Raw genomic sequence first — 144,179 nt, 5'->3', positions numbered from 1 at the left:
CTCTCTAAAGGAAATCTATAAAATAGAGCATATCACATTACAAACTGGTGTCAACCTCTCTTTTAGATAAAGCACCATAATCTAGGAGCTAATTTTACCCCAGCTAGGGACCCGATCCAACATGTTTAAACCAATTCCTCCCGCCTTTCCACCTTTCTCTGCCTTTTCTTCTCCCTACCCAAGACGCGTGATGGAAACACCCAGGTTTTCAGCGCAGGAATAAGCGGAGGGCTTTCCTTTCACCCATGTCCGCGTAACCTTTCCTCCCAGCCTTGCTCCGACCGTCCCAGGCCACCAGCCCCTGCATCCCATCTGAAAGAATGTCGCCTGTGAGGCAGAAATTCCCACCATGGGAATCGCGCCGCTGTGTCGCACAACAAAGGCCACCGCATTGTGTCCCTGTTAAGCGGGTGTTAAAATGCGCATATGTTGCCAGGGCTATTGCAGGCGAGGCCCATTTAGGAAGCGGAGGTTTTTCCCGACCGCTGGCTGCTCTGAATCCCCCATATTAGCACATTAGCGCACATGCGGCCGCCTTATCAGATTAGCTACACTTGTCACAGATTAGTTCACCCTGTGAAGGAGCCGCAAAGGTACCTTTGACCATTCATTCAAAAGAGCCAGAAAAGTTTTTTTTTCTTGTCTTCAACCATCAGAGTGCAAAGCGAATTAAAAGGAAAGTCTCTCTCCCATTCTCTCTCACCCCCTCATTTTGGTAAAAGGATAACTAAAGGATAGGTACTACTGAGGACTGGCACAGAGAGACATATTAATGGACACCTAATATTCATCTAGAAAATATTTATTTAAGCCATTAAAAACATTGATGTGTTTTCCTTCCTCAGCAGTGTCAATAGTCCTTTGAGAAATGACCTTTCTGAAGCTCAGAGTAGATTTTTTAATGTTTTGCTTTTCTGTCTCCCCCTTCCCCTCCTTTTTCATTACGGTTAATTTGCAGCATGGTTCAGTGGTCTCTATTCTGCAGATTAGTGGTGGGGAAGAGAAAAAGCCTTGCTAATGGCTCGTTACATTATTTTTTTAACCCATCTTGCTCTTAAAAGGTTTTGATAGCTGGTAAAACAAACAGTGACTCAAAATACCTTTGGTATGACTTGCAGTCTACACAGGCAGTAAAGACTGAGCCTAGAGAGGACAATAATGCCTTGGAAGGGCAGTGACAACAGGGACACTCATCTCTGAATGAACTTGTAGTGAAGGGGGCCTAAAAAACTACAAAAACATACAGCTGAAATTGCTGGTTAGCAATTTCACACCTTTGGCGCAAAAAAAAAAAAAAAAAAAAAAATGTGGAAGGAAACTGTGGTGAGGAAGGAATGCAGCAATTCCTCACACCTCGGTGCTTTCTAGGCGAGGTGTTCCACATCGTTGTGCCAGGTGTAGCATTACTGAGCTCAGCTGGAGCTTGTCCACCGCTGCACATTAGCTGTGCTGCCTGCATGTGGCAGAGGGGACAAGTCCAAGACAAACGTGCTTTTCCAGCACTGATGTCCCCTGTTTGGGCCTTTTTGGTGTTTTTTTAAACTTTGATTGCAGGTAACCAAACTGCATTATCATTGGTAGAACCTAACTGCTAATACTTTTTCCAACCTCTTCCACAAATACTGGAGCACAATCAATGATATTGTTTACTAGTCTGTTTCTCCACACAGGCTGAATCCTGGCTGGTTGCATGTGCTGTTTGTAAACAGCAGAAAGTACAATAGATTGTTTGTAAGTGCACTAGCATGTTAGCAGGGACTGGAGTTTCAGTGCTTCTGAGCAAACAGCCTGACAGAGTGCCCTGAAGTGTCTGTAATCATACTGTCCTAAGAGCACAACTTTAGGGTCAGAGCTCTTCTTTTTGATTCTGGGATCATTTTTTGACAGCTAAATCCTAGTGGTGACTCAATTTGTAGATCCTGTTGAAATGCAACGATATTTCTCCTATGGTAATTTTTTAATTTATTGTTTTCAAGTCATAGTGCCACACCAATAAGAGAGGGTTGTGAAGGATATGGGAAAACCATTGATTTTGACAGGGAAAAACTGTGCCAAGGAGGTCTAAGCTATAAACAACTCCAATTTATGATCTAGAGAGTGAGGTAACAGCAGTAACAGCAAAGCAGGGAGAAATATGTGGGCGAAATCGAACAGCTGGACTCTGATTTTGCCTCCTCTTAGTTGTTGAAAATGGTCTCCATGTCAGAAAGTTACCAGAAGAGTTCATTAGGGCATCTGTTTCTTCTCTTGTCAGGAAGGATGATAGAACATTACATTATTAATTTCCTGTGTTGTTTTCTGATAAAAAGCATCAGTATTTTTATTTTTATATTTCTACATGCACCTAGTTCAGTATAGTAATTTCACAGTCCTATTGTGTTATATATAAAAATATATATGGTGCTGATTTCTTTTTTTTTTGTGTATATTTTTTGTTTTGAAATAGTGTGATATGAAAAGGAATATTGAAAATAGAATTCTAGTTAAAAATTATTTCCCTGACAGTCTAGGAATTACGTCTTTATTTCTGTGAAAAGCATTTTTTCAGTCTTCCACTGACACCTTTCAAATGCACCTACAGAGAGTCTATCTAGTTTATGGACTGCCTTGAGTCATTAATCTGAATTTAGCAAAGCTATTTTGTGGATGACCTTTCTGGTTTTATCCCAGAGACAGAAAAACTGCAGAACTAAAGGCCTAAATTAATCTCTTCCTAAAAAAAGCATGTAAGACTCTGGGCCAGAGTATGAATCTTCTGTTTCCATCAGTTATTGTTACTGTGCCCCCCCCCCCCCCAAGTACCACCTATTTTTCCAGTGTGAGTAAAGGTTCCCAGTTTAAGAGATCCTGTTGAATGTGAAAGTGCCGACTTTCACACCTCCCTTAACTGAGTGTTGTCTGCAGCAATATGTTTTGGTGCTGATTACATAAATTTGAGCATTTTCCAGAACCTTGATTTAAATCCAAGCAGTAATCTTCCATGCCCCCAACCCAAAATTTATCCTCATTCTACTAAATATTTGATTTTCAATCTAAATGATAAGACTGTCTTGCCTTGAGCAACAGATCAAGACCTGTGGAATTTTACGTTTTGATTCACGTAGCTGGGTCCATGGCTCTTACTACTTTTCTAATAACTTTGTGTTTCTCCTCTCTCACAACGTCAGGCAGTGTGGCAGCCTGGTCTGCGAGTTACCAATGCAGTCATGACATAAAGCATGTGGGATCAGAAAGCAGTAGGGAGGCAATGCCATTGGGGAAGGACCTACTGCTGGCTGTCCACCATATGTGGCAGAAAGAGATGAAAGCTTGGACAGCATGTTTTCTGGCAGGAGCTGAGCATCACTGCTCCGTTCCACAGCCCTGTCACCTACCCACTTGCTTCTGTCACCTCAAGTGGTCTGGCTCATGTGCAGAGAAAAAACCTAACATGGCACACAGCTCTGAGACTTCAGTTCCTTGACAGAGCTCTTAGAAGAAACTTGGCTTTGGTCATTTTATGACCTAGTCAAATGCAAAACACAATTTTATTTGAACTATCCATGAACTTTTAAAAACTAATGTCTATCAAAATATCAGCAACACATTATTAAATTTTATAAGTAGCCCTCACTTGTTTCAACAAGCATCTCCTCATTTTAGCACACTGGATTAAACTCAGGCTTCATCAGACATGAACAGTAAATCAATTATTTTAAAGACAGGGGAGCTGCTTTGCTTACAAGTCTTTCCCATGCTGATGAACTCCTGCAAGCTCCATGGCTGCTGACCTGGTCTGGGAATCTTGTTCTAATTGATAATGTTGCTCATTGTGAGAACAGCAGCTACGCAAATCCCGATGCTTGGTGTGCGGATTTGCATTCCAATACTCTCTGCGCTCTGTAAGGGTGCGCAGGGCTGGTGTGCTGGCACTCAAAGCACAATGGGAATTATGAATATGTGTCTCTGGGCCAACAATTATTTCCATGTGCTTGTTAAATGAGTGCAGGGAGAGGAGACTTTCCTCTTGTTTAGTCTCTATCGCTGTCTTTGGTGCTGTATTGCATTTTAATATAAACCTCCCCCCACAACTGCCTCACCCTAGCCCTGTTAGATACTTGGTCTGGCTTTCATTAGAAAACACCAGTGCATGAATAGCTGTAAGTTCAGGGCTGGAGGGCACCTTTGCTAAAGCTTGAATCTTTGGTAAATAACTTTCTGCACTTTTGGAAGTGTTAAAAGTTAACTAAGCACCTAATGAAAGAGTAGCTGAATAACAGAGTTAGTCAAACTACTCCCACTAGTCTTTTTTGCTAGTAGGGGTAAATAAATAGTAAATGTTTTTTCAGCCATTATAAATTGTTGGCAGCTCAGACTTCCTATAGTGTGTAGTTCACAGGGCTAAAGAATGTCATGCTAGTATATTGCCCTGCCTAACTATCAAAAGCAACAGGTTTGGTAGGACGAATTAAGCTTTGCCTTCAGTCTGAACAGGCTGGGCTACAAAAAGGACAGTATCAGAGCAACAGCTGGCTTAGTCACATAATTCACTGCTATACAGCTGGCATTTCTTATTTTCATTTCACTTTCCTTTGTTTTAGAGACAAAAAGGGAAGCCCTTGGGGGAAAAGACTTCCAAGTTTAGTGCTTGACCAAAGCTGCCTGACTCTGGCCTCAGCAGCCTTTATTGACTGAACTTTAACATTTCTTTCTCTGAATGTAACATTGACACTGGCACCTCTGTCCAGCCACAGAACCAGTACCAAACAGGTCCTAGTGCATGGCAACAAGCTTTCTCATCTCACTGCTCTTCCAGCTGCTGAGGAGTCATCTGCCATGGACAACCCCTAGGGTTAATAGATAAATCACTCTGTACAGTGATAAACGTACAGTCTGCCCTTAGACTGCCCAATTAGGTGTTACTCTGTGCTGTGTGGCTTCTATTTCAGGAAATGGTTTGAGGTCGTTAAACTGTTCTTCACATGGAAACAAAAGCACTTGCCAGTGCCAGCTCTACTGTAATTTGAAACCTGTGGTCTGTACCAGGGACTACACTATGGATGGCCATGGGAATGGGTTGGGCAATGGCTGCTCCTCTGCCAGGTGCCAAGTGTCTTTGCTTCCTCCATTCCTGTTCCACTGGGCTGTGTGGCTGAGGGCAGCCCAGCTCCTAAGCCAGCTGTACCAGCCATCTCATTTCAGTGCCCTGTTCTTATGGAGAAGGACCAGTGATACCCTGATCAGGTATAATAATATATGAAGCAAGAAGAAGCTGTAGTGAATAAAAAACTCCTTGCATTTACAGAGCAACTTAAAAATTATTGCTGCAAGGAACACTTTTCAGTTTAATATTACTGGCCCCAAATTAGACTGTATTGCTCTTGCTAAAAGTATCATTTCTCTTTGATTCTCTTTGACACTTAATTTGATGGAGAATACATAAAAAGATCAGAAAAAAAAGAAGAAAGAAATGAAGAATACACTAGATATTTTATCCAAGGTACCGTGGTACTGTATATTGTGATGTATGACTAAATATTTTTAAGTCCTCATAACATTGTGCAGTTCTGCAGTCCTGAACACTGCCTTCTTTCTTTCTTTCGTTCTTTATACTGTGCTATAAGAACAGCTGTATGGGTTCCTGAAGCAGCAAGTCAAATATTTTGCCTATAAGGTCACTTTTGTTATCACATATGGTGTCGTAAGGAAATCTCCAACTTAGTTTCAAAACAGCTTTGGCAGGACCTACGATTCAAGCCAAGAAAGCCTCCTCCTCCTTTTCCCAGCTTCTGTCAACACCAAGTCAAGGGTCGGCAACCTAAATCCAGCTCATATGTAGTTGGCTAGCTCATTTTTTTATTTCTCCAGGCACAAAAACAGACTTCACCACTAAGATAATGGCCCTCCCTTCCTGCAGTGAATGAGGTCTAGAAAACCCCATTCTCAGGTGCATTGTATAACCTAGACTTTTGCTTTCTGTACTTGGGTCAGACATGCACCATACATTTCAGTTAAAACAAACAATGTTCCCAACATATCTGGCTTTTTCTTTTGTCACAGTTTCTTAACAGGATTTCACTTGTCAGCCAGAAAGGTCAGGGAAAAGATAAATCTTTATTGGGATAAACTGCAGTGTATTAAATACTTACAGTGTATCTCACCTTTTGTAATAACCAGTCTATGTTTTTCTTGGGCTATATCTTATGTATTTTGCCATAAATATGTTCTTAGAGGCTTTTTGTGTGTCTATGCTAAAAATAGAAACAGGGATACGCATATTGCATTCTCTGTTCTGTTTCCTGCCTTTGAAGAATCTCTGTGGACTGGAGGATAGACTTAGGAAGAGTTAGGATAGGTACCCTTTTGGATCTGACTAACTGCAAGTAAGTCTTCATGCAAGATGAGGCTCTTTTCCCCCACTCATCAGACAGCTGAATTTGGATATGAGTACTGGATCCACGAGCCTTGAAGTCTTCAAGCATCTGATCAGGCTCAAACAGCTTCCTCTGGACTTTCAAAGACTGCTTGTAGACCTACCTTTTTTATTCATGACATTTTTATCTCCCTAGACTTAAGTCATGCTTCTGTTTCAGAAGTTCTTGGAGAGACAAGCTGTCCATTGATATGTGGGTTTTCTCTTTTCTTGTATAAACCAGCTGATTAATTTTACCCTGACACCTTCAATAATGCAGCAGTTTTGTCAGATACATGAGACTGAAACCGTTCATACACTGTCTACTTTTCATTCACAACTGCTCAGCTGGGGCATCATAGAGACAAAGCCTAGCTCTTAGAGAAAGTGAGAATCAAAGTGATCAAGAGGTGCTCTGAATTTTTTATTTTGACAAATTACTGATATTGCAGGACGAAGAACACCACCATGTTGTGTAAAAAACCAACTATAAAAACTGAAGTGCAGCAGCCAAACACTGAAAAAACCCAGCTGAAACTGTGTGCAAAAGAAAGGAGGTTTAGGAAGAGAAAGGATAGAAGGTGTTGAGGAAGATAATAGGTAGTGGCAGAGTTCATTTATAAAACGCCATCTTTTTAAAAGGAAAAAACCAAAATCGGGGGAAAAAAAGGGATTGTAGTGGAGGGGGTTGCTATAGTGAGAGTAATCTTATGACTTAATGTGTGTGTTCTCAAAAGACTGGATGTTCCAGTTCAGTGAAGCAAGATGGCCCCCTGCAGTATTGTTAGCCCCCTCACAAAGAAATTTTGCTTCATCTAGGAGCATCACTGTACAAAACACTAACAGAACTGCTGTGGTTTACCATTAGTCTCACTCAAAACACAAGGTAAACATTCTTTGCATTAAAACATCAGTCAAAAGTAGAAGTCCTCAATTACCAGCTTTGCTCTCTCTGCTTTTGAATGCCTCCTGTGCGGTTCTGGTGTGAGATTGAAAAAAAAAAAATTGGTTTAGAGTAGTATCTCTGAACCCCCAGGAAACAAAACCATTCTCAAACTCATGTGGTAAAGATTGTGATAGGGCTAAAAAGACTGAAAAGAAAGTCTTGCTGGAGTTGTAAAACCAGGCAGGAAGTAAAGCTTCATGAATGAGAAGGGAAACTTCAGAAAAATAGCACTGTTATACATGCATTTGGAGTAGGAATACTGATGTGTATTTTGTGCATGAGAAGCTTTTTATTCCTCCCATCCTATTACATTTCTCTGACAGTGAGAATGAGACAACATGCTTTTTTGAAAATAAGTTTCTGTAATATATTGGTGTATTGGTAACACTTGGGCTCTCAGGTTTTCACAATCTCTTTACTGACACAACAAAACACCATAAATTCTGTGATAGCACAAAAATTCCATACTTTAGCACTTGCACATGTTGTGGAGTTATATTACTTAGTATTAATTGTGGCTGATAAAATACAGCAAAATGCAGAACTTGGTTTATTTAGCAGTTATGCAGGGATATGCAGTTAGCTTCCCTCTGAAGTACATGAGATTTCTTGGACTGCCGTCTGCAACTCAAAGCATCCATCCAGGTCACACATTGCAAAAGGTAGGAAAAGAAGAGGACAACCACATAAAAAGAGACTCAAAATATTTTCTTAGCAGTTAAATACAGCAGTTCATAAAGTTCATGAAGTCAAGTAAGTTCCTCTCCTAGTCATGTTTTCTCTCCCCCCTCCTCTGCTTTGTATACCTCCACAATTTCTATCACTATTATTTGCAAGGCAGTAACACTATACCCATTGCTTGACAGAGAATGTGCCAGAAGTAAAAGTGTTAGAAGAGAAGACTCTGTTATAATAATTCTAATTCACACTTTAGCTGGTTCCAAACAAACTCAGAAAATAAAAACTGGGCTTGGGAAGTCTGAATGATGGTAAAATTTAGTAAAAATCAATTTCTTTGCCTTTCAATGCTGAACTTAACACATCACTCACAAAAACCCACCCAAGCTCCAAAGAATCAGTGTTGTGAGGTCTGTGTGGCCTTCTACAGACTGCTTCGGTGTGAGAGCTTGGATTGTTTTTGACCCTGTGACACTGAATGGCCAAGAGCTTCCATGCAAGGACAATGGTGCTGTTAGTGCCCATTACTAAAAGCCTTCTTGTTTCTTTCAACTGCTCACAGGCCTCCTAAACAATGAAAGAAATCCATACATCATTAATAAGGAGATTTAATTTAAATTCTGCTCTGAGAGAATTCTCAGATATTCCCCTCTTTTTTTTTTTTTTTTTTTTTAAGTGAAAATTGCTGGAGTCTGATGTAAGGCAGAACCTTAATGTAGAGAAGTGCTGGGCCTCATTTAGAAATGCCTGGAAACTAGTAGGAATTGTAGTCATAGAGAAACTGGAAAGCAATACTGGCACACCAGTGAGCAGTTCCCATGGAATGAAATCTTGCTGAGCATGGGGATATATCAGCTAGTAAAAAAAGTCTTCCTGCTAAGTAACCTCTTTTGAGCTGAGGTATTTTATTACTTTTACATTTCTAATGATGGTAACTTTATTTTTATTGTGACTGCATGCATTCAGTATTTCTCACTCAATTTCTCACTCAAAATGGCCTAATTTTAATTAGAAAGGGAACTGCTAAATTACAACATAAGTTGATGTGAAGCAAAATGGAACAAGATAGCCCACATTCACTTTTGCAGTGAAAGGTTGTTAATATACACATCAATAATTTTTCTTTTAATCATGAACACTCAACACAATTAAAAATCAGTCAGTACAAAATGATCAGGGCTGTTTGTCCTCAATAATATGAGTTGACTTTGCCTCAGCTCTATCTCTACTGTCAGTGAAACCTATCACATGAGGAATGAAACCTGATTAGGGATTTCAGAAGGTTTTATTCTGCTGTCACTTTGGATTTGGAACCATTCTTCATTTTGGTATTTTTAGGAATGTAAATAACAACACGGGATTTCAGAGAAACTTCTAAGTTGGACTGTATTGCTTGAGAGATTGGTTTATATTGCTAAATCAATCCATCTGCCAAAGCAAGGCCAGAAATTACTAAAGACGCCTTTGTTGTATATACATAATATCTTTAAATGTTTAAAACAGATTTTAGTGTGTATGTAATCGGAATGAGCAGTATACTAATGATTGGATGGAAAACAACAGTTGTATCATGCTCATTCTTCACGGGTTTCAATAATCATGGTCAGTGTCTCATTGGGCGTGTTTTGGTTACCTATCAGATTATTTCTCTACCTGTTCACTATGTATATATCTATGCACACACACAAAAATATACATAAATATATTTAGAGAGAGAAAACTTGGAAGAGAAATTCTTCTGCTTATGCCATTAAATTTATGTTTGTTAATGTTAATGAAAGTTTTGGAATTAACTATTTTTTAGTTAAGCTATGCTACCTCAGAGCAGAATTTTTATTTTGGCAGATAGAAATTTTGTTATGTAAACCATTTAGATTCTCAGTCTAAATGCAGTCCTTGTACAGCTCATGCAATGCCCTTTTTAAGTTGGACAAATCAAGCTAACTCATAAAAAGGTTATAGATATAAATATAGATATACTTATAAAGAAATGAATTGATGAAGAAAATAAGAAAAAAATAAATATATTACAAATAGCTCCTCAGGTCTGCTCTCTGTGTATTATTCTATTATTCTATTATTCTAAAGAAGATAGCTGCAAAAAAAATTGCAGAGACTTCTTCATGGCATATTCCATGATTCTTTTATTCCAGGCCCCCTGATCTCTGTAAAATTGATCAGGGTCTTATCAAAGATGTTATATTCACTTTAAAGATTCTTTTGCAGGTGCTCCTAGCATGACACAACCTTGGACATTTGTGGAAACTTCTGTTTCGAGGGGATTCTGGAAGTCGTCTCTATGTTAAGTTTTCAAACTGTACCTAGTAAGTATGTGACTGCTTTACAGAGCAGTGAAATGTGATTTCTTTCCCATAAATGTTTAGGCAGCAATACCGAACATCAGTTTAAAACAGGAAATTAAAGGTTATTTTTTTGGGGTTTAATTTGGTTTGAAAATTTAGGTTAGGAAAAAGTATATATGCTTTTGAGGATGAAATAATTCCTTGGAATTTGGGTACATTGACATAAGCATTTCTGTGTGGATCAATACTGTGCTTTTAAGGACTCCTTTGCTTGTTGCCAGCCACCAGGCGCTGGTTCACATCAGAGGCACCACAGACTGGATTCTTTTACGATGTCATTAAGCCAGGAGATGCAAATATAATACACTCCAAACCGCCAACTGGCAAATCAATTCACACTCGAATATTCCTTTGAATGTGTAAATAAGTTCATGTTGAGCATGTACAAGTCCTTTCTATGTTTGTTTTTACAAATATTTGAACAACTGTGCCTCATTAGCTAGAACAGTACCAGAGCCTCCATCACAAGCTCACTTGGATGAATATGCATGAAATCACCATTAGTTTTGCATTTAAAGTAATTATTCTGCACACATATTTTACCAGAAAATGGACAGCAAATAAACCACTCATCTCATTTCCTTGAGCTCAAGTGAGAAAGGTATTTCAGGCCTGATTTTCTGCTGCTTTGTGTCTTCTATGTTTCTGCAAAATGAGTGTGAAACATTATCCATTCTGTTTTGAAAACATTTCACAACAATGAACAATGCTGTTTCAGTAAGTAGTTATGTTATTCATCTGTCTGTATCTAATTCTTGCTTATGCTTAGAATGTAAACTTTTGAGAACAGGGACATACCATACTGGTACCATACCGTGCAGAGTGGGATCTTGTTCAGCGTCTGGAACTCCCGTGCCCTCTTGCAATATTACAGTGGAGTTTTGCAAGGCTCAAGAAGTGAGAGATTCAGTTATCTCACCTTTTGACTGCTGCACATTATAGAGAATCAAACTATATATTCATATAAGGGTCAAGAGAATTCTGGCAGTTGATCAAATGTCAATCAAAGATCTTAACTCCATTAGCAGAAAGAAAGGCAAAATATACTGACTAAGGAATTGGGAATTATTACCTATGCTCTTGTAAATACATATAAGGCGACATTATGATCATGTCATACCATGACCAAAAATGGAGATTTTAGTATGGGAAACATTATTTTCTGCTCTGTCCCTTCCTCCTCTCCTTCTCCAGCCCTACTCCTTTGTTCTTTGCCATTCAGTGTTTTGGTTCAAGTTAATTAAAGATTCCTGTTGCAGCCTCCTGGAGCGAAATTCTGGCAGTATGCCCAGCGCTGCCATAGTCGTGTGTAAGCAGCCCCTCCAGTGAGCTCCATAATGTCTCTAAGAAACTATACAAAGAGGAAGAAAGAAACTGAATCCAGATGGAATGGGAAATCAGATATTTCTTCCATTTGTGTTGAAATCTGTGAAGACTGCCCGATAGGTTGAAAGAGAAGACAATTCACATACTCTGCAGTCTCAGGGAAAAGCGTGTTTTCTCCCCACCCCTCCACCCTCCATTGAAGAGGAATCTGTGAGAAAGCTTACAGTGAGATTGCAAACTCAGTAATGCAAAACATGTTTTCCCAACTCAGCTTTACCCTGCTAGCTATAGAAAGGTGTAGGATAGACCTGTCAGGGGAACACAAAAAACAAAACAAAGGAATCAAAAGACTGTCTCAGGCAGACAAAGACTCTTCCTAATGATAGGGTTATGAGAGAATTTGATATCCAAACCAATATTTTGACACACAGTTCATAGTGAAAAGAGTACTTGAGGCATTTGAAATGCCCAACAGGAGAATAAACACGTCTAACACACTGAGCAATAACCACATCCTGAACTGCTTGTTGTTAAAAGGCACATTAAAAAGATTACAAAAATGTATAGTACATAGTCATTTCTTGTTTCTCACATGCATAACAAAAATCAGAAATATCCCTGGAGGAGCCCAGACATGGCATATTTTGCATTTGTGAGTCTTTGTCAACTTCAGTGCTTGGTTCTTAAAATGTACACTTGGTTGGTAGTTACTGAATTACTGGATTAACAACAGTATCCTTAAAAATCAAAAGTGCGGATATTTGCAAGTATGCTTTATACATAAATTACATTTTGCTTCATGGCAGATTCATGTTCACTGGGGGCATTCTGGACTTTGGTGGGAGAAATCAGTAAAACTTGGATCTATCTGCAGTATTGCTTGGTTTCTCTATGCATTTTATTTTACAATCAACAATGTTAATTTGTTGCTCTCTTATGGCCTGTTTAGGTTTTCAGGGTTTCTGTCGCTCATGGGAGGGAGGTACATGAAGATTAAACCTTGCCCAGGGCCATTATGGGAAAGAAGTGTTAACAGTTGACTTCTATGTCAAAGGACTAATTTTTTAATTTTAAAATATCTGGGCAGAGTGCTTGGCAGAGAGAACAACCTGTTGCAACTTAAGAGATACCCATTTGAGGTGCAGACTTTGGGCAGAGGTTATGATTCAAGGTTTTAGCTGACAGTTCAGCGCAATACTTCAGGTGAAACGAACCTGATAATTGCCGTGCAGATTTCCCCAAATAGGAGGTTGACCGAAATAGCTCTGGTACCCTGTGACTAATTGGATGTTTTGTTACCACATTTTTTTTTTTTTTTTCCCTTAAGAAACAAAAATGATCCAAAACATCGTCCAGGTGAAAAGGGGTAATAGATGTATGCTGATATGTGTGTTTCTTGCCCTTTCAAACCTTTGAAGCCAGGCTGAGGTCAAATTACTCAAGCAGAACAGCTCTGTTGACAAACATGTGTTCTTCAAACAACAATCCCAGTATGAGAGGTGCTGCTAATTTAAAATAACAGAGGGGAAGGGAGAAAAAAAAAAAGTAAAAAGAAAAAAAAAATAGAGGGAAAACCAGCACCAATCTACATGAAATCCAACCCAAGTGCCACCTTCCCTGCTAGCCTCCCTTTGTGAGCCTGCCTTCCCCACCGCGTGAATCAGCCATGGTTGGGGTTAAACGGGTAGCTTTTGTCTCCTCACAATGGCTGAGAGTGACAGGTTGAGCTAAATGATTTACTGGTGGAGATGATTTGAAGGACAGAGCCAGGCAGCCTTGGGAACTCACGCACAAGAAAAGGACAGTAGCGAATCAGCCTCTCCTCCCCCTCCCTCTTTCATGGTTTTGACTGAAAGATCACAGAGTGAGACTCTGACAGACACAAGGACCATTGAGAAGCTATTTTTATTACTTATCCGTGGCAGCCTTGCTTTGCTGAGAACAGACCTGAGGTTAATTAACTTTTTTTTTAATTTTTTTTTTAAAGTTGTTGTTTTTCATATTCGGGATGTGGGCCCGTAAGTTGGCAGGGTCACATGCCACGGGTAAAGGGAAAGTCTCTGTGCGAGACTTGAGCACAAGAAAGCTCAACAAACTCATCCCTAGCCAAAACAAAGCTTTCCACAGAGGCAGGCCATGCAGCGGGGCCGCGCCGGAGGCAGCTGCTCGGAGCGGAGCCGTACCAGCTGTTGTCAATTGGAATGTGCTAGAAGCACAGCTCCTCCCGCCCCGCCACGCTGCTCTGGCGGCGGCGGTACGCAGCGCTAATATGGATCCCAGATTGTTTCCTGAACCCCGTTTGATCTGGCTGCGCTGTGCTGGTGCTCCAGGAACGCGGCTGAGGCAGGGAAGGGGCTCAACACAGGGCAGCTGGGAAGCCCCCTTGGCCACCATGCTCCCCAGCAGCTCTCTAGGATGGCCGAGGATCCTGCGTGTGGCTGGCCGGCCCAGCAAGGCCGAGCGGCGGGACCAGGGGGCTCACCCTGCTCCTTGCGCCAGCGCTGGAGCTCCGCACGGCTCCAGCAGAACAGCGCCTGGCCTGTACACGGCAGCTGAGGAGGCAACACTCCAGCCTCCCAGTGCCGTGTGTGATGCTTCCTTCAGCAGTTTGGCTCCGACAATTTGAGAGGAGAAGTGTAAATTTTTTCTTAATTAGAAGAGGGACTTTTCAGATAGTCGCTGTGAATTAGTCTGAAAAGACCCAGAAGGTAGAAAAGAACCTGTGAAGGTAGGGTTTATGGATAAATCGTAACTTGTAAGAGATGTATTACTTGAAAGAGGCAATTCTCTCTTTCTGTTGCATATTCCATGTGATGTATGATTTGTGAGCTGTTCCTCAAGTGCAGTGGAATAATGCATCCTGTTGCGGGTTATAACCTGCAATTGTCATGTTTATACTCAGTTCTGAGAGACAGATTGAAACAGCAAAAATTCTACAAGTACTACTGCAAAAAATAAATAAAGAAGACTAGTGCCTTCCCCTTAATGACACCCCAGACCCTGTGAATCACATCTTGTGAATGTGCATTACAGCTTTATTGCAATGTATTCACCTACATTAAAAAAGAAAAAAGACACTCAGCAAAATGTCTCGGGTACCTTAACTAGTTAAGGAAGAGGTTTGAATGGTAAGATCCACTATGTGCAATAAGACATAGCTTTTTTGCTGACTAGCTTCAAATTGTATTCTCATTTTGATAATAGTTCTAATGAAAACTTGTAGTTTTTCAAAAGAAGTGATATGAATATGTGAGCATCATGGTAAAGCAGCATTTCATATCAGCAAGCTTGTAAGGTATGACTTAGTAGAAAAATGAAAGGATCTATAATGTGTGAAATTTAGAGAACAGAAGTGTTTGATATTATTTTGTCTCTTGTAATGTATTCTTGCAGTACTGTGGAGTGCTGTCACATGGTGTATTTCTTACGACCTCTTGAATGCTCAGTTGCAAATAAACACTTCTGTTTTAAGATACAAAGAGCAAAACAAACCAAATCTAAAACTATAAGAAGGATCTGTCTCCTTTTTTTCTTATTATTCTGTGAAAGAGAGCGGTGTTTGCTAAAGATAAAACAACTCTAAAAAAAGCTTACAGGACAGGCTTCTAAAAATGGATTTACCACTGTAGGGATTATGAAAAATGCAAATAGAAGGAAGAAACTTTCTCTTCCATTTACTTCCAGCCATAATCACTATCACTGTCCTAGTGTGCATGAGGGATGTTGGGATTGCTTCCTTCCTGAAATCCCAGAGGAGTAAGTGTACTTTAGTACATGCAGAGTACCACAAGGAATAGGTTTAATTAGTGTTTTTCTTGACTGGCTCTGTACTGACAGATCTTTCCATTATAATTTGCATCTGTTTCTGTCATTGTTGATTTTCTGATTCTTTTCCAAGCCCTTCTCTCTCAATTTCTGCCTCCACACCTAAAGCCCCAGTTCTGCTGCTATGAACATCAACTTCTCCAGAGCTGTGTACACAGTACTCTTGTAGGACATACAAAGGACATACCATATTTTGTATGTTGAGCCCTGCTTTAAAAAGTGCCTCCCACAAGTGGTGAAGTTTATAGAGTGCTTTAAGAAATAAAGGAAAAAACATCTTATAATTGCATAGGATGAAAGGATTGATTTGAAGCTCAAGAGTGACCCTTCTAAAATCAGGGTTGCACAATAACAGTGATGTTTGCTCAAAGTTACAAGTGTCATTTACATTTGGTTCTCACCTTACCCTTTACTATGCATGAAATTAGCATAAAATTCTTACTTTTTAAGCCTTTACTAGAGCTGATATGTCCTCTCCCTTCTTGTTCTATGATTTTTTCCTTATCCTCACTTTTATTTGTTTCCTGCCATTCTGTCTTTCACCTGCCTTTTCTCTGACTCCTTTACGTTTCCTTGTCTCATAATCCTTGTGAGTCACTCCAGCTGTAATAGTGTTTAGAACTTAAAGGGTTTAAGATATTTGGCCTTCAAAGTAAAGAGGGGAAAACTATGTAAGGGTGGGAAAGGATGTAAGGGCTCAATTTCATTCCATATTATCATGCTATGCTGATAGCATCACAGTTTTGCTGCCTCTCTCCTATTTTTCTGTGTCTGAGCATTCATGCTTTGGCTAACCTAGCCTGAGTGACTAGATATCATCTACTGGCTACAGAAAGTATGGAATAGGACAGTGTTGAGTCACCCAGAGGGGGAGCAAAATGAGGTACCCATAGTCAGGGAGCAGCGGACAGTGTGAGCTGCATGGTCTCTGTACTGCAGCTACCCTCAAAACAGCTGGGTGACAGAGTCCCCTCCAGCCACTTGTCACTCTTCAGTGGCATTGGGTGGCCTCTGATGCTGACATGGTATATGTGGGTTGTTCTGTTCATTCCAGCAGGGCACAACCCTGGAGCACAGCTTGGAGCCAGCACTTAGTTCTTGGGGAATACCAGCCACTTAGTTTCTTCCCATGCTCAACAATTAATTCCTTCTAGCAGACCTTTCAAAAGCCTTTACATTACAATTCTTTCATTGCTTTGTAAGAGCTTACATCACATCACAAGACCAAAAAGCACAGTGTGGCTTAGTGTAACTTGACCCTGATCTGGAATTTCTTTGTGATGTGTCATATCAGAAATGTAAAGAAAACAACATTGTCCCTTTCCTATTAGTTTGGGCAGCAGTGGCCACTACAGGTTGCCTTTGCCTTCTGCCTGGAAGATGTATGTTGTTTATCAGACTAACAAGGGTTCTGTGCTGGAAGTAGGAGAAACTGTGTTCATGAAGCTTTAGATACATTTTGGAGAGCTTAATGTCAGCTTAACAGCAAGTGGGCTCTGAGTTAGTGCTGCTGGGGTGGTTGTAGAGAAGCTGGCCAGCAAATTGCAGAGAAGCTGCCACTTGCAATTCCTGTGACACGAGAGCAAAAAGTGATGAAGGATAATAAGATAAAGTACTGTTTTGTAATGTCTATAGATTTTTTTTTTCCTTTTTAATTTCAAGTCCTTTTGAATAAGCATTTTCCAAAATGGAGTTGAGACAGCTAGAAAAGGCTGAGATTACCAAGAATGGGATGAGTAAGAAATTCTAATCCTAGGCCTTGTAATAAATTTCCTCCTTGTACTAAGTGAGAGTGGCAGACAAGACCTGTTACAGCCTAGACCCAGGCCTGATCACATTAAAAAGAATATTATCTGAATTAGTTTTATCTGTATTGATCGTGTCTATGCAGGAAATTATAATCCTGACTATAATTGCAGAATATGCTGACCTGTTGCTGCTTACTGTGAGTAGTCTGTCTTTTATGTCCTCAGACCTACAGCTCGTTTGCGAGCTCAAGAGCCTTGCTGCTCCCCCTGCAAGGATGAAGTGCTTCTTGTTTTTAGAAGAAGACTTGTAACTTTGTCACCTTGGGCATGGTGAGCATCATGCAGCCCTGATTTAAAAGGTTTATGTGATAGAAGGAATTGAGGATAGTTTGCAGATAGAGGGGGGCCTCAAGTGCTCAACTTCCAGTCCTGCTATGAACCTGTTGAGTGACTTTGAGCACCTCCCCATTGCTGCAATTCCGTTCTCCCTTTGATTTTTTGATTTAAACCTTTCTGTAGCACCTTGTGTCCTGATCTCATTTTGCTTGTTAGATACTGGTACAGTTTGAAAGTTGTACAGAAGTGGAGATTCTGAATTTCCATACTACTCTGCAGGGATGAAATATTCTCTAATATTGTAATGATGTTCTCATAGGGTTAGCAGTTCTCCAGACAAAATACTTTTGCAGAAGAGATTATGCTCTCTATCATAGAAGACAGTCTTGTCTTCTCATTCATGCTTTCTCAGTAAGTTCAGCTGAATCAAAGTACCCAAGTCAGATCCCTGTTTACAATGGAATTATTAATTGAAATGTCTTGCTTCCACCGATGATTTGTTTTTCTCTGTGGTGAAAAAGGTGAGACCTTTGTGAGTGTGACATATTGCAAAAGACATTTGAATGAACGGACTGTTGTAATTTTGAGTCTAAATGTCTAAATAAAACCTGGTACTTCATTTTGTGGATCTTTTTTATAAAAGGGAAAAAAAAAACCCCAAAACACCACAGAGCTCCCCATCCCCAAAATCTGTTTTACGTATATAAAATGATAGAAAATAAAAAAATTCCAAAGGCATCTGCAAGATTTCTTGTGAGTACAGTGTATTTATAAAAGAGGTACTTCTAATTTAATTTATAGGATTTCAATTTTACTTGATTAATTTAAGAAAGTTTTCCTCAAAATTTTGCTTAAATTAATTGTGTCATTTGGTGTAAGAGCTATCTCAAACATTTGAAATGTTTTTCTCTGTAGAAAAGGTTATGTAGGTCTGGCTTTTGACCTTGGAGAAAACAGGCACCTTGTGGCTAAACTTATTTAATAAGATGTTCACTGAACTTATTAGAGATCTACTTTTAACAAGAGATGAGTGGTACTCCAGAAATGCTCTTTCTGTCAATGCATTGTGAAGGTAGAATATGTGGTTAATCCAGATTTAGACAGTACCATTGCAGATAGCTGTGTTTGATCAGCTGTATTGACCAAAATACTTGTACAGGAGTTTCAGAAAATCAATGCAAGAGATGTGTACAAAGTTAAATGGAGGTTTGGTTCAAAAGCCTATTAGTGTCTAGTCACCCTCTATTATCTCTGAAAATGTCTATCCTCCTGTCAAAGTAGAAATGTAGATTTGTTAATGTTATTTTCTACCTGATTTCTTCTTGTGGGCCTTTGTCTCCCATATGCACAGAGCCCTGTTCCTACTTAACTCCTTTGTGAATGTTTGTGTGTGGGCATGTACATATGTACATGTGTGCGGGGGCAGTACTGCCTCAAAACCTCCTCAGGACTGGGGGCAGAATTGATTTCTTATTCTCCATGGATGGAGCAGCAAGAAGGGTTAGAGGTCAGGCCAGAACAGGAGGGATCTGGTGACAAGTAGGAAGGGAAAGGGGCTTGTTACCACTGAAGATGAATAGATCACACGGACACAGGTTGAGGTGTGGTAAAGAAAGAGCAGAGTTTATTTTTCCTCCCAGGTTTTATAGGCTTCTTACCATGGCCAGGGATTGGATAGTCAGGACAACACTTTCTCACTGCACTGGCCATGAGAGATGCCCATCACAAGACGTGTAACAGAAAGAATGTACACATATCTATGTTTACAGTTACTGTCCTGGGAAAGTCCTTAGAAAACTATGTTAGCAAGCTCAGAAGCTGAGTTTGCAGGGCGACAGGGGCTCCCTTTCTGTTCTCAAGTGTAAGTAAAGGTGCAGCCTCATGGCCTGGTAGGTGCCAGCAGCAGCCCTTCAACCTCTCTCTCTGGTTTTGGAGGCACCATGCTGGATGTTCATGTCCATGGGCTCTGTGAGTGTGGCCATACAGGTATTTATGGCCTCTCTCTTACCCTTGGGATTAGTAAGGATATTATACCTTTTTTTTTTCTTTTTATATTGAATGATTTTGACATTCTGTTTTTTTCTGAATGTTTTCAGAAGATGTAATATTAAAAATCAGGCTGTCCACTGAGATGCCTGTGATAAGGACCATAAGCACACATCTGAATATACAGCCAGTGCACAATTCTGCACTGGCTGTATATTATTCAGGATTACCTAGTCATTAGAGGCTCCTAAGTTGCCCTTTTGACTGCAGATTTCCCAGGATCTCCCAGACTGCCTGCAATAGAATCTACTGAAAAGTAGCAACCACTTACATTATTCTGGCTTTCAGTTTTCAAGCTGTAATGAAATCTTTTCTGAGTGACTGTGCTTTAAAGCCCTATGATCTATTTTAGCCATATTACTAGCGGCAATTTTATAAAAACTGCTCTGCCAACTATGAAAGTCCATCTTGAGTTACATCAAGAGTACCAATGAATATACATCTTTCAGTTATTATCATTACTAGACAAATATATAGACAAATAGACATATATAGACAAAAAGTAAATTGCACTATCTTTAATGGGCTTAGAATAGCTTTCAATTATTAAATGTAGGGCAGAAGGCTATTTACAATTTTTCAACAGTACCTTTTTAGGAAACCTGCCCCCGCAGTTAGAAGTAAAATGCTTTTTCTATATTTTTTAAATGTTAAAGAATGTGGGTGACAAGACCAGGCTGAAGAACTCCAGGCTTTGGCCTTCCCTGCACAGCTTGAACTCTCCCTGTATTTATCTGAAGCAGATGTTCTGGGCAGGATGCGTGTTGCAGCCAGAGGTGAGGAGGGAGGTGTACAGGACTGGAATACATTTCACTACAGCTCCCACATCCTGTTTACACATAGCTGCTGGCTTGAGAACAACATAGGGAATAAAAAAAGGAAGGTAGAGGGGGATGTGATAGGAAGGAATAGTTGATGGGAGTCGTGATACCAACACCGCTGCTGGGTGTGCGTATCGAGAGTGCCGGAGATTTGTGGTTCTCTTTGCATCAGCCTTTGCCAGCAACATTTTCTCCATGACTTTGGCAGGCATTGATAGAAATGCTGTCTTCAGTCATAGGAGAGTGAAAAGGAAGAGGGAGAGCAATTAGTTGGGAAAAAAAAAAATGAATAGGGCAGCTCACCTGCAGAGAGGCTATACTTTCTCTCATATTCAGTAATGCTGCCCAGACTCTAGAAGAAACACAGCTGGAATTCACTGAACCAACTTTTCTGTCTCATTAAAATCTTGGACGGATTTTTAATAGTAGAAAGTCACTTACTGAATCACTGGTGGGCAATGAGAAATACTAGGAAAGCTGAGGCCCATTTGAGCAGTCAGCCTGCTGAAGGATGGATTTTTTCAGGTTGGATACTTATTGGTAATTTGATTTCTACACACACAGAGCAGAGAAGGGCCCACTTTTCTGTGCGCTGGAAATTCATTTCATGTTTCCCTTTCAACTCATTGCACCTATTCCAAATCATCCACACAAATTCCTGTCTAATGCTAGGGAGATAAGGAAGAGGTGTACATATGTACTCTGAGTTTCTTTCTTTCTTTTTTTTTTTTTTGGCTTGGTTGTGTTTTAGTTTTTTAGTTTTTTGGGATTTTTTTTGTTTGTTTTTGTTTGTTTTTAAAGTTTTACTTAAAACTAAGGGATCACTAAGGGATCAGCTTTTCATAGCTAAAGATTCCTAAAGCTGCTAATGACAAAATTCACAGGAGGCAAAAATGGAAGAAGCAGTTTTTCTAGGTTGTTTTCCAGGAGGTTCATAATATGGTCTGGGAATGCTATGTATCTGTTAGGTGTCCCTTTAATGTCACATTCTGCAGACTGGCTACTGACTTTACATCTACATGGTGATGCACACATACAGATGGGGTATTTTGAAGGACATGGACTTTCTATACTTAAATGGTATGAATTTAAACATTAAACATCACAGATCAACTGATGTCTCATTAGTCAATCAACAACATATGATACAAAGCAATATAAAATAAGCTCAACATTTATAAAAATATGAAATTCTATATTTTAATAGCTTATAATCTATATATCTCCTACCCACTAGAATGTTTAATACTAAAATCACAATATTAAAGTTTCTGTTCTCTCAGTCTAGAACATATTAACTTTTTTACTGCCTTTTTTTTTTTTTTTTTTTTTTGTGATAGAAACCATCTTAGTACTCAGGACTCCTCATTTTTATACATCATATTCCAGCAGGAGACAGAACCTTCTAAAGCATGTGCTGAGATAAGCTACATTTCCCCAGATGCCTTGCTTTTCTTTACCCTATTATATTTGGATTATTTTCTTATCCAGTAAACTACAATGGTATTAGGTTTTGATTTTCTTATTTCAAATCATCTAAAAGACGAGAAATTTTGGATAAAATTGGAAGATAGAAAAAAAATTTAAGTTCTGATTATTCTCAAGCCCTTTCTCTAAGCTTCAATCTATTTAGCACTTGAAACTCAATCTTCAGATAAGGAAAACCAGTGAATCTTTTGTTGCGTCTCATTTGTTTTTGTATAAAACTGCCTATCGAGTTCCTTTTTCCATGAAATAGCTACAACAAAAAAAGATTAATTAAGATCTTACTGTACTATTACTTGTAATCCCAGATCAAATTTACACAGCTTTGTAATTGCAATGTTTTTAAAAAGCTTTTCAAGCTGTATATGAAGAAGGTATTACATCCGTGCTAAAGCATTCATCTTAGGGTCAGGCAGAGGCTGCATGAAAAGTGTTTAATTTTGTCTTGCATAAAGGGTTAGAACAGGATGAAGCACGGTAATTGGAAATACAGACAGACATTTTGAGGAAGAAGGCTATTTTATCTATCTCAATATTTTCCATTTCCCTATCTCTTTTAGTATTTCATTAGAGAATGTGGTCTTTTCCACTAGTTTTGTGGTGGTGTCTTCTACCTTCCAACATAAAACTTAAAGTAAATGAAAGTTAAAAAGCCATCAAGGTGAAAATTTTACTGGAGTTATGGGTAGACAAACAGCAATATGCCATTTTTTGGCTTAAGCCTTTGGCTTCCAGTCTGAGCATGTGTTTGCAGCCTTGTGGGTTCCTATTGCCACTTGGAAATATTCTCAGATGTTTCCTACAACAAAGACCTTATGAACAACAACATAATATCAAAGATGTGTAGTAAGTGGAGAATGAATATTTTATTAATGGTATAGTGCTAAGAGATCATGTAATAGCACAGGTCTGAGTTTTAAACCAGACTCCATTTACTGGCATTTCCCAGCAAGGTAAAGGTCATTTAAGACAACATAGTCAAAGGCATGAGAGAGAGCACTCTACTAGTAGGCAAAGAAACTCAGCTACTCAGCACAAATATCGGATATGGACATTTTCTAATTGTTTCCAGCAACTGAATATCCAAAGCAATACTCTTTATTTGGAATAAAATAATGAATCATAGGAAGATCAGAATATAGCATGTGTGGTCTGCAAACAGAAATTATTTCTGTATAATTTGCTTATGGTAAATAGAGAAGATAATGATGGCAAGATACCAATATTTCTTGCTTTTTTCCTGCTTCTGCATTGCATGTCCAGAGGTCCTAGTTTACAAAGTAGAAGTGGAAAGAATTTCAGAATTGGCTTCTAACAAGTGCTGTTGCCATTTTTATCCTTATCTATTTATACTTTAATCATGCACAGTAGTCAGGAGTGGTACCTGACTGTGCTGACAGTTTTATGATATATGAGATGACACACTTTTTGTTCCAAGAACCCTATTGTCCTGTGGTTAGAATAGGCACAAAAAAGTTTCAATAATCACTCTGTCTTTTTAATTTTGTGAAATATTTTTGATTCTCAGTGAACTCTGTTATGTTTTGAATTATAGTAAAGAACCTTAATATTTATATATATATATTTTTTTTTAAATTTTTTTTTTTAGATTTGTGTATTAATTATCTTGCTTCACCTGAGCATTGTCTAAACAGTTTTCTGACCTGTTGGACTGAGTCCAGAAGAGGGCCAAGATTACCAGAGGGCTGGAGTGCCTCTCCTCTGAAGACAAGCTGAGAGAGTTGGTGTTGCTCAGCCTGGAGAAGTGAAGGCTCTGGGGAGTCCTTGGAGCACCTTCCAGTCTCTAAAGGGGTCCAGCTGAGTAAAGGGTGAGGGACTTTTCACAAGGGCATCAAGTGATGGGACAAGTGGTAGTGGATTCAAGCTGAAAGAGTAGATTGTCACTAGGCTGTGAGGGTGGTGAGGCCTGGTACAGGTTACCCAGAGAAGCTGTGGATGCCCCTTTTCTGGAAGTGTTTGAGGCCACATTGGATGAGGCCTTGTGCACACTGCTCTTGTGGAAGTTTTCCTTGCCCATGGAAGGGGGGGTTTGAATGAGGTGATCTGCAATGTCCCTTCCAACCCAAACCATTCTGTGATTCTGACTCCTTGCTATTGGCACGTACTTTGTGGGTAGGCTGAGGAATTATTTTGCTCTTTCTTCAGTCACTGAGATGATGAGGCTGAACAGAGAAAGTCATCACTTTGGTGGAGGTTTAGTTACAAATTATGTAGGAAACTTTAAAAGCATTTGGCATTCATACCAGTCTGCTATAATACTGAATAATAATACTATTCATTCTCATGAAGTGGATAAATGCTTCAATAACACTTCATGTTCAGTTTACAGTCATTATTCTGGAATGGGAATAACTCAGAAATACAATTATGAATCTACTGTGTCTGGTGACAGTTTTAATTCCATTAATAGTGAACTTGGCCATTGTGAGAATTTCTTATTCTTCTTTTTCTGCAGTCATATCTATAGACAGTGAACTTGACTCAATTTAAGTTATGAGCAATCCATTATTCATATTGCTAACACTCTCTGCTCCAGAACTTTACTTACAGACTTAATTTCATGGTTAGTGATTTCGTTGTGTGAACAGTAAGGACAGATGGAAAAAAGACAGAACGCTTTCAGTTTGTTTGGATTTGAAGAGCATTGTAAAATATAAAGCAATGAAACTAAGCAAACCCAGAGCTGCAAGTAGAAGATTACAAGCTCTATCACTGCCTGCAAAGTTTTCATGTTTGATCACCTTGTGATTTTAGTGCAGAAAAGACAGGTTATACTATCAAACTAAAGAGATGCCACTAAATTATTATTAATTTTAATGAGTGCTCAGTATTTTTGCTTCATGAAACCCATAAACTTCATAAAATAGAGGATATGATCTCCAAATATCATATAATACCCCATCTTCTGTCATACAATCCCAAACCTCTGTCCCAAGTGCAACATAACTAAATTTAGCTGACCACTAACTTTTATTAATGACACTTTTGATATAACTGCCAGGAGCTGTCTTCTTGCCTGATACAATAAGCACAGCCTTTGAAATATTTTAAGGTAAAACTGTTATTACAGCAAACTGTACTTACTGTGCCAGGTCTTGCACACGAACCTAATGGTTACCATTAGCCAACCAAAACCAGCTATAGGTGCCTGACAAAGAAGTAAATGCATAAATTTTAAATTCACAGTTAAGTGTAAGATGTTAAATGTAATTCGATACAGTTTAGATACAGTTATGGCATGATAATGACATTTTATAAATCAATTTTGGTAGATTATTTTTAGAAAGCTACAATAATTACAGTGCATCAATACATTTTTAAAAATGCTGGTCTTAGTTTAAAACATGGAAAAAATGTCATAACTAATGACACTGGATTGTGTAGCTATTTAATTAAGTAAGAAAAACTGTCAATGGCCTTTGTGGAATTTGTGTGGTAGGGAGGAGGAAATAACAAAGCAGCATCTTCAGTAGAAAACTGATATATCATGAAGAGGTCTGGTTTACATTTATGATTTAGAAGAGATTTCTCTGCATCACATCAAACTATCTAACAGGAATTTATTTTAGGCCGTGCAGAGATTAGGATTATTTAAAAACCATCTGCTAATTGGAGGAGTATAGAAAGGTGTCAACCTCCTCTTGCATGATTTGCATTGCAGTTTTCCAGCTACTTTCCTCAGCACATTTCAGAATATCTGCATATTTAGAGGGTTCTCAGCTGCATAAGCCTTTGACACGTTTTCAGAATGCCTTAATTCACCATTCTAAGGTCTAACATCCGTATCTGCCTATGTGTATGTGTATCTAATCTATTTTTCTTAGGTTTCCTTATCCACTATACTCAGTTTTACAGATAAGATGACCCAATAGGATGATATCAAGGTGATGTGTACAAGGCAGACCTTAGGAGTGAGGAAAAAAGGGAAAAAGAAGGCCCATCTCCAGGCTGTGTACACAAATATCCACCACCAAAGAGAAAGGCAGGAGGAACTAGAGCTCTGCTTGTGGTCACCAAACTGCATCACCCTGGGGTTATTGTGGGGGGACAGCTCACAGAGCTGAAAGGTTGTTGTGGAGGGATGCACAATGTCCAGAACAAAGAATTGTGTTACAGACTGTCTCCTTTGGATGAGGGGGTAGAAGAAGCCTTTTTTAAATAACTCAGGAAGTCTCTTTACCCAGACAGTTCTTTTGGAGAACTTTCTTTTCTCTGATATCTTCTGGAAGGGCAACAACACACATGGTCAGGTATAGGTACGATACCAATGAGGCATAGCTGCATCTGCTATTCACTCAACAAGACAGTACTAGTTGGTTTGTAATACTCAGATACCCTTGGTTGTAGGCAACATAAAATAGGAGTTTCAGTTTCTCCTTCCTCTCCTGAGGAAAGAGAGCAGATTTAAGGTTATTCTGGAAAATGGTAGATGGGATGCCATGAGAAGGAGCTTCAAAGAGGAAAGAAGCTCAGAATAAGTTTGCAGACAGTATCCTCCAAATACAGGAATGGCCCATCGCCATACACAGAAAAACAAGGGCATGTAGCAGGACATCAACTTGTCCAAGCAAAAAACTCATAAAGGAGTAACAGTGCAAAAAGCAGACAAAACTTAAATGGAAACAAGAGTAGTCTTTACCATTACATTAATAATAAAAGGCTGAACAAGGAAAATATTTATAAGATGGGTAAAAAAAGGTTTAATTAATCAGATTGTGAAGGAAGTGGACCAAACTGCCTGTAAGCTGATGCTGACTACATCAGGTCTGCCCTGCCCTGCCCTGCCCTGACCTGACCTGTTTGGCATCTTTAGCAAGGCTTTGCCAGAGGGGATGGGAGTGCCTGGTCACTGAGTTTGCAAATGATGCCAGACTGAGCGGACCAGTCAATGAAACCTCGGGCAGAGCTGCCATCCAGAGACTGAGACAAATGGAGGAATGAGCCATCAGGAGCCTTCTGAAATTCAGCAAGGACAAATGCCAAGTCCTGCATCTGGAAAAAAATGAAATTGCTGGAGCACTACAGACTGACTTGCTGAGGAGCATCTCTGCAGGAGAGGACTTGAGGGGCTGGCTGGACATGAGCTGGTAGTGTGCTCTGGCAGCAAAGTAGACAACATGCTGGGCTGCATCACCAGGAATAGAGACAGTAGATCAAGAACATACTTCATCTAAATAATAAGTATTGCAGTATGGAAAAGATGAAATCTCTGTCCTTGGAAGTTTTGAATTCCTGTCTGAGTAAAGCACCAAATAACCTCAATTGATCTTAAAGCTGAGCTGAGTAGAAGCTTGGACTAGAGACCTCCTGAGGTCCCTTGCAGATTAATTATCCTCTAGTTCTATGATTAAGAGGGACAGAAAAATAAGAGTTGGAAAGAAAAAGGAGTGGGTGTAGATCAGAATAAATATGGCCTCATTTCATGATTCTGTCTCTTATCCTCTGCATCCTAAAAGAAAAAGTGCAGAAGGTTTTTTCCCAGCTAGATGAGTACACAAGACAATCTCCTTGAAAAACAGTTGCCAGCCTGAAACACCTCAGTAATGGCAAGGTCCCTGGAGCACATGGAAGTTCTGCCACAATCCCCACACTACCAGAAGGGAAAGGGGTAGACTGATGCCCAAGGAAAGTGGGTCATTTGGAAAGTACTTTTTCCTCAGAAATTTGCATACTAACACCTTGATGACACTAAATCTGTCTTTCCTATAAAGGAAATTTGAAAAATTCTAAAATTCAATTTATTTTTAACACATTGTTTTATTTTGATCTTAATTTCAGTTTTCTCTTAATTTGTCTCCCAATTTTGCTGAATAACTAACTTGAACCCAGAGGCATCTGGCATAATACTACCAAATATAGCCTACTGATGGGGTAGGAGAAAGAGATGCAGCCTGTTATTATATCTCAGACATTCAGGAGACAATTTTTCATCTTTATTTAGCCCTTGAAAGTAAACAGTGAGAGGAATGAATAAGTAGCATCTCAAAATTTTACAGAGGTAAATTTTTCCTAAGATTAGCAGCTCTGTTGTTACCTCAGCCGTATTCATCAGAGGATGAACTACTCCTTGTTTAAAAATGTATTTTCTAGATTCTAGATTCATGGGCATAAAACAAAACAGAAAAAGAATGGAATAGAAAGAATAGAAAAGAAAAAGAAGGTACTGTTTGGCCAGCCATTTGATGTTCTGAGCAATATAGTTGCTTGTAAGTCAGCTGGGTATTTATAGCAATTTCTCCAGTGAGAAGGGCTATTGATAAATACTACTATTAAAACCTTAAAATAATTGTAATAGCTTTCATTTTTAATATTGTCTTTGATCCTAAAGGGGCAGCTGGTTTGCTACCTGTTTTCCAATTAAGAAGGGCATTCATGTTTTATGGCCTTCATCCTATTCATCAAGGTTACTGGAGAAGGAATTAACCTGTATCTCTGGAAAACCTTAAACTGTTTTCCATTTCTATATTCCCTCTTCATTGCAGGGTCTCTGCAGGCTCTCCACACAGACTGCTGTAGGCTGACTCTGTTTATCTGCTGTCATTGATATGATATGACATGGTATTATGTCTCCTAATGTTTGCATTATATTAGATCCTTTTATATTAAGATCTCCAGACAAGTAATCATATTCCATTGTACTTTATGCTGTGTAGAGATTTATCAGAAAAGGCAGTCCACAGCCCAGAGAGTCTGCAGTCTAAACCAGAGAGGGCAAAAGGAAATAGACATTTGATCCAGTGAGGGCCTCAAACATGGGAGTAGACTGTAAACAATTTACCAAATTTATTTGGGAAGGCTGTGGAAGAATAAGGAACAAACAATTTCTGGGTTTAATTCTGCTTTCACACAGAATTAATGTGGAAAACTTCAGTTCTGTACTTGAGCCATAAACAACAGAAAGTAAAGCATTGGGCTAGACTCCTCAAATGTCAGGATCATCTGAAGTTTATAAATGTTTAGCTTTAGGGAGGATTATTCTAGACTATAGCAATCAATTCAGTAAAATAATTTTGGTAATCCAAAGATTTCTGCTTTGAGCTGAATCTTCTCTCTAGATAGTACTTGATTTCCAGGCTGAAGTCTATCTAGAAAATATAAGATTTTTCAGAGAATAGCTCTTCAAATTAAATGGTATTTTTTTACCTTTTTTAGATTGTTCAGTAAGATTTTTGAGGAGTATGAACAAGGACTTGCACAGCCTTCTGCAGACTATATTGCATGTCAAGTTTTATTGCATCCCTCACACAGAGGAGAAGCTCCTTCCAGAAATGCCTCAGCGTCTCCTCCCGCAGTACCAGGGTGGTGTGGTAGGCTACAGAGGGGTGGGAACAGGGACACCCCTTTAGACTTCACTGCACTCCAGGAAAAGCCCCAAAGTTTTTTCTTGAAATCAGCCTTATGACCTTCAAAGCCTAAAAAAAGGCAAAAATATTCCTACCATAGGCTGGGATCAGATCCCTATATAGATTGTATGTCCAGCAGCTGGACTGTCAGATATAGCCCACAGTGCATCCAGCTTCTCCTTAGAAATCATTTAGACAAACTTGGACTTTCTGCAGCATTCTGGTGTTGGACTGGAAGAGGAATATGAAAAGGAGGAGACTTAAACTGAAATGAGCAGTTTTTTAAATCAATTTTAAATTTTAATGACTTTCTGATACTGAATTTCAACACAGCTATCACTATTAATTCAAAACTCTTCCCTGCAGTGCATGTCAAGGTGAGACACCTCACAGCTGTGTCCAAAAAGAAAAAAAAGTTTATGGTGGCCAGTTTTTGTTCTGTTATCTTGGCCTTTCAGATACCAAGTTATACCTTCTCAAATGTTCATGAGAAATATGTGCATGTCCATATGTATGTAGTGGACTTTCTTTTAATACTTGCCCCATCCAAATGAAAACAACCTTAAGCCTTAAGAATTCTTTAATTCTTTGAAAGTGGAGAGATTTATAAATCCACAGTTGGAACAAGGACTGCAAACCTTAAAAGACAGATTATGTTTCCAAAACATGAGGACAAGTATGACCTTCATGTAAAACTTTGTGTTTTAGCCTATGGGTGAAAGTGGTACATGAGGGGATTGGTTATGTTTAGGTGTGTAAATAAATAGTGAGCCTTTGGACACCCTACTTATATTTCCAGCAGAGCCTGCCAGCAGTCTTTTATTTCTGTTATGGTTTCAGGATGTTAAGACCACAGCAACATAGCTAAATTAGATGCTGAAAATGCACAAGTGTCTGTAGCACCTCTCACCTTCACATCTAAGAGGTCTGATTTGAAAATGTGCTTGACTTAAATATAATGATAATTCCATGACACTCTAGTTTGTTCTTCCAGACTGCTCTAGATAAAGGTAGCAGAACTGGGTCCTTGCCATTTTATCTATCTGATCATAAGACAACTTTAATCCTGGGCTGATGATAACAAAAGATTGGAAATAATTTTAGGAAAATTGACTGTATTTGTACAAATATTTTCCTTTGTTTTACTTGGCTACAGAAGGAGTAGAATTGTGTTGGTTGTACAATGATACACTCAGTAGATTTTTGTAGAGATAAAATACTTCTGAAATAATTGAAGGTGAGATGTAAAGAAAAGAAATAATCCAAAAGCCATGTTCTTCAAATATTTTATTTGTCCAAAGCCCTTCACTTTCTGAAGTATTGGTCCATTACTTCAAAAATAGAATAACAGAAAAAGTCTCAGGTTATTAAGTCTTCTGAAGTAACTATCACTATTTTAGGCTATCATTATTTTAGTATCTTCTATGATTAATATTCTTTTATATGTGGAATAAATAAGCCATGTCTGATATATATATATATATATATATATATATATATATATATAATCTTAGTGCTTTGCCTGGAAGCTGCCTGAATGATTTAAAGAGCTGTTCTTTTGGCAGGAACTTCAATCCTGTACTATATCCTGCACAATATTCTTTCATAGTTCAAGTTTAGGCAGAGTGCCATAAAAATTCCACCTTTTTTTTCTATGCAGTTATATGTGATAACATAAAAGCACTCATATGCTTTGGTATCCATCCTTTTGCACAATACTGCACTAATTCATCTAGCAATTAGGAGTTTTGTGCTTTCTTCAAACAAGGAATACTTGAACGCGTATCTGTCACATTAGTGAAGTGCTCAGGCCACGAGGTATTCTGGTTAACTTGTGCTCCACCCTTTCTCTTGAAGTGTATCCAGAAACTCTGCCTTCAAGGGCCAGAAGGAGTAGAGCCAAGAGGAAACCTGACTCTAGGTTCAGGTTCAGACATTTGGTTAGAAAAGGAAGAAAACCAGGGATGCCAGCCACTCCTCCCTAATATGTATGCATAGTATATAACCGTTAAAAGAGCCTTGGGAGCAGAGTGAAGAAACATGATGTCTATTATTATTAAACAGCCTCCTGAGAAGATGGCTAAATATGTATTACCTTTTTCTGCTTGTAGTAGCCCTGAGAAATACAGATTCAATGAATCTCCATCTGTGTTTTCTCAAGTCTATGGGTAAAACCATTGCAGCATTCATTGCTGTCCTCTTTCTTTTTTAATTAGCTCTTCATTCCGGTTTAAGGGCTTCAGAACATGTTTCCATGCACTTCGTTGCAAGGCAGATCATCACTTTGCAGCTATTGCAGATTTCTACAGCAGTTGTCTTGGGCTTTTTGTTAAGGAAATGCAAGAACACATGTTTTATTCTGCCAACAGCAAATATGATGGAATACCAAAGGTTAAAATGAGACAAGAAGCAATTGAATAAGAATTTTCTAGTTATCAGAATGCTCTCAGGTATTCACTGGGATAGAAGTGTTGCATACTGTTCAAACAAGAAATTAAATATAATCTTTATGCTGAAAGAAAGACATCCTAAATAAACAAGAAAGATTAAAAATCAATTATGAAATCAAGGTACAGAAGATGACCTGCCTCAGATAAAAAAGCTCTGAGACAACAGAAATAGAGTCAGCAAGATACTCACATACTTCTGGCACCCAGATCAGTGCTCAGCATGAGATGTATATCATATTTCTGCACCTGGATATATCTTCTATATGAGATACTAAAATTCCTGAAAGCTTTGCTTAGACAAAGTCTATCCTTTCATGCATTACACAGGCTATAATGTTGTGCCTTGAGAGCAGTGCTTCATAGCCCTCCTGGTCCCATTAATGTGTCTTTTCCAATGAGAAACACAAGCATTATTTAACCTAAAAAGAAGTTTGAGAGTTTAAGCGTAAAAATAAATGAAAATTTCAGTTCATGAGAGAATTTTGAGTGGCTGGGGGTGAAAAAAATAACTGGTGGTTTCAATCTCTGACATCTTAGATCTTTAGGATGGACCTTCACAGGGATTATACATATATTTTTAGAATATAGACTATATATGTACATACATATATAGATGTGTGTATATATTATATGGATGTATTTACACATTGACACATTCTGTTCTTCATAACTGAACAATGTTCCCAATGAATAGCTTAGAATTTGGCTCTCAGAATAACTTTCTGTATGGAAGAAGTTAAATCCTGTCTGAAATACAGAATATCTTGGACGTCCTTCAGCTTTACTGTATAAGCAATTAATAATTCAGGATTCACTAAATAGAAACAAAGAAGAGGAAGCTCACCAAATATGGCTTTTCTTGAGAAACATAGAGGAAAAATCTCCCTAATGTATTCCTAACATTGAAAGATGATGGAAATTATTGACCTTTCAGTGGTCAGGATTGTGGTTAGACTATATTGTACATGATATGATCTCTTAGTGGGACATCTTTTTAAGGGTCAGCTGCTCAAAGGAAAGGTTAATGTTTGCTGCCAAGTTCAAAAGAGCTCTGCAAAACTTCAGCCAACTGGAAACCATTGTCAGTTGGAAGTTTAATTAGATTAATTTGGCTTAATTGTGCATGTTCTTAATGACAGTTAAGCAGTGGCTAACTAATACACTGTAAATACATATTCTCAAAATTATTCTCAGCCAAAAGTATTCTATACTATATGTATATTTGAGTATTCTTAGTTTCCATAGAAAATATTAATATTACTACAGTTTCTGTAGAATATATTAATATTACTACATTACACCAAAATTTGTATCCTCTAGCATGTAAGATATGATGTGTCAACAGTTTATTTCAGGTTTTGAATCAAAATGAATAGTTGCTAATAGCAGTTGTTACATCACAGCTCATTTGACATGCTCTGATTCAGAACAATTATGGATGAGGTTTAAAACAATTTTGTCACCTGTGTAGTAAGAGGAGGGGAGGACATATTCCTGAAAACTTGAAAACTAGAGCTTTTCTGCTGACACATGGTTTGGAAGTGAATTCTGGAATGATAAGATTTTTTGTAGTAGTCTCAAACTGCGCTGAGAAAAAAAATCATACATAAAGAAAGATTCAAAGGCATTTAAGGCATATAATTAACTTTTCTAAGCTGTTCATTACAGCTATGTGAGAATACAGTTCTCAATTCCATAGTACATGTAGGAGCTCTTCCTAGAAGATTGCTACATATAGATGCATGACTTTGAAGCAACTGAGTGCAAACAAATGTGCTGCTACCTTTGACATGGTCTTTATCTTGCTCTGCACCTATGAATGGTGTCAGTTTTCTCTCTAGATGAGGCTTAGGTAGAAATTACTGGAAAAAATTCTGCATTTTGCCAAAAGGTAGTTTAGGACCAGAATCTTCACTAACACATAAATAAGCTAACTAGCTTTATCAAACTTGCGAGGCGATCTGTACCATAACATAAAATACAGTGCTGTACTCCTGTCAGAAGCTTTTGCACTTGTTGTCTTCACTTTTCCCATGATTCTTAAATCTAAGTTTTATTGGTAGAAACCTGGCATTAACAACTTTAAATTTACCCAGGGAAATATTCACAAAAGAAGCTCTGCTACCTGTGTGGAAACAAGCAAGGCTTGATAGAGTTTTCTGTCGAGCATTTCCAAGGATTTTTGCACAAGTGGAGACTAGTGAGGGAGATGAGGCTTTAACTTGTGCTTCTGAGATGTATTTAAGGCCATCAAGGAGTTGAGGGACACTGTAGGACAGAACAAGACTTTGCGGTTTTCACACTGTTTATGGGTATTTGTTCAATCCAAGCACCGTAAAATCTCATATCCTCAAATATTTTTATTTCTATAATATATTCAATTGACTAAATTAAAGTGAGAAGGCTTTCTCAATTTTCTTTTACATCCATTTAAAATTAAATTGAAATTTACTTGTTCTCTGGAAAAATGCATGATAATATAAATAAAATGCAGCAGAATAGAGTGCAAGAAGTGAAAGTTTCAAGCTCTCATGAATAGATGAAAATCCTAGTTTTCTAATTCTTATTTGGTTGATTCATTCCTGTTCCTTGAAAAAATTTCTTACAACATGACTATAAAACACATCAATGTATCCAGGTCACAGGAAATAACAGAAAGAAAAAGACTGAATGTGATTTCCTGACTGAAAGAGCGATTTCTCTACCACCCCTCCCTAGATATCTTGCCTTCAGCCCATCCTAATTCAATTAGGAATAGTACTAGAAATGTCTCAAGTTACTGCAATTGCTGCAGCAAAAGGAGAGGAAGATGATAAAAAAATACATTTGCCTGACCTGTGTGGGACTGCTCCAAAATAACTCAATTACATATTATAAAAATAGCTGTTACCTATACTACTCCGTAGTGGTGATAGCTACGTGGGAATAGATGCCATCATTTATAAAGTACTTTTGACCTATTCACCTGGACCCAGATAGTAATCCATCTGGCCTGGGACAATTTCTAACACTCCCAATCTGTCAACAGTTCCAAACAGCTGCCATTTCCAAAATAAAGCCAGCCTTTCAGACAAATGTCATCTCCTTTCCCTCAAGATACAGTATTATTCTTCTCTTTGCTCCTCCTCTCATAAATTTCACTGATGTGACAGGGGATCAGTAACTAGTCCTTGAAAAGGTGACTGAAGAAGTGGCAGATCCAGTAGCTGATAAACCATCTTAGCCTGAAATGATAAAAGATTATTCACACTCATGCTCTGGGATTTGTGATTCTAAAGAAATATGGACTTCATTTATGGCTGAAAAAAATAGAGTGAAGCATTATACTAAAAAGGGCAAAAAGGGTACATAAAATCTACTTTTGACTTTTTTTACTGGATGTTTCTGTTTTAATGTTTATAAAAATTCTGTGGGATGACATTCTATCTTTATTATAACACTGCAGTCCGTGGAAATTAAATTAAATTAGTATGTGCAGAGAAGTGATGACAGGGGCTTGTTTGAATGAGGAAGGGACAAGACACTCCATTGGTCCCGTTTGCACTAAATTCCCACTCACAGAATTTCCATAACTTTTAACAGAGCCAGCAGTCTTTGGGAGTCACCTGTTTGTAAACCAAGATCATCCATAGGTGTGGTGTAAAAGGAGGATGTGTGAAGGTGAACTTCCTTCACAGAGCAGATTTATATGTATGAAGCACTGCTTCCATCTGGCTGAGTTCCTCCAGTACATTTGCCTTGAAGTGGGAGAGAGCTCTTGCAGCTTTTAAAATGTTATAATTAGCTTTGGTACAGCTCTCTGCTGTCACTGCCAAACTGTTTTTCCATGTGGAACTAGGGAGTTCAAATCTATCTGTGTCACAGTCCCCTGTGCAGCTCAGATGTGCATCACAATGTCCACCACAATACTGGACACCTTGTGTTTCTGTATCTGCCTATAACATTCAGTTACAGAGGATAAATATATCTATATTCAGTAGAGGAGCTTAAACTCCTATGAAGACTCAATAGCAAAAATAAAAATCTGATTTTTTTTTCACTAAGCTGATTGTCTGGAATTTTCAACTTGAGGTAAACTTGTTAATCAGCTGCAGAGAAACAAAGTAGCACTATTAAGAAAAGTGTTTAAGATATGATAAAAAGTATTAGAATTATTTTCTCTGCATTCCTGAGAAACATTGTGCTAGCAACTAAGTGATGATTGGAAGTGTGGTTTTACTTGTATTTATTTTTCTGTTGCTTGAATCATAATGAGTTCCCAATGAATGCCAGTGATATTTTTATGTAACACAAGAAACAGCTAGTTATGAAGGCAAATGCAGCAATAACAAATTAACTACCATGAACTTAATCAGGTGTATTTACATGGTGGGTTTTGCATCTGTGCCTCACAAGGCATCCTACATGGAACTCTTGGTAGAGCCAATTCTACCAACTTCTCCAATTAATTCAGAAGAATCTGCAAGTACTCAGCACTACTGGGCCTGTTTAATAAGAGAATAAGCCTACTGCCTTTGGAAGTGAAAAAAAGAATTCTTTAAAAAGGGACTTGTATAGAACTGGCCATTTATGATGCAAACCAGTGACACTGATGATACAGACCCTGTATCACTCAATGGAAAGTACCAGTGTTTTGAACAATCCTACAGAATTTAACAGATGTGTTTGGTGGACAGCATGCAGGAACCTTTGAAAATAAACTATGCATTTTATACAACTTTACATTTTATATCAAGTCCCAAATATTTTATACTGCTTTGACAGGAACTGTATTAGGTTTTAGTATAAATACAACAGTTTAATTAATTTTATCAGATGTTTTCATGCCCAGGAGATACTATCTAGTTTCTTTTTTTAGTAAACATTCCACTGAAGCAAACAGACTTCAAGACTTTGTGGGAAACAATCTTCACTCTTAAAGAGAAATTGGTGATATCATTTATTCCCCATCATGTCCTTTTCTAAGTTGTGAAGTTTTTAAATAGACATGTTTAGAAAACCCACTCCATACAGCAGTTTTTTTGTAAGTATGCACTTTATCTCATTGTATTCATATAAACAGCTGTGGATAAGAAAGAATGGGGGTGTTTTGTAATTTCTCTGAGCACTAGTGAATGGAGTTTTTCCATTACAAATCCTATTTTACTGTATTAAAAAGATGAATTCATTATCAGTCAGGTACTTTAGTCCTGAGATGTCCCAGTTTCAGAACGTTTTATTTATCCTTAAAGCTTTGGAAACTGTATAATCTGTCACTGAGTGGGAAATACATTAATTTGTACGGAAGAGGGAAACCAGGAATAGTGAAAATTTGTTACTGATTCTTTATACAACTGATATGACAAAATAAAAACTTCTGATAGAATCCTTTGTTGTTAAATTTGATACTGTACCAGCTGCAGGAGAAATAGGTAAATTCTTTTTGGCTAAAGTATCCCAGGGCTTCAAAAATATAAAAACTAAAATTATTGCTCATTTGATTAGATGAAGTGGGTAGGGGTTGTTCTTTTCAAACAACTGCACTGAAATTTCAGGAGCAGTGATGGTTGCTCAAAAGTTGAAAAGATATTTATGTCCAAGTGTTCAATGAAACATACCAATATGGGACTGAATTTTGAGAATTCAATGGCACTAAAGAACCTTTGCAATACTTTATTCTACTTTTAATTACAGAGCTGAGACTGTGGGGGTCTATGAACTGGCCACTAGAATTTCTAATGTGTAATGATCCTGCATTCTCCCCCGTCCCCAAAAAAGGAAGGGTGTTAAACGAGTAAAGTATGGCAGCAGTAGCCCAAATGGTCTGCAAGAAGGATTAGGGTCAAAATCAAAATGACTTTACCTTGGAAGCTTCTTAGGTGACAAGAATAAAGAGCTGAAAACAACCAGTAATCCAACTGACACAATTTTTACACCTCTCTAAAAATAAAAGCAATAGTCACTGCGGGTTCATGGTGAAAACTTCATAATACCACAAAACCAAAACCGCCTACCTGGTCACCCATTTTAACCTCTGGATAGAACTGATGTATGATTGATAAACACTAACTATGGAAATATTTCACAGGGGGCAGAAAAGTAAGGTTTTCCATGGGGCTTATTGTTTTCACAAAGTATATTGGCTCCATAAATAGTTCTGGTTAAAGTAAATGCAGAGGATGCTCTGCAGCTATTTATCCCTGTGCTGTAACCTGGGAGGCTTCTGGCTGGGCTCGCAGTGCTCCCATGTATGCCACACACAAAAAATCTCAAGGTGCTCAGTACCTCAGATACACAGTACCCATATAAGAAAAAGCTTCCAAGGGGAAAGGCAACTCACTGAGCTCCCCACTCACACTTCAGCCTCTGGAATTGAGATTGTAGCTTGGAACACAATTTGGACAAAGGCAGTTGGGATTTTGGTGATGCTGCTCCTAAGCAGGTTAAGCGATGCCAGCACCTCGGAAATGAGCAAACCCAAACCCGCAGTCAGACAGAGACATTATCTGGAAGATTTTGACAGGGGCCCCCTTTTACTTGAAACATGGACAGGATTATGAAGAGGATGTGTTAATATTTGCTAACCACAACAGAACTGACCTGTTTGACATCACAAAAACTGATGATAGTGTAAAAATTCTTTGGGGTCTTTATGGAAAATAGGCCTTTCCTTTAATTCTGTTCTATGACTTGTTACTGCTTCATACTTTTTTTATTATTATTATTTTGTATTTGGTTTTGTTTTTGTTTTTGGGTTTTTTTTACATCCTCAGGGGACACCCACTCACAATTCCATGCAGTTTATAAACCAGAGTTTATTTTCTGTTAGCACAGCAGTACCTCAATGCTGTCTGAGAACTCAAGGCTTTATGCATTAGTGGTGCAAACAGAAAGCCTATTTAGAATTTACCACGGCTCACATTGTCTCAATCTTTTTTTCCCTAGCGTTAGATCTACTGAAACATCTGTAAGTCTGCCCTGCTAAATAAAAGCGCCTGACTTTTAGAATGAAAGCAGCTCTTGTAGATTCTGTGTTTGCAACATGTCATATGGTACAGCTTGGTCAGGACATTTTTGAAGTTAAAAAGTGTTTAGAGAAGTTCCAAAACAAAAATCAATCCAAGAAAAAAATTCCAAATAGAAGATTTCTGGTTTGCAAAATGTTGAAATGTTGTCAGCCCTGCTTGTTTTTGAGTAAGGCTGATCGATAAAAAATGGCTTTGTGTGTACAGCTCTAACAAAGGGAATTGATTTAATTTTGTTTTTCAGATGAAATAATTACTTTTGTACAGATGTGGAGGTATGGTGTTGCCTTATTTAAAGAACAAACAGTCCAATTTGGGAAGGATAAATGTGTGGTAACTTGTAGGTGCACAAGGGCTCACACTCCAATCCCCTTGTCCATGGAAAAAAATTCCCTGAGCGCTGGATTACACACTGAGATACCTCTAGTTTCAAGCAGGCTACTTGAACATGTAACTACAGCCTTGTTTCAGGTGTGCTACATGTCACCACAGGCTTTAGAAAACCAAAAATCTTCATAGAGAGTACTTTGATCTTTCTACTCCTCAAGTACAACACCAAGCTAAACTAAAAACAAACATCCTAGTTTAGCATGTTTAATCTGCTCGGGAATGTGGTATTCCCTGAGACCAGATGTACAGTTTTTGTCTTCTGTCCTTCTCTCATAATTTTACTGTTTCTTTTTTTTTTTTAAGCTGAATGCTATATGACTTAGTTTTTTAAGCTACAGGCTCCCAAACTTACAGACTTCTGATTAATCTCTTGTATAAGTATAGGACAAACTATTTGTGTCCAAATTCCCCAGTCAGACCACAACTCAGACTTCTCGTCTTTCCTCTAGTGGAGATCTTGGGAGTTTCCATTTGTCTGAGAGAGGTTGTTTATCATGCCTGTGACTCTGGTTCTCCTTTACCTGAGTCTCATGACTGTTTTTAGGCTGTAATGATCAAGATCTCATTTTTCCTTAAAATGGGAAAGCAGATTCCATGATTGTAAAAAAAAATTTGAAAGTGTGGAATGCTTCCCTAAAATGCAGAATCCAGAAGTCAAATAAAATATTTTCCTCCTCTTTTTGTTTCAGGTTCTTACCTTTTTAAGGCAGTTTCTTCCTTTGGCATTGTCTTCTTCTGCAGAGAAGGAGGAGGCACAGGAATTAACTCACACACGGGAATTAACTCGCACTTTTAGTAGTCTATTTTTTGCTCTTTGAGGCTGATATTGAGCTTTTGCTCACTTTCTGACTGTAAGGATTATGCTGATCTCATTATAACTGAATTGGCAACTCGTCTCCAAACAGCACCAGCTACCAACTCCTTCACAAAAGCAATTTAAGATCTGTATGACAGGATCTATCTGAACCAAAGACAGATCCTAGGGAACTTTTTCCTTGTAGTGCTTATGGCAGTCCTAAAAAAAGGTTGGGATAAGACCCTAAGAGGAGACACAGCCTGACAGTCTGGGTAACATTCAGGGAATCAGAGGAATTTACAGTGCATGTTTCAAACCAACTACTTGCCTCTCAGTATTCTGAGAGGGATACAGGAGGTTTCCCTTTTCCCTCTTATAAGTGTCCTGCAGCCTGGAGGTAAGGGTTCAATGCTGGACAACCAAGACTTTTTTTGTTTAATTGTTAGTTCCTTGCTGGTATAATTTTAGATATGAGTAATTGTTTTTTCCCCCCTCTTTTATTATTTTTTTCTTTCTTGCATCAGTGGAAACAAAATATCAGAAGTATGGGAATATTAGAGCAAGTGGAAATTGTGAAAACAACTGTTTTCCTGGAATATAATGGTATGCCATGGGGGTCAGAAACAGATGAAGCTAAACAATGACAGAAGAGAGTGCCTTTTAACATTTTTTTTTGTTCCACTTTGAGCCATAAAATATTCAAAGCTACTAATTTTAACATAAAAATAATTATTTTTCTTCTAGAAAAAGAGACAACTAGATTAAGATTTAAGATACTGGTGAATATCTGTTTTCTTTTTATACTTTCAATTTCTTTTTTTAATTTTTGTTCTGTCAGTATATTCAGTGCCCATTTTAGTATGGCTCATGTTGCTCAAGAGTGGTTGCAACAGACTTTGTGTTTTGTACACCCAAGAAACGACTGCTTCTAGCTATCAGGAACAACGTGAAGAACTCAGACGGGAACTTGCTGCTCTGTATTTAACCATATTATTTTGAAAAACAAGTTTCAAGAAAGAATTATTTACACAGTTTACTAAGAACAAGAAATTCTACAATTAAAAACCCCTCAAATAAAAGAAGTCCTTCTCAGAGAGCCCACTGGAAATTTTCATTTAAGTTCATCCAAGAAAAATCGCTTTAAAGTTATTGAAAATGCCAGATTCTTGAATTCCAAGTTCAAGATATTTCTTTAGCAAAAGGCTTTTGTTTTTTTTAAAACAATGTTCAATTTTTTAAGTCACAGATTTGCTTACTGAAGAGAAGAATTCTTTATAAGTATCACAAAGAAGATACATTTTTTGAATGGAGGAAAAAGGTATGAATATGTCTGAAATGCAGATCCACTAGTTTAGTTTTTTAATGAAGTGTTAGCTTTAAGAATTACTTCTGATCAATTGCAAGGACTAATAAAATAAGTAGGCCTTCTCACATGTTTCAAGTTAAATATATGATCAAGTGTTCTGCTGGATCTGACAGCAGAACACTTGATCAGGGGATCTCTTCAGTAAATACGGAAAAGTTTTTTTTAACTTTTATTTTTTTTCCCTGAGAATAATTGTAAAGCATCGTGAACCGAAGCATTTCACAAATCCATTTATGTGTTATTTTACTGTTAATGGAAAATTCCTGAATATTGACCAGATAAAAGGTTGTGTGGGTTTTTTGGTTGTTTTTTGAGTTGTTTTTGTTTTTTTTCTTTTTGTAGTGAGAAGGATAGAGGAAACAGATTTTCATTTAGAAATCATTATTTGTAATTCTCATAGATAAAAATACAGTACTTGAAGATTTAGCACTTTGGACAACAGGAACTTTTTGTTCAGACATGAAATGAAATTTTCCAGTCTATTTGATTTCTATAATTGTTTAGGCAACTCCAAATGGCTTTCATGCTTCAAATTTACAGGAAATTTCTTGTTTTCCTTTGTCCAGCATTCCTCTGTATCTGGAAAGTCTGCTTTGGAATATTAGAAACTTGATGATATTTAACAGTGTTAATAATTTAACATTCTTGGATCTTTTTCAGGTAGTTCAAACCTTGAGAACACACAGTTTTTCATTCTTACAAATAAGCTTCAGTTGACTCACTTTCTCCAACTACAGTATATAGTTGAAATAAACATTACATGAAAGCGTTGCATTTTACTGCATTTTACATACCCCTCTACAAATACAGTAAAGGAGACAATTGGTGCTGCTCCAAACTGCAGAGTGCTAACCAAATTTAACAATAACAACTTTTTTCCCTCAAAGCATGAGCCCATGAGCAACAATAATGAATTTACATTATGTGTTTTACAGATAATGTTTTTCCCTTTCAGGCTGTTTGCACCTGGCAAGTTACCCCAGTCGCCAGCCCATGAAAGTCACAGTCATGATATGACAGAGCAGGTGTTTTATTTTGGCTGAGAAGAGCAAATTTCCAGCTGGACAACAGCCTGTAGCCTTTTACATGGAAGATGTCACATAACAATGTAGAAAAAAAAAGAAAAAGAAGTTACCAAAACTTTGTCTTGGTACCCACAAATAACAGCAGCTTCTTTTGTTGGCTGTAGTAGTCTATGGACTGAGACAGGAATCATGTAACTCCCCTCATTTTTTTGAGATCTGAATAAGAAATCACCCAGGATGAAAATGATTCATGCCAAACTACTGTCACATGTGCTGTCACACAGCAGCATCTTTGCTGATCAGCCTGTGTGTAACAATAAAGGCACCATCAGACCATCTACAATGAAATCCAGTGACCTTTATGTTCTCCATTATACAAATCAGCCACTCTAGGAATGCCTTTCCTTTCAACTTCTGCATTAGATTTGTGTCTTTTATTTTATATAGAGCTTGGTACAACATGCTGAAATCTACAATACTGCTTTATCTCTTTTCAGTCTCCTGTGGTTTGTGAGACCTCTTAAGCCCTTTCCATCTTTTCCACACACTTTGCACCTTTTACTTTGTGTAAGCTTCTAATCTCATATTTTTTTTACATTTAAAAAGCTGACAATTCTTTCTCAGTCATTCTCCTTTCCATAAACCCACAGCTACTGTTCCTTACTGTTCTCAGGAGAGCATCCTTCTCCCAAAAAAAATTTTTTTTTTTTTATTCCAAAAAGTAGAACTAAAACCAACAGAGATTCTTTGAGAGCTTCTCTTTCCTCTCTACTTGTTGGTGAGGCTCAGGCATGCTTCTCCACTGCACTAAGGTGTACTGACTGTGTACTTCTCCTTCCAGCCTTTCCCTCTCCCTGGTGCATTGGGTGCCTGCTCTAACGCCAGGAGATCAGTGGTAGTAAGGTTGGACAGTGGTTAGCAAAGTGATGTAATTGTTGTGGTGTTATAGGCCATATGGAGCATACAGCTAAGGTCCATTTGTCTTCACTATGCTTCTTCAGTGCCCAATTAAATAAAATAAAAAATGCCCTGTCTCCTGCTGCCACGCAGATGCCATGCTTTTCCATCCATGCTTCCTCAAAATACACTTTTTTTTGGTGACACTCCCATCAAACCACAGGAGAACCGCTGGAAAGGGCCTGAAAGAAGGAACCTTCCCCAGCCCCCCATGAGGCCCTGACAAAATCCAGAAACTGGAGAGAGAAATTAGAGGAATGAAAACACTGATTGCCAACTCCAAACCCTCAGTTCACCTCTTTGCCATTTGTCACTTGTAGAAGTGGTTTTTCCATCTGTAGCCTAGATGCAATATAACTCAATAGCAGGTTCTTTTGTGCAGGAACCTCATTTACTGCTGGGATTTGAAAACCAGTAATTCTGTAAAACCACTTTATTGCTGAGGGGGACCTAAAACAAAGCCTGTGATTTTTATAGAAGTCTGAATATGTATCTTCTGGAAATCAGACTCTAAGAATCCATAGTTTTTAGTTTCCCTGTCACTCGGTCCAGCCTCTGGACAGGTTGTGGACTGTTTTTCAGGAGAAATTTTCAAAATACTGTTGCAGCAAAGACTTGCTAGGAATGTTCTGGATATAAACAATTCCACTGGTAGTTTTCACAGCAACGTTTCTGTCTTTTCCTGTAAAAGTATTGTAAGAACTCCCTCACAAATCCTTTCCTCAATTTCTTTACTATTTTTCACATTTTACAAAATGTCTCCAAACCATAAAAATTTTGTCAGTAACAATTCAAAAACTAGACAACATCATTACAGGAGGCTAAAAGGAATTCTGGAAATTATGATGTCGCTTACAAATCTGATGCTAATCATGTGCAGAAACAAATTAAGATCTGAGAAGAAAACAAAGTGATGGTTGAGAGTCTAATAACAGATACAAACAAAAATGGTTTAACAGTAACAGCAAACAAAAAAAACCCCAAAAAAACAAACCAACCCCTCCAGTCCCCATCCAAAAAGAAGAAGCAGAGCTAAAACAATCTCTATTCAAAATTCTGTTCCACAACAAGTCTCAGTGGAGCCTTTGGGACTCTGGTCCCCATATTTCAATCAGCTATGTGTTTCATGAAAAATTTAGATCTGATTCATGGAGTTCTTGAGTGTTTTTAGCACACTGGCTTTTGTTCTTGAATTTGTGCTTTTGCCCAGCACCTCAGTAGCTGGATCATCCTTTTGGGACTTGAAAAACCTGGGGTTTTTTTCTTCCCTTTGTCCAACAGAATTCTGTTTTAAAGATCCTTCTCCAAGAGTTTCTGGAGGGTGCCTTGGGGAAATCTGGGATCAGAGAAGCCTCTGAATATTTCTGTAGAAACTGTTCCATTTTGAATGAAATAATTAAATACTTGCTAAGCTGTTGGCCTTGAGGTTAGAAAACTTGCTTGGAAGGGAAGAAATGAGTATTTCAGACTGCTCTGATTCATAGTTTACTACTTTATATTAAATCAAGCAGGGAAACGACCTCTAGCATTTTCCTTCCAAGTAAGCCTAAAGTCCTATTCATGCATTTCTTTACTTGTATTTTTATGTACCACCCAAACTTAGGTGAGGAGTATGAATGCAATATAACTCTAGGGAAAGCTGCAATTTTGTGTTCAGCATTTTCTGTTGCCTGACCTTAGTGCCTCTCTAGGTATTATGTCAGACTTTGCAAAGCTTATTCTTATGTGCCCAACTCCTCCCCACACAGCCTTGGCACCTAATTAGGGTCTAGTGAATTGGGATATTTGGAAATCCCTCTTGCACATTTAATTTCTAATTATTTTCTTATTCTTTATCAAATTCCTATTAAATTACAAATAAATCATTCTGCTAGTTGTAGCAAGATGTGGAAAGCATTTTGCTGTAACACTGTATATCTGCAGATTGGAGCTGGTGTGATACCTTCTGCAGGACCCTAAGTTCCATATAATTCTTTCCCCTGTCAATGTTTGTCAGTCACACTGTTTGAGGTGATTCAGATTCAGGATGTAGAAAATCCATTTACCTTTTTTTCCTGGCGTTTCCTGATTACTGAAATAATCTCCATACTACCACCTTCTGCAAGAGTTTTTCCAGAGACAAAGAATTTGGGTGAACTTCTTCTAGTTCTACTATTGAGGTTTTCTTCTTTTTTTCCCCCAAAGGTAGGGTACCATTTATACTCTCAATGGGTTCACAGTAAAAAGCCACTGAAGATTGTTTTCATGGTTGTTTTTTTTTAATCCCCAAAGGCCTATAAAATGATAGGTTAATCTTTGATATTAAAAAAATAAAATATTATATTGCAGTGGATGGCACTGCTAATATTAACACTGTTGCTTTAGGTGCAGGTGTCATAATATTCAAAAACATTCAGCAGTAGATATCTTAAATATCCAAAAGATATATTGGCTGAAAGAAGCCTCTACAAGTCTCTTCCTTTAAAAATTATTATTGTGGGCAGGCAAAAGGACCATAGGTATTTGCAAAATGTTAAATTTGTACCCATCTGACTCTGAAATGTTTCTGTAGAGTTATTTTAAACTTACTGCAAAAAACCAAAGAGGATACCAGTATGAATTAACACGTTACTTCATTTAGCCCCTCATGGGAATCTTCTACTGAAGAACATTAGTTTTCTAGGCTGAAAAAAATAATCTTTTTCATGCAATACCACTTAGAGAACTGCTTCCAGGTTGAGATGTTGCATTTAATTACAATGCAATAGGAAATTACCTGTCATACAATAATTTTAATTGTCTTTCCCTGAATCTGCTCTTCCTTGCAGCTGTGTAGAGCCAGAGTTTGGGCAATTTGACCCTTGCCCTTGGAAAGTTTCTGCTTACTAAAAGTTTTGGTTCCCCCTCAAAGAAGAGTGATACATTTCTTGGGTGAAAACAACAGTTATTATATCATCGGTGTGGTTCCCATGGGGGGTACATCTAGAATGCTACTAAGTTGAAAAATAAAGAACTTTGACTGAGAATGAAAGTGGTGACTCACAACATACTCCTGTCCTGTTGCCTGTGTTACCCTGCATTACCCTGCTTACAAAATATTTTTCAAAATTTCCAAAACTAAACTAAATGTTTAAGTGGTGCTCATACTGTGAAAACCAGTGAGCCAAATTACTTTCCGTATTGAGAGCAGGTAAACAAAGAAAAATCTGAAGGAGCAGGTCTAAGGACTAATATTCAAACCCTGTTCTTTCTTGTTTCTCCAGTGATTCTTCCAGTCACTACTAACATGTGCTTTGCAGAGCTGTGGTCTTAGAACTGTGCATTGCTAGCACTTAAAGGCTGATTTCCAAAGAAAGGGCTGGTCTTCATTTCACCTGGGAAAGAATGCAAAACAGCTAGGATTTTAGAAACTCTTCTGGCTCAATAATAACTTTGTGATTCTGCTAAGAGCTTCTAATTACATGAGAAATTTGCAATGAAGAAGAAGGAGGTGGTTGATGAGGTTGATGGATGCTAGACCCAGAAGAGGGTTATTCTGTATGTACTTCCTAACAAGCTAAAGCCAGCTACATCTTAACCTATGTTCAATGGCATTATAAAATTATCCTTTCTGTATGGGAAAAGTTAACTATAGACAAAAAACAAGAAAAACACAGCTTCTTATTAGGTTAAAGTGTCTTTAAATTTCTAGCTGCTGCGGAAGAAGTGGCATGGCAGGTTTGGAAGTGCAAGTTCAGTGCATTGAACTAAACAGTAACAGAACAAACCACTGTCCAAAACCAGAAAAAAAGCTGAAGCATGTGACAAGAATATTCAAGCACATCAGTTTTTTTCACATCATATGTAAGTGAACACTGAATCTTGGCACAAATCCAGCCAGCTGAGGGGGAAGGCTTTCACAACTCTATTGTAACCACCAATCTGTTTCTATTTTTTTTTTTTATTATTTTTATTTTTTTTTATAAGCTTGGGACAGTTCTATCTGCAAGCTGACCCATTCCTTAAGCATATATACATGTCACTTGAGGATTTATGAGTCAGGGACATTGAGAGACTGTCCAGATCCCTCTTTTACAGTCCAAGAGACACAGGAGGCTGAAATACAACTGGGATTTGAAACTGTGTGTGCAAAAAGTTTCTATTTCTTCAGCTAGTTGAAGTGCTTTGTTTCTATAATTTCATATGCGTTAAAAATAAAAGTGTAGCAAGCAATATTTTAAACTAACTTTCTGTTACACTCTTGCCATCATCTCCAAAACAGTCGTATGTCTTAATGACATTCCATTTATTTAACTGCTCTTCTCATTAAAAACACTGTCCTGGTGGTACTGATTGCTCAAAGTTTGACTCTAGATTATACAGATATGCATGAAGAGATAAAAACCTGGAGCAGAGCAGCAACCCCAAAGAAGGGAACTGCCCTGTTATAATTTTAACAGGTTGAGGAAAAACATGCATTGCTTGATGCACTTATTATCCAGGAAATTACTTTTCACTTTTAGTGACCACTGAAAATACCAAAATAATCCAAAAATCTGGGTCTTTCAGCTAACAGTGTGTCCAGTGCTATTAAAATGGTGGTGCATGATTCTGAAAATTGAAGCATCTTTAAAATTCAATTCAATTAAAGACAAAAACTGATAAAGTATTTTTCATTTAATTTTGCTTGATTTATCAGGAAATTAGATTTATTCAATACATAGAATGGGCTTGTCATAACACAGTACAGATCTATACACTTTGAGATCCTAAGTGCCTGGTTTTTTTTGTCTTCACAAAGCTGGCTTGACCAAGGCTTTGTACTCTGAGGGCAGGCTCTTGAGCTAAGAAAGGGTGGAAAAAAATGTGATATAGGGATTTCTTATACACCCAGCATGAGAAAGTCATTCATGTTTTAAGCTCTCCCCTGCTTAAAATTTGGGGTTTGCCCTTGCAATGAAGATCTTGTGAAGCAATCAAAGTCAGTAGCCTGGACTGTTAAAAAGCCTTTTAAGGGACTCTTCCCCACTTGTGCCAAAGGGTGGTGAGAATGTGAAGGCCATTGGTACTCAGGAGCTCTCTGAAAGCCTGCACTGATGAAGAGCTCCAAGCTGCACTGCTCTCAGAAAGAGAGCCTCCAGGAGTGATTTTGGAGCACAATATAGACCCAGCCAAAATGGTCCAAGGATGACTGCCAGTTGGAAGGGCCCCCCCAGGATGTGCATGCAAGGTTTATACCTGTGAAAACTCACATGTGATCTTAATTTCCAATCAGTACGTGGTGGCACTGAGGCTCAGTGGGAGACGAGGTGCTGCAGGCTCCCAGAGCATTCTGCGAATGTCAAAATGATACCTCCACTCTCCGACCCTCTGCTGCATTTTGCAGGGTGCACATCCCAAGGGTGGTAAAGTACTCTCAGCAGAGCATTTTATCACACACAACTGTGTGTCCTGTTTCTTGTTTTGTGCCTCGTGAGGCTCTGCTGTGTTGCACAAGATGAACTGTTAGGTGACACAAAGTCATGACTTCATGTATGCCCTGTGAAATCAATTGATACAAATACAAGGAAATGCAAGGAATTTCTCAAGAAATGGAGATTACAGGTTATTGCCTCATTTTCTGACTACTCTGTTGATGGACCACTTTGTGCAAACATCAGAGTTAAAATATGGTTCAACAGGTCGTCATTTGGTCTCAGTGACCTACAGACCAGGAAGACATGAGTAACACACTGAGATTGGAGCTGTTTAATAATACAAACACTCCAGTGATGTACCAAGTGCTGCCTGAAGGCATCAGGTTTCAGATGAGACCCTTAGCTCTTTATCTGAGCTCTAGAATTTCATAGATAAATGATCATACTGCACTTTTGGGAAGAGCACAGGAACAACCCCAGGTTTCTAGCTAACATTCACTTTCTTAACACATCATATAACATGCAGGGCTGTTACTGACTGAAGCTTGGCTGTTAATGTTTGCCTACACAGTCACTGTACTCACAAGCACCTAATTCATCTGAAAGTGGTCTTTAGGATTTTGAGAGAGATATTAAATAAAACTAAATTACATTTTTCCATTTTGCCTCACATATAAATCCCTAGAAACATAAACCGATCCTGTGTATGCAATTTGAGCACAAGCTTTGCTTCTCATTTGCTTAAATGAGAGTTTTTCACATCCTGAGAAGCAGTATCATTTCTGCTTTGAATGTTAATAACATATTCAAGGGGACTGAAAGTTTTGCAAAAATCAGCAGCTCAAGTCACAGGTGCACTTCCCTTGCAGTGCTTTCCTGAAGGAGTGTGTCGGTGTGGAAAGCAAAGGCAATGTCAAGCCAGTATTTCCACCTCTATTTGTTATCACCAGATGCAAAAGTTAATTGTGCAAGCAGCAGTTAACTAGCAGGGGTTTAATTTTTCTGAGGCCTGTAGGCTGTTTTCTACAGAATGCAATCTCACATTGAAACACAATTATTTTAGGAGTTTAGAGAAATAAAAATCTTTGCTAGCAAGTTAAGCATGAGCTCTGGGAACTGTTCAAGTCGCTTTCCTCTGCTGACTGATTATAGATTTGTCAAAAATCAGATTTAGTTTTTATATATTATGTGCATTGTCCTTGTAATAGCTGACAGAATCTTTTAACGCAAAGGCAAATGAAGAAGTTCCTGTACTAAGTTCGTGATTTGCTGGGAAAATTAATATACATTATTAAGACCACCAAATGCTGTGCAAAACTGCAGTGATGTGCAGCAAGGAATAAGAGATTTGAGAATTTGAGAAAAGAAGATGTGTTTTCCATTTACCTAACCATTTATTACAGGAAGGAATTAATTTTGTTATGCTGTGTTCCCTAACCCAGCCTTTCATTCTCCAGAAAAAAAGTGTTAGTCGTGTACATCACACATATAATGTACAGAATAGATATTAACTGAAAATCTAACTTGTTCAAAATTTTGTGTAAAAATGGACTTTAACATTATTTTAATGTTGCATACATTTTTTTTTTTTTTTGCTAATAGAAATAACAGCCCCCAAAAACCCCAATGAAGTTAGGAACACTCAGTTTTCAGATGGAACATCAGACTCTCAGTTTACAGTGTGAAAATATATTGGTATGAGAGTGTCACTACTCACTCTTTACTTGCTTAAAAGTTTGCAGGTGGCACAGCTGGTCAGATAATAATGACAGCTATCCCTGTAGTCTGTCTCCGGTTATTTTTGGGAGTCACATCAAATTTTGGAGTCTAAAAAAAAATATAAACAAAACCAAAAACTTGTATCAAATTTATTGGTATTCCTGGAAAAGAGGATATACATGTATGCTATAAAATAAAAAAAGTGTGTACAAAATCTGTGTACAAATAGGTAGAAACCCTGAGAAGTTACTTATAAATGTTGCAAAGTTTTCGGCATAATGAATTGTTTTGTGAGAAATGTTCAAAGTAACAAAATTCTTTAAGAGATCAGAAAAGAACAAAGAGATTCTGTAGAAACAATGGACCAAATATATCTCAAGGATAACCCCACTGAGATCAGTGGAATTGCACTAGGGATATACTTGGCCCAGTGACTCCAGAAATGATGTTAATGAGAAACCTTAACACTACTGCTAGAGAAATCTCTATTTAAACCATGCTGTGGCAGTTCATGTGAAAAAGTAAATGGGACCTTCACACGAACTGCACAGCATGTGAGTGTGAATCAACAGGCTATAATAAATTGGTTTGGTTTCCTTCTCCCAGACTTAAGAAAATGTATTATATTGTAAAATTTGAGAAGTTATAGTGAAGGTTATATATTATTCCATTACATTCCAGAAAGCCTGATTGGATTCAAAAAGGGCCTCATGTTGAAAAATATATCATAATTCCTACAAAAAAGAGAAACTGTATCTCAGATTTAATGAGTTATAAATCCCTATTAAAAATTCCCTTTTTGTCTAAAACTTGATCTGGTAGATATCAGTAAGCTCTGAATGAAGAAATGTTTTTTAAGATAAAAGCCTGATATTTTTCAAAGGAAAGGAAACCTGAATGGGTTTCTAATGAAGTTTTACTTTCTCATAGGAAAAAGCAATGATTTAAAAAGTGCAGAAGAATGTAGCATCTGACATCCTATGACATGATAAATCCTGAAAATATTTAAACCCACAGAACTTGACCTAGCAGAGAAAGGAGTGACCCCTTCAACTTAAACTTACTTAAAAGAGTAAGACAAGATCAAGATTATTTTTAATTTAGGGTAAAGTACTCACAAATAACAGAAGTTGAAAAATGCCTGGATTGCTCTGGCCTGCCTCAGACTGAATGCAGCTCTTACATAAAGCTGTTCACCAGCAGATCTGTAGGCATTCCACATTTCTTATCCCTAGGGATAAGTGGGGAAACTGAAATACAGAAAGATAAGGTGGGCAGCATCCCTGAGATGAGTAATAATGGAGTCAGGAACTCACCACACCCACTAATGTGTGAGGCAGAATCCAGCAACAATACCCCCCACCAGATCACCTACATAAAATATGACTGTTCCCGTAAGCTCTTTTCTATTTGAGGATGCCGGCTTCAGTATCCAACAAAGAGCAATAATTTGTTTCCTAATCTAGTGTCTGCTTGCAGTGAAGTGGTCAAACTTTTTAAAAGAACCAACAAAGCAAAAGACCTTCAACAGTCTGTGGGCATGTGAGAGAGATCATAAATGTGATGCTGGACTGAACTCTCTGCACTGGGTTTGTTGACCCTGGATGTCACTGCCAGTCCTTTAGCCCTAACAACTGTGATTTCATTCCAGAGGTCACTGGAAAAGAAATCCAGCATTTCACAGATTTTATCTAGCACATGCAAAATGATCGTGTTCTGACATTTTAGCTGCTGAAAAGAACCAGTATTTACTACCTCACATGAAAAAGAGCAGAAGGCTAAAGTGCGTAACAAAGTAAAGCCATGATAGGAGACAGATGAACTCATTTAGATAAAATAAGACAAGACTCAACCTTCATCTGAACTTAAAATTGAAGCAGTTAAAGCTGTCATGGAAGGAAGATTAAAAGTTAGTCAATTTATTTGTCTTCTAATTCTCCTTTTTACTTGAGACCACTATTGAAGAGCTGGCTGAGATTTAGGGGAGAGCAGCTCCTGCAGCTGCTATAGCTTTCTGAGCTATACTGAGCCAGGTACTCAGCCTCTAATGCCTCACTTTCCAGTCACACCCAGGAGTTCCTGCTCCATCTCCTTGCTGTCTGATGTATGAACTTTAAGCATAAACTTTAGAACAAGAGCTACTTTCTATTATGTGATTTCACAGCGCCCAAGATCCCTCCTCCAGCCATTGCACCCAACATGTTTGCAGTACAAATGATGATGTTGATGAAAATATTTTTATCTTTGTGTCCCCCTGGATAAATAAATGTGCCACCTGGATAAATAAATATTTTTGACAGAGATATGTTCTTCATGCTCTACCTCTTAGTTTTAGCATTCTGGCTATAACTCACGTGAATTTAAAAAGCAGTAAGAAAAGAGACAGAAATATTTGACACAGTTTTACCTGCAGTATAAATCCTGTAGTATTACCATACCTTCATTCAAGTTAGAATCAAGCAAAGGCATTGACTACATTTTAATCCATACTCTATGGCAAGCAAGTGTCATTCTGCTATGTGCTATTTCCCTCTATATTGTTGCAACAATGCTCTACATTTTTTCATGAAACCTTTGGGTTAAGAATGTCCCACAAAATATAATGGAAAATATTTTTATATAAGAATATGGTATACTCAGCATGGTCCCACTCATATTTTGTTCTAAAATTATTCAGAAATGTTAATTTCTCTATCTGGACTACATAAATAGCTCAAACACTCCCAGCTGAACATAAAAACAACTAATGTTTGATGGAAACTGTCTTTTGGGTCTTTCAGCTGTTGTTTCTAAACTGGCCATTTTTACCCTGTTTTGGGTTGCCAAGCATGGCGCAGAAAGGAGTCAGACAAACACCTCAGTGACTCCTACAAGTCTTTGTTTCTGAAAAAGTCTTTAACTAAAATTAATAATCCTTGCTGTTGCTAAGAAAATTCAGAAAAGTGAAGTTTAGAACACTCGTCAGTGGATTTCTTCAGAGCAAGAAAATGCTGGTTCAAGTTTCTGAGTCTTTCTGTTGGGGCCTAAGGGATGTCTTCTTTCCACTGCCAGTGCCTGATTTTGTTTTCCACCTTCAAGGCAGTTAAAGAAGTCCTTGCTTTTATTCATTCTCATCTTATTCAACAGATAATAATCTGGTCAACAGGCATAGTAATGTTGTGAGGGATTCCAGTCAGCATAGAGCCATGGAATCATGATTGGAAAAGGCCTCTAATATTGAGGCCAACCATTAACCATACATAAATTGGTCTGTCTGGAAATCAGCCTGGATACCACTGTGAAAAATTCAGTGCTTGGGGCATTGTTGAAATGAGGCAGGTAAGGCACAGAAGAGACATTCTGCTTAGAATTTTGGATGAGCAAAAAGATGATCTAATAACATTCATTAAATGCTCACATGATATAAATATACCAGACAGTTGAATTTTTCAGAGTACTACAAGAGAAAAAAAACAAACAACACAGCAAGAAATACCTGTGCAGGCCAACTGGAACAAATAGTTAAAAAACTAATGTTAAGGAGGAGAAACAAAGAAATTTTGAAAGGACAAAACCTGATGTCTGATTTAAAGATCTTCCACAACTAATGTGTGTAGTGTAACACAATGTTGTCTCTGCTTGCCTGTGAGTTTTTATGGATTTTGATAGGGTTTTTTTTGCAGCTAAGTTGAACAATCTTTGAATGTTACCACAATCGAAATACAAGTAACTGTAACAATAACAAAACATTGTGAATCATTATGTAATTTTCTTCCAGCCTGTGTAACAGAAAATGTGTTAATCATTTAAATGGTTTGCTGTATTTCCATCCTTTATGCAGCAGTATTTGTGTTGCCATCACTCTGGCAAGGTACTCTGCTGAGTTTACGTCATGCCAGTCATTACATGATCAAACACTACTTTGAAAACCTAGCTAAAAAGAATATTAAATCAACAGGTCAGTCACAATCATTCATGGAAAGCAGGAAATATGTTAAGTCAACAGAATATAGTTTTCCCTAACATTTAGGAAGAGAAGCATATAAATCACTTTCATGGCATCCAAGACATTGCAAAACTGTCTCAGCTGTAACAGCAGGCTGCAGGGCAGTATTTACTGATAATTTTAATTATGGTTTTCATGGGTATTCAACTTTGGTATTTCCATTTTCTTAAAACCACTCCCCCAAAAGATTTAAATTACAAATTTCTGTTCTTATACAATAATTTCACCCTACCACTATTATTAGGATGTCGGCTCTCATTCTTGGTCAGTTCTTCAGTTTATAGGTAGTTATAGGAAAATTAATCTTTACCTGTTACAAGTTCTTTCCCTATTCAGTTGAAAAGTAAATTGAAATAAATTCAGTTTCTGCAGTGACGTTAAGAAGAGTATTTTCATTTCAGTTTCTGCTACAATCCATGCCTATCTTTTATTTGTTTTCAGTTTTTCAGTGGGGCACTCAGTAATATTCTGAAACTTCATGCACAGATGAATAAAGGTTTCAACCTTTGCAGACCTGCCAGAAGATTACAATAACCTCTAAAATTAGAGAGCAGGATCCTCAAAATGAGAAAAAATAAAGTTGATAAAGGAGGGAAAAAAGCAGAAACCCCAACCCAAAACAGAAGGCGAATTAATCAATTTATTAATTCTGCAAAGAAAATGAATGAAGAAGAAATTAAAAAAAAATATTTCCTCACTTATTGCAATGTGGAGTTTGGGCAGCACCTCTGGAGCTGTCTGGTCCAACCTCCTGCCAAATGAAGAGTCAATGGGAACAGGTTGCTTAAGACTGTTTCCAGTTAAATTTTGAATATCTCCAGGGATATTTCCACAATCTCACCAGGCAACTTTGTCCAGTGTTGGATCAAGCTTGTAGAAAAATTGTCTTTTACTTAAATTTTCTTAATGGAATTTCCTGTGGTTCAGTCTGTGCCTTTTGCCTCTTTTCCTTTCAATTGATAGGACTGAGAAGAGTTTGTCTCCTCTACACCCCCTCTTTGCACACATTGATGAGATTCCCACCATGAGCCTCCTCCAGGCTCAGCAGTCCCATCTCTTCAGCCTCCCCTTGCATGTCAGATGCATCAGTTCCTTAATCATCTTCCTTTCCCCTTACTGGACTATCTATGAAGATTTTTACTCAAATACACATTATTTATGCATATTTATTATACTGTATTGCACATATTTTAAAAAGTACCACCCACCTGCTTTAGGGGGAATTCTGTAGGGAGTGCTAGAATTAGATAGGCCTACACAACATTAATGCAGTTCATGTGGTGTGCCTAATACTATTTTTAACTTATATTGGGAGGTAGGGGGATGATCTATTATCCATTCAGTCTACATATATGTTTCCTCTTCACTCTTCAGTCTGTGGCTTGAGGCCCTTTTTTATCATTTATAATCAAACCCTGATCTGAAAAAAGAAATGCATTTTTTTATTGGACTTCTCAGTGTAACTTCCCACTAGTGTACGTAGCTGTGCCACAAATGTTCAGAGCACCCCTGTGAGGCAAGGTAGCATCTATACTCCCATTTCACAGACAGCCTCTGGCCTGAATTTTTAAAGAACTCTGCATTATTTGCACTTTAAATGTCCCCACTGACTTTAGTTGCAGCTGCCAGTGCTCAGCACATTTGAAAATCCAGGCTTCTATGGCTACAGACTGGCTTGTCCAACACAATCAGCTTAATCATAAAGCACAATGTTTTTATCTGGTGAGATAACAGTTTGGAACAAGTGAAAATCCCATTCAATGGAATCTTTATGGTTACAGCTCCCCTGAATAACTGTCCTTTCCACACTCCTTCATTTCGTAACCACTGTATGAGATATACAGCATGTGGTAAGGAAATATGAAATGTATGCATTTTACCGAGCAAATCTCTCAATTGAAATGTGGGGTTTTTTGTTTGAAAATAAATGTGATTCAAGGCTCAGCAGGGAAGTGTGTGCTGCTCCGACAGCCAGGTCCCAGTCTCCTTGCTCAGTCATCCTTTTGCATAGCATTAGCCTGGTCTTACACTTTCCCTGTGACAAGCTTCCAGAAGTAAGTGTGAAAAGGAAGATCGCTTACCACTACCCACAGAAAATGAAATGACCCTTCTGTTGCCAGCTGGATGATACGTGAGCTGTATCCCCTGCAGAAGCCAAGGCTAGATCGGACTTGTTCTCATTAAACAAAGCCAAACATTGGAAGGACTTTTAAGCTGCAATGTAGGAGCTCCATAGGCTCCATCTGAACTTCTAGAGTTACTTCTCTTAGGTTTAAGATACCCAGCCTTAGGACTGAGTTGCTGAATGATGCCACTGCAGGTTTTACCTGTAGCTGATAAAAATGGGGGGAGTGTGTGTATATATGTGTGTGTGTGAGGCTGTCATGAACTACAGTGCTTCCTAATCTTGGGGCATCTCAGAGCTTCAGTGGCCCAGTATCACAGCTCTGGAGAGCAGTTTGCATTACAGCAGCCTTAACCCAGCTGTTTGCTACTCAGAGTCCTCATCCAACATACTCCTTCCACTATGTAGCAAACTGCAGAGCTCTGGCCACGTTGTGTTGTAGCCTGTTTGTACAGCCCCATCTCCCAGTAAGTTTAGGGGGTAGAAACCATCCCATGAAGCTCAGGAACTGTTTGAAACTGCCTCTGTTCTCACAGTCATAGCCGAAATCCACACCAAAATAGTACTTCCAACAGACCATCCTGGAGATGGGCAAGAGGAAAGGGGTTTTTGTATTGCTCCATGGATGACAGCATTTCTCTTGCTTCCCAGGCACATGGCAAAAGCCATCTCTGTCCTTATCTATGCTTTCCCTGTTCTGCTGTGCTCAAGTCATGCCTCAGGATGGCATATTAATAGGTTGTCCTTCTGTGTATGTTTAATTTCTGAAGCTGATGACCCGAACACGATATGAGCACTGACAGCCATTGTAATTGTATAAACTTGGGGAGAGGGGGAAATTAAATAATCATAACAAAACCAATTGTCAAAAATAATAAGATTTTCCTTTTAGTGCAATAAGAGTGTCATTAATTATTAAAAGAGAAAAATTACAAGGAATTGTCAAGGCAAAAAGTAAATGAGCCTGGAAACTGCAATTCCTTCTTATATAGGAGTGCCCTCTGCAGTCTGGGGAGAGATGCTGTGCCCACTCCCATGATGCTGTACCAGAAGAAATCAGAAGTAAGTTGGTCAAATCCAGTGCAGAAAGTCAGGATGTGGAGCCATAAATGAAGCCCAGAAGCATGGGGTCCACAGTATTAAAGGACCATTCCCTAGATAAAGTGCTAGTACACATGTCTGATGGACAAGCTGAAAGACCAGTGTACACTTTAGGGGTGGGTTTTCAGATGTGAACATTGCAGCCAAGAAGGTACAACTTTAATCATTGCTTCTTAGACATAAAGTAGTCTACTCTTTGTTTTAAAGCTTAGCAGAAACTGTAAAGTGATCTTCAGGAATGTTCTTCAAAGGGGACATTGTCCTTTCAGGATTTTAAGCTCTAAAGCTGGTCACATGCTGCCATAATATTTTAATGTCATTCCTAGCTGGCAGGTAGCAACTTGCTTTTCATCAGTGCCTTATGGAAGTAACCCAAGCGTTAAGATGTGACCTCATTCCTAAACACACATTTCTCCATCAACTGCAAACTTTACAGGAACATCATTTCTTCTTTTATGATGCTTAACAAAAAAAAGTATATTTTTAGTTAAAAAAAATTACATGGAAAAGAATATTTAATTTAAGAGGGAAAAAGTCCTAAGCCTCTAAAAGTTTATACTGCCTCCAATTACTTTTCATGCATGACTATGTGGCAGGGAATACTTCATTATACCAGGTCACCAACTTTGACATCTCTAACCTCACAATAATGGTCCTTTTTGTAATGTACCAAAATTGAAAATCAGTTTAGTTTATGTTCTCACTAGGTTCATGGCTCTGGTGCCTAATATATTGCTGACTTGTAGGTCAGCATAACTCCCTAGTGAGGAATATTAAATAGCCACAGCTTATATTAGAAGGGGTGAAAAGGTCCAGCTCCAGTCTGCTGTATAGTTCACATTCGTTAGTGCTTTAAAAACTCAGTAAGTTGCATAATGTTTCCACTTATCCATGAAATTGAGGCATGATTCATATCACAGGCATCTCTAAATGATTTGTAGTCCACTATTTAAGTATGTATTCCGCACAAATAAATACTTCCTGAGTTTGTATACATGATTTGTGCTAGTCAGTATCATAAAAGAGGCACAATAGTGCCTGACCTTTATTACTGTGGCAAGAAGTTCCTACATCTAATGGAAAACCCCCAAAGAGCCAACAGGAATGGTGTAATACAAAGCACCTCTGTTTGGAAAAGGCATTTTTGGATCTTATCAAAGTGTGAATGCTATTTCCCTCCATCAAAAATTTCTGTTCCTTCCACTCCCAGTACTCTTTGTGCCTTCTAAAAATTTCATTTTAGGGCTGTGTTTTTAAAATTAACATTAGCATGTGGGATACAGTGTTTGACTGCTGATAGCTGGGGTGCTCCTTGAACCTGCTGGTTCCTGAGCTCTATTTGTGAAACAAATTGGACTGGAGCTGCGGGCTTTGCTTTACCAGTGAGCACACCTGCCTTCAGTAAGAAAACTGCTTTTGGGGCTTTCATTTAACACAGTAATGTTGGAAAAGAGAACATATTTAAAGCTGTCTGGAAGATGAAGGATGATAGTTTTCCAGAAAAAAGCCCACGTTCTTTCTCTCACCATGATACATCTCCAATGTCTGGTAAATTATTTGCAAGAAAAACAAAGATGCTAAGTTTACAAGCTACACACTCCACATTGCACAGGGCTGTAGGCAGACTGAGGGCTGCAGAGGAGAGTGAAGCAAAGAACCAAGTCTTCACCTCCAAGACCCTCTCTCCAGCACAAAATCCTCATGGATTCCTTACTCAGAATGTGTGACAGCAGTAGGTTCATCATGCTTTTGGTATTGTTACTCTTTAAGATTAATGTGGTATTTTAATCTCTAATGTGGGTGTGATTAGTTCTTTTAAAGTCATTGGAACTCAGCATAAGTGAAAACACTATCAGATCACAACCTTTTAATTAGCAGTATGTTATAAGCTTGGTAAAGGAATTACTAAGTGAAACACAAGCTGATTTATTTGAGTCAGATGAGACAGTGATCACAACAAACTGTTGGCCGATGTGTATGAATCTGTAGGAGTCCCAACTAAAGAAGAGAATAAGATTTTTTTTTTTTTAATTTCTGATGTCTTTTGAAAAGAAAAATACCTACACTTAAAGAAAACGTACTTTCTGCAGAAAAAAATCCGAATCAACAACCAAACAAACTCTCTGCATACTGTGTATTTTTCTCTTTGAACAATAAAATTTCTTCATCCTCCCTTAACTGCTCTTCTCTTGTTTCCACAAGGCAAAAACAGAAGGAAAAGACAACCCACATAGATAACTATTTTCTTTTATCATAATGATGGTGGACATTTTCAGCTTCTCTCAAAACATTGGTGTATTTGTTGGAGCTTATTATTTAAAAAACCAGTGTTGTTTCACTGAAATACCTGAATTTGTCATATGGATATTTGTATTGATGTGAACTAAACTATGTTCTTGAATTTTGATTCAATAAATATACTGTTTTACTTTACTGACAATTCCTCTTTCTCTCCCTTTCCTTTTTCTGCTTTAAATCTGTTCTCCCTTTCCTCTGTTGCCATGCAAAATTGCCTAAAGCACATCCAAGCCATTAATGTGCACGTGGGTCTCAACTGAGCGAAACAAGCTGCCTGGTGTGCACACAGACTTTTCAGCTCAAACATCTCAACTAAATCTCCTCTGTGACATTGTGTAGGCCAATCCTGAAGTCTTGGAGCACGTTCCCCATGCAATGTCCTGCACAATGACCTTGCTCACCACAGCTGGGCCCAACTGCACTTCCCTTACAGTCCAATTGCCTCACAGCTTCTGGGTTGATGACATGCAGCTCTGCACTCACCTCTTTCATGGGAAAGTATTTTAACTTTTCCCATGGAAAAAAATGCCACTTGGCCCAAACATCCTGACTTCCCTACACATCTGTCAGAATAATTTCCTTGAAAACTTATTCTCTTGGTCAGCAAGGTGAGGACACGGTCCTTTTTCTCTCTTTTCTTTCCAAAACCTTCTATCTAATATATGTGAACAGTCAGAAACAAGACAGAACAATGGACTCTACATGGGCACAGCAGTTGCCTATAAATGACACTTACGCCGGTTCAGAATATATGACATGGCAGGCAGAAATGTTCAGATAAAACTATAAACAAACAATCAAAATCATTACTGCAATTTGAGAACTGGCTAGAGACTACTCGGACATAAATCACTTTGAGCAGAAATACAAAGGAAATATTTCTGAAATGTTGGCTGGCAGCCATCTTAAAAAAGGTTTTTGGTTTTGTTTTTTAGGTGGACCATATGGAAAGGCACGGCACTTCTGGCTAGCATCTTTTTTTTTCCCCCCTGAAGATCATAATATTTTCATTCAATACTATGTTTTTCCCTGCACATTAGAATATGTATTTATGAGAAAAATAACAGCTCAAATCCTCATTACTCTTCATGATTTCACAATTATAGCTGCTGTCCGTGACCTTCCCAGCCACAACGCTGCACTAATCTGGCAGTGCAGGAGTCAGCCACCATGACAGAGCCTGCTGAGTGTTCCTGTGTGGGTGTTTTGGGGAGGACATGGGCCTCAACAAGGGGCAGAACCAACTCCCACAGGCCTTGGGCCTTGGGAACTCTGAGAGGGAGAGTTAAATGAAAGGTTACCTATTGAATTGGGGGCCAAATTCCCTATCTGGCTTCAGTTTTGAGACCCACCTGTCCTGCACTGTGTGTACCAGGCCGCTCACGTGGCTGGGCTCAGATTTTATCTGCTCCAAGGACTGCAGGAGCGCTGTCATCCAAACAAATGCTTTATGAAGCTCACGGTGCTGCTTTCTTCTGTCAGCCTCAGGCACAACACAGGCTTTTGTAAAGGAGAAGCCTGGGTCTTCTGCCATGGTGGTCACTGAGGGTCATCCCAGGAAGCTCCAGGGGGAGAGAAGGGCGAGCAGGGATTGGTGAGGAGCAGAAGAGGGCAGCGTCTGGGTCACTCATGGCAAGAGGGCACCCGACCGAAACTGTTCACATCAGAGAGCAATTAGAAATGCCATTCAGTAGCTGCAAGGAGACTTCTGTGTGATTGTCATGCTTTTCTCTGCTCCCTGATACTTCAGAGAGAGAGAGGGCAAAGCTACCTCCTCTCATCCATCCCCCCTTCTCCTGGTATTAGTGTGCAGGCAGGGACCCGCACAGGGGCTGTGCCCTCTGTGGGGAGAAGATGGGACCCTTTGTCATTCAGGACAGCAAAGCTTCCTCTGACTTTCAGCCCTGCCTAATATGGCCAGCCCTGCTCTGTCGCTAGCTCGCAGAAGGTGGGACTTTTGCCTTCACGTGTTCCTGTAATACACTCAGTACTGTGCAGCACAATGACACAAAGCCCAAGAAAGGGCAGCATTCACGCATTTGGTGAAATTAATGCTGCACTGCAAAAAAGTCCCCGTTCAAAGGTTGTGGGTATTCTTGACATTTCTTTAAAGCAAACTGCAATGCACATGGAACAATGTTCAGAGTCCTGCTGAGGCTTCAGTAACTAAATTATGCTTTATTCTTTCTAACCCACCCACATACATGCTTTACCAATTTAAACTTTTTATAGATCCTCCTAAAGTATTTTCTGCTGTGCCTTGCTCTTAACATCACACTTGTTTTTTTCACTCCAGTCCTTTCTCAAGTATGTGGTGCCTTCTTATGTCTGTGCAATGTCGTGCAAGACAGTTTCCATACCTTAGTGTAGAGCAGAGGTAAAAGGAAGAAGGAAGGAGAAATAGAAGAACTTTACCTTGGGCCACACCTCTGCTCTTCTGTATAAAATACACAACACTGATTTAGGAGCTTTGCTTCTTGCATGCCAATAAATTACTGGAAGCAGACATAAAAAATGCAAATGGAATCATACTTAAATGAAAACTGAATTGCTTATAATTTAAGGAAAGTGTTACAAAGCAAAACCAATGCTAATTGTACAATCAGGTCCAGGTATACACTCCTGCAAGTGTAAAGACAGGGTCTTGCTTACAGATCAAGTTCATATTCTCTGTGTTGGACAGAGTGTTTAAATACATATATTAATATTTCAAATGAAGCATCAAAAAAGCCATACCAACTTACCTTTCAAATCAGGAATAATTAGTATTCTTTTGAGACCTATTATTTTCAGCTGCTAGACAATAGTTGATTCCAGTGGGATCTGTATCACTGAAAGCCTGTGCAATGTTTTGCAAGAAAAGGTTCAGATCCATGTTAAGCTAATACATCCATTCATCTTGGAGAGCTTCTTCTGTATTTAACTAGTTTCACAAGTCCCTCATCAACTCAAAAACATATTCTCTAGAATAGCACTGAATTTCAGGACTAACAGCAAATCTTGGAGACTTGAAAATAAAATTATTGAGTTGCATAATTGATAATTGCCACCATCTTCCATAAGATTCTTGTGCTGAGTTGAGCTAATTATAAAATAAAATAAATGGGTTTCCTAGAAAAACGGAAAAGCTGTCTAAAAGAAAGATGCTTTTCAGATCTAAAATACAAGAGTTGAATTTTATTTTCAAATTGAAACCATAAACTAATAAGATTTACATAACAAAGAGCAACATGCAAAATGCATGAAGTTTTTCTATTAAGGAAAATTATTTCTGGCAGCTGCACCACTTGAGATAAGGGGCGATGGAGACATGAGCAAATGTCTTGGCATCACTTGGTGTGAGCTTGGAGCTCTGCCTAGCCACATTTCTAAAAGAATCAGAGCTCAACTGGCACCCTGTTTAATCTTTAGCTAATGCATACATTGGAGCTCCCTTTTGTATTATGATGTTACCAACACTAATGACTGTTCTGCTTCAGTGTGGCATAGAAAGTGGGAAATATTTGTGAAGTTATATCCACAGGCAGAGTAATGAACATATCTTCACTGGAAGTCATAGCAAGATGCTCATTTAGGCTGGTCATAATCATGCAGTAAGAAATCAGATTCTGTGAACAGCTTGGGCACAATAAATAAAGCACAATCCACGTTCTCTCCACTGACAGGCTCAAACCCATTTTCACCACTGTACAATCCCACTTTCATTGGAGTTTACTGTATGCTGAGCTGAAGAACATGACTGTAGATTCTGTTGGAGGTAGGCATTGAATGGAAGATGTGAATGTCCATTTCTGGTTATGTGCAAGTTTATGGAATTCTGAAGTCCACCTGGGACTGCACTGGGATGTGAGCAAGTCAAGCCTCAGAATTAGCTCTCTGATACTGCATGGAATAATTTTTTAATACAGAGGGAAGGAAGATTGTTTTAGAAATGACATTAGTTTACTTTCTACAAAAGAGGAAAGACTTTCCTCAGGCAACTGAATGAAGCATCAATGGACATTTTTATTCTTTCTTTTCCCCAAGGGGATATAAGGTAATGAGTCAACTTTGATTCTCCCCTCAGTCCCACTGTCAGAGAGGCTGCCAAGTATATATTGGGTTCCCAAGGGCAAAAGGCCTTCAAGCAGATATTTGTGATACTTATCCCTGTGGCTAGCGCTGAAAATTAAAGACACATGATGTTCAAACCCAAAACAACAAGCATAGCTTTCCAAAGACAGCCAGCTGCTTCACTGGGAGCTGCCAGAGCAAACAACTGGGAATACAGCAAGGGTATTCACACGACCTGCTTTCTCCAGAACAGTTTGGAATTCTTTGCCATGAGGAGAGACAACTTTGATATTTCAGAAAAGTGATAAGAGTGATTATTCATCACTGGCTTTGTCCAGCTGGGGAGGTAAGGCTAAGTATCTTTTTGGAGGAAAAAATAGCTGAAGCTTCCTCAGTCAGCAGAGCAGTTCATGAAACATACATTGCCTGAGTACCAAACATGAATTAGACTCTAAATGGAAATTATCATTAAAGGCAAACTGTTCAGGAGCTATCACTATCAAAACTGAGGGGGCTTGACATGATATATTTTTATCAAATGGTTTCATAAACAAAAGTGAGAGGAATGGACACAAGTTGCCAAATTCAGCCTCTTTCTGCAAAGCTTCATGTGGGTGTAGAGACTGCTGGTGTAGGCTGGCATGCATAACACCCCCATCACTGTCCTCAAATTAAGAGAGGCAGACTGGAGTCAGCTGTGCTCAGGGGAATCACTCCTGAGGTAAGACTGAGCCTGACTGAATCTGTTCCATAAAGCAAACTACCTACTATGCTAGCTTGTGAAAGAACTCCAAAACTGACATTACTAGAATTCCCAAGAGTATAGTATTTCTGTATGCCATCTTTTCATCTTCCAATGCACTTGACTATACCGTTCTTCCAGGGAATGTCACTTTATCTCAGTACTTGATGGTTATTGACTAAATCCTACAAGATTGAAATAACCGTAGAGTTAAAAAAAAAATAAAAAATAATGCACAATTCTTCACATATGTCAATGCCTTGGCAGAAACTGCAGAAAATGTTACAGAAACAAAAACACAACAATTTGTTGGTCAAAGCTCCAAAATCCCATAAAAAGTGTTGTCAGAGAAACACCATTCAGGCTGAAAAATATGATATTTCTAAAATTCAGTACCTAAAAAGGGTAACATTAAATTAATTTGGTACCAGATGCATAAGCAGATGCTCAAACTCATATCAAGTTTTTCACTATGCATGGCAAAGCATCAGGACATGAATCTTGTCTAAACCTCATCTCACTCTTGACCTAGACAATGACCAAATGTTGTGAGGGCATGACTTTCTACACAATTTCTAAACTCCATGGTTCTATCTGGGTTGAACACTTTCATGGAAATAATCCTTTCTGCAAAGCTGTTAAATGCTGCTTGCTATTTCACTACCTTAAGTGCTACCTTATCACTCAAGCTGTACTGAGTGTGTTCCACTGTCAGTTTCAGAAACCTGTCTAGTCCTTGGAAATTAAAATTCTATTTCAGAAATTTCCAGAATATTATCGCAGGACCTAACTGCAAATAAGAAGAGTGTGCATCACCAGAGGTTCAGCAAAAAACAAGTTTTCAATTTATAGTCATTCAAATGTTGTTGGTTTGAAAAATTATTTGAGTGCAACAGTATTTACATTCCTTCAACAGAGGTAAAATCCTAATCAAATAAGCTATGGGAGAGAAAGAGAGCAAAAATGTAAAGGACCGGGGTAAAAAAAGAAATTATTGCATGTGTATTAATCTATTATTAATTATTAATTTTATAGCTACAGCTAGTTGAATAACGATGTAAAGAATGCGAGGAGAAAAATACATTATTCCACAAGATAAAAACAGATATCACAGAGGACCTGACCTTCAGAGCTTTTTTTCAGATCATTTTAAATGATCTCACATGTATTGCCTGCAAGAGAAACTGCCAACTTCACCTCCATTCAGTGCATATTTGAGCCAGGCTTTTACTGAAGCAGTTCTGATTTCTGATCAGAATTTTTTTTTTTTTTTGCTTTCCCCTTATGCTAATAACATTTGGCACACTGCTGAGCTGCTCTATGAAAAATACAGATATTAAATTACTAATGGGAGGGAAATGAACAGTTCAACTGAACAACATAGGTGCTTGAAAACCAAAAATTCTTCATAGAGTTTAGTGAGAAGGTATTGTTTCTTAAGTTCGTATTTTCAAGATAACATTTAAGATGAACTTTCTTAAATAGATTTTTTGGCAATTGTTAAAACTCAGCATAATACCAAACCAGTTATTTTTTCTGTGCTAGAGTAGCACCTCCTGAGAAAAACACGTTTTGTAAGGGATCTTTCCTGAGTTGTGCAGGAAGAGCTATAGATAAGTGCTGTGTTTGTGCCCAGTCAGAGAATGATGGTTTCCAGTAAAGGTTTCAAAAGCACTGAATCCACTTTAAGAAAAATTCTGAAACTTGGACTTTTCCTGTGAATATATTGTACACGTCTTAAAAACATAAATGCAAAGAGCTCAATCAAAAGTGCAAAAGCAACAATAAAAAGCCATTCAGCAGGAGGAAGGCTGTTACTAGGGTCTGTTTCTAGAAAATGAAAGCCAGCTTTGCACTCTTTCTCTGCATGCTGAAGCATGAACTTAGGGTGCCTCTGTCTGAATACACTGCATTCTGGCAACATGGCAAGAAGCCAATAAGATAAAACATCCCGTGAGATCATATTTTGTAAATCAGAACTTTCCCAAAGAGTTCTGGTAATACAACAGATCTAGAAATTAGTAAAAAAATCAGCAGTTTCCATCTTTAACAGTTCAGCTTATCTTTAAACCTATTTACCATCATCTAATGTTATATGAAATTCATAAAAGTTATAGATGCAACAGTTAAAGCAGCACTGAAGAACTGGACTGGATAATTAGCATGTTTATGAACCTGGATGACTGATGCATTAGCTCTGAATGCAAATATAAAGTGACAAAATTCTGCTGCTGTTATACAACTATAAATCTGGAACAACCCTTCTGAGGGCCCTGGAAATTCTGAAATGTTATAGAAATATAGCAGAGCTCAAAATTCATCCAAAATCACCTAAACTGCATGAGAACATATGTATTTACAGGCACAGGAATGGCAAGATTACAGAGAGAAATTCACAAAAAGAAGAAATTCTTTCAACGGAAAAAAAACCCACCAAAACCCTACAGATATTCCAGTTTAAACACTTTAGAGTTTTAAATTATAACAACCAACCAATTTTTCATTTTCTTTCAAGCAGATTATGCTCTTAAATTATCTCTGGATGCTATACAGAAAGGCTGTAAACAATGAAACCTAATTAAATTGGTTTGAAAAATACCTGGTGAAATACCTATGATTAAATTATTTCATCTGTAGATTGGGGAAGCAAATTTCCCAGGGCTGTAAAAGTACCTACATTATAACATGGATCAAAGTATTTGCCATGTAAAATGAGAATGGACCAGCACAAAACTACTGAATTAATTCACGGTATACACTTTTCCATCATAATAAATGCTGCTTCTGTGCACTGAGCCATCAGTAATCTCAATTCTTTTTCCTGTAAGTACTACATCACTGGTTAGATCACTCTGTCCTTTCAGGGTTATTGTACTTTAATTTGCCTTGCACTTTACACTTCCTCCACAAGCTGAAGTTTAACAGATTTTTATGAAGATGCAGCTACATTAAAAGAAAAGTATTGTTATGTCTTCATAGTAAAAGCTCTTGAGCCAAAGACCTTTAATCTTCTGGTTACTATATACATCAAAATTCACAGTTTCAGTACCACTTCAAAGCATTGCTATGCTATTTCAGTGCCACCATAAATAAATGTTCCTTCATTGAAAATACTTCGTCAAGTTAATGATTTCTTATTTTTTATTTAATCATCATTGTCACTGCAGAGCCTGAAATACATGATAAGGGAGTAGTAAAAATAACGACAGCAGTGTCTATCCATAGTGCACTGAAAACCGCCCTTCAGCTCCTGTGCAAACAGCTCATGGAGTGAAGCAAAAACAACCAAACTTTGTGCCCCATCCTTGCAAGGGGCTTTGAGAAACCTGGTCTAGAGAAAGCTGTCCCTGGACATGGCAGGGGCATTGGAACAAGATGATCTTTAACAGAAATCATTCTGTGATTCTGTGATTTGATGAAATGTAGCTTTACCTTGACATACACTACCTGCACAAGTTTTCACACAGGCTCACAAACCTCACTTTAAAGATAACAACAGGCTGTGAGATACCACACCTGAATTACCTGTTCCTTTCATAACTTGGCAGCCATTTGGTATGACCACTTGTACAAGCTCCTGCTGATTCTTTAACTTGCCAACACGGTCCCCTCTTCTGGATGTGAGAGACTTTCCTGTTTAACACACCTTTAAAAGGCTGTGATTTACACCAGTTTTTGCCACTGTACAAGCATTAAATGTGCTTAATTCCATATGTGCTTTCACCCAGCCTGGAGACCCTGAGATAACAGGGTAACATGAATTCACCTGAATGGCTCCTAACTTGGCATGTGGAAAGAGCTGTCTATAAAACAGCTAAAACTAGATTTCATCATTCCTTTAGTCATTCACCTCTTTCCCTATTTGTATGAAATGTACACAGCACACTTGTTTTCTTCAAAGAAATATCAAGGACCTTCCCCGTTCATGCAGCAAACTACCCAGCTAGTCTTGAGCCTCTTCCACATTTTTGTTATTGGCTTTGTACTTTGATGCTTATTGGGGTCTAAATGTTCACTAAAGATGGAAAACTTCGTCTTGCAACTGTCAGAGCTGTTCCAATTTCCCCATTGGTTGTGCAGGAAAAAATACCCCGAGTATTGCACAGAAGCTCTGTTGCTCTTTTAGATGAATTTCCTCTCTTTTCTTGGTCATTTGCTTTAACTATATGGAGCAGTACTCAATGAGTGAATGAAGGAGATGCAGAAAAACAGTTTGAAATTAATTAAGGCTCAAAGCCTAAAATCACGTTAGAGATGATTTTCTGGTATGGATTCTGTTGTGTCCCTCTGATCCTTCCCCCTGACAGCAGTTGGCTGACATAGACTGTCTGCTCCAGTGATATTCTCCCAGCTGAGGTGCCCAGTGATATTCTCCCAGCTGAGGTGCCCAGTGATATTCCCCCAGCTAACCCCACCCCAGGCCAGCTGCAGAGAAGAGTTAAACTCTGAGCATTTTTGCAAAGGTCTGAGGAGCCTCACAGACTAGGTGAAGTCAGTCTCCTCTCCTGCAATGGCAATGGATTCTGAAGTTGCTCAGAGAAGGAAAGGATCAAAAGTATTCATCTAGGCTACCCCAGGAAAAAAGAGACTGGATTGAGAAGATGCCAGTCCATCTCAAGTTTTTAGATCAGGTTGAATGTCAGCATATTCTTAGGACATAGGACACTTTTGCAGACAATATATATTGAAAGTGCTCTCCCTTGCTGAAGCTTGAAAAACACAAGGGTAGGTACTTAAAAACACAACGTGCAAATGTCAAATCAAGAAGATCAAACCTAAAACAAGAAAGAAAAGAACAAGCAGCGTGAGTTTCCTTGAATCTGGTCAAAGCTGTAGGCTGCTTTACTGTTATCTGAATGGGATCAGATATTGTTGGTATAGCAATATGCAAAAATCAGGTTGTTATATATGCACACAGTCTCTTTTACCATTTAGTGCTTTGCAATGCTACAAATCACCATTTCTCCTCTATGACCTTTTTCAATCAGTCAGTAATCTAAAAGAGGAACATAAGGAATTTTACACTAGATGAAGTAAAAAAGATTCATACAAATGGTCATTCATATGTTAAATAGAAGGGCACAACAGAGATGATACACCTGAAACTCCCCTTTGGTACTGTGACCTTTCTCGAGGAATTAGGTTATTTATTTTACAAAAATAAATCCAACTGTAAGTGTCCTGAGATATCCAGAACTGAAGCAAACTATAGCTTCTGACTTGAAAAGGTTAGAAATTAAAATCTGTCAGTGTCAATATCTAACAATATTAGAGCTGCTCTCTCTTTTTTTTTTTTTTTTTTTCTCTAATGAACTACTGGAGGATCAGGTTAAAGAGCTACAAAGAAAGCACTTGGAAAAGTCACTTATAACCAACAGTGAAACCCAAAGTTAGGTGTAATCCTGTGGACAAGGGCTCCCTCTGTGCAAGGACACTCCTTGTCACAGGACAGCAACAGTGTGCCAGAGTAAAAGGTGCCAGCACTGGGAGGAAACCCATAAAACAAATTAGCCTTCTCCCCTTTCCACCAGTAAATCCATCTGGTAACAGCTGTTACCTATCCAGTTTATACAAACTCTTCTCCAAAATCTTTGATGTCCAGAAGACTGGAAAATCTAATCGTGTCTTGGGAAAGAGGATAACAAAAATATTGAGAAAGTAATAAAAACACAAACAATTCTCTTACTGCAATACTTGCTGAGAAAGAAAGTTTTTCAGATCTGGTTAGTTAGCAAACTCTTTTATAAACCAGTCATGAATGGAGGAAATTTACTATTCATGGCTGCAGAAATATAATTTAAAAAAAGGACTTGCTTCTTTCAGCAATCTTGAGGACAATGATGTATTTTCATTTGCTTTCCTAGGGATAAATACAAAATGAGAGCATTGAGGCTTCCTCTGGAAGCCTGCAGTTTACAGCCAAGGCACAGTTCAGTCCCTTAGCCCAAGGACTTGATTCGCCATTACATCAGCCATAGTGGAATGACACTTGTGCAATGAAGGTGGTAATCAGCTAAAAAAGAAAATGATGATATCACTGGCTCTGCTATATGGCCAAGCTGGCCAGGAACACCACAGTCTGGGAGGTCTGTGGCCAGGCACAAAAACTGGAGCAGCTTGGCTGCTACCTGCCATGCCAGGACTTCCCAGCTGGAGAGGTGACATCCCGAGGGAGGCACACCAAGCCTGACCCCCACTGGCAATGACATAACTGCTCTCTTTGGATGCTGAAAGCATCCCTTTGGGATGTTCTACCCGTGACATATGCCCCCCAGTAGCTAAATGAGGAATGAGAGTCCTCTTGTGTCCCTTTTGCCCCAGACGAGAAGTTGCAGCATTGCAAAGCCACCCCGCTCGGAGCATGCCGGCAGGATGTGGAGCGCTGCTCCTGCTGGGTCCAGTGGGCTGCCCAGGGCCGTGCTCAGCCAGGGCCTGGCCAGTGGAGAAGGGAAACAAATGGCAGCACCTTGTGGGAAACAGGAAGGGGGCCAGTCTCCAGACACCTGTTGAAATAAGATTATAAGATTTAGGTTGGGAATGCCAACGTGCTTTTCCTGCATGGATCCTGCCTGCACAGCTGTGGTACCTAGCAGAGATTGCAAAACTTCACACTGACTGGACCACTCTGGCTGCTGTAAAATCAGAATAGTGCTTATACCAGATCAGATATGCAAAGTGAGACAATATGAATTTTGAGTATGAATTTTAAAGCTGTCCCTGTAGCTCACTCTCATTCACCTGCAGTTCCTGCACACACAAATCTCCCCAAAGGGCACCTTGGTAACACATCAGATAATACCCTCAGAGCCATTTCTTTTTTCTGCTTGTAGATTGCTCTGTGCAAACTCCCATTAGTTTATTTTTGTTTTAAATAACTGCAAAATGTCTCCCTGTTTTTGAGGGGGAGAAAGGTAGAAGGAGGTGGGGGGGAGGCCAATGTGTTTTAGATTTTAGGGGAAAGAGCCCCTCCAAAGTGCAAAATCTTTCAAAGACAGACTTACAGTTTGTGAAACTTGGTTGTGACTGCTCTCTATAACTTGTGCCACACTCTGCCTCCTTCACCCTCTGACACATAACAAGAAAACTGGATTCAAAATGAGATTGCACCATGGTGAATTCATTCCTTGAATTGCATCGTAAGTTTCAGCAATACACAGCGTGGGAACACGTCTATTAGCTCTCGCTTTGAAGAAATTGGATTTGCAAAGGTCAGCAGTGGCTCGGCCCATTTCTCAGCAGATCTTTGGCTTGCTTTTCATCCCAGGACTAGCAGGGAGGAGGTCAGAGAGGAATGACAAAAAGAGCGAGCTTTTTGAAGAGAGCCCAAAGAATCTGACTGTGCTTCCAGCAGTGTGGAGGTTTCTTTTGCTCAAAGCTAATAAAAAGATAGATTTTAAACCAAATTTATGGGAATAACTTTCTGGTTTTACTTTGCATATTAAACAATTAATTGTTTTGGTATAAACTAAGAAATGCTTTCCAATGTAACTTTTGGTCTGGCTGCCTGAAGCTAATCTGCAGAAAAGCCTGCTTGCCCTCCCCCACCCCTCCCACTTTTTGTGCAAAAGGGTTCAGCCAGCCTGGAAAAGAGGTAGAAAGAGGCAAGCCTCAGCCTCCAGTGGAAGTGAAGTGTGAAATCCAGGGAGTTTGTGTTCTGTATTTCTCCTCTGAAACACATTTCCCAGTTGTTTAGTTTGCTCCTGTGCCAGTGCACGGAGACAGAGGTAGCTTCATTACCCTTTTGAGCCAGAAAATTCACAAAATATTTTCTCCACTCTCTTCACCTTATTAACATAAACTGGACTTTCCTCTGGCTGCTGGCAGGGCAGGGTGCTGGGAATGTGTGATCAAGGTGTTTTGGCGGCTGTCACCAACATTCTCCTTAGGCTGGCGGTGAAGGATTCCTCCTGCATCCTGAACAGGTGTTTGCTGTGGCCGCTTACACCGGAAAGCCACAAAAAAGGGAAGGAGGTGGGGATAAAAAGAAAGAAAGCAGGTTAGAAAGGAATCCAAAAATAGCAGCGAGCCTGAGTGCCTTCACCTCTAAATATTAAACATTTCTTGCAGAAATACAGAACACACAGGCTGAAACATATCTCCTAGAACACTGGGAATAATAGACTCATCTTCTTTATTAGTGTATTTTTTTTGGCAGCTCATTTTCTCTGGCTTTCTGTGAAGGCTTGCAATGTGGGGGAAGACGAGGCAGAATAGCTCCAGCTGCTGTTACAGCTCTCCCAAAAATGTAAAAATTTTTACTTGTCCCTACTCTTCTAACAAGCAACATGGCAGCATTCTGACATAAAAATGCAATTTAGAAAGTATCCAAGTCATAGGAGGTCAAATCTTGATGCTCCGTTGGTTCCTGTTAAGTAGCCAGTACTAATCCAGGTGAATATTTCTTGTCATTAAGTGAGCAATACTGGCCTTTGCCCTTACTAATTTGACTCAGAAAATTCCCTTCTGAATCTGTCTCAGGAATGCCCAGAGGTCTGGCTGCTGCAGAAGGTTCTAGCAGGAATACAGCAGAAATACTGCTGGAGGAGGAGCATTTACAGCATATGCAAAAGAGATGTAGAATAGAGTGTTTTATGCAGATCAAGATGAACAGGGAGTAGTCACTGTCAAACTGACAGAATAGTGGTGTTTCTGTGACTTAAAAGGAAGTAATAAATGCTGGATTTAGGCTTTTAGTGACAAAATGGCTTGTTCACATGCTGCTTCATAGCTGCATCAGATTTCCACCTAAATTTGATCACCACCACTAGAGAGTGAGCCTATGCAAGGAGACTGTGCCAGCTCCTCTCACAAGTATTGTCACCACAGATCCCTCCAGACCCTGGAATTTCTCATTAGCTCACATACCAGCAACTCTTCAGAAGTGCCTTCACCTTCCAGCTCCAGAGAGAGAAGCAATTAGGGGATCCGAGTAAGGTTCTGCAGCTAAGGAGAGCTCTCTTTAGAAATAGCACTTTGTGCTAAATATGAGATCCCATCTAGAGGTTTTGTCAAAGCATCCTTTCTAGGAATATAATTTTTAATTTGACAGATTTCCACAACATTTGACCTGAAGAAGATTGTGATTTATGGACACATACCTCATTTGCAAATTTCTATCTGAGCAGTGCAGGTAAATATACACCTAACCTGGAGAGTTTAGGCATTTGAACATGTATCTGGATTACCTGTGCACAGCTGTTCATGGTCAGCCATCAGATCCCTGATCCAGCTTCTTTTCTCTGTTTAGCATCCTCTTGTCTCTGTTTTCATTTAAGCTCTCTTTTATGTGTGATGTTTTTATCAACACTTACTTCAGCATCCTGCAGTGGAGAAAGGCGTCCTTGTCGCACCTTTCACATATGAATAAGCTTCTAACTGAAAACACAAGTACGAGGTTTAGCTTTCTTTTTTTCAGAAACAAACCAAAGAAAGTCAGGAGGTTAAACAGCTACAGTTGAGGGTACTTTGCTGAGCTGCAATAAAAAAATAAAAGATTGGTCTGAACACGTATTTTTTTATTAAAAGAGAATGAACATAAATTACAGCTGCTGACCATGTAGTCATTCTTTTTATGAGGTGTTTCCTTATACCCATATATGATTTCCACATATAAATTCCCTGTTGGACTGAAAACGCCTCACATGAAACTGGTGCTTTTCTTAATAAATTGTCCACAGAATCAGTATTTCATCTCAGATGTAAAAATTTCATTAGGGAAAAAAAGCATCCCCGTGTCCTGGTGGAAAGCAATACCAGACACTATTCAAGCTAAAAAAAGATCTGCCTGCAGATTGTGTAGCATTTTTCCTCTGCTTTTCTATTTAATTATTTTCCATAATTTAATAAAACCCCGTATAACATAGCATACTATAACAGTGCCTGCAGTAACAACCACTTAGTCCAGAGCAGAAAAAAGAAAATTTGTTCCATTGAGGATTTCAGCATTTTGAGTTTTGTTTCCTTTAAAACTTTCTTGAAGAAAGGTACCTAGCTCTGAAACAGTGTAAGCACAGAAACCCTGAAGTCCTCTGGTCTTTCAGAGCTTGTTTTATGGAATGCCCTCAAACCATGCAGCGTGGAAGTCTGGAAACTGCTCCAGGTCTGCCTACTGAGGTCTTCTCACCAGAGAAAATCACTTCAACCAGAATCAGATGTTCCATATGGGACTCTCAGTTGTAAATCTGAGAAAGCACTAAAAATACGAAATTGTAGAAAAATGTCCCCAGAGTCCACATGAAAATCCAAATTGATGATTACCTTTGTTACTCCAAGCAGAAAAGAGGCAATGCTGAACTAAACCGGATGGCCATGTATTCAGGGTCATCTGCTGCCGCTCTTACTCTGGAAGCGCAGCTGTCTCCTCATGAAACCAGTGAGTTCAGCAGAGGCAGGGTGAAGAATGTGCTCCTAAGAGATTCCCCCTTCCCAACAAAAACGCTTGGTTTGACGAACTGCTGGATGTGCATCAGAACCTGACAGAAGGGGGACATTTTTAGCAACAGTTGGCTGAACCAGTATGGCAGAGTGTGGTCCCCAAAAGCACAGTTGCTTTCATTCCCATAATTTACTTTCATCTGTCTTTTTCAAAACCTTCTCTAATTAAGCTTAATTACTATGCAGGCACACATTAGTGCAACATTCTGTCCACTTATGGACCACCCATAAAATCCTTCATAGCATTAATCCCGGAAAGTGGTAGACTGCTTGTTTTGTTTTGTTTTCTAATGTGCATAAGTGCCTATAATGCACAGCAATGGCTTTTTAGAACTGATACTTGACTCTGATTATCATGAAAGGATTCTTAGTTTATGTCAGAAAATCAGAGAGGTCAGAAGGGTGTTTGTATTTTGGGAAAAGCAAGCATTTATGATGATCTGGACTCTTAAGAATTCTGATGCAGTACTCAGGCACAGAAATTCCCACCTCTTTGTTATATTTAACTCCTCCTTGGCTCACTGGTGAGGTTCCAGATGATTGTAAGCTGGCCGATGTGACACCCATTCACAAAAAGGGTAGGAAGGAGGATCCTGGTAATTCTAGACCAGTCAGCCTGACCTCAGTACCTGGTAAGGTTAGGGAACAGTTTATACTGAGTGTCATCACTTACAGGATGGCCAGGGTATCAGACCCAGCCAGCATGGGTTTAGGAGGTGCAGCTCATGTCTGACCAACCTGATTTCCTTTTATGACCAGGTGACTCACCCTGGTGGATGTGGGAAAGTCTGTGGATGTTGTCCATTTGGACTTCAGCAAGGCCTTTGACACTGTCTCCCACAGCACACTCCTGGAACAGCTGGCAGCCCATGGCTTGGAGAGGAGCACTCTGTGCTGGGTTCAGAACTGGCTGGATGGCTGGGCCCAGAGAGTGGTGGTGAACAGTGCTGCATCCAGCTGGGGGCCAGTGACCAGTGGTGTTCCTCAGAGGTCTGTGCTGGGGCCAGTTCTGTTCAATATTTTTATTGATGACATGATGAGGGTATTGAGTCTTTCATTAGTAAATTTGCAGATGACACTAAGCTGGGATCATGTGTCAGTCTGTTGGAAGGGAGGAGGGCTCTGCAAAGAGACTTGGAATGGTTGGAATGATGTGCAGAGTCCAATAAGATGATGTTTAATAAGTCCAAGTGTCAAATCCTGTAGAACCACATTAACCCCCTGCAATGTTACAGGCTGGGGATGGTGTGGCTGGACAGTGCCCAGGCAGAAAGGGACCTGGGGGTGCTGGTGACAGCCAGCTGGACATGAGCCAGCAGTGTGCCCTGGGGGCCAAGGATGCCAATGGCCCCTGGCCTGGATCAGGAATAGTGTGGCCAGCAGGACCAAGGGGGTCATTCTTCCCCTGTACTCAGCACTGGTGAGGTCACACCTTGAGTTCTGTGCCCAGTTCTGGCCCCTCAATTCAGGAAGGACCTTGAGACACTTGAGCACATCCAGAGGAGGCAACGAGGTTGGTGAGGGGCTTGGATCACAAGCCCTGTTGTGAATGGAACAGGAGGAATGGCTGAGGGAGCTGGGGTTGTTTAGCCTGGAGAAAAGGAGAGTCAGAGGTGGCCTTATCACTCTCTACAACTTCCTGAAAGGTGGCTGTAGGCAGGTTTGGTCTCTTTCTCCACACAACAACTGACAGAATGAGAGGACACGGTCCCAAACTGTACCAAGGGAAATATAGGTTGGATAATAGGAAAAAGATTTTTACAGAGTGATAAAGTATAGGAATGGTCTGCCTGGAGAGGTGGTGGAGTCACATCCCTGGATGTGTTTAAAAACAGACTGGGGGTGGCACTTGGTGCCATGGCTTAGTTGAGGTGTTAGAGCTGGGTTGGACTCGATGATCTTGGAGGCCTCTTCCAACCTAGTCATTCTGTGATTCTGTGAATTCTTAGGACAGTTATGGCTTAGACTATAACAATTTGGATACCTTTAGCCTTTGTGAGTTAGTCAGGTTATCTGCCTCACTTAAGTCTTCAGTGAGTCTCCATCCTAAAAAGCAGTGATCCCATGACCTCATGCAATCCATGCAAACTATCTTTTTTTAAGATGGACAAAGGTCTAGTCTGGAGGGTGCTTCTAAATAGTTTGTAGGAGCTGAAGCATAACAGAATATTTTGAAATAGTAAAACAAAATAACAAGGCAATCACAGGGACATCAGCTGAAATATTCTTGCAAGCAGCTGATTATTCTTTAGAATTGCAGTTTTTCTGAGTGCAATAATTCCCACTAAAAACTCTGCAATAAAGTAGAAGTTAAGAAGACTTCAAGAATTTCTACGATGCTGAAGAAAAAGTGCCAAGTTCCAGGTATCTCAGAAGAGTGTTGGGTGGGCTGAAAACTCACATGACTAGAAGGACAACAAATCTAAAAGACAATAAGGAAGTAGTGCTAGAGAATAAAATCAAAACTTCTGTAGCAAAGAGACAGCACCACAACTTTAGCAGAGAGATATAAGATGAGGGAATTTCAACCTCACTCACTTTGGTGAGGGACTCAGGGAGTTGGAGATCACACCATGTGACTAAACTTCATTTACCATTTGCAGTGACATAGTTTCTGGGCACTGGGGGACAAGGCCAATATTCATGCCTCTGCTAGAAATGTTTTTCTTCATCCAGAAATGACAAAAAGAGAAAGGGAAGAACAAAATTTAGGTCCAAGTAAACATTTCTTAAAATTATTAAGATACATCCAGTCCTTTCCAAAGCTTTCAAGCTTTGTAGGATGTATATGCTGGAAAAGGAAAAAGAAAAGGAGAAATACCAAGAACTCTCTAACCAGCAAAGACCTGTTGCCCATATAACATTAGCTAAATCTGTTCAACAAAGACACTACTAGAGATGCACATTCTATGAGAATAGTAGGGCTCTTACATTATGCCTATGAAACAAAAGTAAAACAGAGAACAGGAGATACATAAATCATTGTCTCTGAGTCCAGAGGCAAGTTCTGATGATGATTTAATATTTTAATATCAGGGAAAATCATTCCTTTCTGTCACACATTTATGAATTTCAAAACTGAGGAAAAAATCCCCCTACTTATAGATTGATTATTGTAAAAATGAAAAGATATAATTTTTATTGCTTAATAAAAGCTAGAAAAATTCAAGTGATGCAAAATTTCTTCAATTTTCTTAAAAGCCACACACACAAACCCACATTGCTATCTAAATTGATACTATCTTTGTCCCATATTTACTTCCCAGCCCTAGCATTCTGAGTGGCAACAGCACAAGGCAAACACTTGCAGGCAAACTGAAGTGACAAGCAAGCAAGCAAAACAGACAAAAGAAAATGAGAAGTGTGTACCTGCTCAGACAGTTCTGCTGCAGGGTACTGAGGGTATCATAGTTGCACTGAGTTAGTGCTACAATTAATTGGTCATTATAGGAAAAATCTGAAAATTATTAAAGAAAACCACTCAACTGAAATGCTTAAATTAATTAACATGTTGCAATCCTACTGACACCATCAGCATCACTCTCAAGGAGAAATTGGTGTTCTTTTGTCTTGTCGAGTAGGAGTCTTCTGTTAAATTTCAAATTCTCTTCCAAACATTAGCATGTCTATATGACATAAATGTAGCAATTCCAGGGACTAACAAACAAAGAGGGCAGACTTGTTTGATAAGGGGCTTCTGTGCTTCAGGTCCTCAGTGTCTGTGGTGCAGCTTAATCCAAGCGGTATAAAGCAGCAGGGTTAGGACATATGTGTTGTGGAATATGGTAATTGGAATGTTTTTGTGGGTATTTACTCAGAGAAAGCATGGTGCCACCTCAGTGATTGTTTCTATGCATCTTTCTACATGCTTTCCAAAATAAGCAAAATATCCAATCTGTGAAAATACTGACTACTAAAAAAGTACACAGTTCCTTAGGGAAAATGAGGTTTCAAAATAATTGTGTCATATGAATGTTTGCCTGTCATCTGTTTGCTCTTTCCCCCCAGTTTTAACTCCATTTTACAGAAGGGCAGAGGTCTCAGTGAGTCAAGTTCTGACAAGTCTGGTGCAAATTGGGGACAGCTGATGGCTGCACACACAGCAGTGCTACCCTGGCCACAGACACAGGGCTCCCTGCCAGGCACTGCAGGCAGGAAGGACAGCAGGGCTGAAGGTGGATGAGGGCTGGGAAGCAGACGGTGAGGCAGGAGAGACAGAAATCCATAGGAAATGAGTCCTCTTTAGCTTGGCTGCCAGTGGGCCAACTTGTTACTTATTTATACAGTATTTTTTCCTCTCAGTTCCTGAGTTCTACTGAAAATTATTTTTCTCACCAGTGATGCTTTCCAGGAACAGGCTGAAGTGCTTGCTTCGAAACTCCTGACAGTATCATTTATTTGCTGAACGAGGGGGCACAGCAAACAAGCTTTTTCTTATGTTTTGCTTTAACCTTGCTGATGCCTTTTCAGTGAACTATGAGCCAAATTCCTCATTTCACTGCTTTAACAAGTGTGTAGATACTGACATCTCCAATCCCACTTGCCCAGGTCGAGGTCATGTTTCATTAGAGACCAACTGAGCCTGCAGAACTCTGTTTTCTCATAAGTGCTGGTTTCACTGATCTTAGTGGGAGAGCACATGTGGGTTGGGGGCTTGGTACCCACAGTGTATGTGCATACTTATATTTAATTCAGAGATGCAGCTACTGATGGTTATAATTCTGTCCAGTAGAACGCAATAGTAAATGCAGAGCTGTTCCTGTAGACTCAGCTTGAATGTGGCTAATCAAATGAAGTCAGTGCTCCTGAGAGTAACAGAAATCCAGAGACACCAACAAATCATGATTAAAAGTGCAGGAAACCTCATTAGGGAATGATTGCAGCTTTCCTACTTTGTTTTGCCTAATAAATATTTAATTTCTGCTACAGGCAGAAATAAGAATAAGTTGAGGCTTAAGGAAAGCATTTGTTCTAATGAAAGTATTTTGCTTGCTAATAGTATTACCACCCAGTGAATAACAAAAGAACCATGAACTCCATTGATTTAAAGAAATTCTAGAACTATTCAGAAAACTAAATATATATTTAGGGCCCTAGGCAGCAAACATCAGATACACCCTAGAATAGTAACACACATTAATGATTATTGATACCATTTCATCGCTAGTCTGGATGAAATAATTAAGTTTGTATTGTCCACATCCACTCCCTGTGATCTAAATCTAATTTCTCAGGCAAACATGAGAAATCTAGTCCAGACAAAAAGCAGCACCTTTTCACCTGGGAAGAAATAATGAATTGTTTCATCACTCTGCCAGTGAGTGCATGGGGTAGTTTGAATACCCCTGGTGCAGACGGCAGGCAGAAGTTCTCACTGCCCACCCTTGTACCCTCCCTGGCAGTAGTGGAAGCCCAGAGCTCACCTCTGCACTCTGCCACTGATGGCATCGAGGAAAGGGAAAAATTACTGACATGAACTGATTAACTGGCAATGCTTTTCAAAACATCTTTAGATTTATGCTGTGGCTGTGATGCAAATCTTGGATTTAGAGTCATGGTGCATCACGTTCTGTAACCAACATCCTGCATCACCTTTCCAAACTAAAGTTTTGGAAAGATGACCTCAAAACTAAAGTTGGAGTTAGCTGCAATTGCAGAGAGAGCATTTGTGTCATCGTTTGCACTCAAGCAGCCAGGAAGAATTATACTCACTGAAGGCAAACCCTAGCTGATGCAGTTTCTGACACCACTGGAAGTCTATTTGCTTTCTCTGTATTTCCTAAAAACCTGAAATCAATAAATAATTCCTATTTTCTAATAATAAGAAAAAAAATTGATGTGCTTCTGTAGTTTGGGAAAATACAAACTTTGATGACCCACTTCTGATTCTGTCTTAGAATTGCTGTAATGGTTTTCCTGCTGTCCTCATTGTTATGGTTTGTACCACTGCCCAGGAAAAATCTAATGCAGCAGAAGTATTATTCATGATGAAAATTCCACATGGGTAACACTCAGGAATCTTAGAACCAGCCTTTATGCATATGCACTTAGGTTATCAATTTTAAAACCAAAAAATAATTAAAAAATACACCAGTAACTCTGTCTTGACCTTAATAAGCAGAGTGTCACCAGTCTAGAAGTGTATAACTTTCATATCTAAATATATATGTATCTCTGTATAAATACTCATCTGAAGAATTTTATCTGCCTCGAGAACGTAAAAACAAATATTCCAACAGCAGTCCTTTGGCCTTTAGGTAGACTTCAGCAGTTAAAAATAGCCCAGAATCCAGAACACTACAACCCCAACAAAAACAACAGTCATTCTTTGTGCTGAAGCTGTTGCCCAACTTCCCAGCAGTAATCCTGAGCTGTGCTCCTTGCTGGCAGTACGGCAAAGGGCAGACGGAGCCCCAGACCAGAGGAGCTCTGAGGCTCGCTGCAGCATGACCGGAGAGCCGAGCCGTGCCAGCGCTGTCCGGCCGGACCTTGTGCCGCTGCCCCGGGCAGCTCCTGGGAGAGAGCCCAGCTGTGCTCCCTGTGCTGTGGGCACAGCCACGGGCAGTGCCGGACCCTGCCAGTCCTGCAGGGCAAACAGCAGCAGTGGCTGCGCTCTGGCATCTCACTTAGGGGAAACCCAGACTTACAGAAACAGCCGGCTCTGTTTTGGGAAGGGACCGACCCTCTGGACCTACAGAGCACTGTGGGAACAGTTCTGTCACTTTTATTCCCACTGAGAGGGCCTGTTCCCCCAAGCAGACCCAAACACTAACATGAACTCTGTATAAATAAGGTTATAAAGCTAGTAATGTTCTTTAACTATGAAGAGATAATACCAACCGTGAAACCTGAGCGGCTTTTTCTTGTCTCCTGCACATATGAAAGATGGCATTAAAAGAGATTAGTTTAAACCACTTGCAATTTCCTTTATGCAATAAAAGATTTTCTTTGCTTGGAATTTTCCTATTTATGGTGTGTATTTGGACTCAGTATAGCATAATACTTTCTTCAGTATCCCTGCTTTTAATGATGCTCGCAGCATTTGAGCCATTCATCAAATTTGACAACTGAAACAGCTAGGAGTTAATGGGAGCATGAGCAGTTTGACAAACACAGTCTATTTGACAAGGCTGAGGTCAGGACTAAAAGAACTGCTCTTGGTTAAATAAATAGAAAAGCAACAAAGTAAAGCAAAATCTCTGCAGCCATTTATCAACTTTAAAAGCCTTTTGTTATAAGAAACACTAAGTGAAGCAGCACACGGAGATGGGAATTAAAAGGGCTTGGAAGAATTCAGCTGGCTTCCTTTTTAGGTGAAATTAAAAAGCTCAGTTAAAACGGAGGGATTATGTCCATAAAACTGACACACAGCTACATAATACCTAAACCTACACTTTAGAGCTGCCTGCTTCTGAACTCACTATTTTAAAGAACCCAGGCTTTTCCTAGATAACAGATTGATTCAGGTGCCACTGAAAGCAGAACAGTATCACAAGAGAAGATTTTGCTGACATCTGCAAAGCTGGAGAGCTCTGTATAGGCATGTTCAAGAGCACAGCTGAGACTCCATCCATGCACTGCTGCTTCGATAACCAATTTACCTGATAGCAACCTGTGCAAGGGGACTTCAGAGAGTCTGCAGAGTAATGGAGCTTCATTTAGGCGCAATATCGCCAGTAGGAAATTCCTGGATGTCAAATGACTCCTGGAAACTAATAATTAGTGCAGCCACTAACTTCCTGGCTATGCTTGGTTCATGGAATTTTTTATTTTTTTCTTTTTTTTTACTTGGGGAGGTTGGTTTGGGCTCATCTGGTTTTTCCTCTGTCCAAGACCCTGGAGGTTCTAGGAGAGGAAGAAACACTGAATCTATTCTTGCACTTGCTGAGTAAAGAGGCTTTCAGAGCACTGTAGCACACTTAGAAAATCAAGGATAATTTCTGTAACTCTTTTTTTAAATTTTGTTTTTATTTTATTTTATTTTATTTTATTTTTTTAATGAAGCCCACGTTGGCAAGCAAAATCAAATCCATACTGTTCTGGGTTTGGTCTTCCATTCTATATACCAAAGATGGTCTCCAGGCATTATAGTGTTAACTTTAATGAGAACAAGACTGACTTTCCTGTGATTCAGCTTTCCTGCTCTTTAAACGTGGGAGTGACATTATTCTCATGACCAGATAAGACAATACAAATTTAAGCACTCACAAATTCTTGGATATTATAGCTGTGCAGAATATTTTCTGATCATTTGCCTACCACCACTTTATGTAATTATTTCTGTCATTGTCCAGAAACCAACAGTACCATTAGAGAATTTCCATCAGAAGTAAGTAATTTGGCAAAATTCAGTATACTTTTGCAGTCCTAAAATTTCCAGGAAAGGTCTTTATGGCTCTGGGGCTGGACCTGTTACCAGATGAAAAAATTCCTTTTCTTCGGAGGCTTCTCCACATTTTCTATTGCTTTCATGCTTTTATGACATTGGCACTTTGGAGATAATAAAGAAAAAAATACATGTATTGAGGCACAAAGACATCAGAATGACTATGAATAGTTATAAAATTTACAGATTAATTTTGTGCATCTTGTTCCTCTAATAACTTTTATTTTTTTTCTTTCATAAAGCAATTTGTACATTCAAATAATATACTTAACAACTCCTATTGCTCCTGGAAAATAATGAAAGACTTCTTTTCCTGGAAGTGATTGATTATAGTCTGGATAAATTAAATAATTTTCCCTTTTCTCTTCTCATTATGCTTTGAGCAAAACACCAATTACAGGAGTACTGTGCAGCCATTTGGAGCTAGGAAATGTATTCCATTTAGCCTGTCAAACACTGTTTAATTCCTGTTTTAACTCTGCCTCTTTTCCAAATCTCCTTCTCAGGACTCCACTAATATAACCTAATTTTGACAGAGCATTCTGGACTCTGGGCAGCTCTGAATCTTGAGCTCTTTTCCGTCTGGAATGCGTTTTTCATTTGCTTAATACCAGAGCTTTCTAGTTTGTTTGGTTTAGTTGTTTTGAAATATACAACCTACAGTCATCTTATAAAATAATTTATAGCATTCATTTGGCCTCCTTTTTGGAACTTTCTATTTGGGAAAGAAAATCAAAAATAATCAAAGCAAGCTCAGCCCTGGTTTTCCTTTTAATAAAAATGTTTTTACCCAGAATACTGGAGTGGATGTCTGAAGATTGCACTCCTTACCAATGGCAACAACACAAATGTCTTTTCTAATGGACATAACGGTTACTTTGTGTCATAGCTACACTGTATTTGGGGGATTCCTTTTTCTGTGTTGCAAACCATAAAAATACAGTAAAAATGTTCAGTGTGACAAAAAATTAAGTTATAGGATTATATATAATCTTCAGTAAAGTAGGATACTGGAGCAGAGCACAAGAAGCATAACCTTAATTTTAAGATGAAGCTTCATGGGTTCATGAAGAATACATAGAAATTTCATTATTAATATTTTTTTTTACTCATGGAATAACATAATAGTGAGGTCTGGATGCAAAGTTTCAAGAGCTCTCTTACAGTCTCATATCTTTTATAAATGTTTTATGGAAGGAATTATTTCTCATTGCTATACAAAGAAAATTCCATTTCACAAAGGGGGGGTTTGTTATCTATTTGAATATTGGTGAGCTTCTTTTGGTTTTGCGATCTGTCATCAGCATTGTGCTAAACTGATTAAGGGAATCAACGCCATTCATGTTTTTGCCCTCTTTTCTTAACCAAATGGAGCTGGTACTGACAGATTTTCACTGCAACAATAAAACTCTTCTCTTTAGACTGGTGCCAGGGAACAGGAGGCTAAGTAGATCAAGAATCTACTTTCACTTTACAATATTACTGCAAGCAATTAAAAAAATAATATTAGCAAGGCCATCATTAGAAGTGGTGGTGGTTCTCCATAGCTGGTATATGAGAATGACCCCTGAATAAAAAGCAGCCTGCATGAGGCATGAGGAACTGAAGCCTTGAGAAGGCTGATGTAGTACAGAGGCTAGACAGAGTTAAAGAATAAAGTAGGTATTTATTAAAAGGCCTTAAAGGTTACACCTTGGGCAGAACAAGAGCCTGGCCAGGGCTACACCCAAGATGGTCACAAAATGGTCACAAAATGGATGTCTGGTCACAAGGTTTCACACTTTTTAAAGTTTTGGTCTATTTGCATATTGGAGTTAATTGTCCAGTTATAGCTTTAGGTTATGAAGTCCCATCCTCGTTGTTTGCTCTCTTCAGTTCTCTGTTTATGCTTTTTAGGCCTGAAGCTTGTAATGGTTGTCCTTGGTCCCAAGCTGGAAAAGGATTGTTTTGTCCACCTACCCCGTGAAGAGAACTTACTGATAACTTAATATGAAACTCAGAGCTACACACCTGGGCGGCACAGAATCTGAAAATATGACAGCTAAAACTTAAGGCGTCAAGTAAGAGAGACAGGACAGAGCAGTTTAGGAGAGTCTTGCTCTGACTAACCCTGGGATAAGACTCTCAGACCCTTAATTTGTCCCCATATCAAGAACAAAGAAAATATATGAGATATAAAATACCAGAAAGTGCATTTTTTCTGGTTCTCAGGAAGCACTATTCCATTTTTATTTTTCTCTAAGAATAGTAATTCAGTACACATCAAACACACTGTTTTCTATCTCTGTAATTTAGTGCATTAGTAGAAAATACCACTTTTGTGCCAGATCAGGTTATGCTGAGTAATAAATCTTTTTTTTAAGATATGTGTCTGTAAGTGTACATTTGCAGTGAGAGAAACCATAAAGTAAATTTCCTGGACTGTTACTGATCAGCTACTCAAACTGCTACATTAGAAGATTTTGCTGTCCATGCTGCACAGGCCACAGAGGTATGTTCAAGTCAGGCATCTCTCTTATCAATTTGCTACTATTTACTATTATTAAATTCCCAGCAATATTCTAAGTCTTGTAACACTGCCAACAATGGCAGCCCTTTCCCACATTTAAGAAGCCTTCTGAGTTTCAATTTTACTAAAACTTTCAAGTCATGCAGAGCAGGTCATGACAGACACACCACTACATAAAAAATTTTACACTTGGGGTGCAGAAGCCAAATGAGGATATAAAACCCCACAATTTAATAGAGGAAAAGAAAGTGTAAACCCTTTCTTTCTTTCTTACTGGATTTTATTTTGCCTTTTTTTTTGTTTTTTTCTTTGGGTTGGTTTGGTCATTATTTCTTGTAGGACTGGCCACAGAGTAGGATTTTACTCAACAGGAATAACATCCACCGCTTGTTATTGCCCCTCACTGTCTCCAGGCAGCTCGGATGGACTGTCTTCAAATGAGATGTGAATATGTCACATATGAATGAGAGGGACTGCACACACATGGTTTCTCTGAAATTGTCACAGAGATGAAATTCTTCTGAGTAGGTAAGGATATATAATTACAGATATCTTGAAAGCTGCAAGCAAATGAATGGAAAGTTTTCCTGATCAAACTGTCTTTCAGCACAATTTACTGGTTTCTATGGCAAGTCTTACTATGATCTTTTTCATTAAAACATGATTGGGTGGAGGTATCATTATTTGGCTCATTTAGGTACTGACAATATTTCAGTACTTTCCGCAGAAAATGAAATTACTATTAAAGATTTAAATGATGGGATGACATTTAAAGTGCAGTGACTCGTCTATTTTTATGACAGCAGCCAGAGAGAGCTTTTTATCAGAATTGCTACATAGTCAGAAGAAATTATTTGCTTTAACCTCAAAATATTTTGTAGCTGTAAATTTTCAGCCAGACTTCTGTAATTTTATAACTTAATTATGGTTGCCTTCTTAGAGTAAGAAACACTTATTGAGTGAGTTAGACATTGATCTAGATTAATTTAATGTAAAAATTTACATAGAAAATAGTGATTTGAGATGGTAATCACTTCCCCCCCTCTTAATCTATTCTGTTGGGTCAATTAATGTGGTCATTAGAGACTGCTTGCCCTTTAAGCCAGCTCTGAGAAAGACCAGAGCAAAATCAGGCTGCAGTAAAAGATACTCTGGCACTTGGGTCATGTGTTAGAGCTCTGAAACCTTTCTTAATGCACTGCAGATGTTACTAAGCTTTGAGCCTTTTTAGCTATGTTTTCATTTACTGTTTAGGTGGTCACTGTGTTACAGTGTTGCCAAGAGAGCTTTTGAATCAGTTTAATAGAATTTATAATATTAATTAATTTAGAAGTAACTGAAAAGACTTAAAGAGTCAAAATATCAACTTCAGGCATTTATCCTGAATTCAGTAGCTATACCAAGAGACAGGACACAGTTCATCCACCTTAGCAAACAGTTTTTATTTGTGTGCCAAAATTGACACTGCTGGTTAACCCACTGAGGTGTTTGGCTGGAAGAGAACTGTTACAACTGGAGTCTCCAGTCAGTCACAAAACACACGTTCCAGAGAGACTGAAAAATAGTATCATTAGGTAAAGATCCATAGAAGCTTCCTTTTCCTTGTACCCAAGCCTTTCCAGTCAGAGAAAACTGTATTTCTACTGACATTTGTATTTTTTAAATTCAGTTCTCAGCTTCCATAGCTGTTGTCTTTAGGAGGAATAGGAAATGGAATCTTTTCGTGCATGAAAGGTGAAAAACACTGGGACAAAGGTTTTACCAAACACTACTTCTTCTTTGATTGTTAGATGGAAGTGTGACTGCATTTTGCCTGTAGCTGCAAACACAGCTAAGAAATCTTATATTGAGTTCAATGGAACCTTTTCCTTATTTTACACACCAAGGCACTGCTGATGTTCAAGCAACTGTCACTGTTCTTTTGTGCTGCCAAGGAGTCCCCTGAGGTTTTGGCTACTATTGCCTAAATCAGGCTCATTTGAGAGGAATTAATTGAAACACTGATAACCTGAGCAAACACTGAAGGAAGCTGAGGGAGCACTAGAAAACATCTAGGAAAAAAAAAGCAAAAATTAAAAAGCTGCTGAAAAATTATTGTCTATAGTTCTGTCAATAAAATAGGCTACTGGGCTCATTCTTCTATTTTTCTTACAAGGGAGAGGAGTGGATGGAAGGAGAAAGTGACCCTAATCCAGAGTGATATCCTAGTGAACACCTCCAAAGCATCTGGCTATTAGTATTAATAGGGATATCCTTCCCTATTATAGGGATAAGACTTGGGGCCTGCTGCACCACAAACTATGCCTTTAACTTCATCCAATTAAAATAGTAATATTTTACCTACAATCCAACTCTGGTTTTGTGTAAAAGACTGTACAAGCTGCAAAGAAAGGAGGAAATCAAGTACTGATATTGTAAATAGAAGCACAGTACATTTCAAACCAACAAAAAAAGCAAAATTAATCTTATATATTTGCCCATTCAATAAGAAGTTAATAAATAAATCTGTATTTATAAAGAAATTAGCTACAATCCAAACATGCATATGTATAGTCATATGAGAGAGACTGTATGCATCATGCACACAGGCTGTAAAAATGTTCTGCTAATCATTTGTAATCAAGCCCTCAGTCTCCTGCACACATAGGAAAGTCAGATCAGTGTTAATTCAATGGTCAACACTATGTTGGGAGAGCAAATATCAATTTTTCTTCTAACATTTATCTGCCTCGGTCACGTAAGATCACCCCAGTACTGGAGCTGAAAGAAATACTAATACAAGAATGTTTTATGCCAAATCTCAAGCCACTGGTACAAAAGGGTGTAATTTATCAGATCCAAAGGAAAACACTATCTGACAGTGCTACAAAGGTACTACTATTCATTACATATCTAAAGGCTCCTGATCAATAGAGAGCACTATGCTCCTTCATTCAATAGGTTCAAGCTTAACTGATTTTCATGGCTTCTTGAGTGCTTTTATGACTAACAAGGCATGATCCACATAGTGCTTTGTCACCGATTTGCAAATAATCTAATAAAGTGACAGTAATAAATCACAAGTATCATTAATAAACCACCATCAAACAAAGCAGCACACTGAAAACAATGTGGAAAATGCACAGATAATTCTCCAGCTACTTTGGGGAGTAAACAGGCTAAACACACAGCATTACTTAAGAGCTTTGAGTTCAATTCATAGTAAACACATACACCTGAGCTGTTAGAGATTTCATACAGCAGTTGGAAAAGACCTCTTCCATGTTTCTTCAGGACAGGTTCATACAGGAAAAAAAAAAAAAAAAAAAGAGAAAGAAGAGAAAAGGAAAAAAGAGAAGAGATGAGAGAAAACAAAAATCAAATTGAGTAAACCAATGCTTAGAACACAAGAATATATTCAGCTTGGTGATGCTTGTATGCTGTTAAAATAACATTTTATGCCTGTTTACTTTATAATTTTGTACCTCATAAATACCTACAGTTGCTAAAACTGTCAGTGGTGCCACTTCAAAGGGTAGTGGCCCTCAGAACAAGATCTTTGAGGTTTGGCCTAGCCACAGTGTGGTTAAAGTTATGACAATGTTTCTTTAAATTTAAAATCTAGCTGGCATAAATCCATGAAAAGCACACATACCCTCGAATGTGAAATTCAGGATTCATTTACTTACCCTTCAGGTGTAGATTTAATGAAAGCTGGGCATTTAACATGGTAACAAGCTTCCACAGACTTCATAGAAAAATCCATTTCCAAGACACATACAGCAGAAGCAAAGCAGTCATTTTGACTCCTTCATCTCTAGAAAATAAAAAATCACACATATAGCAAGTATTTACTTGAGGTGGAATCCTAGAAACACAAACTTGCAGATGTCATAAAAGTTAGGGCTGGGGTGAACTCTAGACCTTGGTAGCACTTTCTTCTATAGTGAATAGAAAGTCAAATTACTTAGATTTCGACCATTTTGAATTAAAACTAAAAAAATCTGTTTCTTTTGCTTTCAGTTCCCAAATTTAGCAGAGAAGTGGTACAATTACAAGGGGAAGTCAGCTTCCCTGGAGTTTTTGCCCTGACCAAAATTTTTTGTAAGTACCACAAGAAAGCTTTTGCCTACGTTATTTTCAATTCAGCATTTTAAGGCTTTCCTTCTTCTGATAAAAGGATCATCTGAATTCTTGAACATCAAGTGAATTGAATTCCAATTAAAATCTTTAGGTGTTTTTCAACCACTTCCCTGGTGATCCTTGAGCAAATAAATGTTTGTGTCAGTGGCTTGAGGTAAAATACACTATTAGAGCCAATACTAAAACCATCTTTCCTCTCAGCCTCAGAAACCAACTTAGATTCAATACTAATAGCCATGGAAAAGAAATAAATTAGGTGGTGGCTAATAGCAGAGTGAATAAGGGTTTTCTCTCTGAAGACCAGAGGACAAGACCTTGGTTTATTACAGCAAAGGGGACAGGTATTACAGATGGTTATTTACAGGCCAAAGTCCCAGACTCCAAGGTAAACCATTCCCTTTTCATCTATTTCGGAAAAATACACTCCCTAAATAAATACTTAGTTCTTCTCTTTTAAGGTGGTAAGGAAAACTGGTGAGGCAGAACTGAGGAGGAGCTGAGAGCGGTAAGGAAACCACTGAGCTGGAGGCAGGAGAGAGGGAGGGAGGTGAGCTCCCAGCAAGCTCTTTTGGCACCTTGGAAAACCCAGCTCCTCTCTGTGGCAGCCTGAAATGGCAACTGATGTCCCCAGTATCTACCACATCCCATTGTCCACATCTGGGTTTTAAATGGGTGTCTGTGGAGTTCTCTTTAGAATACCAACACACTGAGACAGCAGTGGGAGAGGGGCTTACCCCTCTCAGGAAAATGCTTATTGCTTCTATATACTTCGAATTTTACCAAAAGAAATTATTGGTCAAAATTCTTGAGAAAAAATTAATTGATATGAAAATGAAAATTCATTTATTAAAAAAAAATTAAAAAAGGAGGCCCTACGGAACTTAATGTTAACAAAACAAACATAAAGATTAAAGTCGGTGTCACCATCACACCTTTTATTCCGCATGTGACTTTGTTGTTTTCTATTCCAAGGTCACTGCTTGCTTTGAATGACTTTAGCTTCTGGGAAGAGATGGCCCTGTGGGCCAGATACTCAGCTGAACAACAGACAGATGCACATGGAAATGGATATTTATAAAACTGCTAAAATGTCTAAAAACATTTAGGGTAGAGTTAGGTTGCCTGCTGACATTTGACCTGCACATACTTCCTATACAATCATTTGTTTTGAAACAGTGTCCTTCATTAGTCTAGTTATTCACTTAAACCATGGAATAACTGCTTTTTTTATTGCTTCTCCCTATATCTGCAAATGAGTTAAGAGCCCCCACGACCTTAGATCTTTCCTTCTCAGGATGGACTCCTTCACAAATGCTTTTGATTGCCATTACAGGGATCCCTCCCTTTTCCTACTCTCTTACAATTGTCCTTTTTCCCTTCAACAGAAGTTTAAAAGATATGATGTCTTTGTGCTTCCCACTCCAAGACAACCCTTCAGGGATGTCCCCCAACACCAGGGAGGCCTAAAGTACAAAAAGAAACTTGCACCTCCTTTGCAGAAGACAATATAGGAATGAGAGCTAATTTACGCAATCCCATCTCCTTTCCCTGCCAGGAGTTTCAGCACGGAAGTATCTTTGATATTTCCACCCAGGATTCTATCTCACGACATCCTCGATGAGCGGCGAGTGTCAGAGCCGCAGCCGGAGAGGGAAAGGCTCCCACCCAGGAGTTGTGCAGCGGCAGCAGCACAGCCTTGCCCTCTTCCATCTCCTGCCCCGGTGTCCGGCGTGCTGCCAGCCTTGCTCTGGGGGTGACATTCACCCCTTTTGGGGGCCCACACGAGGCTCACAGTGCTGTTGAACCCCACGGTCGTGGCAGGAGGGCGGGAATGCCGGGGGTCCTCGGAGAGGCAGCGGCGCAGCTGAGCCCCCGAGCCTCCTGCCCCGGGACACTGCAGCGCTCGGCGGCTGCTCTGCCTCCAATTAAGCCAGCGTGGAGGGGGATCTGAGAGGAGGTTAGGGGAGGGTCTGCTGGACCCACACTCCTGTGGCTATGCTGGAAATTAATTCCCACATATGTGCTGCAGATGGGCCACAGCCCCTTCTCCGGGCTGCAGCCTGCAAATAAATTTAGTAGCAGCTGGAGAGAGGAACCAACAGAGCCTCGTGTGCTTTAATGGGTTCTGTGTTTCTGCATATGGGAGTATTCCCTCCCCTCTCTAACCCATACAAAGCCTTCTGTAAAGTCCCATAAACAAAGCTGTGGATATAATTTTGAATGAGAAACTTGCCACCAGGGAAAACGGTGGTCAGGAAAACACAACATACCTTTTTCTCCAAGAGGGTGTTTCGGTGTGTTTTCACAAATTAAAACCAGATTTGGCTGGTTTGAGCAAGCAGGCAAACTTCTGACCTTTTTACACGTAATAAACCATCCCTCTCCGCCCAGCTCTGGTACCTAACCTGTCCTAAAATAGCCAAGTGGAGCATGGAGCCTGTGAGAGAGGCCAGCCCATCGCCAGGTGCAGATGTTTGTCACCACAGCACGGACATGTCCATCTCCAAAGCCCTCGTGCCCTGGTCTCAATGGAATAAAGCAGTTGAATGTATGATTAACTTCATGTTTTCAGGAACTGACCCTCAACAAGTCCTGAAATCAAGCATTTACAGGAATGCTTCTCTGGATCAGCCTCATAGTGTGCAGTGTGCTGGTTCGAGATGCCAGTATGCACCAGAAAAGGTTGTGACTGAGAGACCAGGAAACTTCTAAAGCAAAGCATGATTTTTACAGCTCCATATGGAGTTCAAAGTTAGGGAAAGCTGCATGATTCTATTAAGTTTAGCCAAGCAAAATCAAGTTGAAGAAAACTTCATATTTCCAAAACTGCGCCCAAGTGCAATCTGGGTGCCGTTTTTGTTAGTTAAAAAAATGCAATGAGATAAATATGGTGACATTTTTTTCAGAGGTGTCCATGCTCAGCAACTTTTGAACGTGGAGTTAAATAGATAATGCAAAAAATGAGGTACTTATATGATTTGAAAAGTAATTTTTAGACAAAGTGGCCGCCCTGTAGCAGGGCTCTAACAAAATGTGAGCAGCCAGGTACATCCATGCACATGTCTGCGGATGTGGGCAGGTAGGGCGAAGGCAGAGGTCTGGGGTGTTTGCACTGCCAGCCCTTCTTTGAGAGACAATTTCTTTCTCCTTAATGCATTAAACTCTTGCCAACAAAGAGCACATGGCTAGATTTTAGATGATGTGTACCTGCCTGGAAGCAGACCACACTTCAGTTTCTTATTCAAGAGAGTAGACAAATTCAAAAGCATCATCTCTCTACTGTTTGTTCTAGATTAATGTAACAAGATTAACTTCAACTATTTTTTTTCCCAAGATGTAAATGTATTAAAGAAGTTACTGCCACAAATGTTGAGAGAGTAGTAAAGACAGAATCCATTTGTTGTCTAGATTTTCTCAGAAAAATCACTTTAAATTTGAGCTATTTAATCAAGCATCAGTAATAATCTCCCTGATGATTATGACACTGCTGGAAAAATCACGTCATTGCCCACATTAATTCTGGGTGTTTTCTCTTTTAGCATTAAATTAAGAAGACAAAAATATTATTATATTTTACAGCTTCTCTAATTGGTTTATAAAATAAGAGTAGAACAAAATTGATTAGCCATATTTTTGTTTGGTACTTTGGAAAAGTTGAGACAAAAGAACAGGAAAGGTTAAAACAAAAAACAACTCCCCCTCCCAAATCAAACATAGAGAAAAGCAACAAGAAAAACACAACATGTTAAAGCAGTAAAGAATCTAGGGCCAGGAAGTCATCTCTGACTGACAGAATTTTTGTTTTTTTCTTATTTTCCGAATTTTAAAACCCATTTGGTGTTTTCCAAGTACATGGGACAGTGTCTGTGAGGATGCCCGTGAAACACAAAAAGGACTGAGGAACAAGTTATTTTGAAGCCATAACTACTCAGCTGTTTTCTGTTTGCTTTGGCTGTCACAGCTGTGGTAGGTTGTTTCCCATTTCTAGTCCTCACACCTTTATTATGTTTGGGTTGCATGTCAGAAATATTTCAGATGCTGTGGATGGAGACTTTTTCTTGGCCCAAGGAAGAAGTTCCAATGTCCTATGGATTTCCCCTGTGCTGATCAGGAGCCTTTACCTACCATTCCAAGGGCTTGCCTTTGTGATACTGGTGTTGTGCTTCCACTGGCTGCTGTAGCCTGGAGCAGGGACCTGTGAGCCCGTCTTGTGAGCCTTCAAAATTAAAAAAAGTAATGAAGTAATGTAAGGCACTCAAACTTGATTGATGATAATAACAGATCTTTTCATTTAAACCCATAAAAACTAACCTTCTTCTGACTACTGCCCCTTGGAAGTCAAAGGGAACTAATGCTCAGCAAAACCTGTCCAGGATTTGTTCCTGGAGGCCCCACTCCAAGGCAAGAGTGCTACTGTTACATATTTCAGCACAAAATTTGCTCACCACCTCACACTCATTGAAGAGCTTGTAATTTACATTTAAAAATATTATTTATTAAAACTGCCTATAGAAAACACTTTGAATCAGTGACTTCTGTCATGAAAGTATGAGCTTTAAAATGGCAAGGGGAAGAAGTCCATTTTCTGGTGGCTTCCCACATCAGATAGCTTGCTGTCTGGTTCACATTGACACACCTTGTCACCACAGAGATGGGTCTCTCCAGCAAAGCCAGAGTATTGGGTTATTAGGATTGTTTGTAACCCTCTGCAACCCTACAAAGCAACCCAACAACCCCAGATGGCGTTTTTTTTCTTTTTCCCATAAAATATACCACAGTAAAGGTAAGCACTGCAAGTGCTGGAAGCAGAGGTTAGAATTCAGAACAATTTAGGGATGTCAGTGCCCACACTGTGCCTGCTATGCTTGCTAGGGACCTCCTCAGGAGGGGCTGCTGCTAGTAACTGCATTTCACTTTCAAACACACATTACATGTTTTAAACATTCTCTTCTGGTCCTCATTATGCTCGTCCTTGGCTAAAAAGCTTGAAGAGTGTAAAAACCAGAGGAAAAAAGACATTGCCCCTCTAACTCTCCATGCTGGCCTGACTGCCCTGCATCAACTTCCCTCTGATAGAAGGTAACAACACGTGTTAATTAAATACAAGTCACTTTTTTCTGTCCTTTATTTTGCCATTTCCTGTCTAGCTCTCCTTCCATTTCCTGTTATTATTTTATTTTATATCCTTTTATTTATTATTTCATTTCTGCCTGTGATTATTTTACCATCTCTTTCTCTTTGTTACTACCTTTTCTCACAATGTTCTCTTTATAGCTACTACATTTTACCTGCATATCAACTCTTTCACCATGCTCTCTCCTTTAATTTTACCTTTCTATCACTCATTTTTTTCTCTCTGACTTCTTAAATGGCCCTGTCTCTTTCCCACTTTCCTATTTTCCATTTCTGTTTTCAGTAATGTATTTTAGAAAATGATATTTTGCTCAGCTTTTTTCTCTGTAGCAGTCTAGGTTAAATTCCTGCTATTTTCCTGGAGGAAAAAAAAAAAAAAAGACAGTGAAAAGCTAGTGGAAACATGAAGAACGTGGAGATGAATGTCAATGAAAAATACTAGGTTAGCTCACTAGTCATGTAGAAAATGTCTAACACAGGTTTTTTGCAAAAGCCATCTTTCCAACATAACAATTCTTGTGTTTACTTTTGAGACAGTCAGCAGCTATTTCTTAAAGTATCCTGAAAACACCTTATAATTCATACAGACAGAACAATGTTATTTTCTCTGGGGTGTTTCCTGCCAATGCAGTGATAACCAAAGGTTGGATTTGGAAGCACCATTTGTGGCACACAGTGTTTACAGTGGAAGTTTGCTTAGGATGATGATAACTCTTAAGTACACTTTATAGGAATTATGAACTACTTTAGCTATGATTTGCAGCTATTTCCTTCCTAAATAGAACAATAAATTGTTTCTGTGACTGCTACAAATTCCAGAATACAGCAGAAGGCATAGAATCACTACTGCACCTTGATATTCTCCCTTCATCTTTCACAGTGCCAAAAGCTGTTTTGGCTCTGTGTCATTCTCTTCACTGAAATTTCACAGATACTTGTGTTTTGAGCAGGGGTGGGTAATCATCAAATGTTTTAAATTAGGGTAGCATTAGTACTGTAAAATCAGCAATGCATTTCCCTGCAGTCTGCTTCCTTGAAAGACATCTACTTCACCTCAGGCATCAGAGAAGATAATTCAAGAAGCAGTAGTTCATCTGGGCTCTTGGCCCTCTGGGGTACTTCTAAGCCTGCCTCCTTGTGCAACCTGTCCTTTTTTTCCCAGGTGATTCCTCCTGGCAGTAACATTTCACCTGGGTTTCACGAGGGAAGCATACTAAATGTAACCATAGAAATTCAATAGCTTTAAACTGCAGCTCAAAGCAGAGACCACCAAGGGCAGCTTTGTCTGCTTTAGTGGAGCTGGCTTGTAAAATCACAGCCATTTCCCAAGCCAGCTGTTAAACCCAGAGACAGAAAATTCTGATCTGCATTACAGTGCCTTCCTTAGCGAGTGCTGTGCCTGCCATGAAAAATGGCACCGCTGCCTCCTTGTTCAAAGATCAAACCCCCTGTGAACACACACTGGGGGGAAAAGGGGAGCTGCCTTGCTGGGTCCCTGTTCCTGACCTGCATCCATGTCTTCTGGCCCACACCTGAAAAGAGTGGATAGTTCTTGGGCAGCAAGACTCACAACCAAAGCAGCTCAAAGCTTCTGTGAGGGACAGGAGACAAGACATTTTTGAAGTTACCTGTTTGCTTGCTAGTGATAAGCAATAACAATACATTCTTAGGGTTTAATTAGCTTCCACTGAACTCCCAGCTTGGACATTAACTTGATTGAGATAAGAATTTAACATCATCTTATAAATAATAATTCAATTCCCTCCTCCTTCTCCTCTTCACCACAACATGCATCCAACGCACTGATGTAACTATGCTGTAACACAGTACTGATAAACTACAATTAAAAATGCAGTTGCAGTGCAAATTCATAGGCACTCGGCTTTGGGAAATACAAAATTTTTACTGCAGTAATTTCAGAAGTATGGAACAGAATGAAATTATATCAGCTCTTCCTTGTTCAGGCAGGTTAGGAATGTCATTAGGAAGTTTTCCACAGGAACTCATAGCACTAGATTTGAGAGCAGACTTGCTTTTTAAAGTTGATAGACATTTGTCTTTTAGTTTTTACCCTCTGATGTGTGTTAACAGCCAATAAATGAAATAGAAACATTTCCAATTAATTTTCTTTTTAATCTACTTATCTCCTACTTATCTCAGTACTATGAAGTAAGTTCAGATCAAATATGGTGCAGAGGCACAGCAACGTAATAAAGCATTGCCAAGCATAACAAGCTGCCTTTCAAGGTACATTTTTCTTAAGTGACTTTACTGCAGCCAAGAATAAAATTAAAAGAATGGGAGAAAGACAGAGAGGGGGAATTAGCACATTTGACTCAAATATAAGCAACCCACAAAATATGTTACTGATCAGGCAGATTCCCATCATCCTACTTATCATCTTGGGCCACACTGCATGTGGTTTCTCCCCAGATGTGCAGGATATTGAGGAAGACATTCTAGGACTACAGCAAGTCTTTGGGGACATACAAATGGGACCTACAAACCCCCCTGGCTGAGGCTGTAACTCAGTATGCTGCATTTCACACAGCACAGAATTAAATTGTGGTACTCACTGATGCTGGAGACCAAATTGGATTCAGAGAAGGATTAGGTAATTTGGAGGTGATAGATGTGTTACTGGGTATTACCCATAATGTCCAAGATACATCTATTTCAGAAATTCCCTCGAATGTTGACACAATCTGGAAAGAAGCTCCAGGGAGGGAACATTGTTTATATGATATGCTCTTAAGTTTTTCCCAAAGTACCATGAAACAGCAGCAAGACGATGTGGGACCAGATGGGCTGTTGGTCAGACACAGCTCTGTGTCCAAGTAGAAGAAATCAATTAGTCTTTTGTTTGTTTATTGTCTCCCTTTACTCACTGCCATTTCAGATTGCACTTTCTTCTTGCTCTGGTGTGGAAAAGATTTTGCTATCAGTAAGGGGTTATCAGTTCTTTATCAGTTAGCTATCAAAGGTTATCATGCATGGACCAGAACCTTTGATGAAGGTGAGAGAGCTTTACCAGAAAGGCATCTGAAACTACAGTGGGTTGGATATATGTGGGTTGGACTATTTATTTCTTTTATTTATATTTTTTAGAGCAGATGCCAGTGGCTTTCTTTTAAAACTTCCTACATACTTTTCCTCCCAAATTTAAAGAAATAAAGTGACTGGACAGCACTCATTTTAAATCTCCAGCATTTAAAGGACTGAAAGCTTTTGCAGAAGGTCTTAAAAGTTTATGTTGTTCCCCATTACAACTGCTAATGCTACATGACTGGCTTGTTAATATAGCTAACTCACCAGCAGCATTCACATTAATTTTCACCTTTTACTGTATAACGGTAGTGCTATTTATTAGCCAGACAGACCATTTTTAGTAATGTTATAGGAACAGAGTGTGCATTACACAACTGATCTAGGTTACACCTGCAGCTGACCATTTCTATATTTATGGCTGTCTGACATCTGTAATGAATGGCAAATGGAAAATATTTGTTTTTTACTTTGGCTCAGTAATTTTTTTTTTTTCATGTTTTAAAAATAAAATTGAAGTGAAATACCTGGCTTTAATTAGGGATTTTAAATATCTTCAAGTCCCTTGCCAAGATGCTCTGAAGAAATAGAACAGATCCTTAGGGCAGTGCACAGGAAAGAAATCATTAGTCAGCCACAACCATCACTGGAAAACTTGACTGAAAAAGCACAGATTTCATTACAGTTCAATTTGTAATCACATCCAGCCCCTTTCACCTCAAGTCTCAAGTACTAAGTCCTCTCATTGTATGGGTATAACTTTAAGATGAGGATTTTACCACGTATTTCTAACAGAAGATCAAATGCTTTGCAATCTGTATGACAAACTGGTGGGTTTGAATAAAGTTAGGTAGTTCCTGATGTAACGTTTCATCTCACACTTAGTATCTAATTATTATTCTTAACATGCAGGACTTATTTTTCTTCTCTCTCCCTCAATCATGCAACCGTTTCAGTTACAATAACAAGAAATCCTTTACAAACCAAATAAAATTCAGGCTGAAACTGTCCATAGTACCAAATTCTTATCACTTAGAGACTTGAGAATTTCTGTTTAATTGTAGCAGTATTTATGTAGCTGGTCACTGGAAGACCTAACTGGAGAGACAGAGGAATTGCAGTAGTATTTTTACAAATAGGATTTTAAAGAATAGGATTTTAGAAGAATTAAAGAAATTTTAAAATAATTTTTAAAGAATATTATTTAAAAGAAAAGAGCAAGACAGATGCAATTGCCTGCAGTACACTCAAAGATAAATGAATTATATATTTAGACACACTTTTTTTTTTGCAATGATCAGAGCCAAAAGAGCCAGTTGTCACAAGGCTGGACAGTAGGTAGTCTGAGAATAATGAACAATGACCATGGTCTTCTTCTGTCTTGAAATCAGATATTTTTGTTTTCTCTTAAGGAATCCTTGGTCAGGTACAAAAAAAAAGATTCTCAGATTTAGGGGATAATCATATTGACTCAATTTGCATGAAATACTTTTCTTAATTGTAGACAGGGACTTTGTATCAAAACTTGGCTTGTAGGCTATCCTCTGGTCCAGAGAAGGGTAAAATCTCCCTGTAAAAACAGCCTCAGTGAACTTTGCTTTCATGAGGAGATTTACAAAGGCTTTCTCATAAAGAGCTTTGTTCTTCCTGTTGCTGTGCCTTTGGTCTACTGCAGGTAAAAGAATTGCAGGGAGGCCAGAAGGAGATTTCTTCGCTGTGCTGGAGAGAACCCAAAACACCTGAATTAAATGGAGTTCACAACATGGTCTCCAGCATCAGCTTTTAAAACAAATCTTTCAAAAGTCCATGATCAGTTTCACTATTTGAAATGACCAAGATTTATTCTTCCTAGAGGCAAAACTAGGGGGATTTCCCATTCCCACATTCTTCTGCTATTCAGTAAAGAGCTTTGTAACCTACTGGCAGCGTATATATCACTCTCTGTATAGATGCTGATACTACAGAGTTGGTAGGTGAATGCAACCATCAGAGTCTTTCAATCACACAGAGGTTTGGAGATATGTGAAATGAAATAGAACAAAATGAAATCTACAAAAAAACTGAGATTAATTACTCCCCAAAGTCAGGAAATTTTGCTCTTCAGATTAATGAAAGACATCAACTGACAATGTCTTGGCTTGATTTTAATTTCAGCTGCTCATAACCTGCATTTTTAAGGACTGCTTTAGTCTGCACCATCATCTGAAGGATTTTGTTGTCATTCTAATGCATAGCAGAAACATCGTTTTCCATCAACTTTCTTTTCAAAACATCACATACATGTTTCCCTTTCATGTGTCTGCAGCATGGAATGGGGATTTGATAGACAAGGTATTAGCAAGGCTAATCATAATTTAATGAATGGAAACTCTTCCTTCATGCCCTCCTGATGGGATTGGTAGTAGGGATGGTTCTTTTGTTACTGCTTTTTTGTTGTTGTTGTTGTTGTGGGTGCAATTAAACTGGTGCCAAATTACCTGAAATAATTTGTGGTTATTAAATAAACCAGTCTCTGATGTGGAAAGTACATTGTTCCCTGGCATTCCAGAGGCTTCCCTTTTTTTCTTTTTTTTTTCTTTTTCCCAGAAGAGATTGCAGCAACTGATCTCTGACAACACTGCTTTGTGAATGCTGCCTCTTGGGTGGTGGAAGGAAAGACTAAGCCATGTCACAAAACTGCACATATGATCTACAGCTGGCATGTCACATTAAAACCAAAGAAAAACAATATCATGATTTACAAAAGATCTTAAGGAGGCATCACTTGCAAGGTTAACTACAGTGGTTGACAAAAGAGACAAGGTGCAAACGATTACCATATTTCCCTGACACTGAATGAAGTAAAAGAACTGTGTTGGCTCAGCCTGATTCTCCATATGGTATTTATTTATATTTACCTGATTTCTAGGACTAGATTTCTGAATGTTTTTAATAATAGCTATTTCTTCTTTTAGTGCAATATGAACTCTTTGCAGCTTCACTAGCTTTACATTCAGATGTTTGACAGACTGATTTTTGTAACATTTGCTCATTTGTCCATAAATATGTGATTTTATAAATGCAGTGCTGAACTGCTTTTTTTCTCACAAAACCTGCCTTTCTTGGTCTTTCAATGCATAAGGATTCTGTAACAGCAATTCTTCATCATTTGTGTGTGACAGCTGCCTATGGTTCCTACTGCTTTGCCTTTTGAGGTTATTTAGCTATCAGTTTTCTTATTCCTGGGTGTTTCACCACCTCCAATGGATTCAACTGCAAGAATTCTATACTCACCACTTCGCATTAGTGAGGGTAAAGTGAGGTGTGTCTACACTGGCCAGCCATCCTATACATCAGTATTCATGTCTTTCCCATTTGTACTGGTCTGAGCCATGAGTAACTCAACCAATATCAAATGCCATGAAGCCAACTCAAAACTGACATAAATGAGAGAAGAAACAAAAGCCCATGTGGTGTTTCTAGGGCAATTCCATTAGCATCAAATATTTGAATTGGGTTTACACTAATGCAAAACAGAATTTAGGAAAATGCTTTGCTCCAACTCATTTCACTGCTTGACAAAATGAACTGGAAAATCCCAACTAGTCTGTCAGGTTTTTTTACATTTTCCAATAGAAAGTATCCATTCTAAGACAATCAATACTTTTTCTAGACACTTGTCAATCTGTTTGGCCATATAACGTTTACATAGTCAGCAAATTAAAAGGTAAAAGGAGCTAATCAGGACCTCTCCAGGTACTTTATTTCCACCAACAAGGTACAATGCTTAATTTCCTACCAGGAAATTATAGCGTCTACTGAGATTTCATCATCTGATTAGTTTCAGAGTTTCAGGTTTTTTAAAAACCTGTAATTCAAAGTAAAGGTATAAACATTACAGCCACCCTAAGCCTGAAATCTGTAGAAACCTGGTTACTGCAGCCCCTTGGGGAAGAATGGGACCCTCTAGATTTTTGCAGATAAGGTATGAATAACATTCTCATAAAGCTCAAAGATTGCCAGATATACACATTTAAAATAATTATGGTAATTAAATAGAGTTTCAAGCAGCTATAACTCTAGGCAACACCAGTTAAATGTAAAGAGAAAACATCTTCTGCATATGTTTGTGATTTATGTAATTACATGCTTCTACAAGCTACACACCATTCGCTGGCAAACAGCCATCTCTTCTTTCATTACAGTTTAGCCACAGTAAGCAACATACTTCATCTGTTTGAAAAGCCCTACTTAATAACACCACCGAGGATGTATACAACAAAACTGGGGAGAGAATGGGAAAAAATTAAATGTCATTTGGCTCTGTGTGTGTGAGCGTGTGACTTTTAAAAATAGCTTTTCTGGGCCTGTTTCTGACGTACATCATGAATGACTCCATTTCAGACAACTAAATTACACCTTATGTCAGTGAGAAATGACTAAAATCCAAGGTGTGTTTCATGTGTGAGATTATGTGTTTGCTCTTGAGAATGACTGCTTTTCTCAATGTAGTAATTTTTGAAAATTAAACTGCACTGGGCCATTCTGAGGCAAGTCCTTACCAAGCCCAGCGACTGGAGAGAAAATGAAAATGTTACCTGAACAAAAATGGATTCAAAACTCAAGAAACCTCCATAGTGCACAGGATTCCCCCTGCCAATAGAAGCACATACAAAGGATTTCTCTCCTATTTTAGAGATCCAGACTCTGGACAACCCTCACACACTCACTAGAAACTTTTAGCCAAGCTTCAATTAACATTTTCAAGGCATTAAAAAGGAAAATGAGAAAGAAAAATAAATATTTTTTTCCCATTTCATCAGACTTTCAGATCTTTTACTACTCAGTATCAAACAAGAGTCCATTGGGTTACCTGCCAAGTGCATATTTATTGAGAATAAAGGAATCTGACCCTTGTTCTTTTTAAGACACAACTGTTTTTTCAGGTTTCTATAAAGCCTAGTTTATTTGTTCACATGAAAGAGATACACTAACTACAAGACTCTGTCCTAGTACAACAATGGATGTGTAAATAGGAGGAAATACACTTGGTCACTAGAAATGAAATGATGTGCCTGTAAAATTGCATACAATTTATTATAAATATTATATTATGCTTCTGCAGTTGCTTTTCCATTTAGGTGTGCAATTGTGTCTTGAACTATTTCACACTTTAAGCCACATAAAATCTCAAAGTTGCCATTGTGGAAAAAATTTCTAAGTAATCTCTGCTTACTTACTGTTTCTGATGAAACAGTGCCTAGATACATAGCTAAGAGAGACATTATACTCTATACATGATATTTACAATATACATAATCTAGACTAAAGTGTGATATCTGAGACCAAGTTGAAAATTAATTTCTGCTGAGCTTGAAAATATATGTCATAAATATTTGTCCTTTCCTCGATATTTCATTTCAATGTGAATACACTGTTACTCATAACATGCTTTCTGGCTCCTCACTGTGTCTTTAAAGGATTACAGATTAAGATTTAAAATTTTTTTGGTTTTTCATTCTCTGTCCCCACCCAACTTCTGGAAATGGGGAATCTTAGAGTTTAAGGCACTGAAAGGCAGGGGTTCTTATCCCTGCTTTCCACTGAAAACTCAGTTCTGTTCTCACCACTAACCTTCAAAATACATCTGTTAGAGTCAATCTGCATCTTCGGCTCATGCAGAAAATTATAATTCTTTTCCTAAAATCTCTATTTTATTTAGAAAGATTTTTTCTTTTTTTTTAAATTTTTTTTTTAAAATTTGTTTTATTTAAAAATTCTCTTCAGAAGAGAATAGCATGAAAAATTTCCCACATAGTTGTCAGTAGTCTCCAGATTAGGGTAGTTGAGTTGCCTGTGATAGGAAAAACCTAACCTCAGTTCTTCCTCCAGTTCAGCCTGATTTCAGACCTGCATCTGAATCTTGCACATTCTGGGATTGATTAGAATTTACTCATTACCATAGGTAGAAAAAAACAAAACAAAAAGAAACAAGAAAAACCCCTAACACACAAAGCAAACCCACCATTAGTTGAGGTAATATCTTTATAGATATTCCCATGACTTCTAAATAATTCCCAAATCTGGATAGAGTAGGAGGGAAAAAATCCAGTCTGAAGGTGATGCTGCCTTCCTTTCTTCAGCCAACAGCAGGGTGCACAGCAGCCCAGAGGGCAAAGGAAAGAGATGCAGCAACCTGGCCTTAGAGAGGACTCATTTTAGCTAGATGCAGGAAGCAGGGTGGAGGCAGCACTGAGGGTTGTGCTGTGGCTCATTGGCCACAGACCATCTACCAAGGCCAAAAAACACTGCTTGAAAAACCCAGGAGCATCTGCCATAGGCCTAGGAGCCACTGTTACAGTCGTGTCCCTATCCTGTGCTAGCCTTAGGATGTTAGACTAGAAGCAAATTAGACCGCACTGTTCTGCACATATTAGACCAAGATAATAAGCTAGAAGCAGGATGACCAAAGGGTATAAACCATTTGGTAGCAATAAGTAACTTTTCCTCTGTGTGCTTCTGCAGCACAATGCAGCTGCAGTGTGTGACTGAGCTCTTCATGCACTGTTACAATGACAAAGTAATTGTGGTCACAACAGCTTAAATTGTAGTTAAATCCATTGCACTTTTGCTTGGAGTGCTTGTGCTCTTTAGTCCATAGAATGTGATCTGTTATAATTTCTGGCACTATGTAACAAAAAATTTCTGGCGCTATCAAAACCAGCTCTTCCCTGCGGCGCTGTGAGACACCGTTCAAGATAGATGGACAGAAGGACATGGCATACCCAGAAATTTTGGCAGTGCTACTCAGAACAGTCATGTTATCTCTGCTAATTGCCACCTTAAAACCCATGGGAAAAGAATTGAGGGTGTGATTCCCCCTCCAAAAAATAATATGAGAATTAGGAATTTTATAAATTTAGATGTTTAACACTCTTAGATAAGAATAAGAATAAGAATAAGAATAAGAATAAGAATAAGAATAAGAATAAGAATAAGAATAAGAATAAGAATAAGAATAAGAATAAGAATAAGAATANGAATAAGAATAAGAATAAGAATAAGAATAAGAATAAGAATAAGAATAAGAATAAGAATAAGAATAAGAATAAGAATAAGAATAAGAATAAGGCTTTGTGCCATCTTTTGATTTGCCAGAGAAGTGAAAGTGGTGCAAAGCATGAAATCATGACAGGTCAAAGCCTTCATGAAATATCCTGGGCACTTTCTAACAAGCACAACCATCTCTGTGTTCAGCTTAAGGGGAAGTGTATGGATGAGGGGACTGGAGCCTGCAAGAAACAACATTCAGTACGTCTCAAATGGCTCCCAACTTGCAAGCATTGGCCAGTAAAGCCTCCCAGGTAACCTATTGTTTTCTTAGTGAAGACCACTTGCTTCTGGATCTTGACTCCATGAGAGAACAAAGGTCCGCTGATTTTGAGGGCACATTGCCATGGTTTTGTCCCTGTTGTGGCAAGAGAAAGGCGGCACTTTGTTTTTCCTTTTCTTTTTCACTTTGGTCCACTATACTTTTTGACTAAACCTCTGGGGATCTGAGTAATGAGAGACTTTTTGTAAATTAAGAAAGTAGCTAAATAGAGGCTTTTCAAAAGGCATTTCCCCATCATTCTTTCTTAAGGAAAGCAGGTGTTTGGCTCAAAGGGACTTGTTCTGTTGATAGCACAGTAAGAGAGTAAAACTGCATTTTCCCCTAAAGCAAAAATAAATAACTTCAGAAAACATGAGAACTGAGCCCTTGGTGAGGAGGTGAAATGGGTGCCCACCCTCCTGAACTAATTTATAACACCAAAGATGTCAAGTGACATGCTGAATGAAGAAATGATTTGTGGCTGAGAAAAGCTTTGCAGAAATCCCAGAGGCTTGGCCAAAGGCAACTTCATCTTGATAGAAATGATTGACTGCCAAACTAAAGAGAACTGTTAAGACATACATCTGGGAGAAGGGGGAGAGCTGCATTTTCAAACTGTGGACCCAGTTATCCACAGCCTTTGTCAGAGCCAGGATGAAAGCATGCCAGGCTATTCACTGGGTGCCCTTTGGAAGGACATATAAATCTTAAGGAAAGGTTTCAGTACTTTAAATACATCAAATTTAGAAAGCATGCAACAAACATCCTAAGGCTAGCACAGGACAGGGACACGACTGTAACAGTGGCTCCTAGGCCTATGGCAGATGCTCCTGGGTTCTTCAAGCAGTGTTTTTTGGCCTTGGTAGATGGTCTGTGGCCAATGAGCCACAGCACAACCCTCAGTGCTGCCTCCACCCTGCTTCCTGAAACTACCTGGCACTTGGCACAAAGTGAAATTCTACACAGAGGTTGTTTAAAACTTGTGCCCAAATGTGTACTTATCTGCAAAGCTTCCTTGCCATCTGATTCTTCTAAGAACCCTGATTTGCATGATCAGAGCTTGTAATTCTCATGGCAGGGTCAAGGCCATAACCAGTTTCAAATCAAGCATGCCAGCTTACACGTTCCAGTTTGGAACAGTGGTTATCACTTGCACTGAGATTGCCACATTTGGGGCCAGATTCAGAGAGCACACAATTAGGCAGCTACACTGCTTTCTGTCAGCAGAGGATCAGCCCATTGGGCCAAGGCTACAGGATGCTTTGTGTCATCCACATACCCCTCTGCAATTAGGAAAGCAAAGAGACATTTCAGCAGAGAGTAGAAACACGTCGTGTGTTAAAGGCGTGGGCAAAAGATGTCAGTAGTGATATAAAATTGACAGTTGTGTGATGTGGTGATTCCTTATCTATTGCAAAAAAAAATAAATTAACAAGTTAATTAAGGATCTAACCATTCCGGTTTTCAGGGCTATAATTCAGCCCAGGGTAATGTTGCACACCAGAGGAATTTAGCCTTTGACCTGATTAGATGCCAGGATCATCCAGCTCCATTCTACGTGTGAAACTTCACACAGCTCCTATTACTGAAGCCCCAAAGAAAAAAGCCAGAGGTGCTACAGAGCTGGCAGGTATTAGAAAAGTCAGAAGTAGCTGCTCCTTATGTTACTCTCTGCCTCCTGAGAAACAATAGTTCAGAAATTATATAGATTTTCATGGGAAGACTTTCTAAAGGTGAAAGGGTGAGATTTGATGTGTAAATCCTATCTGTGACTATGAAAATCCTCCCCTTTGTCTAGAGCAAACAGAACACTTGAGAACCTAATGAAACATAGATTTTAATTATGATATTTGGGAAATTACTCACAAATATCTTGTTAATGCTGTTGAGAGCAGCCCATTGGCTAATGACGTTGAACAATTGCAGACATGAAAAGGTAATTAATATGAATAGAAGTGAAAGAAAAGCTCAGAGTTGAATGTACTGAAGTCAAGAAATACCAAGGAATCTCCATACAAAGAAGCTGAACTTATACCACTGTATTCATACTACACAAGTAGAGAATTATATTTCAGAGTGGGAAATGAGTGGTCTGAGCAATCACAGGTGACATCAGGGGCAGTTACTCAATACTAGAACCTAGGAAAATTTAGTAAGGTTAAATTAAAGACCCCTCATGGTAAAAGGAAAACAGAATAAAATACACCAGAGGTTTGTCAAGGGTATGCCAAAAGTATTCTATACACTGCTATATGAAAAAGGAAATTATCTGGCTTCTAGAAAATCATCAGCTATGTTTCAAAGGGAAAAAAAATAATACTGAGAAGGTGAATATTCGTTCCAGTATTTCAGTAGATATAAAAAAATCAAATAAGAACTGATTAAAAAAACAAACCAAGACTAACAAACCCAAAATATAACAAAGCACAAACCTGAAGGACTGGAAAATTATCAGATGTGCACCTCAAAACATTAGTCTGGAGCAGGATGCATTTAATACTTTTATTACTGACTTTGGAAACAATCAATAGAAATGCTCAATTCAAAGTTGCTGATCACATGAAGCCAGGGGTCTCTGCCCCTGCTAAGGAAGTCAGGAGTATTGCACAGGAATCATCTTAACAGCATTCAGCTGCATGAACAGCAATGTATCAGCAAGGGAAAAACAGAATTTCCCTTCCAAGCTCACAGACTGTGATTTACGCAAAAAAAGAGGAAAATGAGCACGGTATTTTATTTGATTACAGCCAGCGCTTAAAAAAAGCAAATGCAACCTCTCAAGGCTTCAGGCAAAGTAGGAAAGGGAATTACTGAAACTACTGCACCATGCTCTAGAACTAATGCACCTGAGGCCATGCATATAAATTCTCATCACTGATATTCAAGAAGGGTGAAAGACTGGAAAACATACAAAGAAGGTCTATTCAGATGATAAGAGGAATAGGTAGCCTCTCTTATGAGAGAAAATGAAGATAACTTGGCTTATCCACTTCCCAAAATGCAGGCCAAGTGTACATATGTTCAATAATTTTATCTGTGCTTGGTGGCATAGGCAGCAAAGAGTTCAGCACAGCCACCAGTGCAATTGAAAAGTAGGAGAATGTTTGAAACTGTCACAACAATGGGGTTCTGGCCCAACTTTCTAGCAGGGACATTGGATTTATAAACAGAATTACAGTGATGTAGCTGTACTGTGTCTGCCACAGCAAGGGGGTTGAATCAGTGAACCCAGACTCTTGTTTTTGTCAGAGTTTTCTGATAATCAGATGCTCAAACCACACACAGTGCTGGGGTCTGCAATCAGTGGCTCTGGCACCGAGCATCACGGTGGTACCCAGATGCTGAGACACTGCTGCACAGGGCCACAAGCACAGCAGAACTCTGTAACTCAATACACATTGCCCCAAATGATGCCAGGCCCCAAACCGTATTTTTGATGTAAATTGAATACTTAAGTTGTCGCAGATTTTGGATGCATTGAGAGGACTTGTGCAAGACTCTTTTGTTCATTGATTTTGATCTTTTAATTCCACTTTTTAGTCACAGTATTGGTTGCAATGGTTCTCCCTTTTGATTTCATTATTTCATTTTCTTCTAACATAAGACACTAGAAATAATAAAAGAATACTTTTATTATTCTACATATTATTCTATTTATTCTACAGGAATTATTCTACATATTGAGGAGACGAATGTTGAACTGATATTATTTTGAAAGAATTTGTCCTACTAAATCGTTGTTTTGTGGCCTATTTGGAGCAAATCCATGAGTTCTAGCTCTATTTTTCCTTGCCTACACTAAAAGGGATACAAATTTATTGAAGAAAATAACAGATACAAAATGCAGTGCCATGACCTTCATTGAAAACAGAGCAGCCTGAATATTTTTGTTCACTTTTTCCAGGACCTAAAAAGCCCTGATGAAAAGAGCTGATGCATTGTGCTGCCTGCTTTTCATGGAACTTCCTAGCAGGGATCAATGAGGGAAAAAATTATCAGGGTCGGCTTGATTCAAAGTATGAACCAGAGGTCCTGCTAAACTAGAGGCACAAATCTTGATTCATTTATTCACTTTAGCCATTGGTTACATATGATCCCACAGAATTAGCACGGTGCAAAGCTAAAGGGGTTTAGCTTAGTTATGTTTTCAAAACTGTCTCAGCCTTTGAAATGTCACTGTTTTATTCAAAGAGAGGATTAAGAAAAAGTTACTATGCTTTATACTGTTTCAAATACACTGGAAAGCTGCTTCAAAGCATCAAAACCCTGCCTCAAGCCCCCTGGACCTGTTTTATATCCCACAGAACTGTCCTGAGGTCCTTTGTAAATACTTCGATTTTTTATGATAATGAATGAGCAATGAAATGAGACACTTGTTCTCAGTGATACACTTTGGTATTTGTAAATGTGGTATTATTACTTCTATAGGTGACATAGCCTTTGTAGAGATGAGGGTTTCATTTCATTTCCTAAGAGTGACAAGTAAAGACAGAAAGTAATCGACAGAGATGGGAGATTATTTAGGGGATATTTTAAAATTAGCTTTCTGATAGTTATCATATGACCCCAGGTTAAACAGGGGTTTCCCATAACACATCTGGGTCTTTTAATTTCACTAGTTAACATAAACATTAACAGTGCATCTGTCTTATGATGATCTAGAAACTTGTTCCCTACATCTTTGGAATGAAATAAAACAGAACATGGGGTAAAACAAAACCAAGCTGAGTTACATGCAGTGAAAAAGTCAAGGTGCATTTTCAGCATTTATGCTTCTCATAAATGTGTAAAGTTTTTTACTATCTAGCCAACTAATAAAATTTTACATTTTTTTCCTATGAATGACAAAGAAGATGCAAGGTGACAAAAGTATTATGTACACAATTACCAATCCTAAAAGTCAGAATACTTCAGGAGGTATGTAGCATACCACATATTCAGTCATATAATTAGAATATAAAAATTCAGATAAGACTGATTTTTCTGAAAAATCCCTCCTCTGTTTTTCACTTTTTTTTCTTCCCCCCCCCAAAAAAATTGGACCCCTTTCATTCACTCTAAAGCTGAGGGGAAAAAAAACTGTGACATGAGACTTTAATTTCAGTATATCTTCTCTGGTAATTGTCTCTACTGATGATGTGTTCTAGAAACAGAAATACATGCTGTCAAACTATAATAACAGTCAAACAGAATTAGTCTGCAGTGGTATTTATAATATTCATTGGATTTTGTCAGTTCTTCAGTTTACAGTAGCTCCTTAAAAGATGTTACCAGTGTCCATGTGAAAGGCTTTATTTCTAGCTTTAAGCCCTATTTAGTTTTAAGATAAATAAAAAAGGCATCATCACCTCAGTCTATTTAGATAGAGTGCACTTTTTTTTTTCTTCCTCTCTCAGATCACTGAATTTATTTCTGTATCTAACTTAAAAATGTAATTTTAGTGGGAAGGTCTTAAGACCTGTCAAGACAACCAAGTAAGTAACATATTGCTTAGGAGCTTCATGGTTTTTTTGGGTGCCAAAACTGCCATGAGTAATTGGGTTAAAATTTTTTGAGAGCTGTACATTTTTATTTATCTATTTATTTATTTTTATTTTTTTTCTGGCAGAACCATAAAGAAAGACTAATTTCCAGTTCAATACTGGAACACCTATATGTACTGATCTTTTAAAGGTGAGAAATCCATTTCACCACAAAAGCTATTTCTCCTGCAAATGACACTTGTTTTCTACTTCAGTGAAAATTCTTATGAAAAGCGGCCAGAAACAGAGGTTTGTGTATAAGCGATATGTTGTCTTTTGAATATAAGAAAAAATACTCTTAAGAAAAACACAGTAATTTTTTGTGGGTCTTATAATTTTCCTTAGGCGTCCCATCACAAAAACCCAATTCTAATGTAAGGACCAGCCAGGATTTTCATAAGCTTCCACTATACAATAAGCAGTTTGTAATTCAAGCAGGAATAGTATTAGACAGGAATCTCCACTTCATCTTGGTAATGTGTCACATAGGCCAGATGATCTTGTTTCTATCAAATACCCTACTCAATCCGTGTCTCTTTGTTGGTTATCAACATTTAGAAAATGGAGGATATATTTTACTGAGGTTCTTTTGCTGGAAAAAATTAAACAGCTGGCAGCCTTTTAAAGTTTTAATTTTGATTTAATGCTGTCTTGTGTCTGACTTATGACACAATGTCAAAGAAATGTGCTTGAGGAACACATTCTGACAATATCAAGACATTGCATCTAACTTTACAATACACTAATGGCTTGCAGACAACTTCTCCTTCTTTGTTTATTATGCAAGGAAGTGGCTGTCTTCTCATGGGACTCTGGCCCATCTGTTAGACAGCCAGCAAGATCAGCAACAGAGCTGTTTTCTTAGATTAAAAATGGCAAGACATTATTTTCTAGTATTCTTTTCTACATCTTGCAACAGTGATTGACAACACTTCACCAAATTAGGCCAAAATCATGCCAGCAAGTTAAAATTATACAGGGCATAAATACCAAATATAAAAACACAAGAGAACAAGTTTGGAAAACTATTAACTCTACTGAAAAACTGCATTTGCAAATTCTGCTCGGCAATATGGAGAGTTTAACTGAAGGAAATAATTCATTTATCAGTTAAGAGATATTTATAAAGCACAGCTGGACAAGACTTTAAACAGAGGATCACCCACAGCTAAAAGTCTTGAAAGAGAAGTCTTTTGGCAGCAAGTGGGTTTTCAAAAGCTTAAATTTCTTAACATGAGAGCAGAGCTGCAATCACTCTGTGAAGCATCACTGTCTCAGAAGAAGTTACCTCCTCCATTTTCAAGAAGAGCTTGTGAAGTGGAAAGTAAGAATGGCTGTACTACATTGGCCCAGTTTTTTCTTCTGTAAAGTTGTAAAGTTATTCTCTGTAACTCACCTCATAATGTGTACAATGGGAACACCAGTATTGTTTTCAGTAGAGAGATTTTGGAAACTCTATTAAAAAATCTAGAGATGGCAAGATATCAGAAGGGATCAAACAAATATTTGAAATGTATCTATAGCAAATGTCTTTAAGATTACAGCAGAATAAGAAACAAAAAGATGAAGTGAGATGAACTGTGTAAAGGCCTACATGGAAAAACACCTAAATACACTCTTGTTGATTCTTATCCAGATTCATGTTTTATCTTGTGCTCAAATCCTTTCTTAATAATATAGTTTTTCTGAATAAACTTCACATTTACCAAAAGAGTCCTGAAGTTTGAGCAAGTACAACTTGAAATAATTTGAACAATGCATAACTCTTCACTCAATGTTTTTAGCAGGTTACTGCTGCTGACACTTTCATAACTCTTCCAGGTTTCAATAGCGTGAGCACGCAAATGCTTGTGGGAAAGCAGGGTGAATACCTTCTATTGCCCAACAAAACCAGTCCAGAAAAGGTCTGCAATATTATCTGATTCCCCACAACATATAGTTTGAATGATGATAATTGCTCAAGAAGTTAGCACTGATTGGAAGGAGCCAAATCTATTGTGTGTTGGCTGAGCTGGAAGCAATCTCTTATGGCACTCACATACAGAATATGGGAATTTCAGATAGTGAAGCTTAAGGAATGAATTCATGAAGAAAGAACAAAGGTTAAAATATTTGCTTTGAAAGCAAATCTGGAGAAAATGTCAAGAATATAAATGCAGGACCAGCAAGGCACTAGGCTGGATACACTCATTGGCTGTGGGGGCATAATCATCATGCATATACTGTGATGTGATGGTCTACAAATTGCAGAATTACATCTAAGAAAATAAAATCAACCACACAGAGCCAGGACCTGACAGGAACTGAATGAAGATGAAAAGGGTAAGAAACTTTCCTGATCCCTCCTCTTTCACTACAGACCCAGTGTTCCCGATTTTCTGTTTCCAGCTACAGTGCAACTCCCCGACTCTCACTTGGGGAAGTTCCCAAAACACAGACCACAACATCCCTTGAGTGCAATGAAGAGGAAGACAAGCAAACAGAAGGCATGTGATGAAGGTACAGCTTCATGAGAAATGTAGATGAGCCAAAGTTTAACTGAGAAGAAGCACTTTGATAGTCACCATGTCAGTGCTTGCCATAACCATGTACCAAGGTTTGGTTCAAATCATTATGCAGAAATACTTGACAAGACAGACATGTTCTGCAGTCACCATACCAACTTGTAGGGAACATCAGAAACCTGGAACAGCAGCAAGAGGCATGGAAGACAGAGAGTGAAAAATGGGAACTGAAAGCACCCAGCTTGGTAATAGATACCCACTTGGATAATGAAGATTCCTCCAGAATAAACAACAAGGACTCTGCTATACCCAGAGCCTCAGGCAGAGCCTTCCAGCCCTGGAAGTTCTCTGCACAGAGTTTATCTTGGTGTTACCAAGGGGCTTTTATGAACCCACAATACATTTGCACTGAGTCCCTTTTACCATGTTTCCCTCTCAATGCCATGCCCTGGTTTTGCAGGGTAGATCAGGAGCATATTTCTGTGAATCCCTTCCTGCTGGAACAAGAGTACATAAACATCTTCCTTAGCACACAGGCTTCAGGCTATCACCCTTTAACTGCCCTGAGCAACTCTGAGGGCACAGCTGCTGGAATCACACACTGCTCATGGCACAAAGAAGTGTTTGTCTTTCTGAGAGAAAAAGAAACCCATTTCCTAATTGGCACAGAGACTGCCTATCAGCTGGCCACATAAGCATCTCATGCCATCTTAAAGATTCCTGAAAATAAGATTGATACTTCATTCTTTGCTTTTACTCTGCAAAAGGTAAGCTGATTTGAGTAGCCCCAAAGCATCTTGTTAACCAACTTTGTATTTCTGGTGTTAGCCTGCGTTTGACATTGCTCCTGAAAGCATGAACCAGAACCAGCACAGACAGTAGTTGTTTTAGCATATAAGTACTTTTGGAATCAAGGCTTTGGCATCTCTTTCATCAGGAAACCTATTCTAAGGAATGCTGCTCTTATCTAGCAGATGTTTTGCTAAAGAATTTGCTTTGTCCTTCACAAAATATGGCTCAGAGCCCATATACACTCCACAGTGGAGATAAGAGTGTTGTTTTTAAGGTAATGAGTGGAAGTCTCTTTCCCCATAGAAAGCTCTTTAGGATTCTTTGACTGTGAAGAAATAAGCATTTCCCAATGACAATTTGGAATGTCATTTGTAAACAGTTCACATTTGGATGAAATTTTTACTACACAAATTACTCTTAACTGAAAGAGCAAAGCTGGACATGTAAAAGGACGATTAAAAAATTAGCTGGGTAAAAAGTTTGCAAGAAACTGCTTTTTAAACTGATTTAATCCCTTTCTCTGCTCAGAAATTATCTACAGTCAGTCTTTTGTTATTAATTCTTTCGGTACTCGTCTTTGTTAGTCAGAAGTTTTGTGCAAACAAATTTCTCCCTACTCATTGCACACCAAATGCTGACTGTAAGTGTTCTCTTTAGCATTTTAATATGTTCACCACTTGATAGGTTCAATCTGTGCAATTGGGTGTCTAAGTCACATGGTGTTGTTTACGTTCTCAGAATCCTTTTGCCCCTAATGATTTTCATATGGTTGAGACATAAATTTTGTTTTATGATTAAATGAAACTTGGCTCAGAGGAGCCAAAATCAATTTTTCAGGAGCATTTTGTACAAACAAAACTCCACTGACATAAACACATTAAAAAGGGGTTGTGAACACAGCCAGAGTAAAAAAACCCTCTATTTAGAAGATGCCAAAATGTGAGAATACTTTTTGTCCTAACTGGTCCAATAGCAATTTTTGTTCTCATCAGTGCCTAAATGCCATAGATTGCAAACTTTCTTGATTCAGTACGAGCTCGTATGTAATCTGTGGGTTTTACATAATGTAAACCTTCACACTGAGTAATTTTACTAAAAATGTGAAGAAAAACATATAATTTCACACCACTGTTTGTGCATAAATATTTCTAGAGCCAGCTGTACTTCTGCCAAATCAACACAATAAATAATTTTTAAATTTCCAGTCTCCTAGGAAAGCAGCTTTCTTTAAAACAAACCTTCACAATACATGTTGTTTGCTACCATTTCAAGGCCTGCTACACTAATGGAAAAGAATGTGCTAAATGTAGCATTATCATGCAGGTCAGGCAGGGCAGCCCGGTACACATTTTCCCACAATCTCCGCTCATTAACATCTAGTTCCCCCATTGTGCAGATTTTTGGCTCCGTTCCATCAGAGCAGAGAAGAAAAATGTTTACAATATGCAAACTTGGAGGGACACACAAAAAAAAAGGGGGGGGCTTTGAAATGTCAGTCCTTTGGGATGAAAAGTTTCAAAGGGGAAGGTAAGTCAAAGGTTACTAATGGGATGTCTGCAACACCTGCTTTCAGTGGAGGTTCCATAAACAATCTTTACTTCTCAAAAACAGCTTGGCCTAGACAAAAATACCAGCTAAAATATCTGTGGCTGGCTTGAGCAGCCTGGTACCTATGAACAGAAAGGTCAGGTTTGTTATACCCTAACATGGCCTCTCACCCTGCTTTTATTGATAAAATGAGATTGCCTTGGTGGCCAACACTGCTTTTCACGTGTTAAAGTGGAAGGCACTGGATGTGGCATGCTCAGCCTCTGCAGGCCAGGAGGAGGACAAGGAGGAGGGGAATGAGGAAGGTGATGCTCAGCATCACCACTGTAGAAAGCCCTGCTTTCTGAAGATGAGCCAAAGTGCTGCAAATTTCAGAAGTTTCAAAAGTTTCCTTGTTCAGCTAAATGTTCCTCACGAGGCACTTTTGGTAATTGTGAGAAAATTTCATAACTGTCATAACAACTCAGAGACCTTCAGAACTAATTGTCCCTTGAAACAACTAATGCATATTTCTAAGATTTTAACATGGTGAAGGCAAGAGAAGTGAAATCCTGCTAAATATTCATCAGATCACTACAGAACCTTAACACATAGCCTTTACAAATGTTTTTTACTGCATTCCTGAAATTGAAAGACAATACCTTCCTCTCAAAGGCAGTGACCCAAGAACATGATTGTGTAAAATGCTTGTCCTACACCAGAGAAACCCTGCAGCAAAATTGACATACAAGTCCACAGAAACAACTTCAGGGCACTCCCCAGGACATCATCCTTGTTGTCCCACAAAAAAAGTGTGGCAGCTTCTACAAAAACTCAAAAAATTTCCTTTTTAGCATAGAAGGAAGGAGAAAGCAGATTGGTAGATAGAGCCACAAACTGGCACTTGGATCTGATTATACGTGAAAACTATAACACATAAAACTTTCTTATTTTTTTATAACAGAGCTAATTACATTTACATGAAGTTGGTATTGCAACAACAAAAAGGATGACGTTTCCTCCACAGTAAAATATTATCAAAGGTTTCTGCACTCCTCTTTATGTTATCATATATAATTTCTGATCCATAGCAACCAATACAATTATGCCAGCAGGAACTGCAGTATTAACCATTACCAAATCAAGTCCATTCTAACACTCTGTATTTATCCCCAAAGCTGAAAAGCAAAAGCCCCTAGATAATGAAGATGGTGGTGGGCATTACAATACACACAGGCACAGATAGAATCCCAGGAAGTTTTAGGGAAAATAGCTTTTAAGCTCTACTATACTTTACAGTTTGTGGAACATGCTTGTTTGCCACAGGTAACAGGAAACAAAATCTGATCTGATGATTTCAGCTGATTTTCATTTTTGAAATGATAATCAATCCCTGTTTCTCCAGAGAATTTCCAGCACCTCATATGCCATGCAGGACATACCCACCTATAGAGGACACAGATGAGGCTCGAAGTTTTTAAGAGAAAAACCGAATGTATTTCTACACATGCATTTATTCAGAAAGAATTTTTTCTATTCAGTAACTTTTTGTGAGCTGTAACAGTTGTAAAAAAGAGATCAAGTACACTAATCTGGATACATCTTTGTGATAATGATGACTCAGTCACACTGTGTGTAAACTGGATTGTATCTGGTCATTATAGGTAGAATACAGAATACTTCAGGACTAACAGCCATGAAGAATTTAGTATCTTTAAAAAAACGTCAGTCACTGGATGTTTTTAATGTAGAGATGGCAGAAACCATTTGTTTCATGTGAAAATTGAAAGCTAGACACCGAAGTAAATGTAGAAAGTGTTTTATGCCTTGCAAATACACTCCAAGTTTATTTATAAATACACAAGGAGCTGAGAAATGTCTTCAATAAATTATTTGCATTTTTCATTTTTTATGTTTGCAGATATGTAACTTTAGATCTTCATCTGGAAAACTTAAGATAGTTTAGATATGTTTGCAGGGATGAACCTGCTTATTTCGCAGAAGTTTTCCCTCCCATGAATTCATTGTTCTTTCAATGCGTTCAGTGGAGCTGTTTCTTTTTACACTGGACTGAGATCAGATTAGGCCCTTTTGTAAATGGTATGTCAAGAAACATGTTTTAGTCAAATGTAAGCCTTTAAAGCAAAGGTTCTGCTTTTGGTTTACATAATGATATGCTATGAAGAATAGATTTCCTATTTTATATTCCTTCCCTTCTTCTCATACCGCCCATGACTCTTCTCTTTATGTGCTGCTTTAGATCTTTCCCTCTTGCTGTTCTTAGTAGAAACCACATTTCATTTGTGCCCTTGAAACAGCATATCAGTGTGTTCAAACTTCCTGCTTTTTGACTGGAAAAGCATTCAGAATTTCTGGTAGGACTTTCAGTTGGCCAGATGGCTGAACAGCCACATCAACTTCTGCACAAGGATGGGAGGAAGCACAGAAGAGCCAGCACTGGCTCCATCACTGTCCGCTCAGCAGGACCCTCAGCATAAGAAATCACTTGTTTTGCCCCAAGTTGTTACAAGGAAGTCAGGTACCAGAGTACAAGTATTAAATCAGATGATCCCATACCTGACCAATGCCATTCCCTTCACAGTGTAAAAAACAGACAGATTAAATAACATTTGATTTGAACACCAGTTTAAGTGCTCAGAAATGGAAGCACAAACAGCTGGAGTATCAGTGTGATGCCAGATATGCACCACTTGGGCTTTCTTCAAACCTTCAGATTTAAATGTTCTGTGACTGCTCAGAACTGAAAATTACTCAGCAATCAAGGGCATTGCTTATTTTCTTATCAGATTCAGCATCTAAGCAATGTTCATCTGCATCAGTTCTTTCAGTAACCTGTTTCCCTCTTCAGGGCTGGGTTTTTGTAACAAATCACTCTGTAAGGGTAGGGCTCTGGAAAGGGGCCTAGCAGAGAAACATGAATATGTGGTATGGGAAGCCCACCTCCCTCAGGGCAAAAATCTCAGCTCAAGCACCTTGGCAGCACATTAATAGCTATAAAAGACTCTTTCTTTGCTGACCACAAATATGCTATGGTCAACAAGAGGTCTACTCACTGTTTTGTTAAAAACACTGTTGATTTATTTTGCTTCAGCCATGTGTGAAACTAGTCACCACATTGTGAATAATAATAATATCCTCTTAGTCTCAATGGAGCTCTTTTAATACAGAAAGATCCACAAAGCATTTAGCTAAATACTTGATATGGCAATCCACTGGCTGACCACTAAAATATAGCCATATCTGGGATGGAACAGTGCAGTTAAACAACAATGCATGGCAGTAGATGTGTATAAGAGACAGCAATCCACTGGCTGACCACTAAAATATAGCCATATCTGGGATGGAACAGTGCAGTTAAACAACAATGCATGGCAGCAGAGGACACAAAGAGTGGAAAAAAATAATCCATTAGGAATCAAATCAAGAGCTGGAGCAAAATATAACTGCATCAATAAAGCATGAGCAGCAGGCAGAGCTAAAATTATAAATTTGAAGAACACCCTGGAATCTGTGGCTACAGGAAACCAAGAGTTTATACAGTTCCTTGAGAGGATGAACTCCAACTGCACAGTGCCCTCTACTGTGAGATGAAATCCGTAGAGGCTCAGAGGGGAGAAAATGATGTATTAAATCACTTGGCCTGCCTGCTTTCTGCAGCACTATCCTGAGGTTGTAAAATCTCAGAAGAACTGAACTGGGCATGCAGGTTCAAGCTGGAGCGGCCAGCTCTGTGCAGGATAGTTTGGTATCTGCTAAGCCTGCTCTCCATAACTCTTTCCAAAATGTCAGATGGGGTAGGTACCAAAAATATAGTGATTAACTGCCTTTTAAACATCTACAGTTCTAGTAGTTTTGGTATTGAGTGAGTGTTGTCAATCTCATTAACAGTTTGCAATACAGGCAAAATGACAGACCAGGTCTTGCTATGTGGTGGAAAACACAGTACCACTTTAGGGAAAAAAAATTAAAATTAAAAAAAATTAAAAAAAAAATAATTAAAAAAATCACTCAACACATTTTGTACCTGATGCTGAAACACATTTATGCTAAAATTATAGCAGTCCACCAATATTACTGATATTTAAAATAGCTCCTACTTCACTAGGGCATGTTATTTTGCTCTTCTAAAGCATCTTAAATATCTTCTACTGAGTAGAATATATAGCAAGCTAAAGTCATAGGCTTTCCAGCAGGGCATGAGACCCAGGAAGGTTTAAGCACAGGAAACATCTCAGGTGACCAAAAGAAAGAACAGTTAGCTGAGTAGGAAAGGGCAGATCCTGTGACAAATCACACCTCTGTTCAGGCAGCTCATTTCAGCTCTGCAGTGATTCCTTTTCTCTCACTCCTGCAGTAGACCCTGGCAGGAGTTTTTATTTCCCCTACACCCCAAACACACACACACACACACACTGCCTCAAGAGTTGGGAGATCCCAAGAGTTTTGCAGCTGGTGTAATGTTTTTCCCTACCACCTTCTAGCAGCCTGCAGGAAACAAAGCTTCTTCAGGGATTTTGCTTCATTAAAAGCTGCCTTTAACTCCAACATAAGGCATAAGGCATTAAGTTCTTTAACCCTTTTATTCTCCAAAATAGACATAAAACAAGTATGTGAACAGCCATTCATTCCAGAACAGACATCCACTTGAGCATGGACAGGACAAAGCTGTGGAGAAGGGCACCAGTGCTGAATGTCCTACCGAAAGTATTCAAACCAGACATTGGAGAGTACGGAATAAAAATCTGTAGAAAGCAAAAACTATTTTCTGAACAAATCTTTTAGAAGAGAGGAGACACCCAGAATTGCCCTCTGTTTCAGAACCCTCTGCCCATAAGTTGGGGGACAAATTGCTTGCACAGAGCTCTGTAAAGTCCTTTGGTGGTTTTAAATAGTGCCAGACTGAGCAAGCCACTTGTTGGACTTCAGTTACCAGAAGACTCCTGAGCCACATTTTAAATGCATCTAACTAAAGGAGAGGCATAAGTTGCAGTTCAGTCCTAAAAGGTACATTTGTACATATTCTTTTGTGTGTATCATGGGTTTCAAAGCAAATATCATTACTTTAAAGTTACATAACAAGTGAAATTCAAGCTAAAAATGTGAAAGGAATCTAAGCAAAGTAAAAAAAAAAAAAAAAATTATTCTGGAGAACTCTAAGGAATAATTTGGAAACATGATTGCTTTCCTAGATGTGGAGTTTTCCTATGAGAATCCAAAGAGGATTTCAAGATGCATATATCCTGTACATTTCAAGGAGTGGTTTCATCAATCTAGTCATATCTGGTGGTAGTGATTTTGCTGGAGATAGGGTATAGCCAGGGGAGATGGTAAACAGCCTCAGTCCTGAAAGTCACCTGTTGCATTCCCTCTCTAGCACACATGCAGACACTGCTGTTGCTGCTGTGCAAAATGTTTAAAACCACTCTTCTCCCCTACTTTTTTTTTTTTTTTAATCTTTGGAAAGCCTTTGTGGTCTGGCAGGGAAATAAAGAACTGGGGTAATGTAGAGAAAGAGGGAAATTTGTATATATGCTGTGTATAAATAATCCCAAAAGGTCAGATTACAGCTTGCCTTACCTTGAAAGGAACAGTGTTTTGTACTTCCTGATCTTTTGGGAAATCAGACCTCCTTTAACATGCTCAACCAAGATCCCTTTTAAAATTCTAGACTGTACATTAATTTTACATATAAAATCACTGTCAGAAATATGAAATCTCTTTATTATACTTGAAAAAAAATTCACAACCTCTTATGTTACTATCTCTTGGCTAACTGATTTACTTTAATTTTCTACTAGCAAGGAAAAGGCTGAAAAGAAACAGATGATTTGTACTTTAGAAAGACTTTGAAATAAATCAAACATTTGCTGCATTCAATAATGTTTTCTCACTCTGCTATCATAGCCCAATAAGCACAATAGCAGTGGAGTTTTTGGATAAGTAAAGAGCCTTTTTTTAACACAGAAGAGAAAAACAACTTGTTTACACTTTAGCAGCTGCTTAAAGATAACAAATTAAGTTTAAAAAGGCACATACTAATATCAATACATGATGTTCCCTGGGCTTGAAAATAAAAAATCAGAGCTCCATTAGGCTTAGATACTGATATTAGATTAAAAAGAAAAACAGTGCTTTCCTCTTGCATTTCTGGGGACAAACATTGTTTGCTGAAGAATGTAAAATTCAATCCCCCAGGGAATGCCAGAGGCTTTTTGGCAAACTCACTGAAACTCAAGTAAACTCTTTTTTATAATAACTAACATTAGAAAGAAAAGGGGGGAAAAAAAAGAACAGGAGGGGAAAGAGACATAATTACTTTAATGTTTACATGGCTCTGGCTTCTTGAATCTGAAAAACTATCAGACTGCAAAGACTGGACTTAATCTAACTTTAAGCAATTGACAGGTGGACTTCAACTACTAATTATTCTAAGTGGGCAGCTAGTCTTCTTAGCTCTTCTTAGAACAATAATGGGAAAGAACACTCAAGTTTATAAGAAAAGAAAAAACTGTGATGTCTCATATTTGTACTTGTTCAAGCTCTGTGCCATCTAACAATATCAGCTTTGTGTTTAATAAGACCAGTTAACCAGTCTAAATCAGGGTGTGCATGCATTTCACTGTGAACATCCCAACAAACACGGTTTAACAAATGTTCTCCATTCAAGCTGAACAGATGGAAGAAAAATTACTCTAGGCATAAATTTTATGGATGCTTAGCAATAAGAGTTCTCAGGCTCAGGAGGATAGAAGTTGCCGTAAAACTGACTTGCTTACTTGGGCATGCAAACTGAGGCTTTCTCCACCCTAAGGAGCTACAGACTAATAATGCAGCTCCCGTATTTTTGGGGTATACAGACCCTTATTGGTAATTTTTAAAATATCTGTTGCTGAAGGGAATTCTGTATCAGTGTCAAAGAAAAATAACAAGCCACCAAGGCCCAGGTTTTGCTAACCCCTTGTATAGCTCTTTTTCACATTTAAAACCTTAAAAGTGTAATTCTAACTCAGATCCAATCCTGTGAATGTGAATAAATCTAAACTGACCTCCTATAATGACATCATTGAAAAGTTTTGTTCACTTGAAATAACTTCCTAAAAATAGACGTCCTTACCACATATTACTAACAATTTATAACATGCATTAACGCAAAGGCTTTAGAAGCAAGTGCACAAGTACATTAGTACAGTTAATTTTGTATATATTCTTTTCAATATATAACTATTGTATTTATTTGATTTCTTCAGGCTGTGGTTAAGTGATTCTTTTGACTTGAGATGGTCACCTAAAGCAAAGCTTTTGGGATTACATGTGGGAAATTTCAAGCAATCCCAGCAAGACTGCTGTTCAGCAATATTGTCTAACTAGATCACTAGCTAGATTATACAGTAAGAATACCCACAAGACATGATTAAAGTAAAAAAATACAACAGCTCTCCATGCCCAGAAGGAGTATCTGAAGTGCTTCTCCATGAATTTAAAAATTTAAACAATCTGAGTAATTTTTGCACAGAGGAGGTGGTACACTGGTCAAATAACTTGAGGCAGATAATTTGCTGAAGGGCAGCTTAGAGAAACATAAAACTCAGCTGCAACTGAAGCTAGGCTTTTATTTTTTCTTAAACAGTGTGATTAGCCTTCCAGAATGACCAGTTCCTGAGACATTTTGCTAAGGAAAGAAAAAAATGGAAAAAAGAAAAAAAAAAAAAAAAGCCAGAACAAAAAAACAAACCAGAAAAACATTGCATTTCTTACACTACTTTGAAGCATCTGTTGCCCAAAATAGATTACACAGGGCGTTACAGAGTTTTTACCCATCTTTCATGCTAACATATGGAAAAAAGAGAAACAAATAAATTTTCTGAAAGCCATACCAATCTTCCTTGTGGACTGTTGTAGAGGTCCTAGATGTTGGTTAACATCATCTTTTAACAAAGACAGTACAGCAGCATGGATGGGCAACTCCAATAGTAAAAGCTCAGTAGTAATCTATAGGAAGGAAGAAAAGTTTTTAACAGATTCTGAGATTACATGTCTATCAGAAATTCTAAGTACACAGGAAAGGTTACTGCACTAGGGATTCATATATTTATCAGTTAATCTGTCCCAAAGCCATGGAAGGTAATTAATGAAAAAGATAGTCAGGCATGGCTTCAGGCAGTAATTCAATATTACTCTAAATCTCTGCATGAGCAAACCTGTGAACCAAAGAGGAAATGCATACTGTACAAGGACACTTGTGTTCTGAAATGTGATCCCCCATGGAGTTTTCAGATGAAGCACTTTTCCAGTGATTAACTCAGTACATTTGAATTTCATTATTTAATGTTTTAGGTGACTGGTTATTTGTGGTGCACTGAGAGGAAAACAAGTTTTCCATGAATAAAATCAGACTAAAAGGCAGCTAACAACTAAGCCATCTCAGGTCATTCAAATTCCCATTTCTCCTTGCTGAGCTAGTAGGACATTCAGTGTCTGCTCTTATGGTTGGGTTTTTTCAATAATTATGGCACATTTTTTCTTTCATTCTGGTGGCAAAAAAATCTATGTTAAGATACATAGAACTTATTTTCCATACTGGTAGACACTCTTCCATGGGTTTCACTAAGAATCAGCAGAAATAATCCTTTGGGCTCTTTAGAATTTTTCAGTGTGCTCTGAAAATGCCCCAGTTACACCAATTTCTACAGTGGCACTGCAATCTTCTGCTCCAGGGCCCTGCACACCGAGCACAGCCAGGCGATTGAGCTCTCTTAGTTCTTACAAAAGATGGGAGCCCTCAAAGCTGCCTCCCAGGTGAGGCAAGAAATATGGTTGGCACACACCTCTCCAGGATTTGGAGACAGGCAGAACGTTATTTATCTCTCTGCCCATTTGCTGCTAAGAAAGAATCAGCTGAGATAACCTGAGGTGTTCTTCAAATTAAAAGATCTCTGCAGAGAAGCCCACTGGATGTGTGCATTTTATGCCAACAAAATCATTTCTTCCTCCATACTTCTTGGGAAACAAAATAGTAATTTTATAAGATAATGAGACTGGAAATCCAGCAAAGAAATTCAGATTAGGGTTAGAGTAAAAATGAAATCAAATTTCAGAGCTTTGAAATTGTCCCTTTACTGCAGCATAAGTCTCCCCACTAAACTCACTGGGCCTTAAATTTTGTGGAATAAACTCCATGAGAAAGTGTTTTAAACCTGGTTATGTTCTTTTAGTTCAAGAGCATTTTCATGGGCTGCCTTTCTCTTTTAGAGATCAAAGTCAGGATTCAGACTGCACTGACAAACTCAATTCTGGATTTCATATGGGTATGAAGTGGTATTTCTGTACCATGAAATTTTTTCAGCTTTCAAGGAAAATCTTTTCCTGTTCCCTGTAGGGATGAAAAAGAAGGCCTTAACAAGTTTTATGCAAAAAACCCCAAGAATTCAGGGGAGACTGATGCACTGGTAGTCAGTGCTCTCATCTGTCTGATTTGGACTAAATACTTGACTAAGTTTCCACAGATGAGGGAACACTGGTGAATAAAGGACTTCTGGAATCTCTATCAGTAGAAATTCTGTCCTGGAACAGAAAAGTCCTGGTAAAAGTCTAATAAAAATCAAAATCATCGCATTTGTATAAAAATAGAAATTAAGGAAATGAAGGACAAATTCAATCAAATGGTGCCAGTTTTCATCATTCCCCTCACCAGAAGCAAAACAGACATTCACTATAGAAGATGAGACACTTGGAAACAAAATAAAACAAAGGAAAACCCCCTCAAACCAAGAAAGGCAACAGCTACACCCATTTCTACCTCAACTTCTGGTATTCTGATCTGCAATACCCTTGACTTCCTAGATTAATAAATTACTAGACAGTAATGGTTACATTTTCAAATGTTATATATAAAATATATAAAGATTTCCAGATTTTGGGCATGAATATTTCAAAGCATTATCAATTTAACTAAAGGCTTTAAAAGTTTGTCACTTAATATACTTTCTGCACAAATAAAAAAAATATCTGCCTTTCTGACCTTAACTCCCCAGAAGGTCAGGTCTGGAGCAGCACCTCTGCCCTCCACCCAGAAATCCCCAACAGAAAGCCCCTACCTGAGGCTGGTTTTGCCACCAGTGCATTAATGCAGCACCACAGAGATGCCTCTGTAGGATACTGGTCCTCAAGGAGAGGAAGATGAGGCAGCTCTGGACAGCAAGGCTCTCACAAGGGCTGCATCTGTGTTTAACAAGGTGGTGCAGAGTGATGTGCTTGTATTCTGCACTGCCAGGACTGTCCCAGGTGACGTGGGGTACCCAGGGGTGCCTGCAGGTGATCCTCATATCCATGGGGATCCCCAGTGTGGCACAGCTGTGCCCAAGCCAGGAGTGCAGGAGCCCTTTGCATGGAGGGCACTCATAGCAGCTACAAGGACTGGAAAAGCTTGTTCCATCTACATTATACTGAGAGTTGGCATCTGTCAAAAGGACTAGGTGGTGACTTTTGATTGGCAAAAGATACACCTAGAGTGTAGAATCCTTCGAGATGCTCTGGCAGTTCCATTTTAGTTCATTTTTTAATATTTTAATAATTACAAAATGTTAATATACAACAAGACTTCAATTTTTTTTATTAATTAAAGACATGACATGACACCAAGAATCTAAGGCCCCTGTGACTTATTCCAGAGCTGGAAACACTGACCAGAACCTTTTTTTAATGTGCAAGTGATGACCAATATCACTCTGTATCATTCAAATTCCAAATAAGACTCATCATAATTTAAGTAGAAAATTAATTAAAAGTACTGCTACAATTTTTATAAAGGTATTGTTTTAATAAAAAAAGCTAAATGTCAGAGTGTAACTATTGTGATGACTGTACAGTTTCCACATTATAAATAAAATACATGTGTTTTTGAACAAAGACTAGAGCATGCTTCACATATTTCTTCAGTTGTTTCCTAACATATCTGGAATATATTAAAAAGTCCTATTCAGCTGTAACTCAAGCAACACACACGAGCCATGAAATACACACTTTACAGAGGACAAGTGTGCACTCAGTATTACTTTTTCAAAGGGACACAATTGCTGTGTGAGTGACACAGAACCCAGCACAGACACACCAAATTGCATGTTTGACTCCTGCATTAGGTGAGAATTCCTCTCCAAAATTCAACTTTCTTGGCTGAGTTCTCATACCAAATATTCTCCTTAAAGAGTAAGGTTTGCTACCACTACAGTTTGCTTTTTCTATTCTGTTATGACAACTTTACTCAACCTGAGGCTAATGATGCAAAACTGGAACGACAGAATTTCTGTAGAATAATGACAGTAAGTTTCCCTTGTTCATTCATACACTTCCAAGTTAATGACAAAGATTCCATTGATTTTAGCAGTGATAAACAACCTACCCATATGAAACACCTTTTGACCCCATCTTTAAAATTTGTATATATTCTTGGAGTTACACATTTCTCAATAAAACTTTGGAAAACAGGCTGTATCAAACTACAGGAAAAATCTGTATTTCTTTGGGGAAATCACCTAGACACACAGAGAAACACAAAGATTGTAGGGATTTGCTTATTTGCACACAGAGATGTTTGTCCTCCAATTCACAAACAAATCACAAATCTAAAAGGCAGTGAGATAGCAGTGTGATTAATCATATCTTGTTTATCTTTAGTGCATCCTGGGAACACAGATCAGCAACATGTTCCCCTTTGGGCTTCATTCAGATTCCTTTGAAAAACAATGAGAGATGCCAAAGACTTCAGTGGTGAGTTGAAATTGGACATACAATTTCTGAGATGCAGCAAAGAAGGGTTTCAGATAGGTTTTGTTTCTTAAATAATTATTTGAACTAAAATAAAATATCACTTCCACTATATTTAGGTTGTGAACACCTTCAGTGTTCAGTCTTGGGAGACTGTTTACACTTGCTCAGAATAAACCACGTACTCACAAATGAGATGTAGTAAAGAATAATTCTCTGATTTTTATCAAGAAGAAAGACTAATACTGCTGCACACTTTGGAAGTCTGACATAAACATTTACTTGTTTCTTTCAACAGTTTTATTACTTCCTTGATATTTAACTGCAAGTTTCTTTAACAAAGGGAGCAAATACTAACATGCTTTTGTAATAACTGCAAACTTTTAACATTAAATTGGCAGAAACAATCCATTTTTAATAAGTCTATCTTGGTAACCTTGTATTTTGACCCAAGGTGAAAGGTGAAGATTAAATCTCTTCCACCTTTCTGAATGCAGCTGCTGTGCACACAGACTTTAATTGATGTGAGACTCAGCTTTGTAACCCAAGCCCATCTCCCGCCTGCAGCACTGAAAACGTGCAATTCAAGGCTCAGTTACTGCTGATAGCAGGGCCCTCTCAGCTGATGGTGTGGACAAGAGAATAAAGTCTTTGTCACTATCTATTCTCCATCAGAGTGACATTTTTCTTCTTCATAACTCCAGTATTCAGGTCAGGCTTATAATGGTGGCCTCTCAGCAAGCAGTGATATAAAGTGAAGCAAACTGAAAAATGAGACAAACAACCCCTGGGTGAGCACAGTGGTGGTGCTGAGCAGAGACCCACCTGACACACCCTAGGCAACTTGTGTATGAGTTTCTGTGGGAAGAGGGGTTTGGACAAATATAATACTTTTTTCTTTCAATTCTCTTTTGCACTTGACTGAGTGCAAAGATATCCCGAATCTGAATTCCTTCTTTGTCCCTCTAAGTACAAATGGCTGTACATTAGGAAGGATGATTCCTTTGAATCGTGGAAGCTCTAGCAAAGTAATTCTTTAGGCTTTTTAACCATAGCTTTGACTGCTTGAACAACATTAGTACTCTGAGTTCTGGCCTAGAAATGTCTCTCTGAAATCAGCAAACGAATCAAGACACAGTAACAGAAACTGACAAAACACATAAGGCTACTTGAGCCTTTTCTAAACTTAAGCCACATCTACTGATATGCAAGAGTATCTAAAAGCATTGGGAGGTAATCAAAACCATTTTAAAAGTCTAACTTGAATTTGAGTAATCTACACATACATGAGGGTCTAGTCCCAAAGCAGCATCTAACACATGGCAACCAAACACACGTGCTGAGTTTAGATGGAGGACCAGTATGTTGTACACACATTGGACTTATTACCTCAGAATGAGAAGAAATTGTTTTTTTGATGTGCATTGGCAAACATGAGAATTGTACTAAAATATTTCTACAATACCACATCCACCTTTTAGATAGGAGACTTTAAACTTAAGAGGTAATATATATACATGATATAAACAATCTGCATTGTTTGCACTTGAAAAAGAAAGAATTAAAAAAAAAAAAACAACAAAAAAAAAACCAACAAAAAAAGGATCCCAAAACTGCGGAGTAGAACCAAAGAACAGCATGTGCTTCCAGTCTGGTTTTCCGAGTCATATCTTTCTGGCAGGTCAACTTATTTTAGAGAAACTTGGCTTCTATCACTTTGTGATTTTAATTCCAGCATTTGGCAAAATTTAGTTTTCTAATCACTGGCTGAGTTCAGAGGTCCAAATTGCAAAAGTGAAGTCTTTTCCCTACCTCCTGCTGGGGCCAGGTGACAGCAGTGGGTCTGCTCTGGGGTTTCCAGAACACCTGACTCTATGTGTAACTAGACAGCATCATGTTTAAAGGCCAGTGTAGTATAAACTATGCTTGAACTAGGGGGACATTTCTGAGGAGCCTCAAACCACTCCAGTAATCCCCTGAGACTCCAGATGCTTTCACAGAGTAGCATTTCCAGAGGATCACCAAATGCTCTGAGGCTTAGTGTAGGCAGTTCAGAGAGTGACTGCTTTTTTCCCCCTCCACTGTGAACAGAACCATTTTAATGTGAGAATTACAAGCATTTTAAGGCAAATCACTCTCCAGTTCTGACTTATTATTAATTATACATCTCAAATGAAAAAAAATTAAAACTGAACTTCACACCTCTGACAGTTTAACTCAAGAGATAAGAAAATGATGGTGCCTAAGGATGCTGAGCTTTTGCTAAATACTGCTGGAATCAGCAATGTTTTTAAGGGCCCTAGGCAATCAATCAAGTTTGGTCACTGACTTTGTTAATACTTGCCTCTTTTTTGGACAGTGGCAGGAGCGGTGTCACTTAGGGACCTGAAAGAACTCAGAGGAAGGCCTGTGAAACAGTGATGGAGTGTTTGTAAAACTTCATTCCCATGCAGCTGGCAGATACATACCAGCACCAGCTTGCAGACACAGCTGGAGTCTGGCCTCTCCCTGCTGTCCTCTGCTAGTTAGATGATCATAATTATGACATCAAAGTTATCACTCCATGAGAAAATATATATTTTTTTTCAAAGGCTGTGGTATTTTGTGCACTACAATTATTCCCACAGCCTCCTTAGAGCTAATTGCCAATCAATACCTGATTTTAGATGGCACAGACTGGGTTTTTTTTAAAGGCAGAAAATTATCTTTCTAAGGGGCTCTCTAAGAAGAATTATATGAAATATAACTTACTATATGAGCTGATTCCAAATGACTTGCTAATTAAGCACCAAGTCATCTGTTAATAGAAGTAATTACAGAGGGTTCAAGAGACCTTGAATCATGCCTGAATCATCACAGCCTGAAATATGCTATCCTGCTACATTATGAAATTGATGATGTACTGTCCACAGAGGTCAGAGATGGCGGTGAAGTGACAAACTTAACACCACTAACCTCATCCTAAATTGCCTCCTGAGTCATTACCAGCATCAGGTACTATCTGAATAAAAGGCAGGAAGAAAAGAAAAAAAAAATAAAATAACTACGAATAACTCCTATTTGAATACAAAACCTAATTCAGGAAATAGGCTGAGGTTGTGGGGCATCAATACATCATTGTACTGAACTCAGGCTTGAAAGGCAGCCAGTTACAGAAAAATAATTACATACCTATAGGGTATAATATGGTCCATTTTTCAGAGAAGTTTTGCATTTAAAGCCATAGTCCACTATAGTGCTGTTATGGGGTACAAACTAGCTTTATTCAGACAAAAAATTCCTTATCCTTTTTCTTTTCCTAGAGATGTAATATGCTACAGGACAGGATTTAATTCACAAGGGTCCTAAGTAAATGAGGTGGGGAAAATCAGAAAGAATCAACTCACTTCTTTCTCTCCATTCCTTACACTAAAGGGGCAGCTTCTTGTTTAGTTCCACAGGGTATTATCCTTAGGAAGGAAAAAATTCTTGAGGAAAAAAACCCATAAATTGACCCCATCATCTTTTTACTACAGAAATATTGAATTAAATGAGGAAGTGGGAGTATTTTTACAATTCTGCTTGTACTAACTGCAGTAAATTGAGCCTTGCCTTAGTTTCCATAGACTTACTAAGTTCCATTTCTCTTGATAAGGAGATCCAGCAAGGTCCACCATCAGTTTGTATGTGGGCATTATATGTTACTGAAGAGAAAAATCCCACAACTTAAATATAATTTTCTTATTATACCTGCTGCTCTGTTGGTTTATTTGGCTGAGAAAAAGTGAATTGTTCTTGTACCGCAGATGGTTTTGAGCAGTCCATGTCACCTCTGAGCACCAAGGGCTAAGGCTGTACTGAAGCACTTGTATAATGAAACAACAGCTGGGAGAACATTAGCCTTGTTCTCTCCAAACTTCTGAGCCCTTTCTCTGATATAAGTTTGCTCCATTGCCTGAACACCAGAAGGAAAAAGCATTGCTGGCCAGCTTATGGCCCTTGCATTTCTCAGAGCAGCAGACCCTGCCACCTCCAAGTCACTTATGTTGTGCACAGCTTACAGACAGGAGTATTTGGGCCTTGTGGCACCTCTGCAAGAGCCAGGGCAGGGGATACTGAAAAAAGAGGGAGAGAGCCAAATGCCATTTTCTCAGCTGCTTCACCACACCAGCTGGTATGGTCAGGCTGATAGGCTTGGTAAAAGAAGAACTTCTTTAAGGCTTGAGCAACAAATAGGGCAATAAAGACAGTTCAGACAGAGTGCAAGAGGTGACATGAAGGCAAGCATAGAGGAAATTGCCAAGGGGAAAGTTAATTATGCATCTTGGGGAGCTATTTGATAGACTACAAGCAAAATTTGAGGTCTTTGAACCCATTAAACAATGTCTTCCCAAGACCTAATTGAATAAGATTTGAGCTTGGTATTGAAGAACCTTCTGCTGCACACGTCCTACAAGAGATCAAAAGGACTCAAAAGAGGACAACTGCAATCAAGGGTACTTACTAATGATCAGAATAGCACAAGTAGATCATGAGGCTTGAGTGGGATTCTCAGGTACCTAAGAAATAAAAATGTAAGTTTTACTCTATTTTGCAGATTCAAAGTCACTTTTGAGGCAGATAAAAACAATTACATACCTTCATTTCCCAGGAAAAAACAATTGTCACTGAATAAAAAAAATAAGTAAATGTAAGGACCAGATGTTATCCATAAATGTGGCTTGGTATGATTTAAAATCTCTCAGTTTAACCTAATAAAAAGCACTTAGAATTTCTTAACCCTGAGATAAAACATGTGTGATACAGACTGTGAAAACTTCCAAACAGTAAACATTAATAAATTTCTGGTATCAAATTCATTTGGCTACATCATTATCTGCCATGCAATACTGAGTGAAAGACACTCTCTTTATTCATGCCATGGACCCAGTCCACAGATTAACTTAAATGCTTGTCTCTCAGTGGGAGTTGTCTGTTTAAAGTAGTTTTGAGGGTCTGGGCTCCAGCTCTCAGCTCTTCATTGACTTAAAAAATGTGGTGTGGCTGCTTTATGCAGAAAGGGACTTTAACCCAAAACAGCATCTTTGTAAGAGGATTAGAAAAATTCCATTCTTTTAATGACTGGCTAGATGTTTGCTCTCCTTAATACTCTTTGTCTGTTATTCTTAATTATCAACATAAATGCTTTCAACCAATGTTGTAAGTAATCTGTCATTTTATCCAAGTTTTTGTTGAATGGTTCTTTTGAAATGATCTGATTATTGATTTCTTTAGGAGACCATTCAGCTAAATTCCCATGCTTGCCCATATAACAACCCCTCTGCTGCTTTTGGGAGGTTCCTCTAAGACTCATGGTGGTGAGTTTATCTCAGTACTGGCCCAGGCAAATCAGGAATTTCACTGGATGGGAAAGAAGTGATTAGGACTGCCAGTAAATATTAGCACAAAACCTATTTCTTAATGTCATTAATAATACTCAACAATTTGTGCCATTTTTTTTTTTTTTTTTTGTTCCAAACATTAATGTTTTCACAGTGCCTTCATAAAGATGAAAACTTTTTCATCCAAAATCTTGTATACCAATCAACTCCCTTGGATCACAAGTAACTTAAAACTAATATTGGACATCAGTAACCAATATAGCTCCTTAAAAAATCCTGGCTGAGGACTAAATTTCACACCACTAATATAGTCCTATGTTACAGGATACTGTGTGATAACAGGACTTTAAAACAGCCAAGATATATTTTGTAATTTAGAAAATTACTCTGAGGAACCATTTGTCAGTTTAATGAAAATCTGAAACTACAGGTTTGCATAATAGAATTAGTTGTAATGGCTCTGCTGGAATGATTTCTTTCAGATGGGTTATTTGAAGGATTGAAAGAGGGATTTCACAGCTGAAAGAAAGAAAGGATTTATCCTAAGACCCATGTAAGCAAAACACGTTTAAATTTCATAATACACTGCCTTTGACTCTGTGGGACTATTGTTTTCACATGTCTTGAGATGCAGGAGATACTTCTATTCACAAGTCTATTCAAGAATATCTTGAAAGAATTCCATGCCCTCCAAATGCAGGTGTTCATCACCCACAGATGGCAAAGAAGTCAGTGCATTTACTTATTACATTGTGACCTTACAGAGTTACAAAGAGTTACACAGGGTTGTACATCTCTGCCAAGACAGAGCTATAGAGTAAAAAGAAAACCTGATCCTAAAACAGAGGAAGGATTCAGGTCTCAAAAAGGTGAGATGGATTGTAGCAATGTGGAAGAAAGACATGGAGCCCCTTGTGCATGCAAAGGAAATCTCTTTATTTATATATCCTCTTTTCTATCTTCAACTTCCATCGGACATAACCAGGACTTAACAGAGGAAGGGTTCCCACTGTCTGGCTCAGCTGCAGCCTGCTGTCCATGTGTCCCACCACCCAATCAGCTTCCCATTCTCCTGCTGCCCATACCTTCCTCCCCATACCTGCCTCTCACCCCCATCCGGCTGCCAGCCACCCAGAGCCTGCAGCTGTGCCCTCCTACAGGGCTTTCTGGTAAACATAAGCTTTAATAACTTTAACAATTACAACCCATATCCCACAATGGATGGAAAAAAAAAAATTAAAAAAATACATAGCTCAGAGTGACAACATGGTCACCCAGAAAACTGCCAGGAATCATCACTCTCTAAATTTAAAACATCATTTCACAACAGGGGTGGTGACCTTATGGGAGAAAATAAGTCTTGATAATCCCCATGAGTAAATTTGCTGCTTATGCCCTCAAATTAGTATTGTTATTAGCAGCACCTTACACTGTTCATTGCTCAATATTAACTTCAGAGCACAACGTGTGTGTATGGTGGTGGGGGGATTTACAATACTTGGGGTTGGGGCTCCCCCTGTCCATATGATCATTCCCTTTCAGTCCTTCAAAGAGAAGGTCATTTCCATTCCTCATTTTATTTCTTTCACTGCAGTTGGAATGGTTTTGTCAACCATTTGGTGGGGAACAAAACCATATTCTATTCTGACAATCCAAGAACATTCCAGTGCCAGGTCCATGTTAACAAAAGGCTGCAGAAAGTGTTATGAAGCAAACATTATTATGAAGCACTAAAACAGAAGAGATCAATTCTATACAGCTTCTGCTCTCACCAGCAACTTCTTGGCCAGTGAGCCGTGCCTGTGACTGGAGAGTGGCACTTAACAGACAGGAACAAATTGTATGGACACAGATGCAACAGCACATCTGATACACTGAGAAAAGGAGCAGGTGGGATGATGGTCCCCAAGCTCTGACTGAAATTGCAGCAAATAAACAGCAACAGTAGGTAGAGTGACATGTGTAAAGGGCGAGAGGCAGCGCAGTTTGACATCTTTGCCATAAGGGCTAGCTGGGCCAAGTGACAGCTCATATCCTGGCCTATCACAGCTGCAGTCACCATATTGTACCCATTCTTCCCCTAAAATTCTGCTGAGCAGTCAATATGCAAACACTGCTGTCTGGATTCATGGCAGGAAGTACTTTTTAGTGCATAGACTACCAAAGGATATTGAAATAAAAGTTCTGTTATTGTTATGGGACTAATTCCCTACCCCTTGGATTGAAACCTTCTCCATGTTACATAGACTTTGATTGTACTATGCAAATATATTTTCAGGATGTGCAGTGCTGCTCTCTGGCCTGTTGTAATGAAAGTGCCAATGTGTAAAGTAAGGTGTTTACTTGCCTTCTGCTTCTTGGGCTATAATTTTCTCTGGGGGAAAAAAAGATTTAACCACATTTCTGAACTAGAAATCTAAAGTGTTATTATGGTCACAGCCATAGCAACACTAGAACTATAAGAAATGTAACCACCTCCACTATATGATTTAAAATAAAAACATAATTATAATTGTCTTCTGGTAGCTAGGTAGAAAATTATGCATTGCATTTGTGCCACTTGTAATTCTACACCATTTGTTCCAAATCTGTTATTTGACAAGAGTAGGAAAGCACAACCAGTGGCTGGTATGCAAGGGAGTGTCTTGGGAACTGCCATAAGGTAAATAGATGTTAGGGAGTCCCTGGCCCCAGAGGCCACTCTGCAGAAGCTGAGCAGTGTTAAACACAGCGCACTTGCCAACCTGCGAGCCACCTGCAACTTCCTCCCTCTGAAGCGAACAGCAGTGCTCAGCAGACCTCAGCTGCATGGAAAGTATATTTATGCCCAACCTGTTTTCCCAGAAGGGTACAAAATACTGATTTGAAGCAGCTTAACAATAAAGCAATTATAATAATAGGACATTATCCTCAGCACCGTTCTGCAGCTAGAGAATGCAGTTTTGGTTCAGCTTCCTTCTATAGGAAAAAAAAAGGTTGCCTCTTAGATTACAATTTACCCTGTATTACTTTGTTTATAACATTTTTCCACCCTCCATGCCACCCAGAGTGAAACAGAGTTCATGACACTTTTGATGTGTATTTTACAAAGAGTGCATTTTAAATAAGCCCGGGAGGTTAACTCAAGATCCTTTAATCCCAGCATATATCTTTGTTAAGGAAACATAGACCAAACCATTGAAAGTCCCAGCCAGAAAACAGGTTTGAGTAAATCCCCCATCTCAGACCAAATTTAGTGATGTACATTCAGTTTATTTCTGCAAAAAACCCCTTGGTGGTGGCCAAGGGGACAGTGGGACAGTGCCCCTGCCAGGAGGGGCTGTGGCTCTCCTGCCCCAGCAGCAGCCTGGCCCAGCAGAATAGGATGCTGTGCCCTCACAGGTTTGCAGAATTTTTTGGGTGCCTTGGGTGACCCTACAGTCACTTTCTGTCCCCAGCAGGCTCCCAGCATGCTGAGTTGCAGAGGATGCCATGGGATCTTGGGAGCAGCACAAGGTCTGACAGCAGAGCATTCCACAGCCCTCAGGCAGCTCTCTGACAGGAAAAGTTGAAAAGATGAACAGGTATCTTTGATCAGGACTGACTGAAATTAATTATCCTGTCCTTCCCTGGCTTTTTTTTTTTTTTGTACTATGTTTTTTCACTTAGAGGACACCAATATTTATGCATATAAGTAGGTGCTACCCTAGGCTGATGTTGACCCTAAGACCAGGAAAAACAACCCATTTTGATACAAATTACCTCCCTTACCTTCATTGACAGCTAAATGTATGTCTTCTATTCATGAAGTGAAAATGACTGGGCTAATGGGCTGGCACTGTTGTGTCACTGCCTGAAGAAGGATTTTTAGAGCCACCACAGAGCCTAGTCCAGCTAAAATGCTCCCCAAGACCTTTTGAAACCTCAGTATCTCCTCCTTCTGTATTTGTCTCTATTTTGGAACCATCAGTCCCAGGGAAGAGCAGAGCATAACTACATGGCAAGCTGAAAAACTTTAAATCTGCAGTTTAGTTATTCTGCAGTGTTTCTTTTTCACTAAAGTACTATAAAGACTGAAACTAGTAGTGGACAATACATGTGAATAAACACCTTCTCATACAGAGGACCACATAAAATTATGCTTAGCTTTGGGAAAGAAGAGTGTTTTCCCTGTTTGACAAAAATGAAAACAAATTTATTTGGGGGGAATGAAGAAAATAATTTCTGACTATTTTTAACCAAATCCTAAAACATTTCAACAGAAAAATCGCTTTACTCATAGAAATGTTTGTTTCCTGTAAAATGATCCAAAACAAGATTTACTATCATTGATTTGTGATTTTCTCCCCCTTGCATGGGCTTGCTGATTTTCTCTGAACTATAGTGAAAAGACACATCAGTTAAAGTAAATATGTCACAAGCCAGAATTGGATCTGGGGATCCAGCACAACCAAACTAACATTTTACGACAAGGTTTTCAAGTCTTTTAAATAAAGACCATTTCTAAGCAATAACATTTGTTTTTGTTCTTTTTTGTCAGCCTGGAAAGAAAACCAACATGGAGAAAGCAGTAAATAAAACAAGCAGTATATAAAATACAATAAAATAGATGGTAGAGGAATTTACCCTCTTTTGGAAAATGAGCTTGGCTAAAGTAAACTGCAGTCTCTGCAGGCTAAAATACTTGAATTCCTAGAAATATTTGTATGCCTAGGGGCAAGTCCTTACCCTCTGCTCTGGGTTTGGTAATTTTTCCCACCACAAATGATGTGCTGTCAAGATAAGACAATAAATCTTCAGTATAACTTCTGTGAATTGCTGATTCAATCTTTGATTTATTAAGATGTTTTAGCAATTCAATTAATATTTCACTGGAAATGCAGCTTGCTCTTTTTACACTTTGTTTCTCCTAAGAAGTGTCTCTGGTTTGCTGTGTCTTATCTTTTTGGTATCAGGACGCGATTCCTAAGGAGTTTTTCTTTCCAGTAACTTTGCATTATCGCTATTTTGTGGTTTTCCAGAACTGATGGGAAGTGTTTACAGTAAAGAAATACTACCCACTTACAGCAGCTTTGTCTGTCTGGAAGTTGTGCACTGCACCGTGTTACGCTCAACCCTGAAGGTTAGCAAGGGCCAGACTCCTTGCAAGAGTCAGGAAACCAGCTCAGGGTGATGATTTCTGGCACGTTGTCCTCCTGCCAGGTGTGCAGCATAGAAAAAATCCATAATAACTTTCTCAGGGATGCAGACTACTTGCTGCCGTTTGCCAGAAGCGTTTACTAATGGCATCACAGTTTCTCCCATAAACAGAATTAACCTGCTTGCAAAGCAGCTTACAGGAAGGGCTCAGAAATACCAAACACCAGTAATATACAGTGGGGCAGAGGACATCAGTTTCAAAATACAGGAACAGCAACAAACACAGACCTCAAAAATCTCACCTAGAATAAGACCTTTCATTCCCCTCCCTTCTCAGTCCTGGGTCAGCTGTTGGCAGAGCACACTCTTGGGGAAAAGCGAGTAAAATCAAAATACCAAAAGCCCCAGAAAGGCTCATTTAGAGATCTGTTCTTCCCTGCTGCCAAATAGCCAGTTTTAGGAATGAAGAGCAGTGCTGACACTAAATTGAAGATTTTTGGACCCCCATCTGAAACAACTGAAGGAGCCACAGGACAGGATAGCCCCATAAAGGAGAAGCAGCAGAGGCAGGTAAGGGACTATGTAGTTTTGATATTAGTGTGATTTTTGACAGGCATTTGTACTACATTGGAATGAATTTCCTCTAATACAGCACCACTGGAGGCACGGCTCTCTGATACGTTGGGATGGCTTAAAAAGACTGATAACAAAAATGAAATTATTTGCATCTCTTGCCACAGCAACTGAATGTTCTCTGCATTTGTAGGCATGCTGTGGTCTAGGCTCCAATGTGCCTGTTTTGTTGATCTGTTATAGGTCACACAGGTCCTATGTGTGTTGGACAGCACTGTGCATATACCACTCTGTAGCTGAGAAAATCCTCCCGGAAACCAGCCTTTCTAACTAGAACCCCTCAACACCTGAATCATTGGATCAAATGTACATCCTGTATCCAGTGATGAAGAAACTCCTCCCCATCCTCGATTTCATATAGTACTTGGGGTTCAATATACCTCGTTTTGTAAGAAAAAATGTTCTCAAAAGTCCAATACCCAAGACTAAACCCAAGGCTTTCAAAGCAGCACTTCCCAGGAGCATTTGCTTTCCTTCATTATTACTGTGCCTCTACTTCCAGCTGGAAGTCTGTGTGTGGCCTTCATCTAAATTCTGCCTTTAAGGATGAAAAATAGAATTTTAAATATTTGCTAGTTTAGGGCCCTCACAGCCTTTTTAAAGCATAAATACACATATCCTCTGCAGAAAAATGACAAATTCATGTTTGCGTAGATGATTTTCCTTCCCGCTGTGTCCCCTCTCCCCCAGTCCTTCAAGGAATATTGTCTGAATACTCTCCAAGGGTTTTCCCTGCTCCTGGCATGCATATGAATCTCCTATTAGTGTCAGTGAGAGTTATGTCTGCATATTGTAAGAATAGATAGCTAAATAATTCATTAGACTCTACACATAAGTATGTTTTCCTTGATGAACAGTTGCTATCAACATTTGTGGAAAGGTCCATTTCTAAATATTTTAAAAAACTGACCAAGTGTTTCAGTTAGTAAGACTCTGCTTACAATGTAAGTGATTTAAAGCAGAGAAGTGTGGGCAGCACAGATTCCTGAAGATTTTCTACAGCAGCATCAGTTACTGGTGCTGAAATAGGAAAAATACAGGGGGAAAAGCAATCAATGGGGCTACATTTTTTGACTTGACTTAATTCATTAATATTTGAAAACAAGTAAGTCTGGTTTGCCCCAGGGATTGGTAATAGGATACAAGCCTTTCACCTCTAGGTCAGCAGTTCAAAGCCAACTTTGGGCAGTACTGACTGAAAGTCATTACTATCTATCCGAACACTCTTCAAGAGTATATGTAAAATAAGTTGGTGGTCTCTGTTTATTTCCTAATGGCTAAGGCCCTGATTCAGCAAAGCTCTTAAGCATGTACTTAATGAGAAGCAGATGTTCAAATCCTTTTGAATTTAAACATCTGAATACAGTTAAGCACGTTCTGAGCAGCTTCACCAGCATGGGCAGGCTGGAGCGTACACAGAGGAAGGGTTGCTAAATGAGACCCTCAGTGTCAGTTGTTTGTGCGCACACAAAATAGAGGGAACAAGCAAGCCAGCCCATTTCCCCTTCCCCCAAATAATATTGCCCACATGCTGCACTGTATGCTAATAATGGCACAGCACAAGAATGAGACTATCAGCCACAGAAAAGTTCCCCCTTTCATTCACCCGTACTAATGAGACCAGGTGGGGAAAACATGTTTACATTGCCATTATAAAGCAGAATATAAGGCCACAGAACTGTATTGCCTTTCTTGTTCCCCAGCCCATCAGCTTTCACGAGCATGCTTTAAAAAGGAGTGGAATAGGAATGTGGTATTTACATAACCTTCCTGCTGCTTATTCATGCATGTGCTGTGCTAAGAAATGTGTGCATATATGAATCCAGTCTGGAAGAATGTGAGCCTCATAGCCCAACCACATGCAGTATTTATCTACAGGTAAAAGGCCATTTCTTAAAAGTTAAGGCTTTTCAAGAAGGAGGTGGGGGTAACGTACTTGGGAATTTAATGATTTGAGTGTTTATTTGTACTTGAAAATCATTAGGACTGGCATATGAGTAGAAGTTTTTAAACACTCCTGTTAAAGCCGTCATCTCACTGCTAGATTAAATACCTTCTAAGATTACCAGTGGATCAGATTTGTTTTGCTTCTTTTAAAGTGAATTGTATTCTGGGACTTTTCCATGGTGTTGCTGCTTATTGTCTTGCACGATCAAGGTCAACTGCTGTGAAATTAAAGCTAGTGTTTGAAACCACAGCAAGCTGAGAAAACCACCATTTCAATACCATGACTGTGTGTTAGTAAGGCAAGTAGAATTTCACCAGCTACAAGTGCTGCTTCCTGTCCCTAAAGACCTCTGAAATGGTGTTAGCTGTACAGCTCAGTAAGTTCTCTCACAAAGAAGAGATGGTCCCAGTACTGCTGCCCTTCAGTTGAAATCAGTGGAGTGAATTATATCGTGGGACTGAGCTCGACATCCAGAGAAGCATTTGGTAAATCTTCTGGCAGGTTTTTGCTTGAATTACAAAGAGATAGCCAGCAATCAGATTGATTCATAATGAAATGATCACACCCAATTTCCGGCAGCTTAAGCAACAGTTTTCCAAGTACCTAATCTCAGAAGATTTCTATCTCACAGTACTTTGGGTAAGGTTTTAATAAACATCCTTTACTAAAATGCATGAAACCACTGGCCTCTATTAAATTTGCCCATTGCTAGTGAAAAATCAATGTAAAAAGTCATAATAATCAAATCTTTGGCATAACTAAGAACTCCTCAGCCTGCAGGAATTCTCAGAAAACACTTCCTATAGCATGAATGCTCACTCTTCTGGAACAATCAAGAAAGACTATTCCAAAAACTCTTTCTTCACTCAGTAACAGGATGCTTCATGCTTCATGCTGATTCCTGTTTTGGGACGCTTTAGTACTTTGTAAAGGCTCTCCAAGACAAGCTCTGACCTCTTGTGTTTCAAATGAATGCACAGAATTCACCCACTTCTTTCTTTAATCATAAGGTACATACAATTTCGATTATGATAACTATATTACTTTACAAACATGGTAATTTTAAACTGAATGATTATGAAACAATTCATGTTGGCTGGGTTTTGATTGTCTCAGATTTCTAAGTTTTTGTTTTTTGCAGCCTGTGATCAATGACTAACCTTCACAAAAGTCCAACACAGCAATTAAATAGAACACAAAGTAAGTGCCTGCCACCCTGGCTAAACTGAGAAATAAATCACTATTCAGCCAAGTGATGCTATGGCTCTTCTTTCATTGCACACAGTTCTGTGCTAGAAGAGCTTCATAACTTTGTGGAGCTCATGTTTATCTGGGATTCTGTTGCTTTGCTCTCAGGCCAGAGCTCTGCTTCTGCTCCTTTATTTCAGGAACTTTTCTGTTTTATTAGTCATAGTAGCCATAGGAAATTACAAGTATCACCAAGACACACTGATGATAAAAGTTTGGAGCTGCCTTTCCTTTCCCTTTCCCATTTATAGGAGATCCTTACCTACTGTGACAGTAATTGCCAGGAGAATCAGCTTCACTCCAGTCCTCAAGTCCTATATTGTATGTTCGACTTTCCTGAGAACAAAGAGGAGGTCCTTGTTCATTATTCAAAAATGCTACAACTCAAAATAGAAAAGAAAGCATAACAATGGGTGCTGAGTGAAGGAAACACCTGCTTTTCATTTTCCTGCAGTGTTTAAATGAAGCAAATTAGATAACCTAATTGAGGACAAAACTTTAAACCCAGATTAGAAATCAGAGCCGTGTTACACTGCCTCAGACCGAAAAGCAGAGTGAATACACGCTTGATTCAATTTAATTTTGGGGGGATCTTAATTAAATTTAAGAACTTGAATGGAAAATATGCTATTACCTGTTACAGTCCCACGATGGAACTTCTAGTGTCTCACTGCAAGTGTGTCACACCAAAAGGCTTTCATCACTTATGTAACAGAACCAGCTCTTACGCTAGAGGGGGGAACTTGCAGGATAAGGTGTTCTCCCTGAAGGGGTGCATGGCACAGAGCAGACCTGCAAGAGACACCCAAGCAGACACCCTGGGAGAGGGACAGGCATGGTTCTGGCACACAGTTTGGCCTAACCAGCCATGATCAGCAGTAGCCTGCACTGGCTTGATCCACTGACACACACAAGCAGCTCCTGGCAGGCAAGCAGCTCCCCAGGAACAGGCTTAGTTAATCTACACAGCTCTACACTGTGCCGTGGGGTATCTTCAGTAAGATACAAGCAAAATCCTTGCCCCAGGGAATTCCAACATCCCTAAACACTTACAATTGTCTAACAATGCCAAAATACCACTTTTAAAACAGGAGCAAATAAGACAGATAAAGACCCAAATGGAAATACATTCAAGCACACACATAGGAGCCAAGAGCCTGAAGAACAAAGGAGCCACATTTCTATTTCCATTTCTATTTCCATTTCCACTTCCAAGCCAGTGCATGGACCACTGGGGCAATTGAGCTCTGAAGGTACCTCCTCTGAATTCCTTCCAGCCACTACCCAAAAGCTGGTCACTAGGCTGGAAACAGGGATAAGCTATATGCAGGAGCCTCCTCAGCTTGTGGAGCAACACTGGGGGCCCTCTGCAGCTGGTCACAGCACTTCTGCAACCACAGCAGTGCCGTCATAGCCACCAGTAAAGTAACACAGCAGCTGGACCACTTGTTCTACCAGCAGTTCCCCACAAGCCATAAGAGGTCCCACATTCCCCATGGCTCTGGGATTTGCAGAATGGTAAAGGCAGGCAGGGAGGTGGCTGAAGCCCTGAAGAACCAGAGGCTGATGCCACTTCCTCAGCAAGGCAGGAGAAAGGGGCAGACCGAAGCACAGAACCGTGGACTGGTGCAAACCCCACAGAAACCTCAGTTTTCAGGAGCTGGATGCTGCACAGTGTAAAAGTTGCATATTTATGGATTAATCCTTTACTATTCAGTGATGTGGTTTAATGTTCTCCATGTTTTCCTTTCTGCTAAGTGGAGATAGAAGAAAAAATTTAGTTTGACTTCAGAGATATATATTTTTCATGTTTTGGAGGGGACCCCTGAAACTGGAAAATTTCCAACTAAAAAAATATATATGCATCAGTAGTTGTTCTTCCCCTTCCTCATAACTTGGACTGTTTTCAAATTTATAATGAAACGTGGAAAAGATATAAATGTGAGCAGTTTTGCCTTTCACTAGGAATATCTTGAATGGCATTAGCTGGCACTAGCACAGGTCTGTGTGTTTTTCTTGGAAAGCCAAAATTAATTTACTACAGACCTTTG

The 144,179-nt window shown here is 38.8% G+C and overlaps 4 long non-coding RNA genes across 5 annotated transcripts in view; 1 reads left to right on the top strand and 3 right to left on the bottom strand.

Annotated features, from left to right (window-relative positions):
* The window catches only part of LOC117244187, a 13,979-nt gene extending 6,596 nt beyond the window's left edge, over positions 1-7,383 (top strand). The window contains exon 2 of the long non-coding RNA XR_004496787.1: positions 1-7,383. This exon is cut by the window's left edge and continues 300 nt beyond it. This is a non-coding gene — a long non-coding RNA (uncharacterized LOC117244187).
* Positions 7,384-47,323: 39,940 nt separating this feature from the next.
* Positions 47,324-59,672, bottom strand: LOC107201676. Its single transcript, XR_004496782.1, has 3 exons — positions 51,530-59,672; positions 50,410-50,519; positions 47,324-48,814 (listed from the first exon to the last, which is right to left on the bottom strand). It is a non-coding gene; the product is annotated as an uncharacterized LOC107201676 (long non-coding RNA).
* An 8,161-nt stretch (positions 59,673-67,833) lies between these two features.
* LOC117244185 lies at positions 67,834-72,822 on the bottom strand. Its single transcript, XR_004496781.1, has 2 exons — positions 72,500-72,822; positions 67,834-71,218 (listed from the first exon to the last, which is right to left on the bottom strand). It is a non-coding gene; the product is annotated as an uncharacterized LOC117244185 (long non-coding RNA).
* Positions 72,823-74,263: 1,441 nt separating this feature from the next.
* Positions 74,264-124,044, bottom strand: LOC107201677. 2 transcript variants are annotated; one of them, XR_004496780.1, is made up of 4 exons: positions 123,936-124,044; positions 94,292-94,382; positions 89,713-89,840; positions 74,264-75,187 (listed from the first exon to the last, which is right to left on the bottom strand). It is a non-coding gene; the product is annotated as an uncharacterized LOC107201677 (long non-coding RNA). The 2 variants fall into 2 exon arrangements; XR_004496779.1 differs by lacking the exon at positions 74,264-75,187 and adding an exon at positions 87,476-89,311.
* Between the last annotated feature and the right edge of the window lie 20,135 nt (positions 124,045-144,179).

This window comes from Parus major, chromosome 3 (assembly GCF_001522545.3).
Source record: "Parus major isolate Abel chromosome 3, Parus_major1.1, whole genome shotgun sequence".
Classification (NCBI taxonomy): domain Eukaryota; kingdom Metazoa; phylum Chordata; class Aves; order Passeriformes; family Paridae; genus Parus; species Parus major.
The sequence above is the reverse complement of the archived record's forward strand: the minus strand, read 5'-3'. Positions and strand labels throughout refer to the sequence as shown.